This window comes from Nelumbo nucifera, chromosome 6 (assembly GCF_055504915.1).
Source record: "Nelumbo nucifera cultivar China Antique chromosome 6, China Antique-T2T, whole genome shotgun sequence".
Classification (NCBI taxonomy): Eukaryota; Viridiplantae; Streptophyta; class Magnoliopsida; order Proteales; family Nelumbonaceae; genus Nelumbo; species Nelumbo nucifera.
Window position 1 is genome coordinate 68210929 of NC_142654.1, and position 144179 is coordinate 68355107.

The window sequence follows — 144179 nt, forward strand, 5'->3', positions numbered from 1 at the left end:
ACTAATGGGCTAGGGCCCATTCAACCCAGTCTCTCTACAACATTCTCTTAACAAATCCCATGCATCACATCACATGGGTTGCCGCTAGTTTATAATATATTACATTTTTATTAAGGCAATTTTCTTAAACTATCTCTATTGTTTAGCTAATTGACAAATTGTATCTTTCTTTTAACTATTGTCTTAAACCATCCCTATTGTTTCTAACAATTTCCATTGTCATAAAATCTTAACAGAAAGGATGAAATATCTCTTTTGCCCTTATGTTACGAAAAAATCGTGGAGAAAGGCGAACGTTTTTCCGGTTTGGGTTTTATTGCACCCCTCTCTAGTCAATCCGATGGTTGTGCAAATTCACGAGATCAAAACCCCTTTTGTAGTAGGAATGGTTCTCCATCGCCGGTTTGATGAAAATCATCTATAGTAGCCAAATAGAGCTCCTTTGGTAGCGACAAAAATCGAGAACCCTTACAACGACCAAAATCCTAGGCAGCTTCCCATCTGCCGAAGTGGACCAAAGAACATCTATTCTTTTGTGTTTGCCACCCATGGAGTATATTCGGATTCCTTGTTGTAAAAAATTCGTTAGAGCAGAGGAGTAGGAAGATGGTGGAAAAGAAGTTGACTCAACTTTTGCTAAATGCACATGTGGAGTGGTGTATCATAGAGGACTTGGATCAGAATCAGAGATTTGGAGGCATTCTCTCTTCTAGTATATGTTTGGCATCAATGCTGTAGATGCAGCACCATTTTCTTGCTGATGTGTGGGTTGGAAGCACCGTTTTAACGGTGTCTTTTTCTTTTGTTTGCAAGCGTTGCTGCCAAGAAGGACGTTTCTGAAGTAACAACAATTTTTTTTGTTTGGTACCAATGCTCCAGGAAACGTTTTCAGCACTGGTACCCATTATCCAGTGCCACATCACTGTTCTGTTGGCCACAGTGAGTTGCAATTCCAGGAAACGCCAAATTTGGTGTTGCTCCAAGTCATACCTTCCCGGTTTCCGAGGTGTGGCTTGGAGCACTGATTTTTATGGAAAAACGGTTCCAAACCAATGCTCGTTTCCTGGAGCACTATTTTTTTAGATGCGGTGCCGTTTTCTCTCCCTACCGATTGCTGCTGTTGGGGAACACTGCTCCTACTGCAAAATAAAGTAAAAAAGAGAAAGCCATGAAAACCACTCCTACTGCAAAAGGCCTCTTCTGGTCTTCCTCATTCTATCGATTGCCGTTGCCAGGGAAAACCACTCCTACTGCAAAATAAAGTAAAATAGAGAAAGCCATGAAAATCACTCCTACTGCAAAAGGGGTTTCGATCTCGTGAACTTGGATGGTTATCATATTGATCAGAGAGGAAGGAAGAAGACGAAGAAAGAGAGATCCAGATTTCTTAGCGGGGCTTTGGGGTACGATGTAATCTTCGACCCATGGTCTCTGCGGGTTCAGCAGTAAAACCCAAACCAGAAAAACGTTCGTCTCTCCAACGCAAGCCCATCATCGTTGCTGAGCTTCCTTTGCATCATCAAATGTCACAATGCGGTAACTTTAAATTTCCAGATTTAGAGAGATTGATTGTCATCTATAGTTTTATGATCTGCATTCACTTCATTTTCTAGATCTCTGGCTATGGTTATGTGATCCTCTTCCTTGGTTAGGAAGAAAGATAAAGGTAAAGGAGAGAGAGAAAGAGGAGGGGTGCCGGTGTTCTGCCGCTACATCAAGAGGAAGGGGACCATTCATTTTTTTTGGACTACATCAAGAGGAAGGGGACGATTCATTTTTTTTTGGAGTAAAATAATCCATATAATAATAAAATTTATTTTATAAAAGTGGGATGGAGGATAATATTGAGTTTTAAAAAAATTTAAACATCACATGGTGTTATATGTGTAACATTAACGGACGCTAACATGAGGGGCAGAACTAGTCAATAGTAAAAAAAGTAAGGATGGTTTAAGACAATAATTAAACAATAAGGGTACAGTTTGTCAATTAGCTAAACAATAAAAGTAATTTAAAATTTTGTCTTTTTTATTATTGTATTTATGACATTACGGGTCAACAGTTCGATGTAGACGATTCGATGGCTGAGTCTAAGGCTACAACTTGGGCTGGGTTGGCTCGAACCCAACCGTAAAAGTTGGGTTGGGTTGGGCCGGGTTGATGCTTGAGTTAGGGTTAGGGTTGAAATTCATGAACCCGACTTTATTTCGAATCGGGTTAGGATCGACCCCTTAGGCAACCCGACCCAATCTGAACCTGGCTCTATAGTACATGTCATATATAAATATATGTTATATGTAATATATAACATACATTGATTTGTTTAAATGCATGATATTTGTATAGCCCCCACTATAGTATCATGCATTTCTTTTAAGATAATCACTTCACTTGATCCTAATCGGAAAGACTAAAAACTTAATAACATTATTTTATGTTTTTTGAAAATTTTATTCTTCATCTCCTCTCTCTTGTTTGCCACCCATAAAAGATCTAACATAAGTCATTAGACTCATAACTCATAATAAACTAAAGTCATTTCCAACACTTGTTTTTCTTAATTTTGTACCAAAAGAAACAAAAAAAAAAAAAAAACGTCAACAAACAAATACTAATGAAACATAGGATTAATATATGTAGTGAAAGCTGAGTTAATATTTAAAATCAAGAAATTCTATGAGGTTTTAAGAGATGAGAAGAAGGTTGGGTTGGGTTTAAGGAGTTTAGTTAGAGTTAGGGTTAGGGTTGGACAGGTCGGGTTAGGGTTGGGCTTGGGTTGGCCTCGACCCGACCTAACCCGGTCCGACATGTTGCCCTAATTGAGCCTAAGCCAGAGACAGGAGGGAAAAACGATTTCGTTTATGGGTTTTTAAAACATTGAAAAAAAGGCAAATACTTGGAGTTCGGCTGAGCTACACATCTACATGTTACAATGCGGGCTGCACTTCCATTTGCGTTGTAACACGTAGATGGTTTAAGTGATGTACAAAAAAAGTGAAAACGGAAGTGTTAACTTCTGTTACTAATTTTCTCTACATTTTTTCAACCTAAAAAATAAAAGAAAAACTTTAAGTTTATTCATGGTTTTTGAACCACTGTTGAACCGGACGATCATGCTGTTTGTCCCGAGAATCGTCCAAACAACCGGTTCTGTTTTATCTTAAATCCGGTTCCTGGCCAAAAACCTTTGAATTGGTCAACGATCCATCGACCCGTTCAACGATTTTTATCCATTTTTTATTTTAATTATTTTTAAAATTTTTGAAAAATGTCAAAACGGGTTGTTCTTTTGATTTGGCCGATCAAATTGTCGACTCGAAGACCAATGGCTAGAACGGACCAGACCGGACTAGATGGTTAAACCGAAAAAGCTGTCCTTTTTACCCCAGAACCATTATTTTGACAAAAACTGTTGATTTGGTCTGCAAACCGCTGACTTGGACGTTTGAACTGTCCAACAATTTTGGCCATTTCTTATTTTTTTAATGTTTTTTATAAGAACGAGCCTTTCATTCAATTCGAACGGTTGGACCATTCTACCTGAGAACCGGGCCTTTGATAAGTTCGCTGTCTAATTCTAACAAATAGCCTGTTCGTTGGACCCCTAACCAGTCAGGGGTCCGGTCTAGGTCGAACGGACCGACCATTTGAATTGAACGGATGGCCTGTTCTAACAAAAATTAAAATAATAAAATAATAAAAAATAGTCAAAACTGTTGGACGGTTTGAATGCTTGGGTCTGTGATTTGTTGACCAATCAACGGTTTTTGGTAAAATAATGGTTCTGGGGTAAAATGGACGATTTTTCCGGTACGATCGTTTGGTCCGTTCTGGCCACCAGTCTTCAAGTCGACAATTCAACCGTCTGATCAAACAAATGGCTCATTTTGATATAAAAATTTAAAAAAATTAAAAAAAATGGCCAAAAATCGTTAACCATTTCAAAGGTTTTTGGCCATGAACTAGATTTGAGGTAAAACGGAACTGATTGTCTAGACGATTCTTGGGCCAAATGGTCTGACCATTCGGTTCAATAGCAGTTCAAAACTATAAATAACTTTAAAGCTTTTCTTTTAGTTTTTAGGTTAAAAATGTAGAAAAAAAATGTGACGGAAGCCCTCTTTACATTTTTTTGTATGCCTCTTAAACGGTTAAATGTGTAACCCAGCCGAACTCAAATACTTGAATGTTAACCAACTATGCAATTAGGAAGGTCTATGATATTAGCCTTTATTTTTTTAGCATCACTAGCGGAGGGGCCCTGTTTCATAGGGGCTGGAATGGAACCATCAACCCGTCTATCCGTTGACTCGGTCCTTGGCTAAAAATCATTGAATCGGTTAATGACCCATTGATTTAAGCATTCGAACCATTGACCCCACTGACTTAAAAAATCGGTGGCCAAAAAGGTTCCGTAAATTTTTGCTTATAATTTTTTGTTGTCAGAATGAGCCGTTCGTTCAAACCAAATGACCGAAGCATCAATCCAAAAACCGATGGCCGAAACGGTTCTATTTTCGGGTCGTATGAGTCACACGCTCAAATGACATAACACATATGATACTACTCAATGGACCTCACAAATTCAATTTTTTGCCTATAATTTTTGTTGTTAGAACGGACTGTCCGTTCGAACCAGATGATTGAACTGTCGACTCCAAAACCGGTGGCCAAAATGGTTCCGTAATTTTTTGCTTGTAATTTTTGTTGTCAAAACGGGCCATTCGTTCAAATCGAACGGTCGAACAGTTGATCGTTAGAATGTTATTAACAATATTTATCAATAATAGTAAGCGATTATACAATTTAATTAAATAATTGTTAATGATAGTTTTAATAATTTTATTTAGTTATTTTTAATATAACAGTAATTATTAATTATAATCACTAATTATATATTTATTAAATTACTGTAATGATCAGTAATTATTAAAATTGGGTTACTAAATTTATTAACAGTATTTTTTTATAACAATATTTATAATTTTAATTCAAAATAAAATTAAAGTAAATATCTAGTTATTAACATTATTTATAATAACAGTAATTATTAATTATAATCACTAATTATATATTTATTAAATTACTGTGATAATCAGTAATTATATTATTACAGTAATTAATTACCGTAATTAATTAGTAATATAATTATACTATTAATTATTAGTAATAGTCAATAATTATAATATTTTATTAAATAATCAATAACAATACTTTTAATAACATTTTTAATTATTTTGAATATAACAATAATTACTATATTTATTAACAGTATTTATCAATAACAGTATTTATAATTTTAATTTAAAGTAAAATTTAAGTAAATAACAGTATTTATCAATAACATTTTTTATAACAATATTTATAATTTTAATTCAAAATAAAATTAAAGTAAATATCTAGTTATTAACATTATTTATAATAACAGTAATTATTAATTATAATCACTAATTATATATTTATTAAATTACTGTGATAATCAGTAATTATATTATTACAGTAATTAATTACTGTAATTAATTAGTAATATAATCAATAACAATACTTTTAATAACATTTTTAATTATTTTGAATGTAACAATAATTACTATATTTATTAACAGTATTTATCAATAACAGTATTTATAATTTTAATTTAAAGTAAAATTTAAGTAAATATATATTTATTAACAATATTTATAATAACAGTATTTATTAAATATAATCACTAATTATATATTTATTAAATTACTGTAATAATCAGTAATTATTAAAATTGGGTTACTAAATTTATTAACTGTATTTTTTAATAACAATATTTATAATTTTAATTCAAAGTAAAATTAAAGTAAATATCTAGTTATTAACAATATTTATAATAACAGTAATTATTATAATCACTAATTATATATTTATTAAATTACTGCGATAATCAGTAATTATTATTACAGTAATTAATTAGTGATATAATTACACTATTAATTAGTATAATCAGTAATCTGTAATTAATTAGTAATTAATTATTAAGAATAGGTGCTCGCACGTGGGATCTACTCGTTTCCTGAGTGCAGAGAACACCCATATCCTTTTAATATATATAAGATAAGATAAGATATAAGATTGCATGGTAGTATATTCGAAGTTGCAGCAGCGCTGGATTTTCAGTTTGTTTTTGTTAAGAGATGCTGTATTGATTGGCACACTTTTTGGCTAAGAGGGTACTTTCGGACCAAGTTCTTTTTTGTTTAACTGTCCAGATTGGTTGTGCTCTATGGCTACAACCGAACAGACTACCGACTCCGGTGTTTCAGTTCACTTGTAATCTCGGTTTTTCCAGTTAATGAATTCCTTTTTTGATTAAAAAAAAAAAGTCAGACTTTTTCCCCTCGAAGACCAGACGTGCTTTCTGTCTGTGCCCAAGCCACGCAAACAAAGAACGACCACAACTACAAGTCAAAACTTTCCTTATCCGCTTCTATTCCAACTACGTGGCAAGTTCTTATACCCAACCTGCGTCGAAGTTTAGTTACCAATAAAAAAACCTGCATCGAAGTTGAGTTGAATAATTGAATAACTAACCAGTCCTAATTCAAAACTTTGGCTCTTCGTTGGGCGAGTCACTGAGCGGATGAGCGAGTTAGAGAATATCGGAAAATATGGGAATGGCCAGCTGCTTCTGCTCCAAGTGTCCCTTCCGCTATGCACCTTTTTACCTAAGTTCCCCTTCGCTTCTGAGTTCTCTCTGCATCAACTCACCCTCAATCAAACTCATAAACCATAATCGAGACAGCACTTACCCCCGTTTCGGCACAAAACCCGTTCTGGGTTTTATTCATCTTCCTCCTTCCAGCCTTCCTAGAACAGAAGAGTCCGACAGAGAAAGCTGCAAAGACGACGAGGACGGTTTCATCCATGGCGACGATAAGGGAAGAGGCACGAAGCAAGAATGGAATGAGATGGAGTTCGACAAGGTACAACTAAGAGGCGTTGCAACAGCGATAGAAGAAACTATTTCAGAAGAGAATTTTGGGGTCATTGCCGCCTGTGTCGTCGGTCTTGTTACTGGTCTTGGTGTCGTGCTCTTCAACAATGCGGTTTGTTTTTTTTTTTTTTATTCATCTTACTGTTAGTAGAAATTTGAAAGGAGTACTTCTTATTTTCACCATTTGTATGCTTCTTTGTCACTTAGGCAGATGCATATGTTACTGTTACAAATGCAAGGGAAAATAATTTGTTGGGTACAGGGTTTGGAGTTAACATTTAAGGTTCTAGTTTGCCAGAACTTTTTAGTTTGGTCAATTTATAACTGTGACTTCTTGGCGATATTATCTAATAGTCAATAAGAGTAAAAAGAGGGCAGGATGCTCACGATCTAGGTAATACATAAACAGTAAAAGGAAATAATATAATCTGCGTGTTCTTCCATGGTTTGTGAGTGCAGCTGAAACCCTTCTATACATGTGCTAAATGGGTGAGGACTCCAAAGGTTTAACACATTGGATGATGGGTCCACAATGGCAGCAGTTAACTACAAAACAAATGCACCGGATGGTGACTTATGCCATTCGAAAAGCTAATTTTACAGTCCAGTCATAATGGATATTCATATCAATATTAGAGGTGTGAATCCCCTGGTTACCCTCAAACAAATCCAGTTAAACCTAATCTGGTGGCCACAAACTGATCTCACTAAGATAATAAGACCACCCAAGACAAGAAATGTTTTGGGAAAAATTGTATACTCCTGTTGTTTGGGGTGGAAATTACTGCCAACCTATTGTTATTTTCAAGATTGCCTTAATAAAATTATTTTCTAGTGATAAAAAAGAAAAAGACCACCCAAGTCATCTCACCCATGGACTTCTAAACTTCTATTGGAATACCATTAGATGTCATACTCTTTCCTACATTTTTCTTAAGGCTTCCTTGATTTCTAAAGCCATAGTTCTATGAAATTATTTATGTCCTCTACTCATAGTGCTTTGAAAACCCATAAAATGTGAGCCCCTGTCATGTTTGTTATTTATAATCTTTGAAAATAACTTATGCATAGATATCCAATGAACTGCTTGGGAAAAAGTACTAGTTAAAGGTAAATAACTTGGAACTTGAGCTTCTCCAATAGCCAATCCAGTTTGACTTTAATGAAAAAAATGGAAATGTGCATTAAAACCTGAACTTCATCCTTGGTGAAGAAGAATTCTGACAAAACCCTCGTCTTGAACACATTTCATAATCTAATCATTGAGTGCAATGATTGTTCTGTCCCTAATAAGTGCAGAGACACTTAAATGCAACTTAAACAAGATGGGGTAACAAAATTGCCCCTATGGGGTACACCTAATGAAACATAATTGCCCCTATGTCATGGCTTCTATTGTTGATGCTTCTACTTGTTAGTAGAGGATCTAGCTCACCTTCGTCAGGGGAAGAGGTCTCTTGCAGATTACTATGCATCTCTTCAAGCATGTAGGAAGAGAGGGATCATTATTAAATGTTCAAGCCTGAGCGTACACTTGGGTTATGTTTGGTTTAAAGGAAAATGCAGGGAAAGGAAGGGAAAGGTAGGGAATCTTTACAAACCTTGTATAGGTTTTCCTGTCTTTCCCTTCCTTTCCCTACCTTTTCCTTCAAACCAAACATAGCCTTGATGAATAGAAGAAGAAAGTGGAACAAAATTGTATATTTGAATTCCTTGCTAGGTTGAACTTGGATTATGAATTGGTTAGGGTACAAATCAATGCTTAGAGAAATGACCCAGAGGTAGAACCGTTTTTCCCCTCAGGTCACGGGTCACCAATTCAACTAGCTAGGTCAAACCAGTCAACCCATTGACACGCTATCCTATACAAAAAGATCTTTAGCTCATAGATATACAAGGAAAGGGTTTGAAGATCTCTAAAAAGAAACAAAAAATAGCCTAGACTTATGTGATGTGCAAAAATGGAAGCCCCATTCTATCATGATGAAGCGCTGCAAACGTGGAATCATATAGAAGAGAGATGTCATCAAAAGTAGGATCTATGCAAGTATCACAAGCCACATTGGCCAAAGTGTCCGCTACACAATTACCTTGTCTATAAATATTTTCCATCTTCCAGTGCATGCCCAACAGATCCTCCTTAATATTGCAAAGAACATACCAGAGAAGCCACAGCCAGTCAAGTTCTCCATGTAGGATCTCTACAAGCAGCCTTGAATCTAAATTGATGAGAATATTATGGTAGCTCAAATGCTTTACCAATATGATGCAATCTTGCAATGGGACAACTAAGTGGAAAGCTATGACCTTCAGTTGTTAGGAGGAAGTTAAAAAAATGAGTAAAAACTGACTGGCATTTTGAAACCGAGACTGGTTCATTGCTTTTCTGGTTTGAATGATTGTTTTTTTTCCACCACTGGTTTTTACATCTTGACCAAACTGGCCAGTGGACTGGTTCATAGTTTTCTGGTTGGACTGGCCATTCCAATATGGTTCTCTAAACTACAAATTCTAATAAAGATGCCCTTCCAACACATGGTCAGGTATATGCCATGGTTCAAGGTGAAGAGAGTAGGAAGAAAGCTATGCAGGAGAATTTTGGTACTAACCATCTATGCTCAGCTTGCCAAGTAAACCATGAAACTTTATTGAAGGAAGGCCTTTTGTCAGAACATTAGCTATCTGCATCTCTAAGGCCATGTAGGGAATGCAAAGATCACTAGAGACAATTTTTTCTCTCACAAAGTGTTGGACAACCTCAATGTGCTTAGTTCTATCATGCTGTATCAGGTTTTTAGCAATATTAATTGCCGCCTTGTTGTCACAATACAACTTAAGAGGACAATCAACCTTCATTCCCAGCTCATCCAAAAGAGACTTGAGCCACAATAACTCTGCAACACCATGGGCCATGACCCTACATTCAACTTATGCACTTAATCTAGTAATCACATTTTGTTTTTTACTCCTCCAAGTAACCAAATTCCCCCCAATTAGATGTAAACTTTGTGTCCCTGTTCGGTCTTGCCTAGTCAGCATTTGCATATGCTTCTATCTCAAGTTTATTGTGCTTCTTAAACAGAATTCCCTTCCCCGGACAAGTATTCAAATATCTAAGGATCCTCACAATTGCCTTCATGTGGAGAATCTTGGGAGCATGGATAAACTCACTTACCACATATACTGCAACTGCATAAGCTGTATCAAGTCAGGTAAGGCACAAGCATATCAAGTTTGCTACCGACTTTTAATACCTTTCCTTGTTGGAATAGTTCTCACCAATGGACTCTTTTAGACCATGATTATGCTCCATAGGTGTATCTGTTGGTCTACTCCCCATCATACCTGTCTCCTTTAGCAGATCAAGCAAATACTTTCTTCAACATATATATGCCTTCTTGTGATCTTGCAACTTCAGTCCCAAGGAAGTATCTCAGTATGGCCTGTAAGTGTTGTAAGCATATCACCCCATCTCCTTATGAACAAAGAATGGTCAGCCCCACTTTAAGTGTATCCCACATTCTTCATAACTCCACAAAACCTCTCAAATCAAGACTGAGGAGGTTGCTTTAGCCCATATGAAGTTTTCCTTAGTCTACAAACCTTTCCCTAGAAGTCATAGCCAGGTATGGGTTCATAAACACTTACTCATGTAAGTCTCCATTCAATAATGCATTCTTTACATCTAATTGGTGTAGCTCCCAAGAGAAATTTGCAACTAAGAACAATAGAACCCAAATAGTGTCGAGCTTGGAAACCAGTACAAAATTCTCCTTGTAGTCAATCCCTTCCTTATGTATAACTCTTTTGCCACCAACCTACCCTTATATCTTTCAACTGAACTGTTGAAGTTTGACCTGCCATAGAATTCTGTCTTGTTCGTTGACTGTAGAGTAAAGTAGACAGCAAGAAGTAGGAGAGGAAAGAAGAAAAGAGAGAAGAGAGAAAAGAGAGAAAGGCTGGTTCGAATTAGGGAAAAAGTTGATCCCTTGATTCGGCCAGACCTGTTATTATATTATTAACTTATTGGAAAAGACTTGAGTGCCCTTCTTTAAGTAAGAGGCACTCGAACTAATATAACAGTACACATCAGCATTCTCAACAAGTACAAAGACTGAAATACCCCTTCACTAACACCACTAACACTCCCCCTCAAGCTGGTGAGTATATATCATATAATCCCAGCTTGTTACATATGTAGTCCACTCTCCCCCGACTCAAGCCTTTTGTAAACAAGTCTGTCCACTGGTTTCCCGTACTAACATATGCAGTTTCTATCACCCCATTCAGCACCTTCTCTCTCACAAAATGACAGTCAACTTCGATGTGCTTGGTTCTTTCATGAAACACTGGATTGGAAGAGATATGAACCGCTACCTGATTGTCACAATAGAGCTTCATTGGAGTACTGATGTCATATCCTATCTCTTGTAGAAGGTTCCTCAGCCACACTAGTTCACAAGCAGTATGTGCCATGGCCCTATATTCTACTTCAGCACTGCTTCTTGCCACAACTGTTTGCTTCTTACTTTTCCATGTTACCAGGTTACCCCCCAGAAAGGTGCAATAGCCTGTGGTAGATCGTCTATCAGACATAGAACCTGCCCAATCAGCATCGGTGTATCCTTCTACTACCAGTTTTCCACCACTTCTGTACAGCAAACCACGACCAGGAGCTCCTTTCAGATACCTCACAATCCTTAGCACTGCATTCCAATGTGGGACCAAAGGTTTCTGCATGAACTGACTCACCACACTAACCGCAAATGAAATATCTGGCCGAGTAATGGTTAGATAGTTTAGTTTGCCTACAAGTCGTCGGTATCTGCCAGGCTCTTCAAACACTTCACCTATATCACTGCTCAGCCTCGTATTTGTTTCCATAGGTGTCTCAGCCGGTTTAGTACCCAACAATCCTGTTTCTTCCAATAAATCAAGCACATATTTCCTCTGGCACAAATTAATGCCATGCTTAGATCTTGCTACCTCTATGCCCAAAAAGTATTTCAACTTGCCAAGGTCCTTTGTCTGAAAGTGTTCCTGTAGGAATGCCTTCAATCTGTCAATGCCCATTTTATCATTCCCAGTCACAACGATATCATCCACATACACCACCAATATTATTTTACCTGCCGAAGAGTCAAGATTGAAGACAGAGTGATCAACTTGGCACTGTTTCATACCAAACTTCTTGACCACCTCACTGAACCTACCAAACCATGCTCGAGGGGACTGTTTAAGTCCATAAATAGCCTTCTTAAGTCTGCATACCTTACCATCCTCCCCCTGAGCAACAAACCCGGGTGGTTGCTCCATGTAGACCTCCTCGAGCAAATCCCCATGCAAAAAGGCATTTTTGATATCGAGCTGATGGAGAGGCCAATCAGACATAGCTGCAAGAGAGATGACGACACGAACTGACCCTATCTTAGTAACCGAGGAGAACGTCTCCGTGTAGTCAATGCCATAGGTTTGGGAGTACCCTTTGGCAACCAGCCGCGCCTTCAGGCGCTCAACACGACCATCTGGCAAGTACTTAACACTATACACCCACTTACAACCGACAGCCTGCTTCCCAGAAGGAAGAGCGGTGAGATCCCAAGTGTGATTATGATGCAAAGCAGAGAGCTCTTCTTCCATAGCACGGCACCACTCTGGAGAGGTAAGGGCTTCCTGGACATCCTTAGGAACAACCACGGAGGATAACAAAGATATGAATTGGCGATGGGAAGCGGAGAGGTGGGTAAGTGAAATAAAATTGGAAATAGGGTGAAGGGTGCAAGTACGCTTACCTTTCCGTAAGGCAACAGGAAGATCTAGGTCGGAGGCTGGTGTCGGAGCTGGAGTTGGATCTGTCGACGGTGATGAAGCTGGAGGAGCTGCAGCCGGTACACGTGGGCGATGTGTATACACGTGACGGATGGGTGGACGGTCAACCAATGGTGGCACTGGAGGCAAGGACGTAGGCATGACTGGAACCAGAGGAGGTGGATCAGCCATAGGAAGAGGAAGAGGAGGTGGTGATGTGGGGGAAGCAGCAGCACCGGACCCCACGAAGAACGGAGTAGACTCGAAGAATGTAACATCAGCACATACCAAGGAACGACGAGAACTAGGATGATAACACTTGTACCCTTTCTGAGTTCGGGAATAACCAAGGAAGATACACTTCATGGAACGTGCATCTAACTTGTCAGTTCCGGGACTCAGATTATGAACGAAGCAGACACACCCAAATACCCGAGGAGAAAGTGGAAACGGAGACATGTTGGGGAATAAGACACTAAAAGGAGAACGACCATCAAGGATAGACGTGGGCATCCGATTAATTAAGAAACAAGAGGTGAGCATTGCATCGCTCCAAAAAGTTTTGGGAACATTCATGTGGTGCATGAGGGAGCGTGCCGTTTCTACAAGATGGCGGTTCTTTCTCTCAGCCACCCCATTTTGTTGCGGAGTATAGGTACATGAAGTTTGGTGTATAATGCCATGTTGGTCCAAGTATTCTCGAAAAGATGAAGACAAGTATTCACGACCATTATCAGAACCGAAAATTTTGATGTGAACACCAAATTGATTGCGGATCTCAGCATAAAATTTCTGGAAGATGGAAAATAATTCACTTCTTTCTTTCATTAAATAGAGCCACGTCATTCTTGAACAGTCATCAACAAAAATAACAAAATATCGGTATCCATTATATGACATCACTTTATAAGGACCCCAAACATCTGAATGAATTAAAGAAAAAGGACTCGACACACGGTTATCGACCCTAGAACGAAAGGGAACACGATGGTGTTTCCCAAATTGACAAGACTCACAATCTAAAACAGAAAGTTGACTCAATGAAGGGACTAAGGACTGCAACACTTTCAGCGAAGGATGACCAAATCTACAGTGCCACTGGAGAGGAGAAATGGATGACTGAAGAGCCGTTGACGTTCGTCCACCACCATCAAGATAATACAGTCCACCGGCTTCATGCCCTCCACCAATCTTCATCCCCGTCTTGAGATCCTGAAAAACACACAGAAGGGTAAAAAGTGATGGAGCACTTAAGGGACTTGGTCAGCTTACTAACAGACATAAGATTAAATGGAAGCTTAGGTACATATAAAACTGAGGATAGGGATACAGGGTCTAGGTCAACATTACCAACGCCACATATAGATGACGTGGAGCCATTAGCAAGGGTAACAGATTGTGATGTTGAGCAATGAGTGAGAGATGAAAACACACCTGGAGTTCCCGTCATGTGATCGGAGGCTCCAGAGTTAATAATCCAGGGGTTGGGTGTGGATGCCAAACAAGCCATACCTGAGTGTGCAAAGGAAGCTGTGTTCTGCTGCGACTTGGATTGAACAAACCTCTCATACTCATCACGAGGAACACTCACCATCTCCTTGCCTGGACCATCTGAGGGAGTAGAAGGCATCGGGTCAGCTGACCGTTTCTCCTGTGTAGAGCTGAAACTGGTGTCACTAGTCATGGCATGGTTGGCCCACGTCGAGGGAGGACCATGTAAGTCATAGCAGTAGTTAATGGTATGTCCATCCAAACCATAGTGAGTACACTTCCGTGGACCCGAGCCACGTCCTCTACCACGAGCTCCCCCTGAATCTCTGCCTCCAGTACGACCACCACCACGGATATGTGTAGATCCACCACTACCACTCCTGCCTGGCTGGGTTCCTCGAGTCCCACTTCTGCCACCTCGGCCTCTTGACACTGCAAATGCTGATTTATCGGAGACATTAGAGTCCATAGATCCAATGGAAGCCCTCCGAAGACGAGCAAACACCTCCTCTAAAGATGGAAGAGCAGATCCCCCTAGTATCTGGGCTCGTACTGGTTCATACTCAGACTTCAGCCCCACCAGAAACCGTGTCACATCAAGCTGCTCTCGCTGTTGCTGTTGAACTTTGACATCTGAAGTGAGAGGATGATAGACATTTAACTCATTACGGATATTCCTCACATTGGCATAGTACTCCTCAAGGCTCTGATTTCCCTGTTGTAGATTGAAGTATTCCTGATACAGTTGATATACCCTAGTGGTATTATCCTGACCTGAATACAGTTTCTTAGCATGATCCCACACCTCTTTGGCTGTGTCAAGAAACATGAAGTTCACACTGATTTTAGGTTCCATACTGTTCCACAACCATGTAATGATCTGTGCATCTTCCTGTTCCCAGTCTTCATACTCCTGAGAATTAGCGGGGGGTTTCTCCTCTCTTATATGCTTCACTTTCTTCTTCGCCTTCAGAAAAACCTCTACAGACTTGGCCCAAGGGACATAATTCTCTCCATTCAGTTTAATGGAGGTCATTTGGACATTCAGGTAGTCAGTAGATATCATGACACTAGGTTTACTATCACTGTTATCTGCCATTGCCGAACTCCCTTAATTCTGAGCACTGAATTAGGAGCACTACACACTGCACACTACACACAGACACTTCACCGAAATCTGCACACTGATTTCAACAGCTGAGAACTGCAACACCACAAACCCTACTCACCGAGGTCTACACACTGATTTCAGCGATATCAAAAGCTGAAAACCACACTTGTAACACCACCAACATTAATCCACAACTATAGGAAGCTTGACCATTCAGTAGACACTATTGCCATTCGAATCACACACAAACCAGAATAAACCCTAGCATACTGCAATCTGAAAACCCATCATGCGAACTGTACTACACCTCTCATGTATTCCATAACAAAAAAATATATAAAAAAAACTTTACCTCATCGCCTGAAGGCCAACCATATGAAGGGCTAAGACACCACTGCACCACACGTACCAGCCCTAACTAGGGCTTAGAAACCACAGCAACCAATCACCAACGACACAATCGGAGGCATAGAGACCTCCTAGGGAAGAGGGCGATCACTCCTTTTCAGCCCTTTTCCCAGTCTCCAACTCACAACTGAGAACCCCAAGTGAAACCCTAATTCGAATGCGCAGAAGGCAGAATTCTAGCAAGTCTGATTTGGTGAACCTAGCTCTGATACCATGTTGAAGTTTGACCTGCCATAGAATTCTGTCTTGTTCGTTGACTGTAGAGTAAAGTAGACAGCAAGAAGTAGGAGAGGAAAGAAGAAAAGAGAGAAGAGAGAAAAGAGAGAAAGGCTGGTTCGAATTAGGGAAAAAGTTGATCCCTTGATTCGGCTAGACCTGTTATTATATTATTAACTTATTGGAAAAGACTTGAGTGCCCTTCTTAAAGTAAGAGGCACTCGAACTAATATAACAGTACACATCAGCATTCTCAACAAGTACAAAGACTGAAATACCCCTTCACTAACACCACTAACATGAACCATCTGCCTTATGTTTCATAGTGAATACCCATGTACACCCCATTGTGCTCTTACCTTCTGGTAGATCCATTAATTCCCAAGTCTTGGCTTTCACCAAGGCTTTTATTTTCTCGTTAATTGGTTATCTTCATTTTGGATCAGATACAACCTCAGAGTACCTAGTGGGAACATGGACAAAAGGAAGAGAAGACACAAAAGAGTAATAATGGGGAGATAAACGAGAATAAGAAACATATTTAGCAATGGGGTGTTGTAGGGTACAAGAATGAATAGGCTTACGAAGAGCAATGGGAAGATCCAAGTCAGGAATAGGTGTAAAGCATCAGAAATGGAGTGACTTGGGTTTGTTGGGAGAACGACACAAAAGGAGAAGGAGAAGAGGGATCTTCTTCCACCCTACGAGTCTCCCTTGATGAGAATTCCTAAGAGTTTGGAAGAAAGACTGACATTCGAAAATAACCACATCCTTGGTGACATACCTTTTCTTGGTAACTAGATCATAACACTTGTAGCCCTTTTGTGTAGGAGAATACCCAAGAAAGACATCCCATATAGCCCTAGGATCTAACTATGTCTTCTTAGGATCCTTGACATGGATGAAACATACATAACCAAAGACATTTATCAAAAAAAAAAAAAAACACATGCATAACCAAAGACTCTAAGAGGAAGGGGGAAACCATCAAGAGTGGACAAAAGATGGAAAAAGGAGTTCTCTGCCGGGGGCCGGTGGAGCCCTCGACCCAGCCGCTATGTTCAAAAAAAGCAAAAAAGTGTCAAATTTTCAAAAGGTGCATGCCTGGGTTGAGGTGCAAGGCGCATCAGGCGCATGCCTAGGTGCACTAGGTGTGCGCCTTTTGAAAGGGCTGCACCTAGGACCTAGGCGAGGCGCATACCCTAAAATGCACCTCGCCTGTGCACTTAGGCATGCCTTTTAAATCACTGTTTGTGATTGATCCCATGGAAGATATCATTAATTCTTTCCATGACCATTTGGAGTTGTATGGGAGGGCGATTTGCCAGATGGATTCTACTTTTCGCCCCTTGACTTCCTTTGCATCTACATCAGGTAATGGTAATTTTTCCATAGCTTTTCATGTGTCCTCTCATCCCTTAGACTCCCCTCGGATAATAGATTCTGGAGCCTCAAACCATATGACGAATAAGTCAATTGTTTTCAATCTTATCATCTTTTATCTGGTCGAAACAAGGTGAGACTTGTTGATGGTTCTTTCTCCACCATCACTAGTCAAGGAACCATCTCCCTTCCTCTTGGACTCACCTTTTCTGATACTCTACATGTCCCAAAACTACTTATAAATTTGTTCTCTGTTAGTAATATAACAAATTTGTTAAGCTGCTCAGTAACCTTTTTCCCTTTTTCTTGTGTGATACAGGATTTGGCCTCATGGAAGATGATTGGTAGAGGTCGTATGGTGGATGGTCTTTACATGCTGGAAAATAAAGCAAGTCTTGTGGTTATTGAGTCCAAGAGTCTGTCTAGTAAGAGTTAAGTCTATTTTTGGCATAGTCGTTTAGTTCATTTATCTTTTCAATCCTTGAAAGTTTTGTTTCCAAATTTGTTTAAGTTAGTGTCAGTGTCTGAACTCACATGTCAAACTTGTTAGTTGAGCAAACATTGTAGAAATCATTTTACTTCAAGGAATAATAAATATGATTTTCCTTTCCATATTGTTTATTCTAATGTTTGGGGCTCTGTTACTTTGACATCTGAGAATGGATATAAATATTTCATTACACTTGTTGATGACTACTCTCAATATACATGGGTGTATCCCATGCTGTCTAGAGATGAAGTACCCAAAATTATTAAACATTCCCAACACTTGATATTCACCTAATTTCAAATGGAGATCCAAATTTTCCAATTAGACAATGTGAAAGAGTACTTTCATAGTGATCTCATGGAGTTTTTTGCTTCGTGTGGATCTATCCATCATAGCTCTTGTGCTAGAACCCCCTCAACAAAATAGTGTTGTCGGAAAAAAAAACCCGTCATTTCCTTGAAATTGCTCGTGGGTTATTCATACACATGGATGCTCCTAAATGTTTTTAGTTGGATGTTGTGTTGTGTGCTGCTTGTCTTATCAACCGTATGTCATCTTGCTTGTTGGGGTACAAGGCCCCTCATCAACTCCTATTTCCCAAAGCTCCCCTCTTCTCCATTTCCATTAGTGTGTTTGGTTGTCGTTTTGTTCAAGGCATGTCTCCTACTCGTGGTAAACTTGATTCTCGTACCATTCCCTGTGTATTCTTGGGTTACCCTTCTTCTCAAAAGGGTTACCGATGTTTTGAGCCCGTTTCTAGAAAATATTGTGTCTATGGATGTGTCTTTCTTTAAGAGTGCCCTTTTTTCCCTATTTCTCCTCAGGGGGAGAGTAAGGTGGAGGAGAAACGAGTTCAGGTTCTTCCCCCTCTGCCTGACCCTCCTCCGTTATGTGTTTTTGTTCTTCGTCATAAGGGCCAGCTGAGTTTAAGAGCTGCGGAGCAACTTGAAGCTGTACCACCGGCATCATTAGATTCATCAGGGATAGATCCTATACTAGGTACTCTTATTCCTATTGATGTTTCTGATCCTCTTCCTATTGATACTTAATTTGCTAATAACCTAGACATCCCTATTGCAAAAAGGAAGGGAGTTAGGTCTTGTATCACCAAGCATCCTATTTCCCATTTTGTTTCCTATGAGAACATCTCACCTCCTTTTTGTGCTTTCCTTTCTTTCATTAACAATGTCCCTATCCCTAAAAATGTGAAAGAAGCTCTCTTAGTACCTGAATGGACAGATGCAATGAAAGGAGATAGATCCTTACATAAAAATGGTACATGAGAGTTGGTGGATCTTCCTGAGGGTAAGGAACCGGTAGGGTGTAAGTGGATGTTCACAGTGAAGCACAAGGCTGATGGCACAATAGAAAGGTATAAGGCTAGGTTGGTGGCAAAAGGGTTTACTCAAGTATATGGAGTAGATTATGCAAAAACTTTTGCTCCAATAGTTAAGATGAATTCCATTAGAGTTATTTTCTCTCTTGCTGCAAATCTTGATTGGGATTTTCATTAGCTAGACATTAAAAATGCCTTCCTGAATGGTGACCTTGAGCAAGAGGTGTACATGGTACAACCCCTTGGCTTTAGTGTCCAAGGCAAAGAACAGAAAGTGTGCAGGTTAAAGAAGTCCTTGTATGGCTTAAAACAATCACCAAGAGCTTGGGTCGTCAAGTTTTGCCTGGCTATGCAGTAGATTGGCTACAAACAATGCCAAAATGACCATACATTATTTGTGAAAAGAGGGGAAGGAAAGATTGTAGCCTTGATAGTGTATGTTGATGACATAGTTGTTGAAGATTAATTAGTTTTATGATGTTTTTCTGAATAGATGTTTTGTGTTAGTTGTTAGATAGGAGGTGGGGACCACAATAGTTATGTGAGTCCAAATTTTATTATGTTTTTGAGTGTTATATATGCTGTTTTATGTTTTGCCGCCCTATAAGGGCATAGTTGTCTTTGTACTATTCTATTATTTTAGTATAAATAATAAGTGAAGGGGGCGGCTAGATCATTGCTCTCTTTTCTTTCAAACTTCTCTTCTTCTCCTTCTCTCTTCCTTCTCTCTTCAAGAAACTACTTTCTTTCATATTTTTTAATTCAACAGATTCCTACTATAGTGATCACAGGTGGAAAGTTAAAATTTAAAGGCTAAAGGACCTCTTAGCCACTCAATTTGAGGTGAAGGATCTAGGTCCCTTACGGTATTTCCTTGGAATTGAAGTGACCTGCTCACAAAAGGGGATCTTCATTTCTCAAAAGGAAATACATCCTAGATCTGTTACAAGATTCAGGAAAACAATGGGTTAAGCTAACTAACTCTCCCATTGATCCAAACCACATACTGGGTGACTGTTGTGGTGAGATTATCAAGGATGTAAAGCAATTCCAGAGACTTGTGGGAAGGCTCCTGTATTTGTCCATGACCCGACCAGACATTGCTTATGTCGTGGGTGTTCTTAGTTAGTTCATGCATGCTCCTACCACACACTTAGAGGCAGTGGAGAGAATCCTTAGGTATCTAAAGAAACTTTCAGGAGCTTGTTTACTATTCTAGAAGAATGGGCATTTGAAGGTTGAAGTATATACAGACGTTGACTGGATTGGATCAGTTGATGACAGAAAGTCCATTAGTGGGTATTGTTCTTTTGTGGGAGGAAACCTAGTCACATGGAGATGCAAGAAACAAAGTGTGGTGGCTAGGTCTAGTGCTGAAGCCGAGTATAGAGCAATGTCCCATGGGGTGGTTGAAGCTATGTGGATAAAGAATTTGTTGAGTGAACTGGGTTTTCCAGTTGATAGCCCCATGTCTTTTGTATTGTGATAACAAGGCTGCCATCAGCATTGCAGCCAACCCGGTTCTTCATGATAGAACTAAGCATATTGAGGTTTATCAGAGAGAGAATTGTTAATGGGGAAGTGTGTACTCCATATGTTCTAAGGAGCAACTTGTAGACATATTTACAAAGGGCTTACATCACTCGCGACACGATGGCTTATGTGACAAGTTGGGCATGATTGATATCTATGTCTCAATTTGAGGGGGAGTGTTGAATATGTTAGTCTTTTTTCTTATTTTAGTGCCATAGGAGCACATATGTAATTTCCTCTTCTTTTATTATTAGAGTGGGCTGCCCTAACATAGATACCAAAAGGCTAGCACCACTAGCTTTAGTTTTTTATTCCAAAACTTTTCTCCTCTTCTCTCTTCTCCCTTCTCTTCTCTCACTATTCTGATATTCTACTATGTTTTTTTACCAAGAAAACACTCACAATGGCTGACAGTATGTGTTTAAGGATGTTACATTTCTTGAGTCTACTCCATTCTTTCAATCACATCGTCCTTCTCTTCTGGGGGAGAACATCAATGAAGATCGGACTCTGTTTTGTCTCCCTGTTCTTGCCTTTGTGGATTTTCTTTGTTGATCTTCTTCTCTTCGCACTTACAATGATAGTACTCCTGCTCCTGCTCCTCCCCCTATTCCTTAGTAGCAGTCTTGGTAGCAGTGGTTCATAAGGTGCAAAAGGAAGGTTACTCATGAAGCTGAATGTCCACAAAAATCTAACTTCCTAGTTCTAGGTAATTTTGAAAGCAACCCTTATCCTAAGATTCTTGTTAACTCTAAACTTCCTAATCCTACTTTTATTGAGCCTCATATCTCACACCCTGACCTTGACCTTCTCATTGTAGTTCAAAAAGTAAAAAGGAAATGCATTGACTATCCCACCACTAACTATGTTCCTTATGATGCCCTTTCACCTTCCTACCATGCCTATATTTTTACCATTTCCTCTGTTTCTCTTCCTTGTAATGTTACAAATGCAATGCAGTCCCCTTAGTGAAATGATGCTATGAACTAAGAGATTGAGGCCCTCATAAAGAACCAAACCTGGAAGATTGTTCCACTTCCTGAGGGTAAAGTCCTGGTGGGTTGTAAGTAGGTGTATACGGTTAAACACTGGTCTGATGGCTTAATTCAAAGATACAAAGCTAGGGTGGTGGAAAAAGGGTACACCCTGTTATGGGCCCGGGAATAGGATCTCGTCACGGGTTGGTCCACGGGGAAAACCTCCTGTTTTCCCTTGTTCCTCCCTTTTCTTGAGGAACTCATCTTGGCGCCTTAATGGTGATTTGTTCAAGAGATCACCAACTCTCCTTTGCTCTCTTTCTTGACTGAAATTTTCGATGATTTTATTCAATATTCTCAGCTCCTTAAATAGGAGATTACAAGAGATAAGAGTCCTACTTTTAGGAAGACTCCTTGCTAATTAGGAAGACTCCCTACTAATCTATCCTATTGAACTGATAAGATAAGATAAGACTCCCTCCTGGATCGGGTTCCAATGAAGAGGGTTCATCCTCAGACAACTACAGTGAGATACCAAGATTTGACCATGCGTAGCTGCATTCTTTGTCGCGGGCAATTGCAGCCTTAAGGTACTTCTGAGATGTCTTGAACTGTAGAGTACAAAGATTGTGAACGCTAGGCTGGTGCCACTGAATTGCATCATCTGGATCCTCTTCTATTGCCTGTTTTAGTGTGTACAGAGCTCGCTCTTCCAATTCTGTCAAATCATTATGTCCAGTTTCAAACGTTGCTGCAATTTCATGCTGAGCCTTGTGAACCATGGCAAGTCTTGCCCATGCTATCCGAAGCTCAATTGTTGCAGAGTCCCCTTCTTTGAGTATTGAAGCCATTTCATTCGCAGCCCATGAAAGTTGTTCAGTGGGATCTTGAGACCTTTCTGCATCCTTGATACGATGAAGCGCAACAGCATATTGAGTGACATGCAATTAGGCTCCAGCTTTGCTGCCTTCTCCAGGCACTTTCTAGCACTTCTATGATCACCAGCCAAATAGTATGCATTAGCAAGATTCACCCAGATATGTGCAGCCCTAGGATCTGATCTGACTGCAGCTAACAGACACTCTTTTGCAACATTTGCAGCCGCAACATGAGGCATACAAGCTCCTTCACCAGCGATGACGACCTTGGAGTAGTTGCTCTTATTCTTCTTTGAACTCTCGTCGATGGAATCCTCGACGACGCCAGATTCCTACTTAATCGGAACATTCTGGGTGTTGCTAACCTACGCTAGGGCAACGACCTGCTGCTCGCCGGACGATTTTGCCATGTCTGGCCGGCGGCCGGTTGTGGTTGCAGCCCCTTCCGGGTTCCTTTCCTTGCTGGAAAAGTACAACTCCATCAAGCACCTTAATTCTCGGACGTCGTCCTTGATCTCGCGCACCCCCTTGCTGTTTTCCACGAGTTTGTGCTCCAGATCATGAACCCTAGATGTCAATTGCTCAAAGTCACCCATGACGCCTTGCTCTGATACCAAATTGTTATGGGCCCAGGAATAGGATCTCGTCACGGGTCGGTCCACGGGGAAAACCTCCTGTTTTCCCTTGTTCCTCCCTTTTCTTGAGGAACCTATCTTGGCGCCTTAATGGTGATTTGTTCAAGAGATCACCAACTCTCCTTTGCTCTCTTTCTTGATTGAAATTTTCGATGATCTTATTCAATATTCTCAGCTCCTTAAATAGGAGATTACAAGAGATAAGAGTCCTACTTTTAGGAAGACTCCTTGCTAATTAGGAAGACTCCCTACTAATCCATCCTACTGAATTGATAAGATAAGATAAGATAAGACTCCCTACTAATCCATACTACTGAACTGATAAGATAAGACACTGAATAGATAAGACTCCTACTAATCCCTACTACTGAAAGCAGATAAGGCAAGAATACTGAATAGATAAGATAGGATGAGAACACTAAATTGCTGCTGCTGAGATCACTAAATTACTGTTGCTGCTGCCAGCGTCCACATCACACCCAAACTTATGGGATTGACTATCAGGATACCTTTGCACCTGTGGCCAAAATGAACTCTATTTGAGTGATTATGTCTCTTGTTCCACACCATTCATGGCCTCTATACTTGATGGATGTGAAGAATGCCTTCCTCAATGGAGATCTTCAAGACGAGGTCTACATGGATCTTTCCCCTGAAAGAATGGTAGGATCCATAAAATGGACGCCAAAAGATTGTGGAATGGGTGGGCGAATTTCAAAAATTTTCCCACCTCCCAACTGGGAATCATATTCCCTAAATTTAGAATACTATATTCAAGGATCCTACTTGAACCATAATCGAACCAGATCTGAACCAAAAAGCAAAAGGGAGGAATATACCTGATCCGGAGAAGCAGTATCTCCCAAAGTTGGTGTTCACGCCCAAAGAAGAAACCAAGATCCGCTCCTGCTGAAGATGACACACCTGTGGATGGAACGGAACCAGCAGCGTGCGTCCTACACACTGGATCCTTCACAAGAATCCTCTGGAAACTCTGAACACTGAATCTTTCTCAGTCTTTTTCGCAAGACTGATGTCAAGAACTGATTTCTTGACTTCCTGTTGCTGCAAAGATCAAATCTTGCAAGAGGGAATGGCAGCGGCTGGAGGAGAACTCCTGGGACGAAGATGGCTGAACTGCTTCTCTTCTCTCTGGAGTTTTGTATGAGATCTAATTTCTGTTTGCAGGGGGTTTTCTTTTTATTTTTTTTTTGACTAAAAAACCTTGGTTCGAAATCTGATATATTTCTCTTGGGTTTCTCCTCCTTTCTTCTTGATTAAGAAACCTCCTAATTAGGAGTTATCCCAATCCAAATTTGTATTTGGATAAGGGATTATCTTAATCCTATCTGCAGATTAAGTTAGCTTACTCCTGATCTTATCAGGAGGTTATCAGATTCAAATCTATTTTGAATTTGGTCTCCTAGAGTGGATAAGGTTAAAGGCCCTATCCTTTTACTAACATTAATCTCAGATTCGCCCCATACATGGGTGATCATATCAGCCCAGCTCGAAATGGGCTTTTGGCCCATTAAGTGTTCAGTGTTTAACTAGTTTCCAATCTGCTGCCCAGTTGGGCTTCTTTGTATGGCGTGGGACCCAAGCGTTGATCTGCACACCAGCCACATGGGTTTGGCCCAGCCTTTATTACAAGGCCCAGCCGAATTCACTGAAAAACTCAGTGAACCCCTGAGTCCATCACATGGACCCTATGGGCCCAACACTTACATTAAGTGGTCCCTGGGCCAAGCCATCTTATAAAAACCCAGGGACTGTGGGCAGGTGCAAGATTAGCCCATCAGGTATTATCCTAAATGGTCTTACACTTAACCTCTCAGCCCTTAATGATCAAGCACTGCTCGATAAGAGAAGACCTCTCCCTTGGCTGCAAGGAACAGTGCCGCACTCTCCACTCACATGGATCCCGGGAATTAAAACCATTTGCAAACATTTCGAAACCGTACATATATGTATAAATATATTAATTTTGCAAAACAAAATTCCAACGATTGAAATCAACTACCGGCAGTTTGGTTTCCATCAGAGAGTGCATTCCCGATCATTACCTTTGTCCGACAAAGGGGCTGATCCTATCACTATGATCACCCACTCAGATGAATTCTCAGACTGTCCCAACATACCCAGGTTTTGATCCCTATCTAAGGATCTCACTGATTGGCATATCAAAGACAGTCCGATCCGACACCTAGTGAAGTGTCATAATCGAGTCTAGGGGTCAAGTGTAACTTTCCAGTTTTGCCCATCTATCTCCAAGGTCCAGGGCAATACTGGAAATCTGGTCCGGTTCAAGGATTCGAATAATCCCATACTGCATGTGCCTTGGGTCTTACCCTGGTGGCCGAGACAGGCCATCCCAACACTTGGTGGCACATCAGTATCAGCCTTGGCAGGATAAATCTCCCCAGACTTATCCAATGGCTGTGAACATTTAAAACTAACACGAGTCTTTATAAGTGTCCAGTTTTAGGGTCTTACACAAAATTAAACCAAACAACATGAATCAAACATGCACTTTATTTATTTCCACTAAATAACAAAAGTACATCAAATCGGATTGAAGCTAAGGGCATACAAAACTATCTAACACCCCCAGGAGTGTTAGGGAAAAGGTTTGCCGTTTGAAGAGATTCCTTTATGGGCTCAAGCAATCTCCTAAAGATTAGTTTGGCAAATTTAGAATGTATATTATTAAAATTGGGTTCACTCAATCGCAATACTCTATTTATAAGAAGGGTTAATGGACTAGTGATTCTACTGATAGTGTATGTTGATGGCATTGTTGTCACCGGAGATGATAGCTCTGGAATATCCAAGTCATTTCTTGCTTTTGAATTTGAGATTAAAGATCTTGGGAAGCTCAAATACTTCCTTGGAATTGAAATAGCAAGGTCAAAGGAAGGGATCTTCATTGTGCAGAGAAGGTATGTGCTTGACCTCCTACATGAGGTTAGCAAGTTGGGGTGCAAGCCAATTGAAATTCCCATTGACCCCAATCACAAACTAAGTGCTGATGATGGAGACATTCTTCTAGATAAGGGTGTCTACCAAAGACTAGTTGGTCGGCTTCTCTACTTGTCCTTGACCAGGCCTAATATATCCTATGCTGTGAATGTGGTGAGTTAGTATATGCATAATCTAAGAACTTCACATATGCGGGCAGTCAACAAGATTCTTGCCTACTTAAATGGGTGCCTGGGAAAAAGGAATGTTGTACTCTAACCATGGGCATCTCAAGGTTGAAGCTTACATTGATGTTGATTGGGTAGGCTCTATGGATGATAGGAGATCCACCTCTAGTTTTTGTGCTTTGGTGAGAGGTAATGTTGTGTCTTGGAGAAGTAAAAAGCAGTTAGTTGTAGCTCGATCCAATGTAGAATCAAAGTGCAGAGATATGGCTCACGATGTATTAAAATTGCTTTGACTGAAGACCTTGCTATTTGAGATTGGAATCCAACTTGAAGTTCCAACTTGATTGTGATAACCAAGTTGTTATAAACATTGTTCATAATCCAGTCCAACTTGATTGTACAAAACACATTGAGGTTGACAGACACTTCATTAGAGAAAGGATAGTTAGTGGAGAAATTTGCGTGCCTTTTGTCAAGTTAGAAGATCAACTTGCTGATCATCTTACTGTAAAATAAGAGTAAACAGAGGAAGAAGAAGAATTTGTTGTATTATTCATCAATCTCGTATGTATATATACAAGTTACAAATTCTATGTTAGGAAAGAATATATTAGGAAAGAAGACTAATCAAATCCCTAGTATTTACTTCCTATTTTAGTTATACAATCTGTAACATCATATCTCCCTAGTATTTACTTCCTATTTTAATTATACAGTCTGTAACATCTTCCTATTTTAATTATACAGTCTGTAACACTCCCCCTCAAGCTGGAGCATAGATATTAATCATTCCCAGCTTGTTACAAAGATAATCAACCCTAACCCCATTAAGAGCCTTCGTGAAGATATCTCCCAGTTGTTCTCCTGTTTTCACATAACCTGTGGAAATCAAACCTTGCTGAATCTTTTCACGAACGAAATGGCAATCAATCTCGATATGCTTAGTTCGTTCATGAAAAACAGGATTAAATGCAATGTGAAGAGCAGCTTGGTTATCACACCACAACTTGGCTGGTACTGAAGTTTTAAGACCTACTTCAGTCAGAAGTTGATATATCCACGCTATTTCACACACAGACTTGGCCATAGCTCTATATTCCGATTCTGCACTCGAACGTGAGACAACATTCTGCTTCTTGCTTTTCCATGAAACTAGATTCCCTCCAACAAATACACAATAGCCTGAAGTAGACCTTCGATCTTCCTTGGATCCTGTCCAGTCAGCATCTGAAAAACATTCAATTCTAGTATGACCATGATTGCCATACAAAATTCCTCGCCCAGGTGCTCCTTTTAAGTAGCACAAAATTTGTTCTACAGCTGTCCAGTGATTAACTGTTGGAGAGGACATGTACTGACTCACCACACTAACTAAATACGCAATATCTGGACGAGTTACAGTAAGATAATTCAACTTTCCAACCAATCTTCTATATCTCTCAGGATCTTCAAATAATTCACCATCTTTTGTGAGCTGCAAGTTAGGAATCATTGGAGTAATACATGGCTTAGCTCCCAACTTTCCCGTCTCAGACAACAAGTCAAGTACATATTTCCTTTGAGATAAGAATATTCCCTTCTTGCTTCTTGTTACTTCAACACCCAAGAAGTATTTCAACATTCCCAAATCTTTGGTATGAAGCTGAGTGTGGAGAAAGGATTTAAGGGATGAAATCCCTGTAGTATCACTCCCTGTAATGACAATATCATCCACATACACAACTAACAAAATGATGCCAGCAGCAGAGTGCTTGAAAACAGAATGATCAGACTTACTTTTCTTCGTACCAAAATTCTCGACTGCCTGACTAAACTTTCCAAACCAGGCACGAGGACTTTGCTTCAACCCGTACAGAGACTTGTGAAGATAGCAAACTTTCCCATACTCCCCCTGAGCAACAAAGCCAGGCGGTTGCTCCATATAAACTTCTTCTTGAAGATCCCCATGAAGAAAAGCATTCTTGATGTCTAACTGATGAAGGGGCCAATTATAAGTAGCTGCCATAGAAATAAACAACCTGACAGAAGTAAGTTTAGCAACAGGAGGAAAGGTATCAGAATAATCCACTCCATAAGTCTGAGCATATCCTTTAGCAACAAGACGGGCTTTCAATCGGGCAATGGACCCATCAGGATTGACTTTAACTGTAAACACCCATTTACACCCAATAGCCTTCTTATTTGCAAGTAAATTTACCAAGGTCCAAGTACCATTGTCCTCTAAAGCATTCATCTCCTCAATCATAGCATTACGCCATCCAGGGTGAGAAAGGGCTTCTTTAACAGTCTTAGGAACAGAGATAGAATCAAGAGATGCAATAAAAGAACAAGAAGAGGACGACAAATGATTATAAGACACAAATGAAGATACTAGATAAGTACACTTACGCTTACCTTTACGAAGAGCAATAAGAAGATCATCATTAGAGACTGGTTTTGATGACGAAGGAACAGGATCAGTTGAGATGGGATCTGCCGACGAAGGAGCTGGTGCAGGACATGGATCCGGAGGGGTTGGTCGCCGAGAATAAACCTGTACTGTAGGTGGCTTAGGCCTGGCAGGAGCAGATTCAATAGGATGTGAACCAGATGATGTGACAGTATAGATTAACAAATCATCATCCTCCCCCTGACTTGAATGAGTAGATGGAAAGAAAGGTGTATCTTCTAGGAAATTAACATCACCTGACACAAGATATCTGTGAAGAGTAGGACAATAACATCTATACCCTTTTTGAACACGAGAATACCCAAGAAAAACACACTTCAAAGATTTTGGATCTAGTTTGGTAACCTGAGGACGAACACCCCGAACAAAGCATGTACACCCAAATACCCTAGGCTCAATAGGAAACAGTGTTTTATTTGGAAACAGAACATGATAAGGAGTCTTACCTTGAAGGATAGACATACGGTTAATCAAAACACATGCTGTGGAAACTGCATCAGCCCAGAAAGGTTTAGGAACCTTCATTTGAAATAACAAAGCTCTTGCAGTTTCAAGAAGGTGTCTATTTTTCCATTCAGCAACCCCATTTTGAGATGATGTATCTACACAAGAAGTTTGATGAAGAATGCCATGCCGAAGCATGTAAGTTTGAAAGGATTCTGACAAGTACTCCTTAGCATTATCACTTCTCAATATTTGTACAGAAACATTAAATTGAGTTTTAATTTCAGCACAGAAAGCAGAAAAATGAGAAAACACCTCAGAACGATTTTTCATTAAATATAACCATGTCATACGAGAGTAATCATCAACAAAAGTAACAAAATACTTAAACCCAGTTTTGGACTCAACTGGACACGGACCCCAAACATCTGAATGGACTAATTCAAAATGAGCATTAGCTCGTTTATTGACTCTAGGACTCAAACTAAGACGATGGTGTTTAGCAAACTGACAAGACTCACAATTTAATGACGACAAATTCTGAAATTGAGGACAAATTTGCTTTAACACATGGAGAGAGGGGTGGCCCAACCGACAATGTGCTTCAAAAGGGGTTACAACTCCAGAACAGGCTATTGGATCTTGGAACTTGTGTATAAAGGATGTAGAGACCTCCAGACTCACGTCCCTTACCAATAATCTTCTTCGTCGTAAGATCCTGAAATAAACAATAATCAGGAAAAAATGAGACACAGCAATTGAGGGTACGAGTGAGTTTACTAACATAAATTGAATTAAATGATAACTAAGGTAAACTAAGAACATATGACAAAGGAAGTGATGGTGTTGGACTAATTGTGCCAGACCCAATAACACAAGATGTTGACCCATCTGCTAAAGTAACAGGAGAGGTAGATTTATGTGACTGAAAAGTAGAAAACAGACTTGAATTACCTGTCATATGATCTGTAGCTCCAGAATCAATGACCCATTTTGAAGAGGAGGAAACAAGACATGTATTGGGTTTACCTGACTCGACGATGGCAGTAACAGGAGTAGATTGGGGTTTCAATGATTCTTGGTACTGAGCAAATTTGGCATATTCATCTGCAGATATCATAACAGACTTCTCAGAAGTATCCGTGGTGGATGCAATATGGGCCGACTGAGTTTTCTTATTCTGCAACTTCCTGCAATCTCGCTTCATATGTCCTGGCTTATGACAGTAATGACACACTATCTCTCCTAACTCCTGTCCACGAGTATTAGTATTCCTGTCATAGTTACTTGACCTACCACTACCACTCCTGTATTGTTGTCTCCCTGATTCAGATGTATTATTGCGGCTGACAAGGGCACTACTAGGCTGAACAGGTGGAGAACATTCTGTACGAAGGACCCTACTGAAAGCATCTTGTAGAGAAGAGATCTCTAAACTGGAAAGAATCTGAGATTTAGCAGTCTCAAATTCAGAAGATAGGCTAGCTAAAAAACTCATAACAGCCATCTTTTCTCGCTGAGCTTGTTGAACAGTCACATCAGTACTAAACGGAAGCAACATATTAAGTTCTTCATATGTTTTCTTGAAATCCATGAAATAGCTTGTAAGAGATCTATCGCCTTTATCCGCCCTGTAAAAGGCTTTGCACACATCATAAATGTGGGAAATATTCCCCTTTCCGGAGTACAAGAACTCTAGATAGTTCATTAATTCCTTGACAAATCCACAGTGAGTGACTAAACCAACCACCTCACTTTCAGTGGAATTGCGTATCTGCAAGAACAAACGGGCATCCTCCCTCAACCAAGACTTTCTCGAGTCATCATTAGGAGGGTCATCAGTCAAATGGTTATCCATAGCAATACTCAGCAAATATAGTTGAACAATTTTACTCCAATCCAGATAATTAGAGCCATTAAGCTTATGCTCAGTTATTTTTGACATCACCGGAATAACATCCGACATAACTACTGATTTCTTGTCTGCCATAATCTCAAAATTCAAATAAACAGAATATTTTGAACACCGAAAATCAACAGAGCACACCTGTTGAAAACACCGGAATGGATATGCACGTAACAAAGCACAAATATGTGCTATACAGGACGAGGCAAGACAAAAGACAACGACTGAAAAAATTTTCCGGCGACAGATGTGCCTCCATGTGCCGGCGCGTGTGACTGTGGCAGAGTCTTCAAGCGGTGCATGAGACACACGCGCAGGGCTGCTGACTGCCGAACTTTGCAAAGACTAGATGCTCTGACTGCTCCAAGGAGGTGACCCGAAACACCCAGAAATTTTCCTCTACCTACTGTTTACTTAAAAAAAAACAAAAAAACAAAAGGGCAGGCAGAGACTAGATACTCTGATACCATGTAAAATAAGAGTAAATAGAGGAAGAAGAAGAATTTGTTGTATTATTCATCAATCTCGTATGTATATATACAAGTTACAAATTCTATGTTAGGAAAGAATATATTAGGAAAGAAGACTAATTAAATTCCTACAAATCAGTCCTACAATCAAGGTAAATCATATCTCCCTAGTATTTACTTCCTATTTTAGTTATACAGTCTGTAACATCATATCTCCCTAGTATTTACTTCCTATTTTAATTATACAGTCTGTAGCATCTTCCTATTTTAATTATACAGTCTGTAACACTTACCAAGGGCCTCCATAAGTTGAAACTCGATAAAAACCTAGGCCAACTGAGCATGATAGGTATCTATGCTTATCTTGAGGGGGAGTGTTGAGATTATATATTGAGGGCAAGGGCATTCTTGTCCTTCCAATTTATTTGTATTTGGGCACCCATTTAGGGGCAAATTTGTAATTCCTCCAACATTAAGTTAAATGTTTGTTTTGGGTGTGTGAATAGTAATGCCATGATTCTATTGAAGAGTCGCTTCTTCGTCCTACTCCCACACTTCCGATTGGGGTGTGAACTAGTTAAATGTTTCCCAAAGCTCCATTGTTCTTTGTCCCCATGCGTGTGTTTGGTTGTTGTTGCTTTGTTCATGACCTATCTCCCTTCCATGGTAAACTAGACCCTTGTGCTATTCCATGTGTTTTCTTGGGTTACCCTTCTTCTCAAAAGGGTTACTAGTGCTTTGATCTTGTCTATAGGAAATACTATGTATCCATGGATATGTCCATCTTTGATAATGACCCATTTTTTCTATTTCTCCTCAGGGGGAGAATAAGGTTGAGGAGAAACACATACAAGTTCAACTTCCTCCTCTTCTTAATCCTCCTCCATTTTGTGTGTTTCTTCGTTGTCGAAGGGCCAGACGAGTTCAGAAGACATAAAGCAATTTGAAGTTGTACGACCGACATCATCAGAATCTCTGAGGTAGATCCTTTTCTACCAAGTACTATTGTCCCTATTGATATGCTTGAACCCATTGATATAGATGCTTTTAATGTTGATGATCTTGACATCCTATTGCTAAAAGAAAGGGTGTTAGGTCTTGTTCTACCAAGTATCATATTTCCCATTTTGTTTCCTATGAAAACATCTCACCTCCCTTATATTCTTTTTTGTCTTCCATTAATAGTATTCCTATCCGTAAGAATGTAGCAAAGCCTTGTTGGTCCTTGAATGGACAAATTCAATGGAAGAGGAAACAAGTGCTTTACATAAAAATGGTACATGGAGTTGGTGGACCTTCCTGATGTAAAAGAACCGGTAGGGTGCATGTGGGTATTTATAGTGAAACATAGGGCTGATGGCACAACAGAAAGCTATAAAGCCAAGTTGGTGGCAAAGGGGTTCACACAAGTAATATAGAGTAGCTTATGTTGAGACCTTTGCCCTTGTTGCCAAGATGAACTCTATTAGAGTCCTCTCTTTGGCAACCAATTTTGATTGGTATCTTCATTAACTAGATATCAAGAATGCCTTCTTGAATGGTGATGCAGAAGAAGTATATATGGTTCAACCTCCTGGTTTCTATGCTAAAGGGAATGAGCAAAAGATGAAGAAATCCTTGTATGGACTAAAACAATCACGGAGGGCTTGGTCTAGTCAGTTCTATTTAGCCGTGCAATAAATTGGTTTCAAGTAGTGGCAGTCTGACCAAACACTATTTGTGAAGGGGGGGAGGAGGAAAAATTATAGTAGTAATAGTGTATGTTGATGACATAGACTCATAGTAGTCACTAGGGATTGGACAAGTGAAATTTTGAAGCTCAAGAAGTTTTTAGCCAATTAGTTTGAGGTGAAAGATCTAGGTTCCTTGAGGTATTTTCTTGGAATTGGAAGTTGCCCGCTCAAAAAATGGGATCTTCATTTCTCAAAGGAAACACATCCAAGATCTTTTACAAGACATGGATAAATTGGAAGCAAAGTCAACTGATTCTCCCATTGACCCTAATCACAAGTTGGGTGATTGGGATGGTGAGACAATAAAGGATGTGAAATAGTTCCCGAGACTTGTAGGCAGGCTTCTGTATTTGTCTATGACTAGGCTTGATATTGCATATGCCATGGGTTTCCTTAGTCAGTTCTTGCATGCCCCTAAGGCTACCCACATGGAGGCTGGTAAGAGGATTCTCAAGTATCTCAAGAAGTATCATCCAGGGGCTGGTTTGTTATTCCAGAAGCATGGGCATTTAAAGGTGGAAGTGTATACAAATGCTGGTTGGGTTGGATCTGTAGATGACAGGAAATCTATCCATGGATATTGCACTTTCATGGGAAGAAATCTTGTCACATGGAGGAGTAAGAAACAAAGTGCGGTGGCTAGGTTTAGTGTGGAAGAAGAATATAGAGCCATGTCCCATGGTGTTGCTAAAATGTTGTGGATAAAAAATCGGTTAAGTGACTTGGGATTCACTCGTGATAGTCCTATGTATTATATTGTGACAACAAGGCAGCTATCAATATTACTACCAATTGGGTTCTTCATGATAGGATTAAGCACATTGAAATGTACAAACACTTTATTAAAGAGAAAATTGTGAATGGCAAAGTATGCACCCTTATGTTACTATGTTAGTTCTGAAGAGCAAATTGTAGATATCTTCACAAAGGGCTTACATCACCCGCGACACACTGACTTGTGTAACAAATTGGGCATGATTGACATCTATGTCCCAACTTGAGGGGGAGTGTTAACAGTACTTGTACTTAAGCCACAGGGTTTTTTTTTGTCTTTGTACTCTTTTATTTTAAGTTGTTGGGATGCCCTAATATAACCACAAGTTTTTTTGTCTTTGTACTCTTTTTATTTTAAGTTGTTGGGATGCCCTAATATAAATACAAGTGCTGGAGCTGCCAGCCTATCTTTTCGACCCCAAACTTTTTACTTTCTCTCTTCCTCTCTTCTTCGATTTCTCCAAGAAAACACTTTCAAAGTTGGGCACTTATAATATTTTTTTAACCAGCTAGAAGGGGGAGTATCAATATGTTTAGGAGCATTTTTTTATAGTAAAGATAAATTTCATTAAAAGAAAAAAGAAGGTACAAAGAAAGGTGATAAAATCACCCATAAAATAACAACCACAATAAAAGCCAACAAGACACCTCTTGAAACAAACCACCCTAAAACTAAAAATTAAACCCTGTGCAACAAATACAAGAAAAACAACCATCAATGTCAAACTCAACCAGTTAAAATATCCCCCACCCCACCACATTAGGAGCATATCAATAAGGTGTTTGTGCTGCATTCTTTTCTAGTTTCCCCAAAATTTCTTCTTTCTTCATGTAGACTCTTTCGTCTCTTCTACCTCTTTTTCTTACATTAATCTGTTGCTAATACTGGGATTTCAATTCCAACCTAATTTCCAATGTTTCCCTAATGTTTTCATAAATTAAATGAATTTCAAAATGTTTCTATAAACTTTCACAAATTAGTTCAGTTTAAAACATTGACTAATCTGGATTTTTCTCGGGTTTTTGGATAAAAAATGTCAGGAGAGAAATGCACTGATAAAATGAAATGGTTTACTGACTGGCTTTCTGTTACTTGACACTGTTTACTGTTGGCTCACTTATCATGTATTGGCATAGGATATCATATTAATGTCTTAAATCTAACCACATGCATCCAGTTCTCATTGAAGTCCTTGAGGATATGAGAGTCTTAGATCAGAAATCCTTCATATCATTTGACTTATTAGAATGATGTCATGGCCCAATGGTAAGCAAATTATAATATAATGGTGTATTTGTAGTTTTAACCAAAAAACTGAAGTGGTCTTCTCAGGTAAAGGCCAGTATTGTATTGCTCTCTATTTGTTATCTATATGCATATTGATTTTTGCTTAATGGAAAATCTCTCTTATTTTTCTAGGTGCATGAAATACGGGATTTCTTCTGGGATGGAATTGCTTCTCGAGGTGCTTCATGGTTGAGAGAGGAGCCTATTGAAGAAATTTGGAAACAAGTAATTTTAGTACCTGTTTGTGGGGGTATGATGGTAGGTGCATTGAACAGTCTTCATGTTGCTCTCAAAACCCCTTCTGAAGGAACATTCTTATCTGATTTGAAGGCTGCTTCAAGGCCATTTTTAAAGGCAGTTGCAGCCGCCATTACTCTAGGGACTGGAAATTCATTGGGACCTGAAGGTCCTAGTGTTGAGATTGGTGCATCCATAGCCAAGGGAGTTGGTAATTTATTTGAGTGTAATAAAGAAAGGAAGCTTTCTCTCTTGGCTGCAGGTTCAGCAGCTGGAATCTCATCAGGTTTTCAATGTTTACTATCTGTAACTAATCCCATCTGTCTAGATGCATCATTGCTTGTGTTATACATGAACTTTGCAAGTTATGAAGAGTGGTTTTAAGATTTGACTGATGCTTGGACACTAGTATATATAGGGTTACAAATACCATATTACCTTCATATATACCATGTACTGTTGTAATTTCTATACTATTTAGTATGTTCACCCTAATAAAATAATAGAGTGCATGCCGCAACCCACTTGAATTCTCTCAGCATCTTTATCTTCTCTATTATTTTCTCTTTTGCTCTTTTTTTCCAATGGCAGATAACATGGTATCAAAGCAAGTTCTACCATAGATCTACAAACCCTTTTTTATCCTTTTTCTTGGTTGTAAAACCAGAGAATGTTCTTTTGGGAATACAAACATAGCGATGGAGGTAAAGGCATTATAGAATATTTTCCTGGATTGTGATTTCTGATCATGCGGTAGCAGCTTTAGTAATCTTGCAGCCATAATGATCAAAGGTATCTTTGGTGAGAAGAGATAAGGACTGTAAGCTCTTTGATGGACTATATGCCTCCTATTTTGACTGTAGGGGACCAGTTATAGGTCTAAGAAACTATCCAATCTATGGTTCAGTTGAGCTAGAACAATTTATACAGTATGATTGTTGTTATGTGACAATCCAGGAACTAGGAAGAAGAGAAGAAAAGAGAAGAGAGAAAAGTTTAAAAGAGGCAAAAATTGCAAAATGCCAGCCTCTCTCTTGGCCTTGGAAGGGCTAGGAGAAGGGCAATAAAGGAGGTACTTAGAAGTGAAATGCCAGATATTTTGTTGACTCAGGAGTCTAAAGCTGTAGGAGATTGATAGAAGATGGTCTAGGAGCTTTTGGGGTGAGAGAGGTATTAATTGGATTTTTACACTATCTTAGGGAGCTTCCAGTGTTTTAAAAGCGCAAGGTGAGGTGCCAAAAAAATCAAAAAATACAAAAAATTAAAAATATTGAACATCATAATAATTAAAAATATAAACAAATTTTAAAATAGATGTTTATATTTTAAAAAAAAACTATATTGCATTACTTCAAATATCTAATGTGATGTTAAACATTATGCATTCTTGGTTCTACAAGCCACCTTTGTACCCAGCCCCTCAAGGCAAGCCCAAACAAGTCCATAATAGGGTCTTAGATTCTCAATCCCTATAAAAAAGATTTAGAATTTTAATTGTCTCTTGAAAACATCTTTTATTAGGATGAATGAATGAGCAACATTAGCAAATAGGGGGTTCTCTTCACTCTAGCCTCGGGGGGTTTGGTTGGGGGTCTAGGAGCAAAGCCCTAAGCCCAGTTGCTAGGCATAAAAAATAGAAAAAATGGGCAAATTTTCAATAGGCGTGCACTTGGGTTGAAGTAGATGCAAAGGAAGGTTGTAGTAGAATTACCATTACCTGAAGTAGACACAAAGGAAGTTGAGGTAGGATGAGCAAAATCCATCTGACGGATTGTCCAACCATATAGCTCCAAATGGTCATGGAAAGAATTAATGATATCTTCCCGGGAATCAGTCATGGAGGGGCGGTCTTGGCTCAAGATAGTAGTAGATGGTTGAGACTCTTGAGAGGCCAAGTTTGCTGCATTAAATTTCTTCTAACCTTGCTGTCCCGGTTTCTTATTCTGATCTGATTTTTACTCAGCTTTGGGCCCACTTTGGCTTCCCACTAAGGCCTACTTCTTGCACTGATGGAAGATCTTTACTTCCCAATATCTGAACTCTAAGAGACTCATATACAGGGTTCAGCCCCAAGAGGAAGGCAAAAACCCGTTGTTGGAAAACTAGAGACTTGTAGGCCTTAGCATCTGCATCACACTTCCAGTCTATGTTCTGATAATGGTCCATTGCTTTCCAAATTGAGGTCAAATCAGAATTGTATGCTGAGAGACGCCTCTCCCCCTGCTTACAAGTTGAGGAAGCAGCTTGCAAGTAAAAGATTTTGGTATAATGTCGTTGCTCTAAATAGGTAGATTTTGCCTTCTCATAATTTCATAAGCTGTTTCAGCCCATATGAATGTCTTCCTTACTTGAGGTAGCATAGATAGTAACAGCCATGTCATCACCATGCTGTTTTCCTGGTCCTACCTATCATGTTCTTCACCCCCAAACTTCGGTTCTTTGGTTTTACCATTAATATAACCCACTTCCTCCTGACAGTTATGTAAAGTTTAATTCCCCTCGACCATTCTAGGTAATTGAAACCATTGAATGGTATCACAACCATAGGAGAACTCATGTCAAAGCCTCCATTCACTCCACCTTGATTGGAGGACACACTAGACACACTAGAATCCTCATAAGACATGATATAAAGGTCTGATTTCACAGTTCAGTCAAAAAATAGTCACAGAGATACTTGTTCTCACACAAATAGCACTATATGACCATTCCCTTTGGTGCACACATAAAGAACATTCACTACCACACTGCTGAATCAATTCCAGAGATGAAACAAGATCAATTTCAGAACTAAACCACCCTCATAAGTAACCCTTCATCAGTTTTCTTGGCCACACAACTACTGTAATCCCAAAAAAAGGATAGAGAACTGCTGTCACACAGTCACAGGTCATTTAGACCTATACAACCCAGTTATTTGAGCAGAAAAAAAGGATCACACGATCCACAAGACTGAAAAAAAACACAGAAATCACAGGTCATTCAGACCTCCATAACCCACTTACCTGGGTAGAAAAGGATCACATGATCCACAGGAGAATGAGAGAACCACCTTGCATTTAACTTCCCTCCCTTTAATGATTTTTGGAACACGACCAAGAGGAAAGGGAAGAACTACACTGAAACTCCCTTCAGATTAGTCTGATGCACCACTTGATAGGTTCGATCCACAAGAGAAAGGAAAGCGAGAAAACTGGAGAAAAAACTTTGATTGAACTGCTTCTAATCCCAGAAAAGCCGCTCTGATACCATCTTTTCTTGGTAAAAATGCCAGAAAGAACAGAGAAAGGAAAAGAGAAAAGAGAGAGGAGAGAAGAGAGAAGAAAGAAATTTGGGGTCAAAAAAGAGTAGGCTGGCAGTGCCAGCTTAAGTATTTGTGAATAAACCCTAGTTGTTTCTAGGTCAAAGTAGAGACGAAGAAAGAAGAAAGAAAAGAGAAGGAAGAAGAAGAAGGAGAGGAGAAAAGTATTCGGCCAGACTATAAGAGAGGATGTACAAAAGTACCTCTCCTAGCCGACCCACTTGACTTTTATTCATGAAAACTTGAGTTACAAGAAAGACAATTTTGTCCCTCGTAGAAGATGGGACACATAACTTAAACTCAGATACAATAGACATTTCACTTTCAATAAGATACACCAGAATGACCAAAATACCCTTGACTCGAGCATTCTAACAGTATTTATGTTTGGGCGACCCAATCACCTAACATAATAATAAAAAGAAGAAAAATTACAAATGTACCCCGGCAGCACTAAAGAACATAAAAAACTAAGAGACTTTAATAGTGTCATTGGTCAAAATAGGTGGATTTTGCTTGTTCCCAAATTTCATAGGTTGTATCAGCCCACATGAAGTTCCTTCTCACCTGTGGCAGCATAGATACTAGAAGCCGTGACATAACTGTAAAGAGATTGGGCTGAATGGGCCCTAGTATCTTTTCTTGTAGTATGTTTTATTTATTTGTTAGCTAATGGGCCTATCTTAATGGGCCTGTTATTTCTTTTGCTAGTTCTCTTTATGTTACTACCTAGCTGGCCGCCCACTTAAGGGTATACTTGTAATTATGCTAAGATTGAAGTTTAGTAAAAGGATTAGAGAAGGGAGGGAAGAGACATTTGAACTCTTCTTCTTCTTCCTCCTCTTTTCTCCTCTTCCTTCTCTTGTACTGCTGTTCTCTTCTTTTCTTCCTCTTTTTTCTCTAATTTTCCCAAGTTTACATCAAATTTAGAGGACTGATTTACAACTTGGTATCAGAGTAGGTTTCTTTCTTTCTTCTTTTCTTCTTCCTCTTTTCCCATACACCCTTCGATTAAGAGAGTGTATGGAGAGATAGGTTCTCTATAGTTCAGAGGATCTTTGGCCTAGTTGGTAGAGGGTTTGGAGAGTGTAAACCTGGCCGGATATTGCCAAGAAGTGGTGTTGTACTGTTTCCGCCCAAAACTCTAGCAGATTAGAGATTTTCGAAGTTACAAGTAGCAGTGAAGCTTTGGGTGTGGCGCTCTATGCTTGGGAGGTGTCTTTTGACTTCTAAAAGAGGGCGGTTCAGGTTTGGAAGAGATTGGGAAGCTTTGGTAGGAGCGGCTGCATCTTCTCTCTTTCTCCTCAATAACCGGATGCAATGAAACCCTAGTTTTCAAGCATCTAGGTACTGGTTTGACTTCAAGTAAGTTTATAACGACCAAATTTCTGGTTTTTTTAATTTTTGTTTAATTAATGGAGCAATACGGAAGTGAGTTCAAGCAGGTGCCAGTTTCTAGGCTTGGCTCGGTAGATTCTGTTTTGACTAGTGTGACCACAATCAAGTTAGATGGGACAAATTATCTTGCTTGGTCATAGTCTATAAGGATTTATGTCTGCAGTAGAGGAAAATTAGGGTACCTCACAGGCAGTAAAGTGAAACCCGAAGAGACAGACCCTGAATATGAGAAATGGATGCAGGAGAACTATACTGTCATAGGATGGTTAGTCAATTCTATGCAGCCTCATATAAGTCAGCACTATCTCTGGATGTCCTCTGCCAAGGAGATATGAGACAATGTTACTGAAACTTATTCACAGAAGTTGAATGTGGCTAGAGTCTACAAGCTGAAAAGTGATGTGAAGAACCTAAGACAGGGGGAGAAGAGTGTGGCAATCTACTATTCTATACTGAAATCCTTATGGTAGGAAATTGATGTTATGGAGATAGTTGCATAGGAAACTGAGAATGATTCAGAAATGTTTAGGGAGTTGGTGGAAAGAAACAGGGTGTTTGAATTTCTTACTGGACTCAACCTTGAGTTTGACATCATTAGGCAGAATATTCTAGCCAAAGATGATGTTACTCTTGCCTAGGCATATGCTATGGTGAGCAGTGAGGAGAGTAGGCGGCAGGTTCAGTTACAGAGTCCACCTATGGAATACTTTGCACATGCGGGAATAAAGCCGAAGGGTCCAACTAAGAAGAAGGAGCAGGTATGGGAATATTGCAAGAAACTGAGGCATACAAAGGACACTTGCTGGAAGCTTCATCCTGATCTTCTTCCCGACCGGTTTAAGAATAACAATTTTAAGAAGGGTAGTCAGACAGGAAAGCCGAAGACAGCTAATGTTGCCACAGTACCAGAAGGAGGAAGTAAGGAGAGTGAAGAGAAGTCCACCATTGAACAATTGGCAGCAATGAAGGCAGACTTTGAAAAGTATGGTAGGTTGTTAAGTCACTTGGACGCTACTGTTTCTACATCTCACTCTTCAGGTAACACATCATCATCATCAGCATTTTCTCACTCAGGTATAAGTGCTTCTGCAAACCATGCTTCAGTTTCAGGTAATCATAAAATCCCTTGGATCATTGATTCTGGTGCATCAGACCATATGACCATCTTGTCCAACCTTTTCTGTTCATACCACCTTCTCTTTGGTAAAGAGAAAATGTCCCTTGTTGATGGGTCCCTTGCTTCCATTTTTGGCAAAGGGGATATAAAAACCTTTGACACCCTTTATTTATCCTCTGTCCTTCATGTCCCTAAACTTAATACAAATCTTTTATCTATTAGTAGCCTGACAAAATCCATGAACTGTAGCATAACCTTCTTTCCCACTCATTGTGTTTTTCAGGACATACAGTCTTAGAGGATGATTGGGAGTGGCCATGAGGTGAACGGAATATACTTGTTGGACACACCTAATAGTGCTCTTGGACCACCTCATGGAGTTGCCTTGGAGTCAGTCTTGTTAGAGTCTGTTGACAAAATCATGTTATGTCACTTTCGGTTTGGTCATTTGTCTTTTTCTGCTTTGAGTCATTTATTTCCAGATATGTTCAAGGGAGTGTCTTTATAAAGTCTTCATTGTGAGTTGTGTAAACTAGCAAAACATTGTAGACAATCTTATTCAGTAAGCAATAAAAGATCTATTTCTCCTTTTCATATTGTTTGCTCTGATGTGTGGGGGCCATATCATTTGCCTACTATGGGGGGTTACAGGCACTTTATCCTTTTTATTGATGATTACTCTCATTACACTTGGATTTATCTCATGAAATACAGGGATGAAGTACTAACTATTGTGCATGTTAGTGTAGGGGCATTTCTATCTTTATACTTATGTTGAGGTTGCTGATCTGTAATATTATATTAGAACTAGTGTCCCTCACTTAAATAAGGGCACATTTGTCTTTTCCATTATATTAGTAATATAAAACATGTCTGGCTGAATGGGAGAAGTAATTTTTCCCTAATTCGAACCAGACTTTTCTTCTCTCCTTTTCTCTTCCTTTCTCTCTCTCTTTCTTTCTTCTTTCTTCTTCTCTCTTCTTGGCTGTTATCAGACTAACAGAACTCAAAGGCAGGCCGAATTATAATATGGTATCAGAGCTCAACTAAGCAACTCGGATCTGCCCAGATTTCTGTTTTCTGCACACTCAATCTAGGTTTTTCTCTACCATCGATTGGAGATAAGGGAAAGGGCTGAAAAGGAGTGGTCACCCTCTTCCCTTGGAGGTTTCTATTTCTCCAATTGTGTTGTTCGTGGTTGGTTGTTGTGGTCTCTAAGAAGCCCTCCCCTAATCGATGAAGAGAAGAATGCTGATTCGTGTGGTGCAGTGGGTGTCTTGTGTGGACTGATTTTCTTCTTGTGTGGTTTGGTTTTCGGGTGATGAGGTAAGAGTTTTCTATGCATATTTTTTTGTTATGAATCAAATAGGAAGAATGTTTCAGATCGTATGATGGGATTTCAGACTGTGTGCTAGGGTTTATGTTGTTTTATTTTTTGTGTGATTCGAAGGGGGAGTGGTTCTCATATAGTGGTGAGATTTCAGGTAGTCAAAGGGTAGGGTTTGTGGTGTAAGGAGTGCAACCTTCAGCAATAATAAGTGTTGAAACCAGTGTGATTAGTGTGATCAAGTAGTGTGCAGTGTGCCGAATTCAGTAATAACAGAATTCAGCAATGGGAGATAACAGTGGTAGCAAATCTAATGTGATGATACCTGTTGACTACCTGAATGTTCAAATGACCTCCATTAAACTGAATGGGGAGAATTATGTACCTTGGGCTAAATCTGTAGAAGTTTTTCTGAGGGCAAAGAAGAAGGGAAACACACAAGGGAGGAGAAACCCTCCACTGATTCTCATGAGTATGAAGACTGGGAACAAGAGGATGCACAGATTATTACGTGATTATGGAATAGTATGGAACCCAAGATTAGTGTAAATTTCATGTTTCTTGACACTGCCAAAGATGTGTGGGACCATGCTAAGAAGTTGTATTCTAGTCAAGACAATACAACCAGAGTATATCAGTTGTATCAGGAATACTTTAATCTGCAACAGGGCAATCAGAGTCTTGAGGAGTACTATGCTAGTATGAGAAACATTCGTAATGAGTTGAATGTTTATCACCCCCTCACTTCTGATGTCAAAATTCAGCAACAACAGAGAGAACAACTTGATGTGACTCGATTTTTGGTGGGGCTGAAATCTGAGTATGAACTAGTGTGGGCTCAGATACTAGGAGGGTCAGCTCTCCCTTCCTTAGAAGAGGTGTTTGCTCGACTTCGGAGGACTTCCATTGGGTCTACTGAGAACTCTAATGTCTCAGATAGATCAGCCTTTGCAGTGTCAAGGGGCCGTGGTGTTAGAGGTGGAGCTCGAGGAGCTCAATCTGGCCGTGGTGGTAGCAATGGTCCAGTATATGGCCGGAGTGGTGGTGGTCGTCGTACTGGAGGTAGAGATTCAGGGGGAGCCCGTGGCAGAGGACGTGGCTCGGGTCCGAGGAGATGTACTCATTGTGGTATGGATGGACATACCATTAATTATTGCTATGACTTGCATGGTCCACCCTCAACCTAGGCCAATCATGCCATGACTAGTGACACCAGTTTCAGACAGGAGAATCGTTCAGCTGATCAGATGCCTCCTACATCCACAGATGTTCCCAGGAAGGAGATGGTGAGTGTTCCTCGTGATGAGTATGAGAGGTTTGTCTAGTCCACATCTCAGCAGAACACGACTACTTTCGCACATTCAGCTATGGCTTGTTTGGCATCCACACCCAATCCCTGGATTATTGACTTTGGAGCCTCCGATCACATGATTGGAACTCCAGGTGTGTTTTCTTCCCTCTCTCATTGCTTAACATCACAATCTATTACTCTTACTAATGGTTCCACATCATCGATTTGTGGTGTTGGCAATGTTCACTTGACCCCCTATAAGCAAGCTGGGCATGATTGACATCTATGCTCAGCTTGAGGGGGAGTGTAAGGAGACTGGGCTGAATGGGCCGTAGTATCTTTTCTTGTAGTATGTTTTATTTATTTGTTAGCTAATGGGCCTGTTATTTCTTTTGCTAGTTCTCTTTATGTTACTGCCTAGCTGGCCGCCCACTTAAGGGTATACTTGTAATTATGTTAAGATTGAAGTTTAGTAAAAGGATTAGAGAAGGGAGGGAAGAGACATTTGAACTCTTCTTCTTCCTCCTCTTTTCTCCATCTTCCTTCTCTTGTACTGTTGCTCTCTTCTTTTCTTCCTCTTTTTTCTCTAATTTTCCCAAGTTTACATCAGATTTAGAGGACTGATTTACAACTATAACCATGCTATTTTTGTGGTCCCATTTGTCTTGTTCAGCACTTCTAGATTTTGGTTCCTTCACCTTACCACTAATATAGCCTATCTTTCCCTTTGCAGTAATATAAAGTTTAATTCCCTTAGAACACTCTAGGTAATTAAGTCCATCTGAGCTAATAACATCCATAGGGAAATTCATATATAATCCCCTAGTTAGTCCATTTAACACCGGAAGTAGCAAAATCTTCAGAAGACATGGTAGACAGCACTATTCAGTCACAAGAAACACGTCTAACACGGGCCAACATCATAAGGACCAAGCACTAAAGTCCACACCAAATGTTCCATAAGGTTGAACACAAAACAGCACCTCTCCAAGGGCCAAAGGCACTAGGTACTTCACAGAAACCCTCCAAGAAACTCTTACCAGAGGCTAGGGGAGAACTTCTAAAACCCCTCATAGCATCCAGACACATTGACACAGATTTATCTTGGTACTACGACCAAAAAAAAATTAAAAAGAGGCTACCCAAACTTCTCCAGTCCAGGTTGATGGGTGCTTTCTTGTGATTCAACACAGAAAAACCAAGAAGGGGAGAGAAAAACTTGATTGAACTGCTTCGGACCAGGTTGATGGGTGCTTTCTTGCAATTCAACCCAGATAAAGCAAGAAAAAAAGGAAAAAATTGTTTGATCTGCTATCATGTCTCAATCGTCCGCTTTGATACCATATAATCTTGGTATGGTGGCACCCCTCAACCCATTTATATAAAAATAGGAAAAGACCTGTTAGAATGCTCGAGTCAGGGGTATTTTGGTCATTCTGGTTTATCTTCTTGAAAGTGAAAGGTCTATTGTATCTGAGTTTAAGTTATGTGTTCCATCTTCTATGAGGGACAAAATAGTCTTTCTTGTAACTCTAAGTTTTATGAATAAAATTCAAGTGGGTCGGCTAGGAGAGTGATTTTACAAATTCTCTCTTCTAGTCTGGCCGAACACTCTTTTTCTCTCCTTCTTTCTCTTTTCTTTCTTCTTTCTTCTTCTCTACTTTGACCTAGAATCAACTAGGGTTTATTCACATGGTATCAGAGCAATAAGGTCTTGTGTTTTCTTGCTGTTGTCTTCTTCCTGGGATTGCCGCCAGCTTCACAGTAGGTTTCATCATCCTACAGCTGACCTGATTGGAGACTCGATAAAGGGCTGAAAAGGAGTTGCCGTTTTGAGGGCCTGAAGGTGAGAAAGCCTCTGGCCGGTGTTGTGGTGGTCGTTGAAGTGGTATACTAGACCCTCTATTCAATGTACGAAGAGGGCTGGACATATACAGGTATGGACACTGTTGTCGTGTGCTCAGAAATGGACTGTGAATGCTAATTTTTTTGTGCTTCAAAAGTTAGTTGTTGTGGTGCTGGGTGAGACTGAAGTGAACTCCTAGACCTTGTGTGTAATCAGTTCTGTAGTATGAAGAACAAGTGTTCGATGAAATGACTGAGTAATTTCAGCCGTGGTATGTTGATGGTAAATGGTTCTGCGGTGTGCAGTCCAAGTGTATGATGTGTTGACTGAATGATTTCAGCTTTAGAGTGTAGTGTGTAATGTGCAGTTGAAGAAGGTGGAGTTGGTGGTATCATAAGTGAGATAAGTCTTGTGAAGAGTGTGAGATTGTGGTGTATATTCAAAGGTGAAATAATTGAGATGGCTTCATTTGCAGATGGGAATGATAACAAAACCGGCATCTTGCTTTCTACAGATTATCTAAGTGTTCAAATGACATCCATCAAGTTGAATGGTGAGAACTATGTATCATGGGCAAAATTTGTGGAGGTGTTCTTGAAGGCCAAGAGGAAAGTAAAACATGTGAGAGAGGAGAAACCTTCCGCTGATTCCCCTGGGTTCAGTGATTGGGAACAAGATGATGCACAGATAATGACATGGCTTTGGAACAGCATGGAACCAAAGATTAGTGTGAACTTCATGTTCCTAGATACAACCAAAGAAATCTAGGATCATGCTAAAAAGTTGTACTCTGGACAAGACAACACAATTAGGGTATATCAGTTATACCAAGAGTACTTCAATTTGAAGCAAGGAAGTCAAATCTTAGAAGAGTATTATGCAAGTTTGAGGAACATCCGCAATGAGCTAAATGTGTATCACCCTCTAACATTAGATGTCCAGATCCAACAACAGCAACATGAACAACTTGATGTGACTAGATTTCTTGTGGGCTTGAAGGCTGAGTTGAGCCTGTCAGAGCACAGATATTGGGGGGATCACCTCTCCCCTCACTTAAGAAGTTTTTGCCCGTCTTAAGAGGACATCCATTGAGCCGGTAGAACACTCTTCCTTCTTTGATAGATCTGGTTTGGTAGTGACTAAAGGGAGTGGCCGTGGAAGTAGAAGTGGTGGTGGCAGCAGTGGCCCTCCAAGCAATCGTAGTGGACACATGTTTAACCGGGCTAGTGGCCGGACTGGAGGCCGAGAGTCAGGGAGAGGCCGTGGAAAATGAAGGAGTAATGCTCAGAGAAAATGTACACATTGTGGCTTAGAGGGGCACACAGTTAATTTCTGCTATGATTTGCGTGATCCACCCAACACTTGGACTAACCATGCTACATCTAAAGTAGCACAATTACTGAAAGCCAGCAAACTGCCCCAACCCCCTCCACACCCGCTTGTGCTTCCGGGCAGGAAATGGTGAGTGTACCACGGGCAGTATATGAGCAGTTCCTTCAAACATCTCAGCAGAACACAGCTACACTTGCTCATTCAGGTATGGCTTGCTTAGCTTCCAAAGCCTCACCCTGGATCATTGATTCCGGAGCCTCGGACCATATGTCTGGGACTCTTGATGTATTTTCTTCCCTTTCTCGCTCCTCCACATCTCAGACAGTTACACTTGCTAATGGTTCTACATCTCCTATTTGTGGTGTTGGTGATGTTGATCTCTCCTCCTTGTCTTTAGCATCTGTTTTATATGTTCCTAAGTTCCCTTTTAACCTTATGTCTGTTAGCAGATTAATCAAGTCCCTTAATTGTTCTGTAACCTTCTTTCCTTTTTCTTGTGTGTTTCAGGATCTCAAGACGGGGAGGAAGATTGGTGGAGGGCATGAAGCAGGTGGTTTGTATTACCTTGATGGTGGTGGCCCCCCAGTGTCTTTTCAGTCATCTCTTACTCCTCTTCAGTGGCACTGCAGACTTGGTCATCCCTCTCTCAAGGCTTTGAAGCTACTAGTTCCTTCCTTGAGTCATCTTTCATCATTAGATTGAGTCATGTCAGTTGGGAAAACATCATTGAGTCTCATTTAGTCCAAGAGTTGATAGTCATGTCTCAAGTTCTTTTGCCTTAGTTCATTCTGATGTACGGGGTCCAGTTAAAGTGGTGTCATACAATGGGTTAAGTATTTTCTAATCTTTGTTGATGACTTTTCAATGATGACATGGATCTATCTTATGAAAGACCGTAGTGAATTGTTCTCTATTTTTCAAAAATTTCATGCTGAAATACGCACTCAATTTGGTGTTCCTATGAAAATACTTCGCTCTGGTAATGCCAAAGAATACAACTCCTCACCATTTCAGCAATACCTAGAACATCATGGGATAATTCATCAAACTTCTTGTGCTTACACCCCGCAACAAAATGGTGTAGCTGAACGGAAAAATAGACATCTTCTTGAAACTGCTTGGTCCTTGATGATCAATATGAATGTCCCAAAGCACTTTTGAAGTGATGTTGTTCTTACATCATGTTTTCTGATAAATCAAATGCCCATGTCAATCCTTGGAAGTCAACCCCCTTTCTCTGTGTTGTTTCCCACTTTGTCTCCATTTCCTCTCACCCCAAGAGTCTTTGGTTGTGTTTGCTTTGTTCAACACTTGGGGCCTGGAGTAGACAAGCTAGATGCTCGAGCTACGAAGTGTATTTTTCTTGGCTACTCAAGAACTCAGAAAGGGTATAAGTGTTATAACCCAAAATTTCATAAATCGTTTGTGTGCTCTGATGTCACCTTCTTTGAATCAGTTCCATTTTTCTCAGATGCCAGGGTCTCTTCTTCTCCCTCTGTGGTTCCTCTTCCTGTACCGGTTGTGGACACTCTTCCCGTAGCTCCCATTCCTACTGCAGATGCACATCATATGCCTGTTACTATAGAGAGGCCGCCAATTACTTAAGTGTATACCCGCAGAAGTGCTTCGGCCCCTCCTCCACTTCCGCACCTGTCGACAGATCCTGCTCCTGCTCCTTCTCCCTCAGATCTTCATCTCCCTATTGCTTTGCGGAAAGGTAAACGTACTTGTACTTCTCATCCCATTTCAGACTATGTTTCCACTGCTCACCTTTCTGCTTCTCATTGCAAGTTTATATCTTTACTCTCATCGGTTCCCATTCCCAAAACTGTACAGGAAGCCCTTGCCTCCCCAGGGTGGCAGCAAGCCATGGAAGAACTCTCTGCTCTACAACATAATCACACGTGGGAACTCACCACTCTTCCTCCTAGTAAGCACACTGTTGGGTGTAAATGGGTCTATACAGTGAAGCATTGTCCTAATGGCAGTGTGGAATGATTGAAGGCAAGGTTAGTGGCCAAGGGCTATTCTCAGTTATATGGTGTGGACTATATGGAGACATTCTCTCCTGTGGCTAAAATTGGTTCAGTTCGGGTGTTGATCTCATTAGCTGCTATGTATGATTGGCCTCTCATACAACTTGACATAAAAAATGCCTTCCTACATGGTGATCTTGTTGAGGAGGTGTATATGGAGCAACCACCAGGGTTTGTTGCTTAGGGGGAGGCTGGTAAGGTGTGCAGGCTCAAAAAGGCAATCTATGGACAGAAACAATCTCCACGTGCATGGTTTGGCAGGTTCAGTGAAGTGGTGAAGGCCTTTGGGATGAAACAGTGTCAGGTTGATCATTCTGTGTTCAGCTATAACTCAAAGGATGGGAAAATCTTGCTAGTCGTGTATGTGGATGATATTGTCATAACTGGAAGTGACAACAATGGAATTGACAGGCTAAAAAAATTCTTACAGGACCACTTCAATACGAAAGATCTGGGGAAGCTAAAATATTTCCTAGGAATAGAGGTTGCGAGGTCAAAACAGGGGATCAACCTATGTCAGAGAAAATATGTTCTTGATCTACTTGAAGAAACAGGGTTGTTAGGTGCTAAACCAGCAGAGACTCCTATGGAACTCAATGCCAAGTTAAGTGTGGATGCAGGTGAAGAGTTTGATGATCCTGGAAGATACACAAGGTTGATGAGAAAGTTGAACTACCTGACCATTACCCGACCAGATATATCATTTGCTGTGAGTGTGGTGAGTCGGTTTATGCAACATCCCCGGGTTCCTCACTGGAAAGCTGTTCTGAGAATTGCTAGGTACCTAAAGGGTGCTCCAGGTCATGGTTTGTTATACCAAAAGGGAGGAACTCTTGAAATAGTAGGGTACACAGATGCTAACTGGGTTGGCTCTATATCAGACAGGAGATCAACCACAGGGTATTGTACCTTCCTGGGTGGCAATCTTGTAACTTGGAAGAGCAAGAAGCAAACAGTGGTGGCAAGAAGTAGTGCAGAAGCAGAGTGCAGGGCTATGGCCCATACCACATGTGAACTAGTATGGCTAAAGAACTTACTACAGGAGATGGGATTCTCAATTAACAAACCCATGAAACTATACTGTGATAACCAAGTTGTTGTTCACATCTCATCCAATCCCGTCTTCCATGAAAGAACCAAACATATTGAGGTGGATTGTCACTTTGTGAGAGAAAAAGTGATAAGTGGGGTAATAACTACATCTCATGTGAGCTCAGGAAATCAGTGGGCAGATCTCTTCACAAAGGGATTGTCTCGGGGAAGAATAGATTACATTTGTAACAAGCTGGGACAATATGATATATACTCTCCAGCTTGAGGGGGAGTGTTAGAATGCTCGAGTCAGGGGTATTTTGGTCATTCTGGTTTATCTTCTTGAAAGTGAAAGGTCTATTGTATCTGGTTTAAGTTATGTGTCCCATCTTCTATGAGGAACAAAATAGTCTTTCTTGTAACTCTAAGTTTTATGAATAAAATTCAAGTGGGTTGGCTAGGAGAGTGATTTTACAGATTCTCTCTTCTAGTCTGGCCGAACACTCTTTTTCTCTCCTTCTTCTTCTTCTTTCTCTTGTGGCATATGATTATAAAACTATTGACAGTTAACATAACCGAGTAATCTTAGCATAATGTCTTTGTTCAGAATAAGTTGATTTTGCCTATTTCCATATTTCATTAGCAGTATCCACCCACATAATGTTTTTCCTCACATCCGGTTCCATAGCTACAAGAAGCCTGGACATAACCATACTGTTTTCCTAGTCCCAACTCTCATGTTCAGCAATCCAACTCTTAGGCTCTTTCACCTTCCCATTAATATAGCCAGCTTTACCCCTTGCTGTAATATAGAGTTTTATGCTCTTAGACCACTCTAGATGATTCAAACCATCAAGGGGGTGATTTGCATAGGAAAATTCATACTAACAGTCCCAACACTACCTGTTGCCTGGGAGGATATAGCTCCAGAAGAAGCTGAATCATTCGTGACCATTATAACAATCACTAGAGTGCACAAAGAAACAGGCTGAAGCAAGAAACTGATGACACCCCACTTCTAACACCCATGATCAAAAGAGGGGGTACAAAAACCTAGCTGAACTGAAGAGGACTGCTGTAACATCAACTACACTGGGCTAGAAAGCCCAAAAAACTCAAGCCCTAGTCATCACGAATCCACACAACCTATGCAGCACTGAAGAGATACATATACCAGCCAAAAAGGGAATCACATGACCCTTTACAGCACAAAGGAGACAGCACACACCCAAACACCTTTCACAGCATCTGGCTGTCACCAAATATTATTTTTCTTGGTGCTTTGACCGAGAAAAAAAAAGAAAAAAGGAAAAGAAACTTTTTTTCTGACCGGACTGATGAGGTGTTCTCTTCACAGTCCAAAAAGGCAAGTTCTAGGTGAGGAGAGCTCGATTTGAATGCTTCTACTGCCTATAAACTTGCTCTGATACCATATTATTCAATAAAATATAAATAAAAAGAAGAGGAGAGGAAGAGAGGAGGCAAAAATCTGGTCTTGGGGTACCCAGTTATCTATTTATAATAAGATGACAACATAATAAAAAGTAAAATTACAATAGTGCCCCTGCAGCGCACTCTACTAGAAATCATAACTCCATACTTAGGAAGATAAGAAACTAGATTCTTCTCAAAATATCACAGCATTATCAGATTTGAAGATCCTGACTCAAACTCCAAATTTAGTAAAATCATCTAATGAGACTATTGGACCAAAGTTGGAATTTCTTCCCTGAAATGCACCAAGTAAACTCAAGAGAAGCAAGAAAAAGCATCAGCAAAAAGCAAGAAATAATGAAAATCACCAATACAAGGAACATGGTAAGGTTTCCACATATTGATTGAATTATAAGAATTTCTATGATGTTTTGAAAGTTGAGAAACTCTCACAATACAGACTGGGCATGCTAACATACTCAGGCAGTACATCATGAAACCTATATTGTTATTCGTTATCTTGATGTTATGTAATTTTTGTGTTGACTTGTCTTGAAACCAGCAACAATAAACAGTATATTTGAATGATTTGAAGAATAAAATGATAGAATACTCAAGCAGAAAATAGAGAAGAAAGGAGAAAGAGAAGACAAGATAATGTTTGAAGGTAACTCCAACTCATGAACTGCTGTGTAGCTCCAATATCTTATAAAGTAACTGCTGTAAATAAACAAGAAACTAAAGATATTCCCCTCTCTAGATGGCAGCAATAAACAAATAAAAAATAAGTCCCAAAATCCCACTAATATTAAAGGTCCAATAAAGAATCAAAGTCACAATAAATAAACAGATTAATATAGCCTGCTTCTCAATCTCATATTTCTTTAATAAATTAATAAAACTTCCTACCTTCTACTCCCGTAGGTTTCAATGCTGCTGTTGCTGGATGCTTTTTCGCTGTGGAATCAGTGTTGTGGCCATCTCCAGAAATTTCTTCCTTATCACTCACAAATACAACTTCAATGGTAATACTCAGTGCAGTGATAGCTTCTGTAGTGTCAGAAGCTGGTCTTGGTTCTGAACCAGCCTTCAGGGTCCCAGAATATGATTTTCGTTCACCAAGTGGTATGTAACCCATACTATATTCTATGTTTACATTTGCCACCATCTCCAAAGGTGATTTGAAATTAGGCTTTTTCTTAGGGGAGTGGGAGGCCTTCTGAAGGGAAGGGGATTAAACCTGGATGGGATCCAACTTCAAGCTGACTCAAACTCTATTTGATCAAGCCTTATAAGCTTAAAAGATTGTTGCATTAATGTAATTTTTTTATTTGTTCTTTTTTATTACTTGATCAAACTTTTATAGTTTTTAGAAAGGTTAGGTCCTTAATGCACCCCTCGTATAAAGGAAATTCATGCAAGTCATTTTAACTGCAGAATAGAAGCTTTTAAAAGTGCATAGGACTTCTAGTTTTCATTTGAAATGGTCTCTGGTCATGTTAATGTGATTTGATACATATTCAGAACTTCCACTGTATCTTTTGCTGGGTATCCTATGCGGGCTGGTTTCATTGGCCTTATCTAGAAGCACATCCTATGCACTGACAGCCGTTGACAATGTCCAGAAAGCCACAGGAGCACCAAAAGCTGTATTTCCTGTATTTGGTGGATTAGTTGTTGGATTGATAGCTCTAGCATATCCCGAGATTCTTTATTGGGGTTTTGAGAATGTTGACATTTTGTTAGAATCAAGGCCACTTGTAAAAGGCTTACCTGCACACTTATTGCTTCAGTTAATTGGTGTCAAGATTTTAGCAACTTCTTTATGCCGTGCTTCTGGATTAGTGGGAGGATACTATGCTCCATCTCTCTTCATCGGTGCAGCAACAGGCATGGCATATGGGAAATTTGCAAGCTTTGCAGTCTCCCAATTAGATCCTACATTCCATCTCTCCATTTTGGAAGTGGCATCACCTCAAGCATATGGACTGGTATAATTCATTTCATAGTTATGTTGGTAGAAAATAACTATGGTATTACTTTTAGAGAAATACATTTGTATAAATGACGGAAAACCTTATTCAGTTTTGATTCTTTCCTGTTGTCATCTATCTATGATATTTCTTTTTGTTGAATTTATGCATTAAATTCACACGTTATAATTCAGTTTGTTGTGTGGTTGTATAATGGATATTGCACTGTGCTGTACCTTTCTATGAGCTAGTTTAGATTCTATATTTTGCAACATTACTTGAATATGAAATTAGAAAATTCAAATCTCCACTTTTTAAAAGCTCATGGAATGTTGTGCTACTGTAGTTCAATTTATGATAACAAATAGACCTGTTCATGGGCCGGGCCGGGCCGGGCTTTGTCTATGTATCAACAGAATACATTCGGGCCCAAGCCCGAGCCCGGCCCGACCATCGGGCCTAGGTCTTGAGCCCGAGCCTGACCCTCATATAAATCCCGAAGCCCGAGCCCAAGCCCGAGCGTGGCCAGAATTTTGAAAACAAAATTTTTTTCTTTTGTTATAAAATAAAAAAATGTTTTATTTATATTAAAAACCTTCAAAACTCAAAAATAATAAGCATCTCACTATTACTTGAAAAAAAAGAGAAGAACAAAGAAACAAAATATTGTATATATATTTTTTATTATTTAATATATAATTTTATTTCAGGCTCGAGCTCGAGCTGGGCTTTTTTGAGAAAACCTGAGCCTGGCCCGAAAACAAAGTCAGGCCTAGTGCTTTAGGCCCGAGCCCGACCGCAGGCCTAAAATTATGACCAAGCCCAACTTATAAGTTATAATTGGCCGGGCCAAGCCATCGGGCTACCCAACCCATGAACAGGTCTAATAACAAAGAAGTGAAGTTGCATTTGTGATACCTAATGGTGAAACTACCCAAAGTAAGACCAACCACATCATTTGTAAGTTTTCTACTTCCTTTAAATTCTGTAGAATCCAAACATTCAGAAGGCTTCTTCCCCATTGTCTTTACTCCAAGGAAATCATTCCATAGGGAGTATCCTAACCCCTATAAAGTTTCTTGTTTTTTGGTTATTATCAATACTATTTAAAAGCTCATTTTTTGGCCACAAAAATGAAAAATATATTGCAGTGGAATGATGAAAAATTTACAGCTCAAAGCACAGGCAAGTTTAAACTTGATATGAAGAAAACTTCTCAAAGCTGATGTTAGAGTCAGTTCGAAAGTCAGAGAAAGAGAGAGACAAATAGAGAGAGAATAGCTTAATGGTGGGTCTGACACACTGTATCATTCGACACCCTAAAAGATATATTTATATTAAGTTGTAAAAGGACAGATCTGCCCTTAATGTACAGGAGAGAGATAATACAAAGAATAGGGCCCCGTTTGGCGCTTCTTTCTGCGCGATCTTTCGGCTGCTTATAAGCTGGGAAGACCGAAAATCGGTCTATTCCCATTTGGCACGCGGAAGATCTCGCCGCCAAAAGACGGGGCACCGAAAAGACGCGGGAAGCCCATTTTGGGCTGATTTCAGGAAGCTCCAAATGAAGCTTCCCGCGTCTTCCGCATTTTAATCTCGTGCGGAAAGACCCGAAACGACGCACGGAAGATGCGCATCTGCCAAACGGTTTTCAGGCTGCCCAAATCTTATGTCAAAAGCTCAATGCGTCTATTGACTGTCAGAGCTACGAGAAGATCTTCTCAAAAAGACTTGCCAAACGGGCCCTAGATATGCAACAAAGAAAAGTAAAAGTACAAAAATAGCCCTACAACTAGATTTCACCGTCTCTACACTCCCCCTCAAATTGATGCCTAGGAATAAGCATTAGTTTGTCCATGAGAAATAGATGTCGAGCTCGTGTCATTGCTTTAGTCAACAAGTCTGCTAGTTGAAGCTCGGAAGAGACATGAGGAAGAGATATGGTACCCTCAAGAAGGAGATCATGAATGAAGTGGCAATCAACTTCTGTGTTTGGTGCGCTCATGGAAGACGGGGTTGGATGCAATTTTTATTGCACTGGTATTGTCTGCATAAAGAGGAACAGACAATGATGGCTCATTTAGTATTTCAAATAGAAGAGCCTGAAGCCATATGATCTCACTACAAACGGAAGACATGGCCCTGTATTCAGCTTCAGTGGAAGATTTGGGCACAATAGCTTGTTTCTTACACTTTCAGGAGATAAGGAAGTTGCCTAGGAAGACACACCAGCCAGTAGTGGACCGTCGGGTGTCAGGGCATCCGACCCAATCAGCATTTGCATAGGCCATAAGATGAATGGGAGATGATGAGGAGAAGAATATCCCATGTGACAGTGCGCCTCGCACATATCTTATAATCCGATGAACTGCAGATAAATGTGGTTGTCTCGGAGAAGAAACAAACAAACTTACTATCTGAACTGCATAAGATATGTTTGGCCGAGTCATGGTGAGATAGATTAAACTTCCCACTAGCTGACGATAAAAGGTAGGGTCTTCAAGGGGAGACCCATCATCTTTGTTGAGTTTCAGGTTCATTTCTAGTGGCCATAATCTTAGAGTCACTAAGATTTTCCAGTTTAACCAGGTCAATCGCATACTTTTGTTGATTAACAAAGTACCCTCGAGAATTTCTGCTCACTTCAAGGCCCAAGAAATATGTCAAAGGCCCCAAGTCCTTCATCTTGAAGGATTCACTGAGTAACTATTGTAGCCTAGAAATTCCTTCTGTATCATTCCCTGTAATGAGTATATCATCAACATAGAGGAGTGACATTGTTACTCCCTGCTTCCTCCTTAAGATGAATAAGGAATAATCGGAAGGACTCTAGGTAAAGCCAGCATCAGTGATGACGGATCTGAACTTTTCAAACCATGCCCTAGGGGCTTGCTTTAGGCCATAGAGTGACTTCTTCAGACGACAAACAAGTTGCAGATCTATATAGTATCCTGGAGGGGGCTTCATATAGACTATCTCTTTTAACTCCCCATGAAGAAAAGCATTCTTGACATCCATCTGATGGATTGCCCACTGTTTGGCTGCAGCAATGTTTTAAAACGCGGAGGCATGACGCGAGGCATTCCACTACCTAGTGGCATGAGGCGAAGTTCAGAACGCAAGAGGCGTAAGCCTCCTTAAGAGGAGGGGGTTAGGAGGAGGATGAAGAGGAAGGGGGGATCTCATTTTTTCTTTATTTTTAATAAAAGTCTTTTATATTAAGAAGAATAAAGATGCATAACATTAGTTCAAACGGGGGGTCTTGTCGAAGCGGAGGTGAGTTTGCTTCACTCGCTCGCCGAAGCGGAGCAAGACCCCCCTAACTCAAAAGAAAACAAATTGGGCTGCACCAAAAAGGGGGCGGGGGGTCTGGGGGGCAAAGCCCCCTCAGCCAAGGGGAAAGGGGCAAACCATTTTCTTTCCCCTTATCTTTTCTTCCCTTCCCTTTCCTTTCTTTTTCTTTCCCTTCCCTTTCTTTTCCTTTCCTTTCCTTTTTTTTTTCTTTTTTCTTTTTTTTCTGTCTTTGTATATCAGATGTGCATGAGGCGTACACCTCCAGCACGCCTCATGAAAAAAGCGCAAGAGGAGAGGTGTCAGCGCCTCTGGCATATGCCTCAGGGCGTTTTAGGAACGCCTCGCCTGGAGGCGCGTCTATAGGCGTATGCCTCCCACTCCTTTTAATACACTGGGCTGCAGATATGGCCATCAGAAGACGTACAGTAGTCATTTTAGCTACAAGAGCAAAGGTCTCCTCATAGTCTATCCCATATTCTTGTTTGTATCCCTGTGCAACAAGTCTAGCTTTATATCTGTCTAGGCTCCCATTAGATTTCAGTTTCACAGAATAGACTACACTCAAGATGTGCCCATTCTTCCTTTATGCTACCCCGTTTTGTTGTGGGGTGCCCTAACAAGATTTTTGGGGTTGAATTCCATGTTTCAAGTAGTTCTAAAAATCCCCATCAATATACTCTTCCCTTGAATCCGATCTTAGCACATAGACTCGAGCATCAAATTGAGTAATTATATAAGCGTGATAGTGTTTAAAAATAGTGTACACTTCAGATTTCTTTCGAAGAAAATAAGCCCAAGTAAAACGAGTGCAGTCATCAATGAAGTTTACAAAATACTTATATCCCAGCCGTGAAACAACTGGAGACGACCAGACATCACTATGTATTAAATGAAAGGGAACGGTTGCATGCTCGGAATAAGAAGGAAAGGGTAAAATGGCTCTTACATAAACCACGAGTAATGCAATCTTTATTCACATTCTTAAAAGAAATAGCAGAAATAGGTAAACTACCAGAAGCAAATAACTGAACAAGTTTCTTAGAAAAAGGATGGCCAAGGTATATATGCCACAAATTCCAATCATTATTACAATTAAAAGATTCAAAACTAGAAGTAGTAGAAAGCAAACAAGAAGTAGAAGCAGAATCAGCCTTATTCTTCTGAAACTCCAAGGCAAAGAGTCTTCCCAATCTACGCCTCTTCCCCTTCACCTCCCCAGTTTGCCAGTCTTGTATCAAGCAACCATCAGAAGTAAGTGAGACATTATTACCTTCCTCTACAAGTTGGCCAACAGAAATCAAATTGGTGGTGAGTTTAGGTATAAATAGAGTTTTGGATAAATGAAACAAAGATGATTTAGAGGTAGATAAGTACAAATCATCACAACCAAGTATGTCAAGTTTCTCACCGTTTACAGTAATAATATGTCTATTGGGAAGATGGGGTTTGGGATACTGGCCAAGAGTAGCCCCTGTCATGTGGTTAGAGGCTCCCGAGTCTATATACCAGAGGTGGTTTGGTGAAGGGCAATAGGTCGGTGATTTACCAGACAAACCGATAACAGAAAACGCTGAGGAGATGACCGAGGACATGAGCTGTCGAATCCTTTCTTCAAACATACCGCTGGAGGTGTCATTTTGTCCAGCTACAGAAGTGATAGAGGAGGAGGCATCTGAACCATCTACAACAATCTAATAGGCCTTGTAGTTCCCTTTCTTCTGATTTGGACCACTACCTTTCTGCGGCCGGGTAGGACATTCAGTGATGATGTGGCCGACCTGCTTGCAATAGGTGCATGTGTTTTTCTTCTTACAATGGGAGACAACATGCCCATACTCCTTGCATTCATAACACTGTATCTTAGAAAAATCCTTCTTCCCCTTTGGTTTAGTTGCCAAGAAGACAGCATCAATGTTGGAATCCTTCCTTCCATCCAGTGCAGTTTGTGTAGTCAATCTAGTTTCTGCCCTCAAAATCTCCCCAAGAATAGTATTTAAGTCAGGAAGTGTTCCTTGGCTTAGGATATTAGAACGGATGACTTCAAATTCTGGCCTTAGGTGCATTAGGAAATGCATAATTTTTCTCTTGTTGAAGTGTTCCTTCATGTATTTAACACTGAAGGGATGAGAGATCCATCCCATGGACGCCTAAAGATTGCGGAATAAGGGGCGAATTTCAAAAATTTTTCTCTCCCTTCAACTGGGAATCACATTCCCTATTTAGAAAATCATATTTTCAAGGATCATTCTTGAACCTTAAACTGAACCAGATCTGAACCAAAAGGAGTAGGAGAGAATTATACCTGATACGGAGAAGTAGTATCTCCCAATGGAGGTGTTCACGCCCAAGGAAGGATCCAAAAACTGCTCCCACTGAAGATGGCGTAGTGCAGGATGGAGCAGAATCAGCAGTGTTCTTTTCCAAGAACTTTGTCCTTCGCAAGAATCAGCAGGATGGTACGTGAGCACAGCTTCCTTTCAATCATTTCTCAAAGAACTGATGTCAAGATCCAATCTTGACTTCTCCCACAACTGGAGATCGAACTGGCAAACAGGGCGGCAAGAGAGTATTCGCAAGGTGCAGAGGTCTCTCTTCTTGTGATTTCAGCACTAAAGAAAGACTGATGTTGTGTGTCTACTCAAGGCTGCCGCCCCCTCCTTTTGTTAACCTAAAAAGATTAGCTCCTAATCCAATTAGGAGCTGCTTATCCAAATCATATTTGGATAAGACCCCTTTTAGGTGATAGGGATAAACCCATATCTTATCTGCAGATTAGATTAGCTTTCTCCTAATCCAATTAGGAGGTTTCTAGATCTGAATCACATTCAGATCTGGACTCTCTGAGTGTGACCCTATCCTATCTGCTAATTCTATCTCAGAATTCGCCCCTTTAATTAACTAAATAAATAGCCCAGTTCGAAATGGGCTTTAGGCCCATTAAGCTCATGTGCTCACTTAACCTTCCTAACTGCTGCCCAGTTGGGCTTCCTTGTATGGCGTGGGACCCAAGCATTGATCTACACATCAGCCACATGGGTTCGGCCCAGCCTTTGTTACAATGCCTGGCCGAATACATTGTTATGGACAGTGCACCCCCTGAAACCCATCAAATGGGCTCTATGGGCCCAACACTTACCCTAAGTGGTCCCTGGGCCAAGCCACCTTGTAACACCCAGGGACTATGGGCAGATGCAAGATTAGCCCATCAGGTATTATCCTCAATGGTCTTACACTTGACCTCTCAGCCCATAATGATCATACACAGCCCGACAAGAGAGGACCTCTCCCTCGGCTGCAAGGAACAGTGTTGCACTCTCTACTTATATGGATCCCGGGAATTAAAACCTTCTTGCAAACATTTTAGAAACCATAATATATATATATATATACTTTTATATCTCATATAAAATATACTTTGCAAAACAAATCTCAACGGTTGAAATCGGCTGCTGGCAGTCTTGGTTTCCATCAGTGAGAGTGCATCCCCGATCATTACCTTTGTCCGACAAAGGGGCTGATCCCGTCACTATGATCACCCACTCAGATGAATTCTCGGATAGTCCCAACATACCCAGGTTTTGACCCCCGCTAAGGATCTCACTGATTGGTATATCAAAGACAGCCCAATCCGACACCTAGTGTAGTATCATAATCGAGTCTAGGGGTCGGGTGTAACTTTCCAGTTTTGCCCATCAATCTCCAAGGTCCAGGGCAATACTGAAAATCTGGTCCAGTTCAAAGATTCAATTAATCCTACACTGTATGTGCCTAGGGTCTCACCCTGGTAGCTGAGACAGGCCACCCCAACCGACTTGGTGGCACCATAGTGTCAGCCTTGTCAAGATAGATCTCCCCAGATCGACCCACTGGCTGTGAACATTCTAAACTAACACGAGTCTCATTAAATGTCCAGTTTAAGGGTATTACACAGAAAACATACCAAGGGAACATGAATCAAATATGCACTTTTATTCATTTACAATAAACTCATAAAGTACATCATTCTGATTGAAGCTAAGGGCATACAAAACTGTCTAACAAACACAACAGTCTGAAGGATCATCTCCCATGTGAACTAACTCATATTGTGTCCAAAAGTTAATGAACCTGGCATGGTACTCCTGGACCTTTCTATCTCCCTGATAGTAAGAAAAATGTCAAACTCTATCTGATATTGTCTAGAGGTATTTGACTACTGATAAACTTTCTCAAGGTATTGAAACATCTCATAGGCTGTTCTGTACCCTCTCATAGGGATAGCAATATCAGTTTCGACTGAGCCTAGAATCCATGACATAATTTATGCATTGTCGATCTTCCACTGATTAAGTCTCTTGATGTCAGAGTCATTAGGTTTAGACACAGATTCATCTAAGTACCCCCAAAGACCCTTAGCTTCGACATGGAACTGAAAATTGAACTTCCATAGTGCGTAGTTCATACCGTTGAACTTAATAGGAAGAACATCCATCCTTTCTAATGCCATCAAATGACAAAGAGCAACAACACACACTTCCAGAAACCAAAAGAAATTCGAACTAGAGAAGAAAAGAAGAATACCTTTCGGCTGATGTCCAAAAAAGGCAACTGTAGAGTTCTGCTGAACTGAAAAGTGGATCAAAACCCCTCAAAGACGAAACCGATCCAAACTAAACCAAAGAGGTTCAATAGATCTGCTCTGGGTGACACCAGATCTAAAATTTCAGGCTGATCCGATGTCTCTATAGGGAGATATAAAAAAAGATTGAACCCAGTGGCACAACAGTCCAGAAAACAGATCTGTAGAGTTCAGATCTGTAGCCGATCCAAGAAGAGAACAAAAGAAGATACTCAAGAACTTCCAAATACTGTTATGGAGTTCTTGAATCAGTAGTAGCCGAGGTGTTGAGTGAAGTTCAGGTCATGACCTGCTCTGATACCATGTCAGAGTCAGTTCGAAAGTCAGAGAAAGAGAGAGACAGACAGAGAGAGAATAGCCGAATGGTGGGTGTGACACACTGTGTCAGTCGACACCCTAAAAGATATATTTATATGAATTTGTAAAAGGACAGATTTGCCCTTAATGTACAGGAGAGAGATAATACAAAGAATAGATATACAGCAAAGAAAAGTAAAAGTACAAAAATAGCCCTACGGCTAGATTTCACTGTCTCTACAGCTGAAAACTTTCACCAAGGGGAAACAACTTTTCCTATAGGGATCAAACATGGGATTTGGGCTAGTGCATTTCAGACCCAAAACAAAGTCTAAACATACCTCAAGATGATGGAATGATCACCACATGTGCAGCAATCGGCTGTAGTAGTTCACACCCAAAATTCCTAGTCTCCCATACCAGCAATGCTAGATTGAAGATAACACAACCTTATATTGCACTTGGAACACCTCCCCTTGATAACAATAATAATTACCCACTGATTGCATAATAAAAAAACACGTTGCATAATAAAGAACTATTATAGACTAGTGGCCTTTTGGGTAGTCAGTCTGCACCAGCATCTTGTCATTCAACCCCCACCAATAAAATAGGAAAAAAAATCTCTAGATTCTCTACAACTTTAACTGTAAATTTATAGGATGCATGGGTATCTTTATAACTTTATTGCAATATGATTTACTTTTAATAAAACTTCTATATGCAGGTGGGTATGGCTGCTACTCTTGCAGGAGTCTGTCAGGTACCTCTTACTGCAGTCCTGCTTCTGTTTGAACTGACACAGGACTATCGTATAGTTCTACCCCTCCTAGGAGCTGTTGGGTTGTCTTCATGGATTACATCTGGAAAGACAAGGAAAAGGGATATTGGAGATAAAATGTTCTCTGTTAAAGGAAATTGCAGTGTGAGATCACCCTCTAACTTAAGCGGGTTATCTTCAAGTAGTGTCCTTGCAACAGGAGTAACTCATGCAACTGAGCTGTGTGAACTTGAGAGTTCACTCTGTGTAGACGATTCCTCTACTGAATTCAAGGACTTGGAGGAAAGGATCTCTGTGTCACAAGCCATGCGAACAAGATTTGTGACTGTCCTGATGAATACCTTGTTAACAGAGGCAGTGGCTCTCATGCTTGCAGAGAAACAGTCTTGTGCAGTGATAGTTGATAATGACAACTTGCTAATAGGTTTCTTGACACTTGACCAAATTCAAGAGTTCAGCAAATTAGTTAAAGATGGAAGTGCACAATCTGAGGTAAACACCCTGTATCTAATATCTAGAGACTGAAAATAAACTCAAAAACTATTCTTCTGTTTTCACTTTGGTATTAAGCAACTTAAAACTTGGTGATTTTGACCTAGTTGACCAAAATATATTTGGAAAAGAAAAATGAAACAACCAGATCATAATTCATAACTAATCTAGGGAAAACAGAAAACATGATGGAATATAATGGACTATGGAGCCTCTCTGCTAAGATTTTAAATTCAGGATGCACCAAAAGTGATTCTGACACCAAAAGAAAAATGAACATATTTATCTTCAAACATATGCCTATTTCCTCCCTTTCCAAATGGTCCAACAAGTGCAAATGGAACTACAGTAAAATCTTGACTTTCTTTTCACCAGGAAAAAGGGAAAATCTCATGTAGCTATAATGAATGTAATGGATGAAAATGGTGAAGAAATAAGCCAAAATGAACTCAGCCACCTTACAATGAGGAAAGAAATGATAAACATCCTCTTCACCCTTCTTGCACAAAAGACACAGGCTACTCGAATAGAAGTGTCTTTATTAAAGTTAGTCAATAGTAAGAATATGGCATGTACAGAAGCAAAGAGAAAACTCTTGCCCTTGGTTTTACAGGATTCCCCCCATACCCCTTTTTATGTATGTTGAGTGATGAAGGTTGTCCTATGATATCATGGCTGTCTGGTTGTATTGTATCTATATGTGCACCATTGTAATTTGTCACTCTTATTACTTTATTTAACAAAACAAGTGACAGAGCACCTTTGTAGATTGACTCTCTTTCCAAAGATTCTCTTCATTCTTCTTTTCTTCTACTTCAAAACCTTAATCGTGTTTTCGACTTGGTAATAGATCCATCTGGATCTTCTCTTTTGTTCTGATCTACACACAGCATAGGTGCTGATGTCAAAATGCTGTACATTAGGCATTCCATGGGTTTGGAAAAACTTCACTATGTGGTAGAAGGCCGAATATGGAAGTACACAGTGATTTTTTCCCTTTTTTGGTGTGTATGTATATTTTCTGAGGAATAAAATCCAGTTTGGGAGTTAAGATTATAGGGTTTCAAGGGTTAACTCATGCCAGGTCAGTCACCTTACACCTGATCCGTAGCAAAGTTCTGGGTACACAGGAATTTGTTCTAATAGCAATTGGAACAAGATTGAAAATTCTGGAATTTTTTTACACATATATTTTACCACCTGATGACAGTAGATTGGATGGGTTCAATATGTATTAGGACCAAAAAGATATAGCTTATGATGACTTGGCATGTACTTAAAGTCAGTTAGGAGGAAACAATTGTCTTGGGATGCATATACTTAACTTCTCTATTTATATTTAGTACAAATTGTGTAAAATGACAAGTAACCCTCCCTAGGCATTGGAAACATAATAAAGCATAAAAAATAGTAAAAACAGCAAAGAAAACAGCAATGAGGGTGTGGAGAAGTTTATTTTTTTGTTCCTATTTCATATGCTGACATGTCATAGTTTATGTTTCTGATTCTTATGTTTAAGTTGTATATACTCTAGTAGGCGGCAGGGCATTCTTGTAATTCTACACACCATATAAATATAAAGAATAGGGCTGTTCATACTGCTCTAGACAGATTCTCCTCACATTCTCTCCTTTTTCCCTCATTCTTCCTCTGTTATTCTGTCTTCTTACAATGTTTTTTTCCAGTTTTCTTTCTCTTTTATTCTTTGAAATTCTAATCTGACCAGATTTACCAAACAAAATGAACAGACTTTAAAAGTTGGTATCAGAGTAGAATTTTCTCCTCTTTCTCTAGTGCATAACCCATACATTGCTCTATCAGCAGGGTCTATGGATCTGTGAGTTGCTGTTCAAGTATAGTTTGGATTGCCTGGTTGGAAGAAGGATTTTGGAGATGTTTCAGTCCCAGCTTTGAAGCCTAGAGAGCTCAAGAGATTTCTTCCCAGAACCAAAGAAAACCAGAGATTTTCTGGTCGTGGATAATGGAGGTTGGTTTCTTGTGTTTGATTGCCCCATTTAGACTTGGTTTGACCTGTTAGAGTCTAAGGAGGGAACAGAAGCAATCCGTTTTGTTTTCCAAGAGTGTCTATTGGCTGTGGCACCATTTTTTTTGCCTTTTTCCAGCATTGGTTCAGGTGTTTTTTTTTTTTTTTACCTCTGCAGACCTGCCTGTTGTTAAGTAATATTCTTTTTGGTTCAGAAAAGGTGTTATTACTTACCCAGACCTGGAGTCATTGGGGACAGATTTAAAGCAAGTCTTAGATGCCAAAATGATTTCAGAGGGATCAATTGATCATACCTTGCAGCACCATATGTTTGCCTTTTCCCAGCTTTGGTTCAGGTGTTTAAGGACAGATTTAAAGCAAGTCTTGAATGCCAGAATGCTTTCAGAGGGATCAATTGATCAGACCTTGGGCTCGATTACCACTGTAAAGTTGGCAGGAACAACTACTTAGAGCAATTCCAATCCATTTGTATTTATCTTGTTGGTAGGGGAAAGTTAGGGTATGTTACTGGAGATCTTCCCAAACCAAAGAAATCTGATTTTTGACATTCTAAGTGGATGCAAGAAAATTATTTGGTCATCTCATGGCTTGTGAATTCAATGAAGCCACATATCAGCCACAACTTCATGTGAATGAAAACAGCAAATTAAATATGGGAAAGTGTGGTTGAAACCTACTCCAAAGGCATGAAGGTGCCTAGAGCTTACCAAATAAAAGGAAAAATCAACAATCTGAAGCAGAGGGAGAAGCTTCTGCATTTTATTTCTCTATGTTGAAGTGCTACTCATAGTTGTCAAGGCAACAAGGCACCCTTGGAGGCTCGCCTCGCCTAATCACCAAGCAGTTTTCTATAGTGTGTTATAAAAAACTTTTATATTCTTAATTTTTTTAGGTTATAATTATGAAATATACATTTTTAAACTAAAATATTCATTTTGTGTTTATATACTAATTTCTTTTTATTATTTTCTTATTTGTTAGGGTTTAATCAACACAAACATTTCTAAATGCTGTATTGAACCCTCAAAGACTTCAAAACCTGAACCAACAAGTAAGGAAGAACTTAAAATGTTGTCCAATCAACACATTTTCTTCTTTTTCTTTACTAATTTTGTGTGTTTATACTAATTTCTTCTTCTTCTTCTTTTTCTATAAAAGAAATAGGGGGTTCAGCCCCTATATTTTTTGAATTTTCCTTTCTTTCTTCTTTTTCTTCTCATGAATATGTTGATTTTCTATACTTCATAAAGTTCATACTTTTCTTATGAAAATTATGGATATTTATTAAGGAAATATGATTATGGAACCTAGGGAACTACCCTAGGATACATGTTTTTTACTTAAAAAAATCCATCGCCTATGTGATGCCTAGGTGCCCACCTAGGTGACTAGGTGACAAGGCGCCCCTCTGTCGCCTAGCCTTAACTTGGTGCCTTGAAAATTATGGTGCTACTGGCAGGAGTTAGATCAATTGGAGAACTTGGAGTGGAAAAACACCAAGGATGCTGCCTTATACAGAAAGACTCTGAACAAATAGTATATTTGAGTTTCTGATGGGACAGAATGCAAACTATGATATTACAAGACAGACTCCTTAGTTCTTAGTGAAAAAAGTAGGAGATGTGTGATGTTGCAGCCCTCTTTTATTGACCATTCAGCTCATGTAAGTGTGAGATCTAAAACCTCAAGTGTGCCCAATGAAAGAAGTATAGAAGACAGAGAAGGACGTAGTGTGTGTGAATATTGCAAGAAACCGAAATACACTAAGGTTCCATTTGGTTTGCAGTTGGAATCAGAAACAGAATGGTCTATTCCCATAGTCTGTTTGGTTCAGACAGGAATGAGAATTGGAATCACCAGGAATGGGATTTCATTCCCAAGGGAGGAGGAGGGAATGGCCATCCCTCGAATGGGGGAATCCCATTCCACTAGGAATGGGAATGGGATTCCGATTCCGGTTCTATACCCCTATTCCCATGAACCAAATGGGGCCTAAGAATACATGTTGAAAGTTACATCCACACCTGAAACTAGGTAAATTCAAGATTGACAATGGTGGGAAAACCTTGGGGGGGGATGTCTATGTGGCTACCACTTCTATAGATGAGCAGAACTCCCCTATTGTGCAGCAGAACTATCCATCACCAAAAGCCTTGAAGCTGCAAAAGCAGAATTTGATAAGTATGGAAAATATTTGAGCCATTGAGAGATGGTTCTGGGAAGTACTATAGTGCACCAAGCAAAATATATCTACTAGGATAACCCTTAAAGTAAGCTCAAATATTCTCTACAGCAACTAGATGAACATCCCGAGCACACTCACTACATATGAAATGTCTGGTGAAGTCACATACACAAGTATAACAATCTTCTAACCAATGACTATCTATAGCTAACAACTTGTGATTGGGATCAGTAGGTGTATCCATAAGTTTAAGTTTAACCCCTAATTTCCTTTTTAAGCACTTCTCTAGGAAATAAATATGTCATGTCTAGATTGAGCTACTTCAATCCCTCAAAAATATCTCAATTCTCCAATATCTTCAACCTCAAACTCATTATTGAGGAGGGATTTTATCTTTTCAATTTCAACCAAGTAATTTCCTGTCACAACAATATCATACAAACAAGGCCATTACCCAATGTTGGTCCCAAACTCCCAGCTATCTGTGTTCTTGGGAGGGATAGAATGGATACGGTCCTAACCTTTGGCATTATTTTGGCACAAAGTGACCACTCTCAGACTCAAACCACCGGTTTCATGCTTTCCAGTCCAAGATATAACCAAGGTTCAAAGTATCAATACTGTATCGGTGCTGTTTTCTTTGTTTTTTTTTTATCTTTTTTTCAAATCTGGATCAGAGGGGCCAGTTTAAGGCAAGTCTACCCCCTGAACTACTTGCTGACCCGAAACACCCCCTGTAGGGGCATATCAGGAAGGCCCCGATACAATACGTATCAGTTGATATGGCCCGATATGTATCAAGATTTTGATCCTTTGATATAACCATTACACCAAGTAATGGCCCCTTGTCACAACAATATCATCTACCTAGACAGTTAGGTCAATTAATAAATAAGGTCTGGTCTAATTGTGCTTGGAGAAACCCAACTCTCACCAATGCACCTCTGAAGCTGAAGTGGTCAAACCAATCTATAGGAGACTACTAAGTCCATACAAAGACTACTTCAAACTGCATACCTTTCCCTTCCCTGCATCATTATTGAAGCCTAGGAGAAGGTCCATTAGGTACTACAGTTTTTAAGGACTTTTCAACCTTTCCAGTTAGAGAGGAGAAAAGTTTGTCTGGATACATTTGTTGAGCATTCGTTTCTTTTTCCTTATATGGACAAAAAAGGAGGTTTTGTCAAATAAGGAGTCAATGTTCCTTTTTTATTTCTCCTTATCTGGACCTATGTTTTTATGAATTTTTTTCTTCAAATATCCTTACATTTTTTGAAAACGACAACCTATACCCATTGCATTATTTGATTTGGGAGAAACCCTTCATAGAAAAATACCCTGTTGAGGATACTTTGTCACTGTTGAGAACAAAGAAAGCTTGCAGCTCATGAGTCTTGTAGGAGAGGTTTATGGAACTATGGATGAATTCAAGTCGAGCTAAGCTGAATATCTAGCTATTTGAGTTCAGTTTGGAAGAAAAACATGAGGCTCGAGTTTGAGCTCAAGCTCAATTCAAGCTAGAAACACGAGTTCAAATTCGGCTCAACTCAAAAGCTTGTATGTTCAAGCTCAGCTTTGCTCGACCTCGACAATGATCCAAGCCTCATATAAAAAATAAAAAACTGTACATATAAAAGATTATAAATATAAAAATTTATACATATAAATAATTATTTATTATTATACATATAACAAATTAAAAATATTATATATAATATAATCTTTGCAAGTTTTTCACAAGCCAAGCTTGAATAGCTTGTGAAAAGCTTGGTTCATGTCCACCCCTACTTGAAACCAAATGTATTTTTAGGCCAAACCTTGGGGTGGCTTCTTTCTTCTTCAAACTTAGATCCTCTGTGTTTTAAGTTGGTTACGTTTTTTTTTTTTTTTTCTAGTTTTATGTTTTTCTGGTGACTCTTTGTCTTGCTGGTTGCTTTGTTAGGTTTGTATTTGCTTAGTTTGTCTCAGTTGGTCTGTTTTTGTCTGTTTTCATGTTTGCTAGTTAAATGAAAATTTTCTTCACCCAAAGCCTCTATTTTGACTAGCAAATTCTGCCTTCTCCATGTATTCACAAATTATATAAATCCCCCATCAAGTCTCTAAAAATCCAGTAAAATTTATACCAAAGCTCGGCTTGCAACTTCCATCATGTCTCCTCTCCTCTTCCTAAAACCCCTTTTTCTTAGTAAACCTCTACCATTGTTTATCATGTTTCTTGTATTTGACCTTCTTTTAGAAATTTCTTTTTAATTTGTCTGTAAAATATATCAAAACAAGTAGGTGACAGATGGATAGAGACTAAGAGATGAGGTTGTGTAAAGATGACAAGTCAAGGCAAGGGATTTTGAGAGGATTGAAGTTTTTTCCTTCAATTACTGTTGGTGTCTCTTCTATTTAATGCTCTTGTTTTGCTTGTTCTTGTACAAACTTTTCATCCTTCTACTATACTCTCTTCTCCTTCCTTTCTTTCACTTTGGTTTCTCTCGTATATTATTACCAAATGCTTTACACTGCAATCAACAGAACAAATCCAAATTTCTGAATATATTATTAGGTTCTTTGAGAGAGGCTATGGTTGACAAGTTAATTGTTCCAAGTGTAGGAGCTGACTCTGAATGCAGGTTTGAACTATAAATTCCAGCCTTTTATGCGAGTGTGTATCTTTAGCTGTTTTCTTATTAACTTTTTGTTTGCAGGTACAGAAACTTCAAGTTTCTGAAATGTGCCACTCGAATTGTGAAAAATGTTCAGTACCATGGACAGTAACACCAGACATGAATCTCGTATCTGCACAAAGGATCATGGCTAGACATGGTATAAGCCAACTACCAGTTGTCTCAGAAATAGTTGAAGATCACAGAGGACACCCAATCGGTCTTTTAGATAGGGAATGTATCCATATAGCTTGCAGGTATCATTTCAAACTACTACTGTTGATATTCAAGGTATTTTTATTGTACCCCACTCATTACTTTTTTCTTTTTTAACCCAGAGCTGTAGCAACCAGAGAATCACTCCGCTTGTCCTCTATACCAAAAAGGCATAGAACATAATGCATAAATAGACAAATTTTTTGGGTTAAACCAGGATAATTCACAGAATGGCTTTACATCATAACATATGATTGGAGGCAATCTGCAAGGATCTTTCAAAGTTGAGTGTTCCATTTGATGCAGTTTAGCATTCGAGTGCACTGCTTGTCTGAACTGGAGACTCAAATGAGATCTGGTACCACAGCAGTGAAATCAGGACATCCTTGCCAGATTTAGACCATCACAACATTGTTAGAATTCTCTGAGAATACAGAATCAATAGGTGATGTTTCTGAACTCGGATGGTATGGGACCCCTAAATTGCTTTATCAAAATTTCACAGGGACTGAATCACTGAATGGAGAATGTTTAATGTGAACAGAGAAAGAAAGAGAGAATGTTCTGTTGTATAGATGAAGCAGACTTGTATGACATTGATACATTCACAGACTTCAAAAGTTTATCTACCCTTTTCAAAAACTTAATCTGTAGGTTTTCTCACCATTGACATTGCAAGAGTTGCATGAACGATTCTTCAACTTATCTTATTAAGATAAAAACAAAGGCAAATTTTTTCTTGTTTCTGTTTTCGTTTGTTTGAAAGTTGTGAAATTAGAAAATGATGTGGTCCCCACTTTATATGAGAAAATGAATGTTTTTTTTCTTCCCAACTGGCCACCACCCGGTGAGAAAAAATGAATGTAGAAAGATGGTTGTTTGGGAGTAAAATGTGATGTAAAATGATATCATCCCCACTTTATATGAGACAGAATGAAGGTAGGAGAGAGGTGCTGCAATTTTGCATTCAGTTTTTCTGTCACAAAACTTGCACCGTCAAGCACATACAAATCTAAACTGGGTGTAAATATTGCATCCAGTTCGGATGCACAGAAAACAGAGCCTGAGAGCATAGACATTGCAGGAAATCCTGCTATATTCTTATGTCTCTTGTTTGTAGTACGATTGCTAGTTTTATTGTTGCTCATGAGAGATGAAAACAAATTCACTAACGTGTTGTTGAACAATGGACCACAAATAAATTTTAAAAATAAAGCTGATTCCTTCCAAGTGGCTTTATGAGTTATGATGTGCTCAAACATCATATAAATGGGAATAGTAGTCCGACAAAACAGTTGTTCCATGTATCTTCGGTTACATTCGGGAAGAGTACAAATAGAAATATATACAGCGCAAATAGTAGATTTATAAATACCGTATAAAAGGTTTTGCACTGACCATATTTGTCCAAAAGTTTTGGCTGAACTAGGTATCTTATCAGTTTGTATGAGTGAAGCAATTAATTAGAGACAAGCTTCTTGATCGTTGAATTTGCATGTTGATGCGACTACTTTATCCCCAAGGTTTAGTTTGGAAGGAGTATAAATACAAATATGTAGAGTGTAAAAACTTGTGTTTTGTTTATTTTGTATGTATTTGTACAGTACATATTTGTATTTGTACTCTTTCCAAACTGAGCCTAAATATTTCATTGTGGTTAAATGGCATTGTAGGCCCTGAAATTCTGGGCCAGCCTTTTGCAAACCATAATATCAACTATTGCAAAATAATACATACCTGCCTATTTGGAATTTGAATTATTCTATTGATTAGCGCTGCTAAAAGTTATATATACACACACAGATGCAGCACCCAATGAAAGAGCCAGTCTTATTACTAAGTACAACAATGTATTAAAATGACATTCTTCAAGTCTTTACTTTTAAGCCGTTTTATCAATTCTTTCTTCCAATTCAAGTTTGATTTATTTTATTTTTAAGAAACTTGATATATTAAAAACTTAAATCAACGTGTTGGTATTCACCCCGGGGAGGGGGGGTGATTGGTCAAAGTTCTTTCCAGCATCATAGATTTAGGTGGCGTTTGACAAGTCTTTTTAGGAAGATTTTTTTTTTTATTAATAACGGAGAAATATTGAAATACAATGGATATAGGTTGCAGAAAGCATTAACCCAATCTGCAAACACTACAAAGCATTTACGGTTCTGTCCAGTACAAGGTAAATCTATTTGCCCCCTGTTTTGCTAGAGTGTCCACCCCCTGTTCAAAGTGAATCTAAACAAAGTAAGGGCTATTTGGCAAGTCTTCTTAAAAGATCTTTTGGGCTTTTAGAAACCCGATAGATTAAAAATGGTCTTTTTTTTTGTTTGACTACTGAAAGCCTAATAGATCAAAAGACAGATGCCAAAAAAAAAGATCCTAAAAAGACCAAAATGGTCTAGATCTGAGAATCTCCGAGCCAACCTTTTCAATTCGGACTTCTCAGCTTCCTGACATTTTGACAAAAATTCAACTTCGTTCGAGATTGGCTTCAGTCAGTGCTAAGCCCGTTCAAACAACCATCATAGCCTTGCTTGGGAATATCTCCCCATGAAATAAAGCATAGAAGTACGAAGATGTTCCCGATGCAACGCTGTAAAGGCTGTTCGAACGGGTCTTGCACTGACTGAAGCCAATCTCAAACGAAGTCAAATTTTTGTCAAAATGTCGGGAAGCTGAGAAGCCTGAATTGAAAAGCTTGGCTCGGAGCTTCTCAAATCTAGACCATTTTGGCCTTTTTAGGATCTTTTTTTGGCATCTGTCTTTTGATCTATTAGGCTTTCAGTAGTCAAACAAAAAAAACACCATTTTTAGTCTACCGGGCTTCTAAAAGCCCAAAAGATCTTTTAAGAAGACTTGCCAAATAGGGTCTTACTTTGTTTAGATTCACTTTGAACCTTGATTCTAATGAATCTGGGTTTGAGATCAAGTTTAAGCACTCATAGAGGAACGAAACTGGTGGGCTGCCGAACTGCTTAAATAGACAGCTTTGAGAGGCATTGCAGAACAATTCAAGCATTTCTCTCTGCTTATTTTGGGCTCAAATTTGTTTGCTCAGATTGATCACTGCTCAAATTTACTGATTAAGCCTGTAGCAAAGTGCAGATTTAGCAAATACCCAACTTATGAAACGAACTTTTCATTGTATAAAGCTTCTATTCTTTTTTTTTTCTCTAAATTCTAGTAGGTTAGTACCTTGATTTCGAAATTCTAATTGTGGTGTTGGCCTCTCTGATAGGATTCATAGGAGGATAGTTTTGCAGCATGACATGAATACGCCCTTGAAATTGCTTTGTAAGTCCCGCTCAGTCTGAAAGGAGAACAAATACAAATATAAAACCTTGTACTTTGTATGTATTTGTCTATACTTATTTGTATTTGTATTTGTATCCTTCCAAACTGAGCCTCTATTATTATTTGATCAACCGAGAAAAAATTGTTCTTTATTTAGTACCCGAGGTTTTCTTGGGGCGCAGATCAGTCAATTCATATGTATTAATAGGAGGCTCATAAGTATTTCTCCCACCGGATCAGATACTTTTTAGTTTTTCCTACTAAATTGAACATGGCACGTTTAGAATGGATTTTAGTCCAGCGTAGGCAGAAGATCAAATTTATCACCAATAATAGAATCTGCTCCTAGTTTAATCGACTATCATTTTGAGCCCTATCCTTAATGTTTTAAAAATTGACTCGGAACTGGAACACTTTGGCTACTGATTTTTGGGTCAGTGGTTTGACTGATTGATTTGAACAGACAGCCTATTCCAATTTTAAAAAATAAAACAATAAATTTAAAAAACGGCCAAAATTATTGTCTAGTCAATAAACCACTGACCATTTTGGCCAAGAAACAGGTTAAGGTTGAAATAGAACCATTTGCCTGATACAAACAAGATGAAACTATCCAATAAAACATTAGTAACGAAGTTATATATATATATATATATATATATATATATATATATATATATATATATATATATATATATATTTGTATGTATGTGTATGTATATATGTATGTATAGGACATGCTTGGATACGCACGGAAATGGTAAAAAGACTTTGATATCTTATGTAACCGTTTTTGGTCACGTACCATTTTTTGGGATGTGTAAAATTTTTTGGCTAAGTACCTCGTGTTTGACCTGGTGGTGACGTGCCTTGGTGATGAGCTACTTGGTGGCGAACTTCCCGGGGGAGAACTACCTGGTGGCGAACTGCCTGGTGATGCTTCCTGGTGGCGAACTGCCTAATGGCGAACTGCCTGGTGGTAAACTGCCCAGTGGCGAACTGCCTGGTGGCGAACTGCCCGGTGGCGAACTGCCTGATGGCGAACTGCCTGATGGTGAACTGCCTGATGGCGAACTGCCTGGTGACGAACTGCCGGATGGCGAACTGCCTGGTGGTGAACTGCCCGGTAGTGCTCCCTGGTGGCGAACTGCCTGATGGCGAACTGCCTGGTGACGAACTGCCTGATGGCGAACTGCCTGGTGACGAACTGCCTGATGGCGAACTGCCTGGTGGCGAACTGCCTGGCAGTGCTACCTGGTGGCGAACTGCCTGATGGCGAACTGCCTGGTGGCGAACTGCCTGGCAGTGCTACCTGGTGGCGAACTGCCTGATGGCGAACTGCCTGGTGGCGAACTACCTGGTAGTGTTCCCTGATGGCGAACTCGTCACTTGACTTACTCCTAGGCGGTCTGCAACTCAGAGGATGGTGGAGCTCCCTGGTGCAGCGCTACCCGACTACCCCCTGCGTGAGGTGATTTTCTCTCCTTTGTAGACGGTGGGAGCTGAGGGACCTGCGGGAACTGAATCAGAGGACCCGGGGGTATTTTCCCGGCGGGGACTCTCCGATGCCTAAGTTAGCATTCTGATTACAGAGGGCTTGGAGAGAAATGAGAGAGCTAGAGAGCGGGGGTTACCATACTCTTTTTTCTCCTCCGTTGGCTTTGGGGGTCGGAGTCCTTATATAGTGGTGCCCTCGCGGGTTAGGTGGGTAAAAAGCCTTCAAATGGTAAGACGTCATATCCCGTCAGAACCGGGGTACGGTGATGAACTCCTCGAGGTTGTCAGGTCGGCGCCTGTCAGTCGACGGGTCGGTGTCCGGGCCAGGTTGCCAGGCCGGCGCCTGTGTCAGTCGGCGAGTCGGTGTCCGGGCCAGGTTGCCAGGTCGGCGCCTGTGTCAGGGTCAGGTCATCAAGTCGGCGCCTGTGTCCGGGTCATGTTGTCAGGTCGGCGCCTGTGTCCGGGCCAGATCGCCAGGTCGGCGCCTGTGTCAGTCGGCGGGTCGGTGTCCGGGCCAGGTTGCCAGGTCGGCGCCTGTGTCAGTCGGCGGGTCGGCGTCCAGCCAGGTTGCCAGGTCGGCGCCTGTGTCCGGGTCAGGTCAGCAGGTCGGCGCCTGTGTCCGGGCCAAATCGCCAGGTCGGCGCTTGCGTCCGGGCCAGATTGCCAGGTCGGCGCATGTGGCAGGCTCATCCGGCCAGGTCGCGCAGTTCGCGTGAGGTCGCACGCAGGCCGTGCCAGGCCGCGCGCAGGCCGCGCCAGGCCAGCCAGACCAGTGCCCGGGGGGGGACCAACTTGGTAAGTTGTTGCCTTGGGGCTTGCCTAGTTGTCACGAGGTGCCACGTGTCGCAACTTCACTGGAGGGCCAAATCTGCCCTCATCAATTGCCCCCCACTCCCGAGCTGAGAGTAACTCAGCGAAGGGAGTAGATTTCTTTTGGCCCGTAAGTCGACAAGTTAGTAAGTTTTGATCCAATTCCTTAGGCTTTGGGAGTTGCCTGTATGTGGCGAGCTGCCAGTAAGACGAGGGGGTCTCCGCCTGTTTCAGTAGTGTAGCCCTTAGGCTCTGGGGCAACTTATAGTTCACTTTTGTTGATTTTGTTCCTACTGAGAAAGCGATTGGATATTTAGCAACAGTGTGGCCCGCAGGCTTTGGGAGTGACTCATAGTCTACTCTTTTTGATTTTCGCTCGTGCCGGAGAGGCGACCGGGTCTTAAGCAGTAATGTGGCCCGTAGGCTTTTGGGAGTGACTCGTAGTCTACTCTTTTTTGACTTTTGCCCATGCCGGAGGAGCGACCGGGTCTTAAGCAGTAATGTGGCCCGTAGGCTTTTGGGAGTGACTCGTAGTCTACTCTTTTTTGACTTTTGCCCGTGCCGGAGGGGCGACCGGGTCTTAAGCAGTAATGTGGCCCATAGGCTTTTGGGAGTGACTCGTAGTCTACTCTTTTTTGACTTTTGCCCGTGCCGGAGGGGCGATCGGGTCTTAAGCAGTAATGTGGCCCGTAGGCTTTTGGGAGTGACTCGTGGTCTACTCTTTTTTGACTTTGCCCGTGCCGGAGAGGCGACCGGGTCTTAAGCAGTAATGTGGCCCATAGGCTTTTGGGAGTGACTCGTAGTCTACTCTTTTTTGACTTTTGCCCGTGCCGGAGGGGCGATCGGGTCTTAAGCAGTAATGTGGCCCGTAGGCTTTTGGGAGTGACTCGTGGTCTACTCTTTTTTGACTTTGCCCGTGCCGGAGAGGCGACCGGGTCTTAAGCAGTAATGTGGCCCGTAGGCTTTTGGGAGTGACTCGTGGTCTACTCTTTTTTGACTTTGCCCGTGCCGGAGAGGCGACCGGGTCTTAAGCAGTAATGTGGCCCGTAGGCTTTGCCTGTGAGGTGTCGAGCTATGATTGTGCTGCATCAGCTTCGTAATGCCGGTCACCCACTCCTACAAGAAGCTGCTAGGGGCTCGACCTTCGGGGGCAGCACTACTAACTTTAGGTTGCCAGCTCACACGGGAGCCTTGGAAGGCTCGACCGGTAAGGGCGCCTATGTAGTCTGTTGGCCGTCAACTCCCGCGGAAGCCACGAAGAGCTCATCTTTGTAGGGGGACCTTGCGGAGAGGACTGATGAGGCATCATCTGAATCGAAAGTAAGCTTGGTAGAGCTACTTAGTCTGTTAGCCCCCTGCATAGTTTTTGAGTTCATAAAAAATGTAAACTATAAAGTGATATCTTCAAAAAAGTGAGGACTTAGCTTTGGTAGGATGAGAACTTAGCTTTTGTAGGATGAGAACTTAGCTTTTCGTAGCGTATTCCCACAGACGGCGCCAATTGATGTAACCGTTTTTGGTCACGTACCATTTTTTGGGATGTGTAAAATTTTTTGGCTAAGTACCTCGTGTTTGACCTGGTGGTGACGTGCCTTGGTGATGAGCTACTTGGTGGCGAACTTCCCGGGGGAGAACTGCCTGGTGGCGAACTGCCTGGTGATGCTTCCTAGTGGCGAACTGCCCGGTGGCGAACTGCCCGGTGGTGAACTGCCTGATGGCGAACTGCCTGATGGCGAACTGCCTGGTGGTGAACTGCCTAATGGCGAACTGCCTGGTGACGAACTGCCTGATGGCGAACTACCTGGTGGCGAACTGCCTAATGGCGAACTGCCTTGTGACGAACTGTCTGATGGCGAACTGCCTAGTGACGAACTGCCTGATGGCGAACTGCCTGGTGGCGAACTGCCCGACAGTGCTACCTGGTGTCGAACTGCCTGATGGCGAACTACCTAGTAGTGTTCCCTGATGGCGAACTCGTCACTTGACTTGCTCCTAGGCGGTCTGCAACTCAGAGGATGGTGGAGCTCCCTGGTGCAGCGCTACCCGACTACCCCCTGCGTGAGGTGATTTTCTCTCCTTTGTAGACGGCGGGAGCTGAGGGACCTGCGGGAACTGAATCAGAGGACCTGGGGGTATTTTCCCGGCGGGGACTCTCCGATGCCTAAGTTAGCATTCTGATTACAGAGGGCTTGGAGAGAAATGAGAGCTAGAGAGCGGGGGTTACCATACTCTTTTTTCTCCTCCGTTGGCTTTGGGGGTCGGAGTCCTTATATAGTGGTGCCTTCAAATGGTAAGACGTCATATCCCGTCAGAACCGGGGTACGGTGATGAACTCCTCGAGGTTGTCAGGTCGGCGCCTGTCAGTCGACGGGTCGGTGTCCGGGCCAGGTTGCCAGGCCGGCGCCTGTGTCAGTCGGCGGGTCGGTGTCCGGGCCAAGTTGCCAGGTCGGCGCCTGTGTCAGGGTCAGGCCATCAGGTCGGCGCCTGTGTCCGGGTCATGTTGTCAGGTCGGCGCCTGTGTCCGGGCCAGATCGCCAGGTCGGCGCCTATGTCAGTCGGCGGGTCGGTGTCCGGGCCAGGTTGCCAGGTCGGCGCCTGTGTCAATCGGCGGGTCGACGTCCGGCCAGGTTGCCAGGTCGGCGCCTGTGTCCGGGTCAGGTCAGCAGGTCGGCGCCTGTGTCCAGGTCAGGTCAGCAGGTCGGCGCCTGTGTCCGGGTCTTGTTGTCAGGTCGGCGCCTGTGTCCGGGCCAGATCGCCAGGTCGGCGCCTGCGTCCGGGCCAGATTGCCAGGTCGGCGCATGTGGCAGGCTCATCCGGCCAGGTCGCGCAGTTCGCGCGAGGTCGCGCGCAGGCCGCGCGCAGGTCACGCGCAAGCCGTGCCAGGTCGCGCGCAGGTCGCGCTAGGCCAGCCAGACCGGTGCCCGGGGGGGGACCAACTTGGTAAGTTGTTGCCTGGGGGCTTGCCTAGTTGTCATGAGGTGCCACGTGTCGCAACTTCACTGGAGGGCCAAATCTGCCCTCATCAATATCCATAGATAAATTGGGAAAACTAATAGCAGCTCAATTGGAAGTTCTCTGGTTATTTGTAGCGGAGACTTGAATCAAATCCCGTTATGTTTCTAACAGTACCCCTATCAACATACCAGTTCGTTGTGTTAAAGAACATGCGAAAAAATTGTTTCGCCCTTTCAAGACACAGGATTTGTTATGGTCACACCATCCGGCAAGGCACCGCGGCGCCGTCATAGGTAGCAGCACACACAGCAGGCCGCACAGCAGTGGGCACCGCCTGGCAGCACTACACAGCAGCATGCACCGTCGATAGTGCGCAGCACGCACCGCCAGGCAGCAGCGCGCACCACAGGCACCGCATGGCAGCACGCACCATGCACACGCCCGGCACCGCACGGCAGCGGCACCACGGCGCGCAGCACGCACCGCCAGGTAGCAGCACGCACCATGCACACGCCCGGCACCGCACGGCAGCGGCACCATGGCACGCAGCACGCACCGCCAGGTAGCAGCGCGCACCGCACGCACTGCACGCCAGCACGCACCGCGCACACACCCGGTACCGCACGGTAGCAGCACCATGAGGCGCGCGCACGGCAGCGGCACCCTGAGGCGCACGTACGCTCTGCGCGCACGCATCGCGCGGCAGCAGTAGAGCGAGGCCCACACGACAGCTCATAGGGGTGGGCCCATCCTTATCTGGACACATCAAGCCAACTCGCCGCCAGCTTACCTTATCCTTATCTTATCCCTTATCCCTTATCTTTATCTAATCTTATCTTTATCTTATCTTAAGTAAGAGTGAGTTACCATTAGGAGTAGGTAATTAGGAGTTTGAGTTCAAGTTGGAGTTTGAGTTTAATTAGGAATTTCCTTCTGTAATCTCCTATTTAAGGAGCTATGAATTGAAATAAAACATTCAGTTTTCCAACCAAGAAAAGAGTGAGGAGAGTTTGGGTGGTCTCTTGGACAAATCACCCCAAGGGAGAGTTCGGGTGGTCTCTTGGACAAATCACCCATTCAGTTTCCGTAATCGGGTCTGCAAGCAAGGGAAGGCGCAAGGGGAAGCAGGGCTTTCACACCGTGGACCGACCCGTGACGGGATCCTACGTGCGGGACCATAACAGGATTATGGTCTGGAATTGGAATCAACTGTTTAGTTAAGTGAAATCAGAATCTCATTCTCATTTCTGGTGAAATTTATGATCATCCTCTCCGTCACTTGGAAATGAAATCCCATTCCAACTTATTCCAATTCCTGTATACCAAACAAACTATGAGAATAAACCATTCTGATTCCTACCGCAAAACAAACCGGCCCCAAATGTTTGAGACTTTGGTATGAGTTGTGTTTGTTCCTGTATGATGCTTCTTTTTAGTACCCAAAAAAAACAAAATAAATAAATACGATGCATGTGTAAACGATTTACTTTCATGCTGTACCATGAGTGGCAACTTGTAGATCCCAACTCGAAGAAAATACAAAATCTTTTCGTTTTTCTTTTTTTTATTTTTTCAACACAAATTGAGTTCTTATTACAGTATAAACCCTAAAATCACCTGAAGAGGAATGAGGAATCATTCACCCTATTACTTGCAAACCCCTCCAATGAGACAATGACTAAAGTATCTCTGAACTGGTATTATCCATGCCCAAAGCATAATCATACAGCAAACTCATCACAGCTAACCACTAGGACAATGCCATAAATTCATGACTCTATTGACCTTCCACTGCATTGCCATGTGATCACCATTCCATAGCTATCAGGATCAGACGTGGACCATGTAACAGGGTAGAAAATAAGCCCCAACTTACGAAACCTTTCTTAGTTCTGGCTATCATTGTTACATAATGCATGCAAATGCCTGCGCTTATTGTAAAGACAAACAATCTAAAGAGACCAGATCAACTAACAACAGCAGTAACAAACTAACAATATGGCTGACCCTGTCTCTTCCTCATTTTCAGTGAACTAATAAAGAATCAAGAATCACTTCTCTGAAACTGCTTAATACCTGACGAAAAATAAACTTACACATGGTGGTGAGAACTGAGAAGTGGTTGACCATCTTAGATTCTCTTTGCCCAAAGCAGTGTCTTTCATCCCACCCCCAAAAATATGCCAACACAACCCAAACATTATCTACAGATTGCAGAGCCTCACCAAACTGAAGTTGCGTTTCTTCTCAAAAAAAAACATCCATCAGTGGCTCATGTGATGATGTTACCGAATTAAGCTCCAGTGTTCTCCATTGTGACCCCCAAAGGGCCTAATGCTAACATACCTGCTAATTACAGTCTAGTCCGCATTCCTCTAGTACAGGGCCATCCGACTTGGCCAAGAATGGATCAATCCGGACCCACAAAAGGGAGAAGATGGAAGCAAGCAGAATGGACCAGACAATAATAATAGTGGGTGTCCTGTTCTGTCGGCCCAATAAACCTTTGAGGAATGGATAGAGGTGGACAATCACCCAAAAAGAGAAAAAGAGCTTACCAAACAAAGGACCCCATGACTCGTACCCATTGTTTATTGCATTTGAGATACCAGCAACAACCCCAATGAGGTTTATTATTAAAAGTGTTGTTGGAGGGATAAGCAATGTGGTCCACTTGAATGCATATAGCTCTGAAAAATCCTCATCATCCCCAGCCTTTGATGTCACAGTGAAGTTGGTATCTATACCAGCTAATACTTTCAGAAGTCCCTGGAAGACTGCAAAAAGATGTGCTGAAACACCTCCAATGACCCAAAACTGCTCATTCCTCCACCAGTCATCAAGACCAACACCACTCCATCTCATTTCCAGGATACTTGTAGCAAAAATACATATGAAAAGTGATATGAACCATAAACTTGCAATGTTGCTAAGCTGCAGCAGAAACAGTATAGAAATATTTAAAACAGTGGAATGTAAAATTAAAGCAATGTGTTGTCACTAATATAATGACAAGTTTCATACCTCTGGAGTGATAAATTTTCCTGTGAGCAAGCACACAGCAGGTAAGGTACAATATGCCAACAGTGGAATTGATGTCAACGGGTATACTGTAGCACCTATGTAAGACCAACGTTCCAACCATTTTAAACCACCTCCATATCCATACCATATAGGGCAATGCCTGCTCAAGAAAATTTCTACAGAACCAAGAGCCCATCGAAGGACCTGGTGCAGACGATCAGAGAGATTGATGGGTGCAGATCCCTTAAATGCTGGCCTTGGTGGGATACAATATATCGATCGCCATCCATGGCAGTGCATCTTAAAACCAGTAAGGATATCTTCTGTAACAGAACCATAGATCCAACCAACCTGGCAAGACTATATGCTTAGTAGAGGGTAAATGTGAAGTCTGAAAACAGACAACCAAATCTATATACAGGACTAGAGAAGAATCCAACTAGTGGTTTACCTCTTTTCCCCAATCTGTCTTATCTTCATAGCCACAGCTGATGACATGAATGGCTTCTTTTAGCAGGGATGCAGGGCTTGCACTTTTCAGTGTCCCACCATTCTCAAGAAGGGTGGATGTGACAAACACAGGAGACTGGCCAAACTTCTTTTCTAACTTCTCCTCAGATATCACAGCTGATTTTGCACTCTCAATCCCTGCATAAAAAGTCAAACCACGTTAAGAAACAAAAACAAAAGCAAATAACAAATGATGGAACCAATAGATGGGGAAATGATATCGAAAGAACCACAACTGACAGGATCGGAAAGATGAATGTGATTTTATAATAAATAGAGACCGCATGCAGCTGCTGAAATGGATACATATAACTTTACAATTTCAGACTGCAAATGTATGCATCCCCCAAATCAACTTCAAGACCTGGATGATGACTGACAGTCCAGTTCTTTGGCATGTAAATAGCAAGTACCCAAGGCAATCAAATAATGATGTTGATGAGCCAACCAAACTGATCACCAGTATTTAAAAAGGAAAAAAAAAAAGGCCATTACCCAATATTGGCCCCAGCTATCTTGGGGTCTTAAGAGGGTAGACTGGATACAGTCCTATCCTTTGGCATTTTTTCACACATTGACCACTCAGACTCAAGCCCACATTCTCACACTTCGCAACCCAAGATTTTACCATTACACCAAGTAATGTCCCCTCAAATTGATCACCGGTAGAAGTGACAATTTGCAACAGAATTTGACACATAAACCAGCCAAAGTGAGCTGTGAAAATGACAATCTTCAAAAACTTCAGAAAAGACTTGCAAGCCAGCTCTTATTTTGCAAAGCCATTTTCAAGGGGCATCAATTTGGCTGACTTTTGCCAAGTTACTTAACCCTTAATGAAGCTGGAACTGAACATGTGAAATCACAATATCAGCATGTCTCTATTACTTCAAATAGCCTAAAATGCATGGTATATTAAATTGTTTGCAAAGAATTTTGAAGAAGGGCAAAACAAGTGAAAGAGAACCTAAATGCAAACTTTTAATCATCATTAAAAAATAACATCAGTGATACCAGTGACATCAAACAGGAAAAGCTTTTTACCTTCGGTACCCTTCTCAATACCTTCCAAAGCATATGCAGGTGGTAAATTTCTGGAACCCCTTTTCTTCTTCTCAGACTTAGGCTTAGTAGTCTTCTTCTTCCTCCTCCCAGAACAACAGCATCCACAGCAGCACCACTTTGGCCAACAATTGCATGTCCTTGTTGGTGGCTTCTTTGTTTTTGGAGCATCATAACCATAGAGTGCCTGCCTTCTAAATACACATCCTGTCCCCACATAAATAGGCCCTTGAATCCCATCTAGACCCTTCATGTTAATCTGGTACAGGAGACTTGTCCATTAGTTCTTTACAGAAACAACAAACCTATCTGAGAACATAAACGGCTGATTACAAAAACAGTCTATAAAAATGGAGGATTGCATGCTTACATCAAAGAATACAACATTCCGATTAGCATATCGGTCATGCCTATCAATACCATCAAACCTTTGTGGGAATTGAACATAACAAACTTTGTTTCCCATCAAAGGGTCCATCATGAAACACATTGCCTCCCTGAGAGCCTTACTGTTATTGATGTAGTGATCACAATCCAAGTTCAATAGATATGGTGCATTTGTCAGCACAGCAGAAACTCTGACCTATTTTATTGGGGAAAAATAGAAAACAAGGATTTAGAAAACTTTCATCAACACCAGAATTCATTAAGACCAATTGCTGATGGGTTGATCGCTCACCAAAGCATTCATGGCACCAGCCTTCTTATGGTGAGTAAATCCAGGCCTCTTTTCCCTAGAGACATAAACCAGGCGAGGGAGTTCATTTCCTTCCGTATCATGCCCCCCACTTTGACCCAGAAATACCTGGAGTAGATTTTTTTTCTTTGATTAGTAACCAAAGGAACTTTATTGATAAAAACCAATGTACAAGATGGAAATACCTGGGGTGGATCCTAAAAGTTACAGTAGAACAACACCAGTCCTGCATAAGGAAATTAACCGAAGAACTCAATATGTATACCTGAATCATGCCTGGGTGATCTCGGACATTATTCCCAGGCCATGGAGTCCCATCTTGCATTGTCCACCCTTCTTCAGGGACTTTTTGCGCCTTAGCAACCAAAGCATTGATCCGAACTTTGAACTCCTCATATTCTCTCTACAAGCCAAAACATTGTTAGTAGTGAACTTAGAGTAATTATATTTAACAGAGATATTATTTTTTTGATAAATTTAACAGAGATATTATTACCTTCATGGCCCTCCGCTCCTTCACAAACGAAGGCAGGACCTTATCCTTGAGATAATCAATCTTTTGAGCAAAATAGAATTCAGGTGCACGTGGCTCAATATTGAACTTCTTGCAAAAAGGTACCCACTTCCGTGCAAACTCAGATGTTTCAGACAATGCTTCAAATGTTAACATAGCAGCACCATCATCTGAAACATAGCAGGAAACCTTTTCGACAGGGTAGTCCACAGCAAGAATGGACAAAACAGTATTTGCAGTAACAAGAGGAGGCTCCTTTAATGGATCTACTGTACTCACAAATATATCAACAGCAGAGAGTTGAGAAGGCTGGCCTTCTTTCTCATACCTGGGAAGGAAGGAGGAAAAAAACTCAGCACAAGTAACAAACTCTGATTGCACATTTGGGTGTACGTGTACAAAACCAAGAACACTGAATTTAGCCAATTACTAACCTCAAGGATAACCTATCTAGATAAGTTTCCCGGTCAATTGGGAGCCACTTAGGAAATTGATCAAGGATCCATGAAATTGCAAACCATATCTCACAGATCACAGATATGAGCCATAATGCATATGCATCAGGTGCTGGATGCGTTATTCGGTAATGAAAGAAAAACCCAAGAATTACAAGTCGTATTATGATGATCATGCGATAAGGATTGATTCGGCTTGATGGAATTGGCAATTTCCTTGATAGCGGTTGTCTAGCCTCATCCATTCTGATAAAAGACAAAGTAAGGCACCAAAGTTTAGAATTAAAAGCTGTACTTGCTTGAAGAAGTGCATGGTCATTACCATTATTTGTTAATCAAATCATAAAATTAGAAAATAAAGTATTATAAATTACAGTATTTGAAAGCATCATTAGAATTTTGAAAAATCAACTTTTTTAAAGCTTATAAGTTTGAAAGGACTTCCAGCTATGGAACCCAGTTATCATAACTAGGCCAAAGCCTGATCCTCTTAATGAATTAAATGATTAAATAATCAAGAGAAAAAAGTTAAAAAGATACTTTAATGATAATCACCACCAAAAAATCCATAGAATGACTATATCCTGCAGAATTTTATGGATTTACCGGGCTGATTTTCTGTTAGGTCCCCAATTATGCAAATGGACTATCCACTTCACCATTGGCCATTGGGACCAATACATTAACACTATCAGATGCCAGAAGCATTTATTGAGCACTTACAGGGGTAAATCTGGCCCATCACCATCATTATCCCAATCTTTGCTTCCATTTTCATTCTTCATCACTTGTAACTTCTCTTGCTTTTGCTTCCAATTCTCCATCCTCTCTTTCCAAGCCACACTTCCATAACCATATGCAGCCAAGTCCTTGGATGGATCCATGGATCTAGGTTGAACTATAAATGAAAAGAAAAGGAAAACACACCAGGCGAGCAAATAAGATTAAGCTAAAAAATAGATAGAATTGCAGCAACAATACACAGAATAACTAGCCAGCTTCCATCGCTGCAACATGAAACAAGGCAACAAAAGCAATTAAAATAAATGTTCTTTAGGACACAGGTCAAAGCACCTGGAAGGCTAGGATCTGCGAATGGAAGGGGGTGGATCCTTTTCCCTCCGCCACCCATGAAAGAAGGGACCAAAGCGTGCTGTTCAGGAGGTATATCATCAACCTACAATCATCCATGTCAATAATTCTATGAGAAATATTTTTTCCTTTTTTTTTACGTTTGATATTAAAACCGTGAAGAACCCATCGATAAAAAATATATTAGATCCATGAAGACCGTCTAAGAAATTCAATCAGCTGAGAAGAGATAGCTTCTGCGTGTGTGTGCATTAACGCTAAAAGAGATGGGGAAGAGAATAGGGGGAAATCATAGCTACTAATCCAAGACAAGCTGGATTAAGAAAAACAATCTCCTAAAGGAATTGAAAACCCAAAAAAGACGGATTTGCACAGGCAATTTACCATTTCACCGTTGGTAAGCAGAGGAACTTGTGGTATTGTATGAGCTACTTGAGGCATATCTGCATCTCCGGCTCGGCCATAGCTCATGTGCCCCTGAAGCATGGCCTCCGCAAGATACTGCATATCCTGCTTGTCCCTTCCGGCAAAACTAAATTCATTCTCAAGGTCGTCGATATCATCTTCTTCTTCATCACCCGCAACTCTAGCACATCCTGCAAATTCCAAGCTCTTTAAACAAGCAAACAATTACAAGAAAAGGGGAAAATGTTGTAGAACGAAATGGCTTAAAGATCTTGGTAAGACGAAGTAACCCACCCTTCAGACGTTTGAACCTAGTTTTGCACTGTGGGCAGACCTGGCTTCCTTCTCTACGCTCGTACTCGTAACAAGTCCTGCAAATTGGGAAAGCACATTCATTGCAGGCAACAAAGAGCTCTCCATCTGCAGTAAGTCCCACATCATCCCCACAAATCTGGCAGATTTGCCCACTGATTGGCTGCAATGGCTTGGGCTGCAACAACAAATAAACACCAACAAAATAAAACCTCCCAATTCTTCAAAAACCAAGCAAAGAATCCGCAATGCCGGATTTTTCAAGACCCAAAAAAAAAAAAAAATAATTCATCATTTCCAATCTTCAAGATCAAATCCTTGAACTTACGCCAGATTCTCCCTCTCGACGGATGACGACCAGTTCATTCCTGTTGTGAGAACCTGCAACTAAACCGGCACTGGCCTCCATTGTTCAAAACAATGAGACCACACCTACAGGCCCAATTTTGCTCCAGATCTGCCCTTCTCCCAAACCCAGATCAAAAATCCGATCTTTTTGTTCTCTTTATTGTGAGCAGAAGACGATAAAACTCAGTTTTCGGGCAATCAAAAGGAAGCTGTCGTCACTGTAGATGAAGCTCCCCGATTTGAGCTGTAATGCCAATGGAGTGAAAACTTCGGGCCTTCTTTGCGAATCCACCGAAAGTCTTTCATTCCATATTATTCTTTCTTGTTCCTTCAAATAATCCCTCTCTTTCAGTCAAATTATCGAGCATCTTCGGTGAATATCAACTTCAGCACATATGAGAAAAATAAATAAATAAATAAATACCTATACACCACCGACACTATTTTAACCAACCTCTCTCTCCTATACCTTTCTCTTGCCACTCGTTTACCCCTTTTAACACCCCGGCCGACACAGCTAACACGTCAGAAAAACCAGGATTCTGTAGAGAGATTAATAAGAATCGGTAAATCAAAATTGAGTCAAAGAATTTCTCTTTTTTAGAAAGCCCTCTGAGTAAATTCATTCAACAACTAATATTGCTTTACATCTCTTATATAATGGTGTCAATAAGAAAATCTGGAGATTGATACCATGTTTTCGCTCTCGTATAATTAGTAGCGAATTTAGCGACTGAAGAAATTGAGAAATGAGAAGCGACGCAGCAATGATTTGCCAGCAATTATTTGCAATCAGGGACAAAACAGACCACGGTGGGTCCGAGTCCACCAAAAAACAATTGACTAAACAAGCAATGTAGAGATAAATTAAGAATAACTATAATTACTATTTTATTATATTATAATTATAATTAAATAAAGCAAATGGAATAATCAAGCAATTGCAGTGAACAAAATATAAATATAAATATAAGATTACAAAAAAGAGAGCATGCAGGAAACAGCTATGCACATGTGGGATTGTGAGGTAACGTTTCAACGGTCACATTGCGAGCTGCCCGTTCCTCTTCCCACTGTTCTGTTTCTGCCCATGTTTGCCCTTTCACGAACCCCCCCCCCCCTCTCTCTCTCTGGTTGCCTATGACTAATAACTATGAGAAACGATATTAACGGGTCATTGGGTTACGCCCCGACCATACCCATACCCGAAATCAGTTTCAGGCTTATCTGATCCAAGTGGCAAATGGGTGGGTGTGGGTTGAGTACCAACCCACGTATATTGACCCACTAACCCATCTACCACCGATGTTAGCCTACTAACCCATCTACCACCCATGTTAGTGGGCTGATCCACTCTAATCCATTCATTTGACCCTCTAATTCAAAGTAGAACCTTAACTTTTTAATTTTTTCTGCTTTAATTGCATAAAAATATAGAATTATATATTTCAATTAAAAAATAAAAAAGTTTCAATTTTTCAAATAAATAAAAATACAAAATTTACAAAAATACAAAAAATGTATATATATATTGCATGTAAAAAAATCGGAAATTGCTGAAAAATACAGGAAAGTTGTAAGAAAATTCAGAAAATGCAAAAGTAAGAAGAGAATTACAGAAAATATATTTTAACTAAAAAACATGAATAATGAAAACGAGTTCAAAATATATTTTCAAATATAAAATACATAAAAAACAAACAAATTGTAAAACAAATGCCAAAAATTATAGAAATTGCAAACATGATAAAAATTTCAGAAAATAAAATTTATTTTTAAATTATAGAAACTGCAGAATTGAAAAATAAAATAAAATAAAATTTCAGAAATAAAATTTTTAGAAAACACCAACGATTATAGAAAAACAAAGAAATTGCAAATAAATAACACAAAAATACAGAAAAATGTATAGACTGTAGTAAATAGAAAATGCAAAAAAAATTATAAAAAATAATGGAAATTATAGAAAAACACTAAAAATGAAAAAAAGACAAAAAATCAGATAAATATAAAGAGATGGGATAAAAACAGAAATTGTAAAAATACATAAAATGATAAAATTCAAAAATTATATATTACAGCAAAAAGTAAAAAATTGCAGACAAACTAATAAAATGATAACATTTTTCAAAAAGAAATTCAAACAAAAATCGGACATTGCATCCTCCGAATATTGAACCAAATTTTCAAAAAAATATTTCAAAGCTAAAAAGTTACAAAAATATTTTCGCATATATTTGTAGAACCCGGGATTTACATTCAAGATTCAAGTTGCAATAATTTACAAGAGATTGGAAATATTTTAAAACACAAAAAAAAAATCGCTGAAATTTTTTATCATAGTCTTCATTCTTTCAAATCTTGGAACCGGAGATTTGAGTCGGCAAGAGAGGGAGAGTGGTGGTGCGACGGCGAACTTTAAAGGTAGACCTGAGCGACAAAGAGAGAGAGGGTGGTGGTGTGGCGACGAGATTCAAGATCTGAGCGCGATAGAGGGGTGGTGTGGCGTCCACCTACAGTAGATCTGAAAATGAAGTAGAGAAGGGGAGTGGTGGTGTGGCGGCGATCTGAGCGAGAAAGGGGTGGTGTGGCAATCACCTATGATAGATCTAAGCGATGTGGGAGAGAGTGTGTGAGTCGGATGGCTGATCAGCGAAATGAGAGAGAGAGAGTTTCGGGAGAATAAACGCAACCTAATTTCCATAAAGAGAGGGTCATGGGTAACCCTTAACCCAATTGACCCTAACCCTTTTAAATCATTCGGCCCATATGGATGGGTTATTAAGTGGGTGGGTTGGGTGGGTCAAGTGAGTTGGGGTCAACATTGTCAATCCATTTCATGATTGGAATCGGAAAAAAATCGTATTTGTCAAGGGTGTTTCTCAAAAACACGTTTCTATAATAATTACCTTTGGAATTTGGTAAATGAGGGGTTTCTTGAAATGGTGTTTCTTAAATAGTTTGAGTAATTCTAAATCACCCTAATGACATGGTATATATATATATATATAACAAAGCGGTCAAGAAATTTTCTCCTTTTTTTGAATTTTTTGTTTTTTTATTTCATGTCATTTTTGAAACAACCAATGAGATGCACTTTCCAAATAAACTAAATAATCTCTTCTCCTAAAATTTATCCTAAACTACCTCCCCCACTTTCTCTAGAATTATCTCTAATTCTATTTATCATCTAAATTATCTCTAATTCCTATTTATCCTCTCCCCTACTTTTTATCTATATCCATCTAAAGAAGGTTTGGATTAAAAAATTTAGGAATTATTTAAATATTCTAACAAAATTATATAATAACTTTAAAATATTTATTAAAAACATAAAAAATAATTTTATATTTTTACAAAGTATATCACGAAATTGTGTACTAACAATTTAAATTATATTTTTTCGGATCAACAATTCAAATGTTTTTCAAACAATTAATAATATGTAATAGCTTTAAATAAATAAAATTCAAATAACAAAAAATTTTAAATATTTTATAGATTACTTAAATATTTAAATAACTATATATTTATCATAACTAGATTTTAAATAGTTAAAATAATATATATAATAAATTTAAAAATTTTCTTTAAAGCAAAAAAATAATTATAACAGAATGTTGAAAATACTAATAATTTAATATATTACAAAATTAATAATGAAATTATGTAATAATAGTATAATTTACGATTTTATGAATAATTAAATTCCATAAATAACTAATACTTTAATATTTAAATATTTTACATATTATTTAAGTATTTAATAGTTGGGTATTTTAAATAAAAAAATATTTAACATAACTATATTTTAAATAGTTAAAATAAAGAAATTATGTAATAAATTTAAAAAATTTATAAAAAGTAGAAAAATAATTATAACATAATATTGAAATTAATAATAATTTAATATTTTTACGTAATATTGTAAATAACTAATTTCACTTATATCAAGTAATAATTCAAGAAAATAACTTTCACAAAATTAATATTTATTAATAATAATTTTAAACTCTTAATCTGTATTTATTATATAATTATATATACTAAAATTAATACTTATTGTATTTCAGTAATTATTTATTGTTTTTGTGATAAATGTATTTTCAATGATTATGTATAAATTTATTTTGTTTTGTTATTTAATAAAAAACAAAACATTAGTTACATATTATTAATATTTATTAATAATAATTTTAAACTCTTAATCCGGATAAATGCACTATCCGGCCGATCTTCTCTGTCAACGATCTTGCCTCTGAACTGAGTGGCAGGGACCTGAAACGAAGGGAGTGAAGAAGCTCTGAGGAGAACCCGGCGTAAGGGCTCCGAAGCTCAAGTTAGAGTCTTTCAAAGGCAAGAAAAACCAGATAGCGCAAAAGTTAGCATACTTTGTTCTTGGGGGGTAGGAGCCTTTTATAACCACCTCGCGCACTCACTTCCAGGCTTCTGCCAGATCGGGCATGATTATTTCTGAGCTCCTGCCAGTTCGGATGTCATTTCCTCTGGCCGGACAAAACCGCCACTGCTCCTTTTGTCGGAGCCGTCTCTGCGGCTGGTAACGACGGTGGCAGGTGGCGGTAGCAGGAGGCCATTTGAAGTGCGGCTGTCAGGCGTCAGATCCCAAATCAGTCAGGTGCGTCGCCCTTGGATACGGACGTCCTTGGTGTCAGGTACGTTTGGCCAGTCTGGTGCGACGGAAGCAAAGTGCTGGAGTGGCGAGCGAGGTGTCTTGAGTTCGGTTTGGGGAGTGTTCCGGGCTACCATGGGCCAGCTCGGGTCACGGCTTTGTGAGGCTTAGGACCCGAGGTAGTTCGGGCTCCTTGCAGGGAGCTCGGGTTCTCAGTAGGGATCTCGGGTTTTTAATAGGGAGCTCGGGCTCCTAGTAGAGAATCCGGTCTGGTGGAGTTCGGGCTCAGTAGTGAGCTTGGACTTCGTCACTTTCGATGTACGTTTTGGGCGCTCTGCTACCCCGAGTTGCTTGCTTTTGCCACGTGTCGGGTGATTGCGAGGTCGGGCCAAATTTCCCTTCATCAGTTGCCCCCCACTCCCTGCGACAAGGGTTCTGTCTTGGCGCGAGGAGTTCGTAAGGTAGCAGGAGGGTTTTGGTCCGTACTGAGGGCACTCGCTTTAATTTGATTTTCAAAAAAGGGCACGCGTTTGGGAGACGTGATGGTAGCCGTTCAGGAGTCGTGCTGCCGATGCTTTTATTGCGAGGAGACGTGCGCCGATACCTTGTCAGTTTCGAGAAGATGCGTGCTGACGCCCCGTCCTCTGATAGGACGTGCGCGACGCCTCATCAGTTTCGGAAAGACGTGCGTTGGTCGGCTTCGGAAGACGTGCGGTTTAGCGCGGCTGTGGTCCGTTGGATTGGCTTCGATCTGGGCCGTCGCTTTCCGGCCGCTGTGGATATAAATAGTGGGGGGGGCCCAGTCCTTGCTACTGTACCTCTTGAGCTCGCGCCTAAGTTTCAGTTCGCGTCCAGGTTCTTCAGCTCGCGTCCCAAGTTCCTTGCTTGTTCGAGCTTTCGTGGTCTACATCAGTCTTCTTCCGGGGTGAGTGTTCTTGGAATCCCATTCCATCCCCTGATGTCTAGTTTGGAGGGTTCAGACAGTTCAAGCGGGTCTGATGCAAGTTCTATAAACCAATTTGCATCCCCCGGTAGTTCAAGTGAGCCCGATGTAGGTCCTGAGGAAGGGGTTGAATCTACAGGCCGAGGTGCCTCGGGTAGGTCGGCGTCCACCTCCCGTCGTGGCCGGGCTTTAGATCAGTTCGGCCCTTCGACTATGACGCCTGAGGGACTTCAATCCCTCATAGACTACTACAACTTGCCCAGGGAGCACGCCTACTTCATCCCTATGGGTAGCTTCCCTTGGGAACACAGTCCTGATTAGATCGTGGTTTTCTGGGAGCAGCTTGCTGCGGGGCTGCGACTGCCTTTTCATCCTCTTCTCGTCGAGGTTCTAAACCACTTTGGTGTGACAGTCGGCCAGCTTCACCCGAACTCTATTAGGAATTTAGTGGGGACGATCTCCTTATTCTGTGATGAGAACTTTCCCTTGGATCTGGAGATTTTCTCCTTTATTTTAATGCTGAAAAAGCAAGCGGGTCCCCTTCCTGGGCGTAGGCGGGCATACTACCTATCTCCTCGCCTATGCTTCAAGCTCTTACACGGACTCCCTAATAAGGTCCCGGCATGGAAGCGGGACTATTTCGGGGTGCGAAGTGCGCTGGGGTGGCCGTTTCAGACCGGCTGGGGGATGGCCGCTCCCGACTCCAGCGTCACACTCGATAAGGAGACGGCAAAGGGCCTCTGGCAATGGGCGCAGCTTGGGCTGGAGTGTCAACGGTATCTGACGGAGGCCAAGCTTATTGCTGCTGGCCTGAGTTCGGGTAGGCTCTTTCCCTAGCGATACTGTCTTGCTCTTCTTTTACTTGTTTACTGATGCCGAATGTCGTTTTCGCAGGTATGATGGACTCTCGAGGGACCCGAGGTGGGCACTTGTTCCAGGGCATGAAGAGGAGAAAGCGGGTGGCTAAGCGAGCTTGCGTCGAGCCACCCCAGGGTGCGGAGCCCGAGGTGCCGGACTACCCGGCGGAGGATCAGCCTATGGAGCCCGAGATGGTTCCTCCTATGCAGGAGCCGGCAGGGGGCTCCTTATGCCGAAAGTACTCACACAGGGGCTCCCGCTTACTCCGAGTCTGCCCATACGCGAGCTGGGCTGTCGGGCTCGGAGGCCCCGGGGGACTTCAGGAGTGTGCTGTCGCCTATTCACGCTCTTCAACGGAGTAAGGAGGCCATGTTTCCCGGGGAAGTCGCGGCATGGACCGAGCTCCCTCTGCACCAAGTGGCCTGCCGTGCCGTTACCCATGCCATGGTGGTAAGTGTTCCCTTCTTTAGAGTTCTTCGGCCTTTATTCTTCTATTCGTTCCTTTGATCCCTTGTTTCCCTTTGGTAGGTGAACTCTTCTATTCACACCTTGGCGAACCAGGTGGAGAGGTGCTCGAGGCAGGCGCGAGCTGCCGAGGAGGCTGCTCGCCTCGCGCGGTCTAGGCAGGCGAGGTCTCAAAGAGATGTTGAGGCCATGGGAGTGGTGGTGAAGCATATGGCGGAATTGAAGCTGGACCTACAACATCAGGTCGAGTATCTTCAGGAGGATATCAGGGAGAGGACTCAGATCTTCTCTCAAGGCATCGAAGACGCAAAGAAAAAAGCTGTCAGTGATTATATTGCTTCGCCGGATTTCGATGATCTGATGGTGGACTCCTACAGGAGGGGTTTCAAGCTAAGCCGGTGGATGATCCGGAATACGTACCCCGAGCTCGATACCAGCGCCATATCCACTTCGCGCATTACTCAAGAGATGGCTAATGTTGCGGATGCCGAACCGGACTCCGAGGGGGAGGCAGGTCCTTCGGGTGTTGTCGAAGTGGCTTCTGATAATGATGAAGTAGCCCCTGGCTTGTAAAAGATGAAGTGGCTTTTGCTTTTTTTTTTTTGAATGTACACCTTTATCTGAAATGAAATGGCTTTTTGTTTAAGTGCTGGTTGTCCTGTCTTCGAGCTGCGTTTTTTGCCGAACTGACCATTTCGGTCCTTCAGTTCTTTTTTTACCTAGGCTTCGGGGTACTTGCCTTGGTGGTTTATAGGTAGTATCTTCTTAAGTTGACGACGTTCCATGCTCAGGGAACTTGTTTCCCTTCTAGGGTTTCGAGCTCGTATGCCCCCCCACCAAGTGCTTTCTTTCCTTTGTAGGGTCCTTCCCAGTTTGGTCCAAGTTTCCCTACGCCGGGTTCGGGCACCATGACCTTATGGAGAACTAGGTCGCCGACGCGGAAGTTCCTCTTCTTTACTCGCGCGTTATAATACCGAGCTACCTTTTGCTGGTAGGCTGCAATTCGGATGTGCGCGAGGTCTCTCACTTCGTCCAGTAGGTCGAGGTTGGTGCGTAACTCGCCCTCATTTGTCTGTTCGTCGTACGCTTCTAGTCGCAGCGTAGGCACTTCGATTTCCGCCGGGATCACCGCCTCGGTGCCGTAGGTGAGGTTAAAGGGGGTCTCTCCTGTGGCGGTTTTTTTCGTGGTTCAGTGAGCCCATAGAACACTTGGTAGTTCGTCTGCCCACAAACCTTTGGCTCGGTCTAATCGTGCTTTCAATCCGCGGAGGATGGCTCTGTTCATTACTTATGTTTGGCCATTTGCCTGCGAGTGTGCAACCGACGTGAAATTCTGACTAATTCCCATACTTTGGCACCATTCTGGGAACTTGATATCTTCGAACTGTTTGCCATTGTCGGAGATCAGTACCCGAGGTAGCCCGAAGCGACATACAATGTTCTTCCAAAAGAAGTTCTGTATGTTTCGGGCTGTAACTATTGCCAGGGGTTCAGCTTCTATCCACTTTGTGAAGTAATCTACTACCACCACTAGGAATTTTCTCCCGCCTGTCGTTGGTGGGAATGGCCCCAGGAGGTCGATGCCCCATTGGGCGAAGGGCCATGGGCTGGTGAGGTATTTGAGGTCGGCAGTGGGCTGATGGTGGATGTTGGCATGCTTCTGACACTTGTCGCATTTTCTGACGAGCTCGATTGCCTCTGTCTTCATCGTTGGCCAGTAGTATCCTTGTCGAAGTGCTTTTTGGGCGAGGGCTCTGCCCCCCAGGTGTCCGCCACACAAGCCTTCATGAGTGTCGCGGAGTACCAACCCGGCGTCGGCTGGGCGCAAGCATCGCAGGTAGGGGAGCGTGTAGGATCGTCGGTACAACCGTTCGTCTATCATGACGTATTTGGCTGCCTGGCGTTGCACCCTCTTGGCTGCGTTGCGGTCCGCGGGGAGGGTTCCGTCTAGCAGGAAGCTCGCGAGTGGGTCAATCCAGCCTGGCTCTGCTTCAGGGACAGGAGCGACCTCTTCTGCCCCACCGAGAATGCTAGGCCGAGGTAAGTCCTCTACGTACACGGTTCTCCTGGCGTTGTGGCTCGTGCTAGCTAGTCGGGACAGGGCGTCGGCCTCAGCGTTCTCTGACCTCGGGATTTGCTTGATGAAGTGTGACTGGAAGTTGAGCAGAGCCTCCTTTACTTTTGCCAAATATGCAATCATTGTGAGCTCGCGCGCTTCGTATTCGCCTGTAACTTGGTTGACCACGAGCTGGGAACCACTGCAGATAACCATGTGCTTTGCTCAAACCTTGTGCGCTAGGTTTAGCCCGGCTATCAGTGCCTCGTACTCCGCCTCGTTGTTGGATGCCGCGAACTCAAAGCGTAGTGCGTATTCCAGCTTTGTTCCACTCGGGCCGTGTAGCACTATTCCAGCCCCGCTGCCTTGCTGGTTCGAGGAGCCATCTACGTGAAGGATCCAGGGCTCCTCATCCCAGTTCGCGCTTGGTCTAACCAGGAGGGATGCTACACTGGCTGCTACTTCACGGGGTTCGAACTCGTTTGGCTTGGGAGCTCCGAGCTCGCCCGAACTGGGGATCTCGGGCTCGACCGGCTCAAGGGCTTCGAGGCTAAACGTGCATTCTGCAATAAAATCTGCCAAGGCTTGGGCCTTAATGGCAGTTCTTGGCTTGTACTGGAGATCGTACTCGCTGAGTTCGATGGCCCACTTCGTCAGTCGGCCGGAAACCTTGGGTTTGAGTAAAACTTGTCTCAGAGGTTTGTTGGTCAGGACGATGACAGTGTGAGCCTGGAAGTACGGGCGGAGTTTCCGTGCTGCTATCACCAGTGCATACGCTAGCTTTTCTATCTGCGGGTACCTTGTCTCTGCTCCCTGCAAGATTTTACTAACGTAATATATGGGTCGCTGGACCCGGTCTGCTTCCTTTACTAGTACCAAACTGACCACCTCGTCGCTAGCTGAGAGGTACAGTTCTAAGACTTCACCTTCCTCGGACCGAGCTAAGGTTGGCACACTGGCGAGGTAACCTTTTAGCTAGTCAAACGCGAGCTGGCAGTCTTGGGTCCACTCGAACCCTTTGCCTTTGATTGCTTTGAAGAAGGGTAGGCAGCGATCTGCCGACTTGGACATGAAGCGGCTTAGAGCGGCTATGCGGCCGTTTAGCCTCTGAACTTCTTTTACTTTCCGAGGCAGTCTCATATCTAGGATGGCTTTTATCTTGTCCGAGTTGACCTCGATACCGCGCCGATTGACAACGTAGCCTAGGAATTTGCCCGAGGTGACGCCAAAGACACATTTGTTGGGGTTCAATTTCATGCTAAACTGACGCAGGATTTGGAAGACAGAGTCCAAGTCTTTTATTAGTTCTTGTGAAAACCGTGTCTTGACGACCATGTCGTCTACATAACACTCTATCTTCGTGCCAATCAGGGGCCGAAACAGCCTATTTACAAGTCTTTGGAAGGTCGCCCCAGCATTTTTTAACCCGAAGGGCATGACCTTGTAACAGTACAGACTGAACTCAATTATGAAGCTGGTTTTTTCCTCGTCGGACTGGTCCATCCGGATTTGGTTGTAGCCTGAGTAGGCATCCAAGAAGCTTAGCAACTCATGTCCCGAGGTTGCGTCCACTAGGCGGTCGATCCTAGGAAGGGGGAAGCAGTCTTTCGGGCAAGTTCGGTTCAGGTCGGTGTAGTCGACGCACATGCGCCACTTGCCATTCGCCTTTTTCACCAGCACAGGGTTGGCCACCCAGCTCGGGTAATGGACTTCCCTTATGAAGTCTGTCGTGAGGAGCTTCTCGACTTCCTCGTCGACCGCCTTCCAGCGCTCTGGGGCTAGGTTCCGTTTCTTCTGTCTAACGGGTCTGACTAAAGGGTTAGTGTTAAGTTTGTGAGTTATAAGGCCAGGGTCAATACCAGGCATATCGGCCGCGGACCATGCAAAAATATCTAAATTTCGAAGTAAAAAACTTACCAGTTCGGTCCGTAGGGGTTCTTTGACGGAAGCACCGATCTGGAGTGTGCGAGCTGGGTCCGTAGGCGAGGTTGGAATCGCGACTGTTTCCTCTGTGGGTGAGGCTCGTTCTTCGCCTTGTTCCGCGGGCCGCTCCAGATCGAGGTCGCCGGCTGCCTTGGTCTTTCCGTTTAGGGCGGCAACGTAGCACTTGCGGAACTCGAGCTGGTCGCCCCGCGCTACCCCCACACCGAAGTCCGTAGGGAACTTCATCGCCAAATAGTAGGTGGAAACCACCGCTCGTAGGATATGCGTGATTGGCCGCCCTATTATGACATTGTATGGGGAGGGGGTCGCGACCACCAGGAAGTCGTGGTTGAGTCTGACCGCACAAGGCCACGTGCCGACTTCCACAGGTACCATTACTTTTCTGAGGGGCCTGACTTCCTCTCCGCTGAAGCCCACCAGGGGAGTGTTTGCGGGCTTTAGTTCGCTCCTCGGCAGTTGTAGCCGATCAAACGCTGATTTGAAGAGGATGTCCGCCGAGCTGCCCGAATCTACGAGTACGCGTCTGACCTCGAAGTCGCTGATCCTTAGTTTAATGACAAGCGCGTCATCATGGGGGTAGCGAACTCCTCGCGCGTCGTCTTCCGTGAAGAGGATTGGCTCTTCGGTCTTTGGGGGGTTCTGGGGCTTGGAGGCCTTTCCTTGGTGGGGGCGTCCATCCTGCGGAGAGGCCTTGACTAGCTTCGGAGCAGGGTGGCGAGGTGGAAGTAGTGGTTGGTTCGGTGGCAGTTGGGGGAACTGCTGTTGATAGTAATACTGGGAGAGGTTGTGCAACACTTGGTGCTGGTGAAGCAGGTGTTGCTGGAACTGTTGCATCTGGGCTTGCATTGCCCGCATGCACTGCATCAGGTCGTCCAACCGATTTTGGCTAGCTGCTAGGGGGACGGCGGTTGGTTCAGCGAAGGTAGTCTCGATGGGGGGAAGAAAGGGGATGTTTGTGGCAGGAAGGTTTACAGGTGCCACTGCTTGTGGCGTATTCAGATTGGGAATTCTATCCACCGAGAGGGGGATGGTGAACTGCCCAACGCACACCACGGGAGCTTGAGGCTGTTCCCCGGTGGTGTTTGTCTCTGTGCCGCGTCCGGCGTTGCTGGAAGAGGCCATGAGTGTCGAGTTTTTCAAAGAATAAGAAAGGGGTATGAGAGTTTGGAGGGAGGCCTTTTGAAGCGTTCCCACAGACGGCGCCAATTGATGATGCACTATCCGGCCGATCTTAGCTGTCAACGATCTTGCCTCTGAACTGAGTGGCAGGGACCTGAAACGGAGGGAGTGAAGAAGCTCCGGGGAGAACCCGGCGTAAGGGCTCCGAAGCTCAAGTTAGAGTCTTTCAAAGGCAAGATAAACCAGATAGCGCAAAAGTTAGCATACCTTGTTCTTGGGGGGTAGGAGCCTTTTATATCCACCTCGCGCACTCACTTCTAGGCTTCTGCCAGATCGGGCATGATTATCTCTGAGCTCCTGCCAGTTCGGGTGTCATTTCCTCTAGCCGGACAGAACCGCCACTGCTCCTTTTGTCGGAGCCGTCTCTGCGGCTGGTAACGACGGTGGCAGGTGGCAGTAGCAGGAGGCCGTTTGAAGTGCGGCTGTCAGGCGTCGCCCTTGGATACGGACGTCCTTGGTGTCAGGTACGTTTGGCCAGTCTGGTGCGACGGAAGCGAAGTGCTGGAGTGGCGAGCGAGATGTCTTGAGTTCGGTTTGGGGAGTGTTCCGGGCTGCCATGGGCCAGCTCAGGTCACGGCTTTGTGAGGCTTAGGACCCGAGATAGTTCGGGCTCCTTGCAGGGAGTTCGGGTTCTCAGTAGGGATCTCGGGTTTTTAATAGGGAGCTCGGACTCCCAGTAGGGAGCTCGGACTCCCAGTGGGGAGCTCGGGTTCTTGGTAGGGAGCTCAGGCTCCTAGTAGAGAATCCGGTCTGGTGGAGTTCGGGCTCAGTAGTGAGCTAGGACTTCGTTACTTTTGGTGCTCGTTTTGGGCGCTCTGCTACCCCGAGTTGCTTGCTTTTGCCACGTGTCGGGTGATTGCGAGGTCGGGCCAAATTTCCCTTCATCAGAAAGCATATTGCAAAATCCAAATCTAATTACATAAATACATCACCCAAATATGTGATAATCGAATCGAGTCGTAAAGTATCAAGTATTATTGACAAGCCTACTTGCTTGGCTAGATTCTTCTTTTTGTAATGTTTTATCTTTTTGGTGAATCTTTTTTCATTTTGTTCATTTATCAAAAAAATATAAAATTTAAATAGAAGGAATTGAATGAGGTGAAAAGTAGTAGCCAATTTACAATTTAAACCTCACTAAATAGCATCTAAATTAAAAAATGAGTAGCTTAGTCAAAAGAAAGTTCAACAATCTTATTTATATTTTTAATAGTAGTGTAAATACAGAATTATATTTGTGATATGTGACATTTACTTTTTGTTTAATATGATAATTTTATAATATTGTACATGTGCCTAAATGTCTTCTTAAATCTATGTATTTTTTTTCATTTTTGCATTTTTATATTTTACTCATTTTATTATTTATTTATGACATTAAATGTTAACACATTCGACCCAAAAGTTGAATTATTGATATTTTCCAAATAGTAACATAATTTCATTTTTGGTCAATTCTAAATTATGTATTTCATTTTCATTATCAATAAAAATCATTCTTGTTTATTACACTTATTGTTTTAATTTGATTAACCAAAATGTCATAAATGTGTCTATTTTTTCTATATTTTTGTGATTTTCTATATTTATTTCTATTTTAAAACTTTATTACCTAATTATGACTTCATAGGTTGATCAATTTGATTTGTATGGATGAAATGCTTGGACACCACTTGGATAAAGAATGGTTTTATTTTTTAGTCAGTTTTAAAATATATTGGTTTATATTGTTAAAAATATTGACATAAATCTAATTAGTAGAATTTATTAATGAAAAAGACCTTCAATATAGGATTTAATAAGAGAAAATGAGAGTTAATACCTTAAGTATAAAACTTAGCGAGAGGGGATTAAATGTAGAAATTAATAATTAAAGTTACATTTTTAACTCTTACAATTAGAAATTGACTAAATAGATAAATATGGGCATTTTAATAGCCACTAAAATTGTAATAAACTGACTTTTATACCCTTTCTCAAACAAAGAAATCTATATATATTAAGGAAAAGAAATTAGGCTTTTGTAGCCCAACCTCAAAAATCCTTACAACAAATTAGCTAGAAACAACTATTTGAACCAATAGAGGAAAGGTCTGAATCATCTTGTTCGTGCCCACATTAGCCAACCAATCAGAAGTAGCATTCGCCTCTCGAAAAAACATGGGAGCATTGAACATTTAGGCTAAAACAACGATAAGTCCCAAAACAATAATCAATGATGGGCTTGAAATTATATGGCAGATCAAATCATCCCTTTAGACATTCTACCACAACCTTCAAATCACCTTCAGTGGTTATACTTCCCCTCTTGCATTATGATAAGAATGCTTTTGGAATATGGGATACTAGAATGTTTGGCTATGGTAGAGCCAAATGACATAAATCAAGAGACTCCTCAGTATAAAGATAATCCGGTTTGTTGTGACCCCACATACATTCTACCATATGGCTCACTGTGTTCAATGCTTAACTTGAATATACTCATGTGCATTAATGAATTATGTGCTCTATCATTAATATATTATCTATGTGTTTTGATGAGACTTATGACCCTTAATCCTATATTACTTGTGTTATTATGTGGCATGATAATTTGCATGCTTATTCATTGTGTCTATATGCTTATTTTTTCCCTTCTCCCCTTCCTTTTTGCCAATGCCAGGAGGGGAAAATTTTGAACTTGAGGGTAGAAAAAGAAGAAAAGAAAGAGGCATTTCCTCAAGAAGAAGATAGGGGAGAGTTAAGATTGAAAGAAAGTCTCCTCATTCAAGAGGAGATATGAGAAAGGAAAATCTCCTCAATCAGAAAGAGAAAACTTTATGAATGATTAATCCCTCACATATTCAAGGGAGTTTTATATATTGTGTTTAAATGTTTAATTTACTAAGGAGTAAGTATTTATGCTTAAAAGTACAATATTTGTGCTTAAATAATTATATTTGTTACATGATTATATGCTTAATGTGCATCATTATTTTTTATAGCATATTAATAACAAGGGGAGTTATCATTGTACTCTTTACTTGAGTTTATTTGTAATCATTTTTTAACAATGGTTTGTCATCATCAAAATGGAGAGAACGTTGGCCCTATGTGTTTTTTATGATAACAAACATATTAGAAGTAAAAGCATGAATGAAGTATTATGTAGTTATCAAACACGTTGAACTCTCTAAAAGAAGATATGAGCTGAAAGAAGAAAAACAACACTTAAGTCCAAGTGGTCTATACTGTGTCATGTCATGGTATGTTTAGGACTTAATGTAAACCACAAGTTTGAGATGCACATTTTGAACTCAAACATGACAAAACGTGGATAACATGAACCTTAAAGAGTAATGGTTAGGTTAGGTCTGGTTCTTACGTATTCCTGAATTTTAAAAATGTTTAATCTCAATTTGGAAGCCTAAGGTAACAAAGTTTGGGCCTTTGAAATAAATTTATACAAGGTCCTTAGCTGACGAACAATAAGTAGTCACTACTCACATTCATGAGTCAACTATCCTTAATAACTGAGGTGTGTATTTGTGAGAACATTGTTCATGAGTTGGCTATCTTTGACAATCGAGGTAATGTTTATGTTGGCACTATTCATGAGTCAATTACAGGTTTCTAATGAATCAACTACCTTTGACAACTGAAAATTGGCAAAAATAGTTAGTCAATTACTAGAGAAAAATATCCACCTGTGAGTGATAATCAACCAATAAAGTGTATTCGTCGACTACTTACAATAAACCTTTGCATTCATTATTCTTGCATTCATGTTGATAGAAGGCTTTAGGAAAAGGGGTAAAATTTTTTCAAGTACCCAATTCACCCTCTCTTGGGTTGATTATTTGGACTATAGATTTCTCTCCCTTAAGTCGCAAATTTCTCATAATGCCTCTCTTTTTTTCACTAAACCCTTTTGGCTTTTGAATTGGTTCAACATTTAATAATTTCAAGTTGTGAATATTCTAAAATATTTTGGATTTCACCGTCAAATCCTTTACCAACATTGGAAATCAAAACTGAAGGAAATTGGGTGTAGTTGTGAGTGAAATCTCTAATGTAGTTGTTTCATATTTCTTATTTGGTTTGGGGGGATTTTAATTCATTTGGAGTTGTAAATGCTAGTTGCTCCTGCAATGCTCATTAGCAATATTTCCTGTGTAAGACAATCATTATTTTCATATATACTATGGCCAGACCTTCAAAGTCATTAAAAATGCCATCCATGACAAGAACTATCCCCTCATTCAAATACCAAAAGGCCAATCTTTCTCTCTGGTCTCCTTATTGCAAACCTACAATACTTGATACAATCATGGCCAAATATGGGAGTAGTGTCGTTTAATGCACCTAGAAGTACCTAATCAGGAGTTTGGGCATGAGAGTATGGGGGTGCAAACAATTAGAACCATTCGCGCTTTGAAATATATAATTTTTATCAATTTTTTGTGCTTTTCACATATTTGTTTTTTCTTATATATATATATATATATATATATATATATATAAATTTTTATCAATTTATGTATTTTTTGCAAGTTTTGTTTTTTAGAGGAAACATTTCTATTATATTATATTAATTAAAGCACATGGATGCCTTTGTTATTTAAAGAATTAATTATTATATGAAACAATATTGGCATGTAATATATAATTAATTATTTACTTAAAGGTTAAAAAAGTAAAACACACACACACATATATATATATATTTTACAAAAAAAAAAAAAACCACTCCTCAAAAAGAGTTAAATCGGTTAATTAACCCACTCAGAATTAGTTTCTCCCACACTCATACAAAACGCTATCCACTGTCAAAACCATGAGAGTGGTTAACACTACTTTCAAAGAAAAAGTTATCTTTATACAGGTGGCAACATCAACATAAAAGAAGACCCACTCTAACTAAGGTCGTTACTAAGAATGAGGTAACTGCTATTGAGTTTTAATCAAATACAAATTCTTAATTGATTAAGTCTCTACCAGTTTCAAGCGGAAGGAGAAGGGTAATTAGGTAAGCAAGACAGAGAAATTTGAACCTATTATGTCTCAATTTTTTGTTATTGATATTTTTTGAATTTGTTCTTTTTTTCTCCAACCCATATCAGATTAGAAGCAGCCATTCAGAAAACAATAGACGTTTTGTAAATCTGTCATTCTAAATGTATGAAGCATTTTTTCTTTCTCCAACCCATGTCAAATTACAACCAGCCATTGCGAAAACAAGAGACATTTTGTAAATTTGGCATTCCCAATGTTTCAAGCACAACCATGTCTGTGTGCAATCAAACAAATTGGGTTTCAAGACACTTGAATCGACACCAACAGTGCAAGAATCATGCAAAATCCAAAGCCAACGGTGCAGAGAAGGGCAAAGGATGCAAAGATGGTGGATTGCATCAGAAGACAATCTTGATGGGAGAAGAGTGCAATTGTCGGATTTCTTGAGCAAAATCTGTTATGATAGAAAAAGCTTCTAAACGAGATTCTACTAGGGTATCCACATGCAAATCCGTTGCTGTGCTATGCTAGCTTTTCCAACGATCAAGGATGTTGCTTATGAGTCCTTATCTTTTCTATCTAGAAAGGTATTTTGTGGTAGGAGGGAAGGACTTTACATATTCCATTTTGTAAGTTCATGTATTATGTTATATTTATGTTTTCAGCTATTACCGTCTGTGTTCATGGCGCACTGTTTTACTTATGGTTTTGGCTTTTCTTTTTACTGGTTAGAACTGATTTGAAGAAGTAGTTATCGAAAGCAAGCTGAAACCTTTGCACAAGCATATTTAAGCCATTGATATGGAGAAATTCCAAATGGCTCAATGGATAGTGTCGAAGCTAAGAAAGACAAGGGGTCAAATGGAACTCTGAATAAATGTTCCAAGTAGGGGTGAGCAAAAAAACCCGAAAAAATGAATTGACCAAAATTAAACCGAAAAATTGGTTAATCAAACTGATAGGTTCAGTTTTGGTTCGGTGTTTTAAAAAACTGAAGGTATTGGTTCGGTCTTGGTTAACCAATATAGAAAATCGGCAGTTAACCAAATCGACTGGTATATATTATAAAAATTAAAAAACCGATGAACCGAACCAATGGTTAACTGAGCCGGTCAATTGGTTAACCGATTTGCTTTGGTTTGATTTTAGTTACCAATTTTCTAAATACCGATAGTACCAATTTGGTTAAAAAAAAAGCCCATTGTTCGATTAACCGAACCTTGGGCACCCCTAGTTCCAAGGAAACATGTAAATTGAATCTTGATTTAGTTTTTTCTCCACCGAAACTAATCTACTACTGGGATGATTTGTTTTTTCTTTAATGGTGTTAAATATGTCAATCTGTTTTTTGTAATGTTTAGATGAAAATAATGTGAAATATGCTATTGATATGTTTAATCATTCATGCAAGGTTGAGCTTTTGGTTAACTTGCTCTTATCTGTGATGCTCATGAAACAATTAATCACTATTCCATGAGTTTCGTAGGTAAACTGGTCTCCCATCGCATTTAAACATTAATTTGATCTTCATTTCAGAGTTTGAACCGTCTAAGTTGGGTTGTTGATATCAATTTTATTTATAGAATGAAAAGGAATTACAATTTGATTTTAGTGTAAAATTTACCATAACAAGCAACAAACCTCTAATGCATCATTACCAAAAAACAAAAATATATATATAAGAAGAATGATTTTCCACCTAAATAGGTAACCTAAAGTAGTAGAAGTTGCAAAGGAATATTGGAAGTTGAATAATGGTCGTTAGGAAGGAGATGATGAGTCAAGCAATATTAACGGTAAAAAATAATTTAAGACCAGACTAGCTCAGCCTATTCGCTAGAAGATAGAGGATAAGTGGTGAGTAGTAATATTGAATTGTATTGGAAATGCTAAAAAGGGATGCATTAAATCGAGACTGGGAGATATAAGGCTAAGAGCAATAATGAATGTGTGGAGTTTGGGAACTCGAATGGCAAAGTAGTGGATTAGCCCATTAGCCCTAGTGGGATGGCTAATCCATCTATTCCAAAATGGGTTAAATGGAGAATTGGTCAGTGGGCGTAGAGGTGTAAAATGGGCCGTGTCGGGCTGGCACCGCACGGCCCGTGGGTGGCCCGCACTTTGTGCAGGTCATCACAGACCATGCCACTCTCCCTTGTGAAAAATTTGGGGGTTGGCCCGATATGGCCCACAACCCGGGCCCATGTGGGCCCATGGGCCGAGCCTTGGGCCGGGTCGGGCCGTGTATAAAATTGCCTATATATGAATTTTGTGTATAAAATTGCCTATATATGCAATAATTGAATAAATTAGTATGATAAAATTAAAAAAAAATATTTTATTAATATATTATATACTATATATTATTATATAATTATAATATATATAAATATATATATAATGCATATAAATATATAAAATATATATGGGTCATGACGGGTCATGTTGTGCCGACTCGTGGACCTAAAATCCTAGGCCCAGCACGGCTCGCATGGTCATGCCAAGCCTAGCACAGCCCGCAGACCGTCATGCCAAGCCGGTCCAAGTTCTTGCCGGGCCGCAGGCGACACGGTCCGATTTACACCTCTACGTGGGCCTAAGAGGCCAACAAAATTCCAATGATTGTCTGTAATCCAGTAGAGAAAGGGTGTATCCATTGAAAAATATGAAAATTTAATTAAAAATATAATAAAGCAAAATAAAAATTACTTAAATATAATATAAAATAACTATTTATTATTACTAGTATTGATAAAATTATAATTTTAAATCCATTTAAATTCATCATAAAAATAAATAAAATTAATCAACTTTGTTTATCCTCAAATTAATTATAAAATAATGCATTTTTTCAGTTTTAAAATTTCTTTTCATTAATTTAAATCCTATTATAAAGTTAAAATTTAATAAAAATTATGTATGAATTTTACTTGTACTAGCTTGGCTTGCTTGGATTGAACTTCGACCAGCTCTACCCAATTGAAAATGTCATAAGGCTCTTCAAAACACAAACTTCCTTCTCAAACATGTGTCTATCCACTCAAAAAAAAAAAAAAGAAGAAACTATGAGCTTAAAATAGTAGTTATCTGTGGTAGTTACCTCCACTTGAAGGAAATTAAAAAGCACTCATTTCAAATAATGTAAGATCCATGAAGTAGGTTATTATTTAATAAAACTTTATTTAATCTCTCAAATTAAATAACAAATTTATATAAAAAATATCAAATAAAATAATAACCTAAATTTATAACATGAAAAATTGGTGTGAAACAAAATTTATCAAAATACATGAATGAAAAAATATCAGGATACTAGCCCCGTACTTTGTCGATTACAAAAATGTAAGGCCCATGTTAATTTTTCTAATTTAATTTTTTATAGTTAAATAGTAAATTTCAAATTAAATGATATTGTAGTTGCCCATTACTTAATATAGGGTCATTATCTAGATAATTTAAAAATTGAAATAATTCAGATTAATGATCTCGTACTTAGTACGGGGTCATTTTTTATATAATAGTAAAGTATGAAATGCCTTGACTACCTTTTTTTACCCGAGAAAAAACCCTTATTACCATTAAAAAAAGCACAAAAATGCCTCGGGGCCCAGTCTTACGTCAAAGATTGAAAATGACCATTAAAAAAAAAAACGGAAAAGTATGAATAGACCTAATGCAGATTTCTGAATTCCACTGCAAAGCTATAAACCTTTAAAATGTCAAAAACCCCCCCACTCAATACACCAATGCCGGCCTGTAATTTAACATCAATTCCAAGTTAGCACCCACCCCAATTATACTTTAGGCCTCAAAATTCTGACCCTAGGCTGAACCGTCATTCTCCCTAAAAATGCGGCAGTGAGGTGCTCAAACCTCTTTTTTTCATTGGAAATTAGAATTTCATTAAAACCAAACAAACCCAAAATAACAACATACCGACGAAACAGAAACAAACAACAAAAATTAAAATCAGTCCCCCGGATGCATGTGAATTTGATGAGAGGGCCCGTTAGATAGGTTTTCAAATCAATACCTATAAAAAGAAGTGTGAGATTCATCCTGGCATCTTTGTCTTTATCTGCCGATATTTGATTTGGCTTCTCGTCCAGTCTCCATAATCCTGATTACCATCATATACTCTCTCTCTCTCTCTCGTGCATTTACACCTGCCACATAAATTTATTATAAAAATTGCATATTAGTATTATGCACTTTAAGTCTGGTCTCATTTGGTTCCTTAATTAGTTAATTTTAAAATATTTTAATCCAGTATCTAAAATAAAATGTTAAAATTACTTTTCAAAATAAAATATTGTTTATATTAAACCAAAACAATGATGAACATATTTTAATCAAAAAATAATAATGATGAACATACGAAAGTGTAATAATTATATTAAGAAATATATTGATATTGGTGAATTCTTTTTTTCTTTGAACTATAAATGCAGATAATGTTATTCTGCTGAATTCAGAATGTCAAATATCCATTTTAATCTCATATATGAAAATTTTTATAAAAAATTATAATTTTTTTTTTACAAGATAAGAGATAAAAAGAAATAAATATTCATTTTCTTCTTAAAACTATAAGATTTCTCTTAAGAGATAAGAGTTACGAAGAAATCAACAGTTCGTTACATTTTCATTATACTTTCATTGTGTCTATTATGTTCATGCTACACTTCTCTTTGTCTAACAAATAGCTGTGTTTGGTGAACCGAGCTTTGAGAATTTAGTGCCCAGTGGTTTGTGTTGTCAATGATTGTCTAGCTAACAGCTTTTTGAATTCTGAATTCTAAGCAATCGTGAGAAATTAGTGCATTGTGAGAGCTGTTTGGATGGTAACACCCAAGACCTAACGACTGTGAGAAACCTAGGATTTAGTGCCTTGTAAATGGTGGTTTGGTCAATAGCTTCGTCTTGTTTGTGTTCTAGGCTTGTAGCGTTGGGAAGATAAAAAGGTACTCATTTGCTTTCCAATTTAAACGGGTCTAGTGGATGTAGCAAAAAGATCACTAGAGCCAGGAACTCTTGACTACCAAGTGTTCGATGATTCGTTTCTTAGCCTTACATTTGAGAACCTGGGTATTTCAATTTGTTCAACATCTGATGCACCTTTCATTGGTTTTCCAAGTTCAGCAGCTAGAATTGTGATTCAATCCAAGTATCCAACAGCGTATAACTTACAGTTGAATGGCAGTAATGTTCTTAAGAAAAAGCTTTGCATTATCAGGGAATTTTACTGCTCTTTCGAGGGTTTGTACGTTCTGCTCGTGGGCGTCTAGGGTTCTTGATAAGGAGAGTGCTTGATAAGCAATCAGTGTCAAATGACAACAGTGGAATTGGTCTCGCCGTTGGTTCTCCAAATTATTTGAGCCAGGTTCATCATCTCTCTTCCATGCTTTCCTCCGATTGAGTTCAACTAGAGGATGTTAAAATCGACCTTGTAGACATTGAAAGTTGGCAGGTTTTTTCTGGATTTACTCAAGCATGGAGAGGAACGTATGAAACAACAGATACAATCGTGCTCAACGGAAAATTTAGATCGGCTGCTGCATGTCTCCCATGTAGTTGAGGCTGAGGGCCATGAGGCTGCCTGTGATTAGATTGAGGACGTGAGAATTCGGGGCAACCTCTTTTATAAACTGGATATGGATTCTAAGGAATTTGAAGAGTACAATAGAAAGTTCTTGTACTGTTAAGAAGATAAGGACTCCGACATTTAATCAACTCACAGGCCCTTACCATGAGCCGTTTTGCTTGGACATTTACATATCAAAGAGCTCTATTCGTGCCTGTATCGTGCACCGGGTTGTTGCAGTGGCACATTTCCAAGGACATGAAATTTGACTTGGTGTCAACCAAGGATTCTACTTCTTGTGCTGTTGTAGGAAGAATTCTGGCTCAAAGGGCGTTAGTTGATGATATCCATGATATTTACACACCAACAAAAGAGGAGACATTGGTGGACCTGGAGGTTGATAAAGAAATTATTTACACATTGGTTTTTCATAAATTACTTTTCTCTATTGGCTTTTAAGAAATTTGGGCATTTGGATGGTTGATAAAGAAAATTAGATGAAATAGCATTTGCATCCTTTCACATGCTACTTAATGGCAATTAACGGTTTTGTATTGAATTTGCACGTTTTGAAAGTTTAGGTACTGGATTAGCACATTTTGAAGTTCAGAAACCAAACTGAGACTAAGTCCCAAGTACAAGGTACTAATTTGCAATTTTCCCTTAAAAATATCCTGTTATACACTTTGAAGACTACTTATTATAATGGAAAATGAAAAAATAAATAATTTACCATTTCTCCAACAAATATTCCAAATATAAAATAGTCATAAAGCTCTCCCACTCGGCTAGAAAATCATTTGCCAAGTAAAGAAAGACTGTATAAACTGTGAACAACATATGTTTGATTAAAAGACTAATGATTACATCTTCCCAACCCTCATCATGGTTTTACCATCACCATCTTGATCTCCTTGCAAACAGAAAAAGTAAGATGGATAGGGGGTCTCTTTGTAGGACTTAAAGCGCATTGTCCCAGAGGGGATGAGCTCATCCATCTTATCATGATGCACCCTAAATGACCCAAAAGCCCATACATGAAGAAATGATGTCACCTAATTTTTGGATTCGCCAAGCTCAACATCCTTCAAACGAATGTTCTCCACTCCATCCTTTAGCAGTCTAATATCTTCTTCTGTCAAACTCTCTTTCGCTTTCAAATGGGGTATGACGTTGGGATTAGCCTGTTTCTCAACCTCCACTGCCCAACTGTAGACTACCATTCCAAGGACTGCAAGAGCCATCCCAAGTATGTTCTTAAGTGTCAGCTCTGAGTCAAAGAGCAACCACCCCAACGTGAGGACGCAGACAGTTTTCATGTGACCTAACACCTGGAAAGAGACGGCTGAGAAGCGTCCGATGCAGAGGTACTGACTCACATTGCAGAATACAGCTAAGGAGCACGAGAGCAGTATGAAGAACTGCAAGTATTTCACACCATCCATAACTAAGAAGTTTTGGAGAATTCCTTCACAGAAGCATTCAAAGATTAATATTTAGATTGAGATTGAGAGATAGAAGTGACTTACAATTGCACCAGAAGACACCTTATAGTTTGCTATGAATTGGCCATTGAGATAGTAATCAATAAAAGGGCCAAGTAATAGAAGAGAGAGGGCCTGTATTGGGGCTGTCTTGCTCAGCAATTCAAATGAACCGATTGAATACTTCTTCTGCAACGAACCAATTGTCTGTATACCACAAAGTGATAGATCAGAAACTAAAGAACATGAAACATAACTGTTCTGGATAGGCAAAAATCAAATAAGCTTGTAGTAAGCAGAATGATAATTTGACCAATATGCAGTTAAGAGGTGAAACTGCCAGATTATTCAGCACAGGTTACTAAATTGTCTCCACTTCAGATCTAAGTGCCATATTTCTGCCAGTGACAGGTAGCTTACATTATAGGCTTTTACATTAGTGAATAAATCCAGCTTTGTATGATGCATAGTTTTCCAAGTTGTTACAGTGGCTCCAAAACATCCACCAGTTAAAGTATTTTCTTCAACTGAACTTTTTATACTTGCGTACCATCCTTGATTTCCCAAGTTAACAATTATTGAAACAGTGTCAGGTTGCTTAGTCTTAGATATTAGATGTGACGGGTTTGCTAGTTCGTGCAAATTGTAATTGGAAGAGACAAGGACCCTCAGATATGCCATTTGATAAAAGCTGAAAAGAATGAACTGAATGACTAATTGCTTTATCTTTAGTGAATAAGTCATTCAGGAGGTTGCAAAATATGAAAACAGAATTGATTGTTATGCCCTTAAATAATTTATTGTTTAATTATTTTATTCACTAAAAGATAAAGCTAACAAGTCATTCAATCCAGCCATTTCAGTCACTATCAAACAGCTCCTCAAATATCAAATATTTCATATGAATGATAATGTACAAAGAGATAATAATTGGGAAACTGTTAGGTCCAGCCTAACTCTGGAGCTTTCTTCGAGGGAAGCTCTTCCTCCTTAGAAAGACAGAAGAAGAAATTGAGAAGTCGACCAAAAAGTCCATTTCTTTCATCCAGATTGCCTATTCATAGTCATTACATCAGTGTAACCAAACAGGTCAGATCTGGTTGAAATCATTTATACCACCTTCTGGCATGGTCTTCTAGAATAGAACCTGTTTAAAGGGAGGTTTAGTATGATTAGTAGTGAGGTTGTGGGCCTAATGGAGTCACTGATATGGCCATGGGCCTAGATGGAATCTGAGCCATCGTAGAGTTCCTATCAGCACCTCCCCCCTAATGAACAACCTTGTCCTCAAGGTTGACGTTGGGGTTTCTTGTTAGGGGCGAGAGTAATCTTCCCATGTAGCAGCATCCTCAAGAGGGAAGAGTGGTACACATGACTAAGGCCTCTTTGATGACTTCTTGCCTTGCCGAATCCAGTGGAGTTCAGTAATCTCCTTTTCTTCAACTTTAAGGTGTCCTTCATCTGTGAAATCTGCCAAGGTAGTATGATAAATCACCAATTCCCCAAGATGTTTCTTGAACAGTGAGACGTGGAGATCAGGTAAAGCTTTGATGAGGGAAGCAATTCCAGCTGTAAGCAATCAACCTAATTCTTTCCAGGACAGGAAAAGGTCCATAGTATCTTGGAATGAAGTTTTTCCAAGCCATACATGCCAATGTTGCTTGTCTATAAGGTTGTAGCTCCAGGTACAAAAGATCTCCAACTACAAATTCTATATTCTTATGCTTGCGGTCATATTGTATTTTCATTTGCTCCTGGGCTTTTTAGTAAATTGACTTTAAGCTCTTGTCATATTTGATCTCTTGCTGTCAACAGGTCCTTGATTGAAGCTACAGCTGGCAGGTCGTGACCATAGAGAACTTTTAATGGGTCCATTCCCATAGCTACTTGGAATGCAGATTTATATTCCAAAGCTCAGCCACAATGGCTTATGCAGCCATTGTTTGGGTTAGTCACCGGTGAAGCAACGCAAGTATGTCTCTATACATCTATTTAGGACCTCAGTTTGGCTGATTGGGAATAACTCATGGAATACTTCAATTTGATCACTTGCAAGCAAAAATACTCCAGAAGTTGCCCATAAAAACTCAACATCTCTAATCATATTCAATAGACATCTTAAATAATGCCTAATCTCCTAACACTAGATGTTGATACTCCTGCTATGACTTCCTTCAACCATTCTATTCTTTGAGAAAGTTGATTTCCAGAAGTATATACAATTATACCAGTCCCTTGATCCGATTCCCAGTGCTCTAATACCATATAGGCTAACCAACAAATGAGAATATATGAAGACTATTGATCAGAAAAAAGAAAGAATAGATGAAGACTGAAGAGGAGAAACAAAAGAGAAAGGAGAAGTATACCCTCAGACATGCATGCTGAGCTAGTAGAGTTTCAGCCAAAAGTGAAATTAGGGGATGTGCCCTTCTCATAGAATTTATATTGAAGCACGTAAATTACATTTCAGTCCCTTAATAACAAGAAAAATATGAACAGGACAAGTATGCCCTCAAACAAACAACTCACACAACCGTTCCCCTCAAGCTAGGCATAAATATTATGCATGCTGAGCTTGACAAGATTTTCTTCCAACTTCGATTTGGTTAGACCCTTAGTCAAACAGTCTACAAGTTGATTAAATGATTTCATAAAAGGTAAATGTCTCTCCACTAATCACTCTTTCATGAATGAAATGCCAATCAATTTATATATGCTTTGTGTGATCATGCTGAACTGGATTATTTGCAATGTTGATGGTTGTAACAAAATAGTTTCATAGGATGATCAAAAACCACTCCAATTTCTATCAAAAGAGTCCTTGGCCAGAGTAACTCAGAGACCTATGTGTCATTGCCCTATATTCATCTTCAGCACTACATCTTGCAACAACCTATTTTTTTTGCTTCTCCAAGAAACAATATTTCCTCCAACAAATGTACAGTATCTAAATCTGGATCTTCTGTCATCAATAGATCCAACCCAATCAGCATCAATGAAAGTCTCTATCTTGAGATGACCATGAAGATTATATAGTATTCCCTTACCTAGAGTGTCCTTCAAGTAATATAGTATCCTCTCAACTGCTACAAGATGAGGAAGACAAGGTTGATGAATATATTGACTAACTACACTAACAGTAGAGAATATGTTAGGTCAAGTCAAGCAAAGATGGAGCGCAACTTTCCAACTGGACGTTGATACATACCCATACATACCCTTGTCTAAGAAGATATCACCATCAGCCCCATTGATTTTGTTGTTTGGATCTATAGGAATGTCTATAAACTTAGCCCCAAGTTTGTTTGTCTCTTTTAGCAAATCTAAAACATACTTCCTTTGGGATATTACCGATATAAAGATGGCCTTCTTAGATCTTGCAATCTCAACTCCAAGGAAATACCTGAGTCCAACAAGATACTTAATCTCAAATTCAGAGGACAAAAATTGCTTCAGCTTCTAAATTTCAAATTGAGACGTTGGCATCCCACATGCACATTTTAGCATACATTGGGAACATCTCCTATAATATATCATGGAGAAATGTTCACAATACGCGAATGGGAGGTGTTGTGGGGCACATATGTGAATTCTTTCAAATTTCCCATTACTGGTTATAACAATGTCATCCACTGATCCGCATACACAATCAAAATAATCACCAAATCCCCATTCCTCTTGAAGAAAAGAGTGATCAGCATGAGATTGGGGAGCACTTATAAATCAGTCAAACCAACCTCAAGGACATTGTTTCAAGTCGTAAATAGATTTTTGGAACTTACAAGCCTTGCCTTCACTTCCAAGAATAATTACACCAAGAGGGGGATCCATATACACTTCCTCTTGCAAATTACCATTCAAAAAAACACTCTTAACATCCATCTAATATAATGGTGAAGAGAACTTAGCAGCAAGAGATATCAAAACCCGGATAGTATTCATCTTGGCAACCAGAGCAAAAGTCTCAAGATAATCAATGCCATATGTCTAAGTATATAACTTAGCTCACTAACCAAGCTTTAAATCATTATATTTTACAATGTATACCCACTTACATCCAACTGGCATCTTTCGCATTGGAAGCTCAACTAACTACAAGGTTCGATTCTTGTCCAAGGCCTGCATTTTTTGATCCATAGCCTCTCTCCAATGTGGTTGGGCAACTGCCTCTAGAATGGGAATAGAAACAAAAGACAAGGTTGCAATAAAGGTAATAGTATGAAGGAGATAGAGCCTCATAAGACACATGGTTAGAAATAGGATAAGGGGTGGTAGTAGACGGCAGTGTACACTTCCTTCTTTTCCCTTTCGCAAGGCAATAAGATCAAAATCACTAGGTTCATCACCTTCACCATTGGCACTAGAGATCTCAATAGGATCAAAAGGAGTAGAGTCAACAACAATGACAAGGTCATTGCAAGAACCAGGAAAAGATTGTAGTGGATGATCAACATCTAGAGCCACCCTCTAGGAATTGTTCCCAATATACATTTGCCTCAAAACCAGACGTGACTTACTCCCACAAGGTGTAAGGGAAGAGCTTAGTTTCTCAAAAGGTGCAAAGGTAAAGAAAAACGGAATTGGAACCAAGATCGGAAGAGAAAAGAGAAAACGTTGCCGCTCTGTTTTTTTGAAAGGAAAGGTAACTTTCATTGATGAATTTAAATAAAATTACAATTACAATTTTATCACCCACATGATGGGTGGAACACCAGAACAAGAACCTTACAAACAAGCCCAAAACAAAGCCTCCCTAGTAACTCCTTGCTTAGCTACCCATTTAAAATGCACCCCAATCTCCCTTGCTAAGCTAATAATCCCCCCTTCACTATTAATGTGCCATGTTTGACCTCCTTCACTTTTAATCCCCCCTAAAGAGAAACCTTGGGAGAGAAAAAAGGTTGTGACTCAAAGAAGGTGACATCTTTGGATACAAAGCTCCTTCCAAAATAAGGATCATAGAATTTGAAACCCTTCTAAGTACAAGAATACCCAAGAAAAACACATTTTTGGGCCAAACGTGACACAAGAAGGAAACATGTCATGAACAAAATAGACACATCCAAAGACATTTAAGGGAAGACTGGAGACGAGAATATCACCATACAACAAATCATCTATGGATCTTGATTGAAATACCCTAGAAGGAAGTCTATTGATCAAATACACAACAGCTTGTACTACATCTCCCCAAAAACAAGTGGGAACATGCATCTAAAATAACAAACCACAAGCAACCTCAACAAAATGCATGTTCTTCCTTTCTGCAACCCCATTTTGCTAAGGGGTGTGAATACACGAACTCTGGTAAGTAACTCATTTCTCTTCAAGGAAAGAGAGAAATTTTTTGAATTCACCTCTCAAACTTAGCTTCCACCATGCAAAGAATTTTGGATAACTTGTGGCACTTTGCCTATGCTCTTGAGAAGATACAACCAAGTAAATCTAGAGAAGTCACAAACAAATAACATAAAATATTTGTATCCCCCCAGACTCAATATGGGCCCCACACATCAGCATGCACAATATGGAAGAGCAAAAAACTTTTATTGCTTGGGTAATATGCTATTCTACAATTCTTTGATAGTTGACATGTTTCACATTGAAGATCAAACATACAAACTAGCTAAAAAGGAGTTGGAGAAAACAACTTCAAGGAACCAAAAGACACATGACCCAAATGACAATGCCACAAAATGATTTGACTCATAGACTTATTACAACTAAGAAGAACATGCTAAAGATTGAGTTGTAGTAGGATCCAAAAGGTAAACTCCATTAGATTCACTCCACCATAAAAAAAGAAAATTACACAACAATTCAAGGACTTTGCAAGAGAACTAATAGATAACAAATTTGTATGAGGTTGAGGAACATGAAGAACAAAACTAAGTGTCAAGTGAGAGATTATCACTCAAATAAATGGTTAGAATGAAAACTAGAGGAGCAAGGTTAAAAATTCCATTACGTGTCGACCGATACAAGCCGATACATATCATATTGATGGGCCATTGATACACTTAGTTTAAGGTATTTTTGAACAACCCTTGCTTTAATAGTTAAAGAACTTTATTTCTCAAATCCTGATACACCCCTTTCGGTGCATTGAAATTTTGAACCTTGTAGAGGACATGCTCGTCATATGGTCAAATGCACCCAAATCAATAAGCCAAGAAGTAGGTGTAGTGGCAATTGTATGACAAGGAAATAAGGAATTGCCTGACTTGGAAAAAGCTGTAGAAGGACCAATAGGATCAGATGTACTAGTTTTGCTATTGCTTTCCAACCTAGTAAGAAGTCAATTGAGTTTGTCTATTTCAGCCATAACAACAGTTGATGATTCCCCATGACCAGGCCCAGCAGGTTGAGTCATAATTGAATTCTATGAACCTTGAAGGTGTAATTCCAGCACCTCTCCTTTGTATGAGGTCCTTTACAATAATAACACAATACTTCATCTATTTCAGTTATTTGAGCCCCCCTTGAACTGCTACTAGACTTTTTTTGAAGAGTGAAAAAGAAAATTTATTAAAAGGAAAAGCAAATACAACCTAAAGAGGTGTTGAGGAAACCAATGTTTTAAAATGCGGAGGCGTGACGCGAGACGTTCCACTACCTAGAAGAATGAGGCGTAGTTCATAATGCAAGAGGCATAAGCCTCCTTAAGAGGAGAGGGTTAGGAGGAGGATGAAGAGGAAGGGGGGATCTCATTTTTTCTTTATTTTTAATATAAAAATCTTTTATATTAAGAAGAATAAAGATGCATAACTTAATTCATATTTAAAGAAAAAATTAACAATACTTGCAATAACAAATATCTTCAAAATATCTTTAGAACATGAAGTAAATCCAGAGGATTCATTTACTAATATGCACATATTAAAAATCTAAGTAAATTCTTAATTGGGAGAATTTTTACAGCCTCAACTACAACAGAGCGGAAAGCAGTTCTACAGGGCTTACAGCTTTGTAAGCAATTGGGATTGACTAGGATTGTTGTTGAAGGTGACTCCCGGACTGTAATAGGTTGGCTTCAACAGGAGGCTCTGCGAACATGGCAACATAGACACACCTTGAGAGCATCTTGACAGTTAGCTAGAGAGTTAAGGGTTGATTGGAACTGAACTATCAGATCAGCTAACACTGTAGCTGACTCACTTGCAAGGCAAGGAATAAGCTGGTCACCTAGCTTCACCTTGGCACCTTGAAAACTATGATCAGTGATCCTCTATTCGCATATGAAACCATCTCAGTCAACATTCCTTCATCTTGTCACTAATTGAAGCTACTCCTAAGTCTTTTTATGTCCTCATTTTCCATCCTATCCTTTCTAGTCCCAGCATTCATCCATCTCATTAGCTTTCATCTCAGCTACAATCACTTTTTGAACATGTTATTGCTTGATTACCCAGTGCTCTGTCCCATATAGCAATGGATTGGTTAAAAGTTTTTATGTTGACTCCAAACCTGATACAACCCTGCAAGGTGCCAACCAGCTGGTTGGTAAGGCCTCCTGCTGGTCGTAGCAGAAAGTTGAGATCGAATCCCACCTGCACCTGGGTTGAGGGGGTTATGGGTTGGGGGATGGGTTACCCCCCGTTATGTAGCCCTTCAAAAAGAAATCAATAAAAAAAAATGACACAATCCTCCTTTATGTTGGCTAACAGAATTCAAGTTTCCTACTAAAAGACAGAACTATAAATATATCCCAAAATATTCTTTACAATATTCACTCTCTAGAAACTTCACTTGAGCTTACTAGAGTAAGCTTCAGATTCTGCTGCGAGATTGAGCCTAAAATATTGGACTTGCAAGCGGAAAAACCACCATAGTTAAAGGAGGCATAGCATGGTGAATAAAGTACCAAAAACTAATCAACCAACAGTCTCCAATATTTGTGCATAATGAGATGGATCATTTTTTGCTTTAATAATACATACATAGGTAGGGGTGGATACGAGACAAGCCAAGCCAAAATTTAGACCATTTGAGCTCAACTTGACAGGAAAGCACACAACTTGAGTTCGGGCCCGAGTTCGACTCAGATTGACTCAAAAGCTCATATGTTAGAACTCAACTTGGCTTGATCTAGTAAGTGACTAGTGAGATGGCATGGAAGTTAAACCAAGCAATTCTTCAATTGCAAGATCTCAATGATAATAAGGTTGGAGAAATCAATCTCTTTTGGTGTCTGGTTGTGACTCATGGACATAGAGGGAATCAAGGTTAGTGATGGGGTTTAGTCGATTAGGGACTAAACCTTAATTTTATTGTTTTGTTTTATTTCTTATTATACATATAAAAAATTAAAATATATATAAGCTCAATTAGGCTCACAATCTTCACGATCTGATCTTCATACTATTTGAGCTCGGCTCAATTAAGCCTATAGTTGGACTACTCGAAGTTCAATGTGGACCAAGCCAAATCGAGCTTTTCATGATCTGAGCTTGAATGGCTCGTTCATATCCACCCCTAGACATAGGCGTTCAGCCGTTTATTTGGCATGCATGTATGGACTAAGGCTCAGTTTGGAAGGAGTACAAATGCATATATGTAGAGTGCAAAACCTTATATTTTATATTATTTTGTATGTATTTGCACTGTACATATTTGCAGTTGTACTCTTCCCAAACTGAACCTAAGAGAATACCATGGAGCAAATCAATCCATTAACAGATAACAAAAGTAGAACTATTTTCTTCATTGATATAAATGTTGAAATATATAACCAATCATGTGTCTGGACCCCATTACATATCATCAAAGCAACTAACTGCATTGATTTAACCTCTTTTGAAAGAGATTCCTAATGCATATAATGCAATATCAAAAGGAGAGAATCCAAGTAAATACTCACAATTTGCTGCAATGATGTAGAAAGAACTGCTATGCAGGCACATAAGAAACCCTTGGCATTTACTTTAACATCTGTTACAGTACAGACACCCACACCAACAACCACTACTACCACAGCCATCTTTACCTCCCTTGAGTAATGTTTACTATGAAGGATCCACTCCATCACACAAACAACCGGAATCATGCTTAGCTTTGAAATCTACACTCCAAAAACAATGATCAATGCCACAAACACTAAGAATCCAGTCATCCAAAACATGTAAATTTACCTTACTAGTCCCTACCTGATAAAACCCCACAGAATTTAGCATTAGACTGAGATTCATCCCGGTAATTGACATATTGGCAACCACTGAGAACCAAAGAAGCTCCCACAGAGGTACATGTTTTGACGCAGAGTACCCAGATACATTTGACACGAAACCAACTAATGCAGTCACCGCAAAGTGGAACCCAGTTAAAGTTGTTGCTGAAAAACACAAAATGATATTAAAACATACATATAAAATAATCGGATAGAAATGTTCAACCCAAACGTGTAACAAAATGAAGAAATCACACAAGTAAACTTGAGTGAATAGGCTATATTACACGGAGAATACCCAGTTCAGATGATATATAAGCAACTATTCATGTCAGGGGGAAAAAAAGGGATCAATAGAAAACAGATCCTTAAGCTGATCAAAAATGCGGAAAATAAAGTAACACTACACTCAATCACCATCTCGAGGCAAGATCTCAAGCAATTTAAAGCTCAAGGAAAAAATGAAAAATGAAAAATGAAATCTAGATTAAAAGAAATCTACAATTACCAGTAACTTGAGGACAAGGAAACAAGAAATCGAGTACGTGTGCACACATAGAGGCAAGATAGAAAGATGGAGAAAGAGAGGGAGCACGAAAAACTAATATTGAGAAAAAAAATGTGGATCACAGATAACCCGCAACTGGAACTCAAGGGATCTTTCTATTATTTTTCTTTTTATTTAAAATTTGAAACAAATCAAACAGGAAAAGTTGATTACAATTAATAGACAACAAAACAAATTATCAAAAATAACCTTACTAGACACAAAATGAAGATTGGATAGAAAAAGAATGAGATCAAGAATTATAATAAACTCAACTAAAGGATAACCGTAGTTGGCAACATTATCAAGTAAGATTAACAGCACAAGAGGATATTTAAAAGAGTGGAATGTCAGATCTGTGTATGTGTGCGAGAGAGGAAGAGATACTGACCAAAGCTGAAGGCGTAACCGCTGGGGGACATGAGCTGCTTGTTGGCCATGATAATGCCGACGGAACTGATTACGTTCATAGCCCACGCTCCCATATCAGACACCGCCGACGCCTTCTTCTCGTCCTCCATTTCCCAGATCGAGGAAAGAAGAAAGGATAAAGGACGGGTGAGAAACTAGTGAAAGGTCTGAACGTGGCGCTGTGCAGAGATCACAGAGAATATTGTTTGAGCTGAGAACACATAAACGAAGAGAAGAGAAAGGAAGCTTGGTCACGTTCTTATTCCTTACTCCCTAAACATGCTTCTTTCCATGTATTTCCCCACCTCTCTTCTCCCTCCCTCACTCGCACTCGCTTTCACCGCTCTCTTGTCTTCCACACACACACTAATTACTCTCTCTCTCTCTCTCTCTCTCCTAAAACGCTCAATTTACAAATGCCGCTACAAGTGTATTCAACGCTCTAGCTAAAAGGGAAACGCGATTAATTCTACCATGGTGGAGGTACTCCTAATTCCCAAATTGGTATCTTCTATTCCAATCTGACCTTCCTTCAAATGGGAATTCACCCGACACTCCGTGTCACCGTCTAATATCCAGCGCATCTATCCTTTCGCATTTCACGAAGAAAAGCCCCAATTTTACGTTTTGTGTCTAAAAAAAGAATTTGTTTTCAATTTATGTTTTATACCAAAAAGAAATTATATAGTCTTTCAAAAAATCACTGTCAATCGCCTAAAACAATCCCAATGCACGGTGGGACTGGGATATGTGATTATGTGGTCGGTCTGGGTCTAACGAGCGCTCCGTGAGGAGCCTTGATAAAGACACCAATAGCAATTTGCCGCACCAGCCTGTCCTTCCAATTTCTTAAATGATGTGGCATATTTTCATTGGAGTGATACATTTCATCCTGAATCCCTTAAAACACTTTTTCTTTCAATTTTTGCTTTTCACAGCCCATAGGTCCAAAAGCGCAAGTTTACCCACACAAATGTTAGATTATCATTGACTCTTTTGCCGTAATCCGTATTCTGGACATTTATGGATAGGTTATTTATCATTGATTTTTTTTATATTTTTTTCATTGAACGTTTTTATTTTATTTACTCAATCAATAAAGTGATAATTACAATCATTTATGACAATTAGGTGTCACTAGGCTCCACATCAGCCTAATAATGAAAAACTATCATAAAATCTTTAAAAAATAACTTCCCCAAATGGTAGGTATACATAAAAACCAAAGTTCACTTTTGTTATTCTTGATGCATATGGAATAATAAAAGAGGAAAACTGCTAAAGTGGCACCTATGTGACAACATTTATTGAATGAACACTTACGAACCAAACACCCTTTTGTTGTTTGGTTGAGTTTCATTTTAAACATTTTTTACTCTCTAACTCATGCCACATCAGCATTTGGCTTCAAGAAACGTTGGGTGTTGGGGGGAACAAGAATTTAACATTTCCCCAAGTGGCCTATGCACAAAAATCAAAATGTTTCAATTTTCTACCATTTATTTGATAAACATTTAAACAATGAAACCGGACAATTGTTTCATTTTGCCTCATATGCAATAAACACCAATGTCTATATGGCACTAATGTGGTAGCGTTTTTTTAATAAACGCCCATAAAAACAAACACAGCCCTAATCACCCAAAGAGATTTCTTTTTTTTCCTATGAAAATAACTATTAAACAATGATCAAAATTTTAATACAATATACCCTGTATTGAAAACCCTATTTTTTTTAATAAAAATAAATATAAAACTACCCAAAAACTAATTTTTGAAAAAAAAAGAAAAAATATAAAAGCGTATGTCTTTTAGTACTGATATGTCTCTAACAATACAGGGTATATCGATACTTCGAACATTATTATTAAATTAACCTTATAAAAAATTATACATCCATACCTTCATGCGGGAATTGAAGCAGTATTTCATTTATCCTCCGAATATACTTTATATACCATTTCATCCCAAAATCTCTACTCCAAACTCCAACCAACAGAAGATCTTACCAACCAACGACAACCAGTTGGCACCTTGCATGCAATATATCATTTACATGTAATATATAACAATTTACAAACATTGATATCTATATAATTTTCCTTCATTTTTAGGGGCGTTTCATTAATTCATTATAAAATGCAGGTTGTGGCCAAATAACAACCCTCGTCAGCCTAACTCTCCCAATTTTTGTTTTAATAAAGTTTTAAGTTGGAATTTTTTTTATACATGTGATGCGGGTTAGGCCCCCAATAAAGCAGATCCAGTTAGCCGGGATGATGGATCTGCGGTAAACAAGAATGCATGGGCCCATTGACATTAGTACGCGGAGAGTGACGAGTAATTAACTACCTGGTCGTCGGTCCCGAGGTTGAATTGAATTTCTTTACCATTCACTCTGGGTCAAAGCCGGATCTACACGTAACGCGTCATGGACCTCTTGCCCGATTATACTCATAAAAAATCAAATTTTCAGAAACCGCCGTTGATTCGGACGGTCGGACCGTTCGGCCCGGAAACTGTTTAGATAATCGGTTTTATTTTACTCCAAGTTCAGTTATTGGTTAAAAACCGTTGAATTAATCAATAATTCGTTGATTTAGGTGGTCGAATTGTTAATTCGTTCAAACTATTTAATAGTTTTTATCCATTTTTAAATTTTAAATTTTCTTTATTTTTAAAATTTATTTTATTAAAATGGGTCATTCGTTAGGACTGGAGGGTCAACCTAGAAACCAGTGGCTAAAACGGTTTCGGTTTTGGATCATTTTATAAAACATTGTAATAAAGTTTTCAGGCATATGTCTTAGAAAATATTACATGTTTTTAGTACATTTTTTAATGTTATTTGGCCCAATAAAAAGAAAACAAAATTTACAATACAATAAACATTATTTAGATATTTTTATAAGGAAGTTATTTATACAAAATAGATTAATTGAAACTAACATATAGGAAACGCGTAACAGAAATGACATTGATACCATATATATATATATATATATATTATAATAAATTTGGGTGTGTCATGTCAACATGTCTCTCATTTGAAATAAGCTATTTATCTATTTTCTCTATTTTTTGCAATTTTTTATTTTTTATTTTAAAAGTATACAAAATTAATTATACTCTATTTTGATTGGATCAATAAAGTTGTATATTATTATATAGATAAAGATATTTGAGTTTTCCAATGCATCTTATTTTAATGCATGCTATTATTATATTTAAAAGAGAGAGAGAGAGAGAGAGAGAGAGAGAGAATAATAATATAAATAGGTTAAGGTTAAACAATAAAAAAAATATGAATTTAAAAATCCACTAAACTTTCACTTAAAATAAATATTAACCAAATTTAGTAAATATTAAAAATGTGTTTCAATTTCACTTAAAAATCAAACTTAATAAATGCTAATAAAAATAAGAAATTTAAATTAAAAATATTAATTCATAGTTTTAATAAAATTATTAGATAATTTTATATGAATGCATTTTAATTAATTAATATTTTTTATGAGTTGAGACCGTTATTGTGCATAATGAACTCATTAAAAATGATAAAAATTAATAAAAATTTAAAATATAGAACCCATTTTATTAACAATATTTTGATGCAAAAAATATTGAATAATAATGAAAAATACCGATAACTAATTAAAATATGGAAAATTCTGAAAAACCTAAACGTAATTAAAATACTGAAAATAAATAAAAAATGCTGAAAGTTAACAGTATTTTATATTAATAAGGATATTTACTAAAAACAGATTAAAAAGTACAATTAATAGGATTTTATTATTAAAAAATAACCAAGTGAGAAATTATTGAAAATTAACTGTATTTTTTACTAACTACGGTTTTTATTTAGTTATTTCATTTATTTTTACTAAATGCAAATGCAAATTAATCTTGTAGTGACTAATATGCAAAAATAAATGCTGAAAATACTAAAAATTATTAAAGAATACTCATATGGAAAAATTACTGAATAATAACGAAAAACATACCAAAAATTAATTAAAAATCAGGAAATTCTGAAAAACCTAAAACTTAAATAAAATACTAAAAAATAAATTAATTGTATTTTATTTCAAAAAATATACTGAATAATAATGAAAAAATAATATATTTTAATCATCAACAGTAATATAATTAACAATTATTTTTAAACTGTAATTAACAGTAATTATAATTTAAGCTATAAATAGCAAAAAATTATATTTAGTTACCAAAAAGTTACATTTATTACCAAAAATTTTATTTAAATAGTTTTAACCAAGAAATTACCAAAAATTTTATTTAACAGTATTTTAATAATTATAGTATTTCAATTTTTATTAAAACAATATTAATAATTAAATTAATAAATATTGTATTTATTAATTAATCAGTCAATAGTATTTATTAATAAGTATTGATTAATTAATAGTAAATTAATAATTATATTACTTTTAATAATTAATAGTATTTAGTTAATTACAATATTTATTAATTAACAGTACTTAATTAATTGTAGTATTTATTAATTAATAGTATTTAATTAATTATCCATTTATTCAATAAATAAAGTATTCTAATAATTATAATATTTTAATACTCACAGTATTTTATTACAATATTAATAATAATTGTAGTATTTTTACATAATTAATTGTGTTTATTAAAATAATTTATTTATCAATAAATACAATATTAAAATGGTCCTGGTTCGTCTAGAAACCTATAACATGCAATTTATATATAATTTGAAGTCTAATAACTAGTATTAATAAAATTACTAAAGTTAATAAAAATATTAAAATTTAGCAAGTTTTTAGCCAACAATTATTAAAAGTTATGAAATTCATAAAAAAAATAGTAGTTCATAAATTAAAAATAACTGAAATATAATTTAATAAGATAATTAAAATAAATATAAAACTAAAAAAAATATGAAAAGTAAAAATTAAACCATTTGCATAATGTCATAAGACTCTTACTTAGGAATGATTATTTATAACTTAGCTCAACCTTGGGCTCAAGCAAATATTTTCTTCTAAGCTAGGCTTAGCTTAGATCTACACCAAGCTCATGTATCAATTTTTAATAGGATAATTAAATTTTAATAGGTTTTATTAGGGGTGAGTATCATTTGGTTAAAACTGAAAACCAACCAATTTTCGGTTTAAGTTTTTAGGATTAGAAATTCGGTTAACCAAATTAACCAAACATTCTATTATTATATGTAATATATGATATATAATATGTAAGATATGATATATAATATGTAACATATAATATATAATATAATTAAATTTGATTTCATAATATATATTTTATAATATCTCATATATACTATCTTTTATAATATATATATAATAGAGTATATATTATTAAATTTTTGTTTTAACCGAAATAACCAAAAACCAAATAAAAAATTTTGGTTTCGGTTTCGGTTTTTATTTTTTTAGTTTAGTTTTTAAAGTTTCGATTTATTCGGTTTGATTTTTAATCGAATAAATTGAATGCTCACTCCTATGTTTTATCTAGCAATTATTAAAAATTAGTATTGATAGGATAATTGAAATTAATAATAAAACATAGCAAATCGTTTATAACTTAACCTAACCCGATTATATCTATAAATTTCCAAGCTCAAGCAACTATCTTATTTTGAGTTAGGTCTAGCTGAGATATGCACTAAGCCCACATTATCAAAGATAATTAGATTCGAAATCTAATTGGGTATCAAACTTTTGGAGTCCAATGATGGCCTTAGCGAATAGGGCCCAAGCTAAACAACCCCTAATAAGCTCAACTTAGAAGTTAATAATAATAATTAAGCATGTGCGTTGCACATATGATTTTTTTTTCATATTAATTACTTTAATTTTAGATATATCATAGTTATGATAGAAATTGAAAATTAACAAAAGTAACAATATGGTTAAAAATAAACTTAAATACTTGTACTAAATGTGCACTTGCAGTTTTAATTTACAATAACAATTATTGTTATTATTACCACTACTACTACTATTGTTAAATTTTGTATTCCTTTTATGTCTTAAATAAAACTAATTTTTATTTAATACGATGATTATATAACATTAGAAATGTTATAAAATGTCTTTGACAAAATTCCGTACTTTTTTATCTCTTGTGTTCTATCTAATTTTTAAATATTTATTATTCAAATATGAAATCATAGATTTCTTTGAAAAGTTTGACCATTGACCCACCATTTAAATAAAAAAATAGCTTTACTTTCGGAGCAGTTTTAAATTATATATTTTATCTACATAATATACATTATTTTTACTTATCACACTTAATTTTTGTTTGACATAATTAATATATAATTTTTTATATATTTGTTTGATTATTTGTACGTTTTATTATTTTTTAAATATCTATTATTTAACTATTATATCATCGATTAGTCCATTTGACCCAAATCACTAACCCACGACCCAAAAAGAAAAATAGTTTGATATTACATTTCCATTATTGATAAAATTATATATTATGTATAATATTTATTCATGTGATTCTTTGTATTTTCTATTTTTAATAATTTTATTATTTGACTATGACATCATTTCATTTATAGGTAATTTTGACATTCCATTCTCATAATTTACAAAAATACTTCTTACATTTCATACTTATTTTGTTCAGTATAATGAATATGTAATATTAAAGACATGCCCAGTTCTTTTTTTTTTGTAATTTATATTTTATATATTTTAATTTTTTATTATTTAATTATGGCATTATTTATTAACAGATTTGACCCCAAATTGTTGAATTGCTTACCCACCACTAAGAGGGAAGAAAATTGTTTTATTTTCAAAATATTTATTTTTATGTTATTAAAATTAATGTTGTAGATTTAATTAGTAGAATTTATTGTTGAGAAAAATATAGGATTTAATAAGAGAATCTACCTTAGATATGAGATTTAATGAGAAATAATAGGAAAATAATTTTACTTCCAATTGGTTTTAAATTTTACATTTCATTTCCATCATTAATAAAAACATTTCTTATTTATAATAAATGTTTTCAACTTGTTATTGACCTACTCGATTGAATCGTTCGAACTGTCACTCAGCTTTGATTATAGGTTTGGTTCTATTAACCCCCCCCCCCCCTTTTGGTTAAAAACCGTCTAATTTGGGCGGTTCAACCATTGACCTATTCGACCCAATAACCAAATTGTAGATTGCGCACTTAATTATGTGCAAACTTTTGGAAGCCATAACTTTGCACTCCGATGTCCAACTAGGGTTATATTTTTTTTTCTTTTTGAGTAACTTTTCAAGATCTATACGTCCCAAAGGCATTATGTGCCTTTCCTTGTTATTTTTGCGGAAAAAAAACCTTGTTTGGCCCCAAATTACATTTTTTTATTTTTGTTATAAATACAAAATTTAAAACAAAATTAAAAAACACAAATAGATGTAACATAATACATATATTATATGTAATATATGTAAAATATATATAAAACATAACTATGTTATATGTAAAACATAATTATACTATTTATTGATAAAATATGTATTTTTACACACACACATAGTATTGATGCAGAGCAGTTTAACTCATTTGACCTTAACACTCGAACTGGTGACCAAGGTCTCGAAGGCAAAACGGTTCGACCTCTGGGTCGGTTTTTAAAACATTGTTTATCATACTTATTATTGTTTAATATGTCAAATATATGATATTAAAAATGTTCACACTTTTTTTTAATTTCTATATTTTTTCATTTTATTATTTAATTGTGGCAACATGGATTGGTTCATTAGATCCAAATGGTTTAATTTCTTACCACCACCTATATGAAAACACTATTTTTTCCAAGTAAAATTTAAAAGTATTAAGTTTTTATGTTATTGAAATTGTTAATTTATTATGTATGTATTTAATTATAGAATTTAATGATGAGAAGAAACAAAGAAGCCTTAAATATATGATTCATTGAAGTTAAATGCAAATTAATACCTTAAATGTTGGATTTAATAAGAGATAATTGAATGCATTGAATATCTTAAGATTAACTCTTTTCAACTCATTTAATATTAATAACTAGTTATCCTATTTGCCCTCATTTTTTATCAATAAATTTAAATATAAAGAGGTAAGTTTTGTCGTCACAAAATTATAGAAATATTGTTGAGGCTATTTGTACTTTTTAAAGTAGTATAGATATGCATATATGGTAAATATTAGTATTATATATATATATATATATATAATATTTAGATAACAAAATTAAACTAGAATTATATAAAAAATTTAATTTGTAAAAAATCATAGTTTTATAATTAACATGGGCAATCATGTAAGCCTATACAAATATTATTACACTTAACGTGTGGGTTGGGCTAGGCCAAGCAATCTTAAAAACTACTAATACACTACCAAAATTTAGCCCAAAATTTTTAATATTTTGGTTCATCAGACTACACAATGTGGGTGGTCCATCCCTCGTAGTTCCTTTGGCTTCAAATTATCTAAAAATAGTTAAAAAAGAACCTAAAAATAATGCATGCATGGGTGCACTTGGTTTGGTGACTTTGGTCCAGTCCAATTACAAATGTTACAATACATGCAACTTGGGTCGGTTGGGTCTGGATGAGGATCAATCCAAGCCTAACCCAAAGTCTTAAACCCTAAATTTGGGTTTAGATTAATTTAGTTAATGACTAAAAAAGTTAACAATAGATTAATTTAATTATGACTATAGCCTAATTTTATATATTTAATGATATTTAATTACTTTATATATTTAAGTGATATTTACAAAAAATTTAAACATTTAATCATTAATAAAGTAAAATAAATGAAATAGAATACCAACAAATAATGTGGAAAATAATTATTTTATTAAGTAATTAGCAATAATTATGATTTTTTGCTACAAAATATTAATACAATTAATCCAAATTAATAAATTACAAAAACATTTTTGTAATAAATTATTAAAATAAAGATTTAATTATTTTAAACAACATTGCATTATTTCCTTAGTTATAAATATTGGTTATTTCACTTTCCTTGATAGATTCCGTGCATCACAAGGATCCCCGCTAGTACCTACGCAATACGCGTAACCTATGCAGTAGATGAATTTTATTAGTTAAACTGAAGTAGAACAAGCCCTATAATGTTCTCACGTTTCTTGATGTAGCAAGAATTGACCACCAATCATAGGCCATTACATGGCACCAAGTGAAGGACAAAATGGTTATGCTACCTCACCTCAAGTGCAACCTCATACCCTCACCAGATTCGAACAGTAATGTGGTACTCCCTTTGAACAAGCTGGCCTGTTAACCTAAAAATGATCATGTCATCCTTGGGAGTAAGATGAAGTGTGAGGCCAAACAAAGCTTAGGTTGCATTTGGCATTTGTTATTTTAAGTACTCATTTCTTTTTTTGCAGTTAAAAACATAATGTTCGTAAGGGCATTTTAACAGCAAAAAGGAGATAAGTCCTTAAAATAAGGAATGCTAAATGCAGCCTTTGTTATGTTCATTTAATCGTTTGAGGAAGCGAAATGTGAGCATCCAAGTGGAGGCAATAGGCATGTTGTTAGAAGACCATACACCATGTGCAAAATCAAGCTAGATCATTAAACGATACACATGGCCAAACTGATCAAATCGTCTGCACCAACACATTTAGACCTTGTTTGGTTTGTGGGAACAAGGGTCTAGAATCGAAATTGGAATCACATTTCCATTCCCACTAGAATGGAATTATTTCATTTGAGGGAATGATCATTCCCTACCCCCCTTGGGAATGAAATCTCATTCTTGTTAATTTCAATTCCTATCTGAACCAAACAAACTATGGGAATAGAGCATTCTGATTCCAATTCCGACTATAAACCAACCGGACCCTTAAAACAGACCCACGGTTGATCGACCATGTGTAAATAGCATGTCGACCTTGGGCATGATAAGTGGATCAAGATTCCAAACACATGTAAATGGTGTGCCTATTCCATAACAAAGGTCCCCTCCTATGAGTAGGTGAGCCATCATCAATTTCAACACTCTAAACACTATATACTTATTTCCCTACCACCATGACACACCTCATCCCATCTTGCACTTCACACAACTCTCACCAAACTATTCAACTCGTCTTGTTCTCATTTTACTAACTTGACCATCGAAGTCTCTCCCCCCCTCCCAAATATCATCATGGGGTATTTGGCATACCTTTGTGCATAGTTCTAGAACCTCTTTCAGAGCATCTACTTCCATTGTCCATTTTGAGTAATGCTTACTTGGATGGAACATGCTCTATTAAGAAGACTCTATTCAAATGTAATACATCTTGACCTGCACTCTTCACTGTCTGCTACCTACACAACCATCATGATAACCCACTGGTTCAACCTCACTATTGAAACACCATGTCCAAGATTGAGGTAACATAATTAATACAAGTGGAAATCAGTGCCTAAGCTTGTTATTAGTTTCAAAGATACCTGGAGGGAATCCATAACCAAGATAAATCATGATCTCAAAAGAGCTTGGTTTTTATGAGAAAATGAAGCTAAGTTTTGTTGCTAACATAATTCATTTATTGAATAGACTGTTTCAAAAGGGTAAAATTGCAAAGTTAGTAGTTATCAAACATTACAACATTCAAACAACCAAGCAATTCATTGTTTTCATAGGCTTTGAAAAGAAGAAAACACATATTTATTGTTTCCAAATATCAGATTTGTAGAGAAAGCTTTTATGGGTTTTAGATGTCAAACTTTAGTTTTATCAAATGCCATCAAATACTTTCTTTGAAAATTCTGACCTCTTCAAAGAGGCTACAGCTGGTGATAAGATTAGAAGCCAACTGTGACAAGTATTGTCAAGAAGCATAGATTGATCCACTCAACCAAGGTCATGTCAAAGTAAGACAAATGGGAAAATGGTAGAAAGTTTCAGCAAGCTTCCATTTGATGAATAGACTGTTTTAGCAAGTTTCAACAATCACTAATTCAAGATCTGGTTATGCCTTAAATTAGTTAAACCATCATATTGCTTAGTTTATCTATATGACTGCCATGAACTACAAAAACAATAAGTGAATAGTATAAAATTTACCTTGTAATTTTTTCAAACAAGACACCTATAAGAGAAACAATAGCATAGGGTCAGTACTTAAATTAAAATACAAAGGAGTACAAACTATAAAGTGAGGCAACTAATCTGCTTTAGCATTTTACATTTGCTTCCGTTGATCTAGGAATGAGCTATGTATTTGGCTACCCATAGGTTATTTTGTACCATGTGATGAAAATTGACACCCCTTTAGCATTTTACATCTTCAACACATTTTTTCTTTATTTCTTTCTCGCCCTTACATGTATGGCATCTATTGAATTTTATCCCTGTTATATACTTGAATTTTTTAATAGAACATTGTATGTATCAATAATAACAATATCTTCAAATATGCTAATGTCTAGAGGTATATGACAATAGTAAATAGTTCAATCTAAAAGACACCCCATATTGTGATTTTTCTTGATCATCAACTGAAATGGAAGAAAATTTCATAAAAGAAAACTGAAATGAAAGAAAAGTATAAGCAACTAGTCTTCTCAAATCACAAGGGGGATATTGAGAAGAACAACCAAAGACTTGACCCAACTATGGGAACATTAAGAAGCAAAAATAGTTAACTAGGGGAAAAGCACCAAGTACAAATTTGTACTCCGGACACCTCCTCTCACAAGTATGTCGACTAGGGAGTTGGCTGATCTTGACAATTATCTAAACTAGATATTCATTGCAGATGCTAAAGATCTAGCTTCTCTAATTTGGTGATGGATGGTCAGGGCACCTTCTCAGTACATTTTATCCATCTACCCACAACCTGAAAGTCACCCTTTACCCTAAAGTTAGATGTCCCCAACAATATCACTCAAAGATCTCTAATAAAAGAAGAGTCTTTGCCTAAAGAAAATTCCCCTTGCCAAACTATTTATTCAATGGATAATATTTGATTCTAGATATTGATAGGAAAATTCCTATATGTATTTTAGCTAGCTTTCAAATTTTACATTTTACACGAAACCTTCAGTGCTCAACTAAAACAATATATGCAATTTGCAACTAGTGATTTAGAAAGGATTTAATTGTAGACTGATTCATATTTGGTTAGATATTTGGGTGGGCTTACAGCTTAAGTTTCAAAGGTCAATTCATCATTATAGAGGGAAGAACATACTTTGACAAGAGGGAGTAAAAGACTCAGAGCCATAGGCAGTGATAAGTAGCCCAATAATGGGATATTCTCCAAATATTAAGCTTTTCATTCTCTGCAATATTCCTCTGTTAAAAGTGAAAACTATAATATACCTACCGGTGACAAGGAGTCTAAGCAGACAAAATACAAAGTGGAAAAAAATAGTAATGCCTGCATTCTTGAATGTTAATGCTGATAAAAAACAATTGAGGCCTTAACTGTTTTCTGTATTTTTATATTTTTGTTAGTAAATTATGATGTCATAATAGGTTAACCCATTTGACCCGGATAGTTGAACCAATGACCCGCCACCCGGACAAAGAAGTGGTTCTTTTTCCAGGTCAGGTTTAAAAACATTGGATCATTTTAATGCATGACCAATAATAGGTCAGTGAGGGCGAAAGCAATTTATGCAATCAAAAGAAACAACTATTATTCAAAAGAAACGAGGTGGTCAGCTCGGTACTAATCAAAGAGGTAGATCGGGTCCAACAACCCATCTACTATGTTAGCAAAGTTTTGCAGGACGCAGAAACCAGGTACCCAGAGATCGAGAAACTGGCATACGTGCTAATCATAGCAGCTCGCAAGCTTCGTTCATACTTCCAAGCCCACACCATCGTCGTCCTCACCAACAAACCTCTAAGACAGATCTTGATCAAGCCCGATGTGTCTGGTAGATTGACGAAGTGGGCTATCGAACTAAGTGAGTACGACATCCGATATGAACCTAAGACGGCTATCAAAGCCCAAGCCTTGGTCGACTATGTGGCAGAATGTACATTTAGTATCGCAACTCCCGAGCTGACCGAGCTCGAACAGACGATGGAAGCATCAACCAGTGCAACGCCGATTCTGGTCAGAGTAGGTCCAACCTGGAACGAGGAGTCCTGGATTCTCCACGTCGACAGCTTGTCCAACCAACAAGGAAGCGGCGTAGGAATAATTCTGTACGGCCCAAGCAAGGTGAAGCTAGAACACGCACTTCGGTTTGGGTTCCCGACTTCAAACAACGAAGTAGAGTACGAAGCATTGGTCGTCGGGTTCACCTTAGCAAGGGAAATGAAGGCAAAGCACCTCGTCATATGTAGCGACTCTCAGCTCATAGTCAACCAAGTCAGCGGCGAATATGAAGCCCGCGACCCCACCATGGCTGCTTACTTGGCCAAAGTTAGGGAGATCCTGTGCGGCTTCATTTCCTACTTCATCAGACAGATTCCGAGGTTCGAGAACACTGAGGCCAATGCCTTGTCCCGATTAGCCAGCACAAGCTGCAACACCATGCGAACTATGTATATAGAGGACTTACCTCGGCCTAGCATTCTCGGGGGGGGGGGCAAGAGAGGTCACTTCTGTAGCACAAGCAGAACCAAGCTGGATCGACCCATTCGTGAGTTACCTGCTTCACGGGACCCTCCCTGCAGAACGCAATGCGGCCCGAAGGGTAGAGTGCCAGTCAGCTAAGTACGTCATTATAGATGGATAGCTGTATAGAAGGTCCTCCAAGCTCCCCTACTTGCGCTGCTTGCGACCCTCAGAGGCCGAGTACGTACTTTGTGACACCCATGAAGGCTTGTGCGGTTGACACTTGGTCTCGCGCAGAAGGCATTACGGCAGGGCTACTACTGGCCCACGATATAGGCAGACGCACTCGAGCTCGTCAAGAAGTGCGATAAGTGTTAGAGGCACACTAACATCCATCACCGGCCTGCTGCCGATCTAAAATACCTCACTAGCCCGTGGCCCTTTGCACAGTGGGGAATCGACATACTTGGTCCATTCCCGCCAGCAACAGAACAGAGGAAATTTCTGGTCATAGCAGTAGACTATTTTACGAAGTGGGTGGAAACTAAACCTCTAGCAACAATCACAGCCCACAACATACAAAACTTCTTTTGAAAGAACATAGTGTGTCGCTTCGGGCTACCTCGGGTACTCATCTTCGACAACGGGAAGCAATTCGAGGATATCAAGTTTCATAATTGGTGTGCCGAAATGGGAATTCAGCAAATTTCACCTCGGTGGCACACCCCCAAGCGAACGGGCAAGCGGAAGTCACCAACAGAGCCATACTTCACGAACTGAAAGCTAGCTTAGCTCGAGCCAAGGGATTGGGTAGACAAACTGCCCAGTGTACTCTGGGCCTACCAAACTACCATCAAGACTGCCACAGGTAAGACTCCTTTGAATCTCACTTATGGCACAGAAGTGGTGATCCTAGCAGAAATCGAAGTGCCTACACTATGCTTGGAGGCCTATGACGAAGAGACGAATGATGACGAGCTCCGTACTAACCTGGACCTGGTGGAGGAAGTACGAGACCTGACATACATCCGGACTGCAGCTTACCAACAGAGAGTAGCTCGATACTATAACTCCCGGGTCAAAAAGCGATACTTCCGCATCGTCGACCTGGTTCTTCGGAAGGTTATGGTACCTGAGCCTGGTGTTGGTAAGCTCGGACCGAATTAGGAAGCTCCATACCGAGTAAGACGAGTATTCGGGAAAGGTATGTACGAGCTCGAGACTCTGGAGGGGAAGCAAGTACCTCGAATGTGGAACATAGACAACGTAAGAAGATATTACTTGTGATCACCGAACTAGAGAGAGGACTGCGAGTCACTCCCAGAAGCCCAAGGGCCATGATGCCGAGCTGACATAAGACCTCGACACTACGATAAGTCCCAGTCGCCTCTTCGGCATGGGCGGACAAGTCCTAGTCGCCTCTTCGGCATAGGTAGACAAGTCTTAGTCTCCTCTTCGGCATAGGCAGGCAAGCCCTAATTGCCTCTTCAGCATAGGCAAATCAGTTCTCATGCCTAAGGCATAGACAGTTCGGGTACAAACCCTACTATGTCTAGCCCACCTCGGCATATAACGACAGCTTAATCCCATTTGAAGTCAAGCCCGATGACTCAGCACTGAGGGATAACCGACACCTAAGCGAGTAGCCCGTGTGTAGACAGGTCGGGTATATACCCTACAATGTCCGCCCACCTCGGCCTAATAATGTGAAGTTACCCCTACTCGGAGTCCAGCTCGTTAGCTCAATTGTTCGGGGTAACCAACACTTAGAAAAAATTTTCTCCTATTTGGTTTAGTTCGCCAATTCGGGAGTTATTTACACTTAGAAAGTTTTTTGCACAGAGATAGCCAAAATACTTGTATTTCATTGATATAAAGTTTTGAGTATAAAAGAAAAAAGGGAAACTTTCACTATGAACCGAGCTCGGAGACTCGGGGTGTACATCATAGAGGTCCAAGAAAATAGGCGAGAATCATGCATCCGAACTACCGGGCAGGTCGGTCTCCATGCGATCCTCCTCCGCGTCCTCTCGACCTGACGGGCCCACTTTGGGGACTTCATTGTCGCTTTCCTCTTCGGAGGAGCCGGGTTCTTCGTTGGCCGCCTTCGCCGTCTCGGGAGTGAGGTTAGACATAGAAACAACTCCGAGGTCCAGTTCGGGAAACTTCTGCTGCATTAGATATTTGCAAAGCTTGAAGCCAGACTGGTAAGAGCTTGATCCGTACTCGACTTGGAGATTGTGGAACTCCGGAGACTCCTTGAAACTTTCGATGGTGCGCTCTCTCTCCTCAGTTCGCGCCTCTTTAATAGCGGTCTCGAAGATCTCGGTGCGCTCTTTGATCATCGCATTGAGGTTCTTGTTCTCGTGTTGGAGCTTCTCCTTCTCCTTAGTCAGCGCCAGGATCAGCTCCTGTTGACTCTGAGCTCCCTTCTTAGCCCGAAGAACCTCACCCCGAGCTAAGTCCAGCTCACGGTAAAGTTTCCAAGCATTCTCTTCGGCTTCCCGAGCTTGCTTCAGGCAAACCTCGAACTAGTAGACCAACGAGTGAATGGCGGAGTTCACCTGGCGAAAAGAAAGCAGAGGTAAGTACCCTTAAAAAGCGAATAAGGAAATAAAGTATAAAGGTAAAATACTCACCACCATACAGTAACTAGCAGCCTGGCCTCTGAGCTGGCTTGTGGGCATGTCAGCCCACTTCGCAACTTTGGCAGGAAATACGACGTCCTTACTCTTGAGGAGCCCGAGCCGAGGGGTCATTATGCTCTCCTTCGAGAGCTGAGGCTCGGGTGTGGAAGTGCTCTCCGGTTCGCGAGGCGGAACTTCCTCGTCTTGGTCTTCGTCCAGGTCCACGATAGGAGGCTCAGGACGGACCTCCTCCTCCGAAAGCTTGGAAGAGATCGGCTCCGGCGCAGCGACCTCGGGCGGGACAGGGGCAAAGGGACCGACCTCCCGACGAGACTTCTTTGAAGCCTTCCTCTTTTTCCCTCTCTGGAAGCTCTTCAAAAGGTTCTCTGCATCAATCTTCGACATGGCTACTACAAGAGAAAAGGAAAAGGTTAGTCGTGAACTAAAGAAAATTCAAAGTAAAAAAGAATATGAGCACCAAGGTGGAGGCCTACCAGGAGGGCTCAGCCTAGCTCGCACAAGCTTCTCCTCGGCCAAGAAATCTCTCATCTCCAGGCCGAGGTCCCTCTAGGAGTTAACAACCGCCCTGGTCTCCGCATCTAGCCTCACCCCGAGGTCTTTAATAGCCACCCGCCAGTGAGTCAGGAAGGGCCACACCTCGGGGTTCTGAACAAAAAAGTATCTCCTCTTCCAGGCTGGTATTTTGTTCGGGCTGTCGAACAGGATTTTGAACTCGGTGCGAGGAGAGATTTAGTAACTCTGTCGGACGTCCCTGCGCAAGCAAGCAGAGTTATTTTTGATTGAGCAAATCTAGCTAAAATCGTCTAAGGACAGAGGTCGGTTGTACTCGTGGAATAGGGAGATTGTACCTACTATAGTTCGGATGGAGTTCGGGTGTAATTGGTCGGTGGTGATGTCAAAGAACTTAATTATTTCTATAATGAATGGGTGGAGCGGGAAGCGCAACCCAACCATGAGCTTCTCTTCGAAAACCGCGAGCACATGGTGACCATGAACCCAAGGGTACCGACCTAAAGGAATACTGAAATCTAAGTTATCGGGAAGACGGTAACGAGCTACAAAGGACAGTAGCCTGCCTGAAGTCATCTGGATCTCGACCCCGAGAAGAAGACGGGACCCCCTCTCTGGAGGTCGGTCCCTCCTCCTGAGCTACAAGCTCCTCGGGTCGAGATGGCCTGACTTCGGGTAAAGAGGTTTCTCCTAAAGGGCGAGGAGGGGAACTACCTAGCGAGGAGCTGACCTCGCCAGCGGGAGTCGAGGACTGCATCTCGACACCTTCAAGCCCACTAGAGTCACTAAGAAGCCTATCTATTGTAGACATATTGAAACAGGAATAGGAAATGAGAACAAACTAAGGAAGAAAAGACGAATTCACCAAAAAAGACGAGAACGACCTCAAAACACAAGGGGAGAAGTGGCGAGCTGAAGGACTCCGACGCGACCTCGAGAGAGCTCAATCACAAGATTTTTGGCAAAGAAGAGGGGCCCCTCGGTCCCTAGTTATAGCTCATTGCGTGGCGATCAACGGTTGAGACCTACTCGATCCAACGACTCTCATGAAAACCGGTTGCACGACACTTGAGGACGAAATCGGTTGAGCGCACTCTTTGACGCCCGCGCGTACCCGGGACGTGATCTGGGTCATTTTGTGGTTGAGCCAGACAGTTGAACAGGCCTGACCAGCGGTTCGCTCTTCAGATTGTCAGACCCCGCGCCAAATCTACCTAGATCGTCCATGAACTCCTTGCACCAGGTTGGGACCCCTAGTACGAGGAGTGGGGGGCAATTGATGAAGGGTGATTTGGCGCGACCTAGCGAGAAGGGGACACGTGGACATGACCTGACTAAGAGATGACAGCTCAGCTTGGCAAGCCTAGTTCACAACAATTGAGCTCGGGTATTCCATCACCTCGGCACAGAGTCACCTCGGAGCAGAGTCACCTAGCATTCAATCCAGTTCGGAACTAAAAGATCGAAGTATCAACTCGGGGCTACCAACCCAGACCACCACGTAACAATTCCGGGAGTCCCTCCAACAGACTCCGAACCTCATGGGATCACACCGCATAACGGCAGGCCTAATCCTCTCCCGCCCGGATTGGGCGAAATTGATAATCTTTATTAGTTGATAACGTTACTCCCCATCCGGACAAAGATCTGGGAATCAATCCGCAAAACCCGTGAAGACTCAACTATATAAAGGCACCAACCCCAATGACACAAGGTACGCATGATTTTTCTACTCTCTAGCTCACTAAGCTCTCAAAGCTTTTCAGCTCACATAAGTTTACTGGCTTAAGCATCGGAGCAACCTTGTCGGGTTAGCCACCCCGGGTTCTCTGATCATTTCTTGCAGATTCACCTAGCTCGCTGTCCGACTGGAAGCCAGATCATCCTCCAGCAGGGAGTAGTTAGATCATGCTACATCAAATCCCATCTTCGTCTTTCAAGGAAACCATTCTCTGTTGCTTTGCCATCTCATTTACATTAGAATCTATAGTTTTTCTCCTCGATCATAGAATCAAGCCTACCTTACTTACATTATTAACCAAATGCTAGTTCTAACATCCAAGTATGGGATAATCAAATTCGAAGTTGAATTGTGTGTCGGGCTTTCGGAGTCCAGTGACAACCCTAGCAGATAGGGCCCAAGCCAGCAACCCCTATTAAGTTAAACTTAGAAGTTATATGCATATATGGTAAATATTATTATATAAGATTTAGATAACAAATATATATATATATATATATATATATATATATTATTTTTTATACTAGACTATAATTAAAAAAAATTAAATTTGTAAAAAAACATAATTTTATAATTAACACGGGCAAGCTTGTAGGCCCAAACAAATATTATTACACTTAAGGTGTGGGCTAGGTTAGGCAAGACGACCTTAAAAACTACTAATACAATATCAAAATTTTCATTGGGTTACAAAATGGGAGTAGCCCATCATTTATAGTTCCTTTGGCTTCAATATTATTATATAAAAATAGTTAAATAAAACCCAAAAATAATGCATGCATGGGTTACACTAGGTTTGGTTTAGTCCAATTATGAATGTTACAATATGTGCAACTTTAGTGGGTTGGTTTAGGACGAGGATCAATCAAAGCCTAATCCAAAGTCTTAAATCTTAAGTTTGGGCTAGATTAATTTAATTATAACTATAACATAATCTTATATATCCATTGATCTTTAGGTATTTTAAATATTTATAAAAAATTGAAACATTAAATCATTAATAAAGTAAAATAAATAAAATAGAACACTAGCAAATAATATGGAAAAATAATTATTTTATTAAGTAATTAGTAATAATTTATTATTTTTGTTAAAAAATATTAATATACTTAATCCAAATTATTAAATTAGTAAAACATTTCCGTAACAAATTATTAAAATAAAGATTTAATTATTTTAAATAACATTGCATTTTTTCCTTAAGCTCAGCTTAGAAAAAAATACAAATACAAATATATATAGTATAAATACATACAAAATAGTAAAAAATTTAAGGTTTTGCACTCTACATATTTGTATTTATACTTTTTCCAATTTGAGTCTTACTTATATGAGTTTTGGGGCCAATTTGGCGTGTCTTTTTGGGAAGATCTTCTGGTAGCTCTGACAGTCAAAAGACACATTGAGCTTTTGCATTAAAATTTGAGAAGTCCGAAGCACGTTTGGTAGATGCACGTCTTTCTGTGCGAGATTAAAACACGAAAAACGTGAGAAGTTTCATTTGAAGCTTCCCGAAATTAGCCTAAAATGGACTTTTCGTGTCTTTTTGGTGTTTCGTTTTTTGGCGGTTAGATCTTCTGCGTGTCAAACGGAAATAAACCAAAAATCAGTCTTTCTGGCTTGTAAACAACCGAAAGACTGCACGGAAAGACATGCCAAAACAGTCCACTTTATATTATAAAGGATAAATTACAAAGACCCTTAGCTTTCCGTTGGAATTGACGGTTACAATATTTTTTTAATCCCCGTACTATCCTTATGAAAAAACACTGTTCATCTTCCCGAACACCCTGGCATGGCATAGACGAAGCATTTACCTGGAGAGAACAACCAAAGTAGATATTGCCAGGAAAAATAAGAAAAGAAACATGGACCTTAGAGATTCTCACCTTGCTAATCTTTGGAACAACAAACCTAAGCATGTAGAGCTTGTCATTCAATTCTGTCTTCCTCCTCTTCTCCTCTTCTTCCATGTAGAGCCTGTCATTCAATTCCATCTGTCGCTAATCTTTGGAACAACAGACCCAACACCTCCTCGTTGTTCTTCTTCCAATTCCGTCTTGCCCTTGCTCCCTTCAACCATAGCTGAATCTTGACCACCTTCCGAACCAAAAAACCCCAAGTTGCCCCCTTTGTCCGCTGCGGCTGAATTCTTCTGGAGAGCAACTCTCTTCTAGAACAAGGTGGGCTGTGCGCCGATAGGAGGGAAAATTTCGAGAGGTCTCAAAACTTTAGACCTGTTGGGGAACATGTTATTAGCAGAACCCTCAAAACCTCCGAAATCAGTCGTATTGAAACCAATACCCATAGTGGTGCTATCTCCACCAAGGGCAGCAATCGGGTGGTTGGAAATTGTGAATTAGAACAAAAATCGGGAGTATCCATCTGACCCTGCGAACTCAACCCGCTAAACCCATTTAAAACACTTGCTCCCTTGCTCATGAGAACAGAGGAACTTGAAGTCTGGTTCCCTGCTCCCCTTCTCATGAGAACAGAGGAACTCAAACCCACCGAACTCATTTAAACACGGACAACGGAGAATAGGAAGATGAAGAGTCGGCTGGTTTTGGATGCTCCGCTGTAGTAGACTCTCCACTGTAGGAAGACGGAGAACAGGAAGACGACAGAGAACAGTAGACTCTCCGCTGCAGTAAGGTTTGAAGGGAAAGCAATATCTTTGATTTCTGGATGGTTTTGGACACTCTGGAAGAACTCACCAAAACGTTTGGGGCTGGAAGGAGCGCTGAAGTAGGGGGAAGAGCAGGCGCTATCGAGTTCCTTACCAGATAGCCTGTCAATCTTGGCCAGGAGCTCAACAAACTTCACGGCGATGTGGGAAGTGTGGCAATCGAGCATAAGGGCGTAACCATTTTCGATTTGGCCTGGGTGGTTCATGATGATGACCTGGGAGGTGAAGCTGGCAGCTTCCTTGGCAAGATCGTCCTTGGGACAGAGAGAAAGAATGAGAGAGGACACGACGAAGGCATAGGTGTGGCAAGCCAAAGGAGTTGGAGAGAAAGAATGAGAGTGGAGGTGAAGGTGCTGCAAGCCAACATGAGACAGTGCCACGATGGTTCATTTCAGAGAGTTGGGAGAGAGAGAATGAGAGAGGACGATGAGGAAGGGGAAACGAAGAGAAAAAGGAAAACAATAGATTTTAAGAGAAAAAGGGAAAAAAAAAGAAAATAGAAAAAGTTTAATAGAATATTTTGGTAATTTAATGTATTCCGTCATTTGACTTAACGGTTAAAGGGGTTTTTGTCTCATGATTATAGTACAAAGGGTCTTTGTCTCAAAATACAGGGGTCTTTGTAATTTACCCATTGGCGCCACCGCTAGTTGATGTACAAACGTCATAACACGTGCAAGGCAACGCGACACACACGTGCATTAGAAATGATAAGCACTTCCCTTATTTGCAAGTGAAAGCACTGGACGGGCGTAACCTTTCTCCCGACTGCTGGGGTTTCTTTAGGGTTTTAAACTTCTCATCGTTTCTCGCTGTGAGGATAATCATGGCGAAGCCCGGTCGAGGTCGACCGGCGACCCCCTCAGGGTCTGGGTCAGGCTCGTCATCTCCGTCTCGCTCGTCTTCTGGTTCGGATTCTCGCTCTCGTTCGCGTTCTCGGTCGTTCTCCAGGTCTCGATCCAAGTCTTTCTCCTCGTCTTCCTCTCCATCACGGAGCGTCAGTTCTAGCCGAAGCCCTCCGCCACAGAGAAGAAGGTTATTCTCTACACACGTCCTTCCTCTTTCGTTTCTGTAAAATTAGGGTTCTCGTAGCTTCATGTGTTTCATTATATGTCAAAATCATTTTTATTTTGAACAAAATCCGACCATATTGTAAGGATTCATACAAATGTCTATTGCTTAGGGAGCTTCTCTAGCGGTGTAATGCCCAATTGTGGGTTTCTAGTGCATATGCCGTAATTTTTGGTTTTCTAAAATAAATTGGTTTGTATGGTTGCAATGGTTAGGGTTTCATAGTCTTTAAGTGTCATTCTTTTGTTTCCTTAACAAGTTGGGAAGGTATGCAGATAATATTTTGGTTTCAGCATTGTTCTTTCCATGAGTGGGTTTCTGCAGGGTTTAGATGGTTTTGATATTTCGTACACAAACCAGGCATTATTTCTTGATTTGGGATTTCTTTTCTCTCTTTTCTTTTTCAGTGCACT

At 39.6% G+C, this 144179-nt stretch overlaps 4 protein-coding genes across 15 annotated transcripts in view; 2 read left to right on the top strand and 2 right to left on the bottom strand.

Annotated features, from left to right (window-relative positions):
• Positions 1-6410: 6410 nt before the first annotated feature.
• CLC-E (chloride channel E) lies at positions 6411-71052 on the top strand. Of its 9 annotated transcripts, none has more exons than XM_010272355.2 (8): positions 6934-7073; positions 17698-17809; positions 35573-35963; positions 52716-52916; positions 53316-53782; positions 62701-63246; positions 70133-70347; positions 70429-71052. In XM_010272355.2, exons 2-8 carry the CDS (start codon positions 17741-17743, stop codon positions 70487-70489), a joined length of 1950 nt encoding a protein of 649 aa, XP_010270657.1. In that variant the 5' UTR covers positions 6934-7073; positions 17698-17740; the 3' UTR covers positions 70490-71052. The 9 variants fall into 9 exon arrangements, 5 of the variants coding, with proteins under 5 accessions (XP_010270656.1, XP_010270655.1, XP_010270657.1 ...); XM_088889783.1 differs by having other exon boundaries at positions 17698-17803; XM_010272356.3 differs by lacking the exon at positions 6934-7073 and adding an exon at positions 10158-10173.
• Positions 71053-80399: 9347 nt separating this feature from the next.
• On the bottom strand, positions 80400-88196 carry LOC104606922 (putative cellulose synthase A catalytic subunit 5 [UDP-forming]). Of its 3 annotated transcripts, XM_010272358.3 has the most exons (15): positions 87706-88196; positions 87262-87609; positions 86916-87111; positions 86601-86812; positions 86199-86301; positions 85848-86022; positions 85104-85370; positions 84652-84997; positions 84421-84558; positions 84138-84263; positions 83829-84041; positions 83441-83717; positions 82338-82534; positions 81887-82237; positions 80400-81796 (listed from the first exon to the last, which is right to left on the bottom strand). In XM_010272358.3, exons 2-15 carry the CDS (start codon positions 87340-87342, stop codon positions 81212-81214), a joined length of 3267 nt encoding a protein of 1088 aa, XP_010270660.2. In that variant the 5' UTR covers positions 87343-87609; positions 87706-88196; the 3' UTR covers positions 80400-81211. The 3 variants fall into 3 exon arrangements, with proteins under 3 accessions (XP_010270660.2, XP_088747013.1, XP_019054897.2); XM_088890887.1 differs by having other exon boundaries at positions 87262-88196; XM_019199352.2 differs by having other exon boundaries at positions 85731-86022; positions 87262-88196.
• A 22445-nt stretch (positions 88197-110641) lies between these two features.
• On the bottom strand, positions 110642-122181 carry LOC104606923 (UDP-rhamnose/UDP-galactose transporter 2-like). Its single transcript, XM_010272359.3, has 5 exons — positions 121527-122181; positions 120569-120753; positions 120283-120483; positions 111465-111626; positions 110642-111356 (listed from the first exon to the last, which is right to left on the bottom strand). The coding sequence occupies exons 1-5, from the start codon at positions 121654-121656 to the stop codon at positions 110991-110993; spliced, it is 1044 nt and encodes a 347-aa protein (XP_010270661.1). The 5' UTR covers positions 121657-122181; the 3' UTR covers positions 110642-110990.
• Positions 122182-143387: 21206 nt separating this feature from the next.
• The window catches only part of SR45 (arginine/serine-rich 45), an 18009-nt gene continuing 17217 nt past the window's right edge, over positions 143388-144179 (top strand). For both annotated transcript variants that reach the window (XM_010272361.3, XM_088890491.1), the window contains exon 1: positions 143388-143730. In XM_010272361.3, coding sequence (XP_010270663.1) covers positions 143522-143730 — 209 coding nt within the window. In that variant the 5' untranslated portion in view covers positions 143388-143521. The remainder of the gene's footprint in view (positions 143731-144179) is intronic.

What these genes read in the sequence shown, in the direction of transcription:
- CLC-E (XM_010272353.3), top strand. Translation starts at nt 6,636, where the DNA reads ATGGGAATGGCCAGCTGCTTCTGCTCCAAGTGTCCCTTCCGCTATGCA. An exon ending in AGCAGCTGGAATCTCATCAG is followed by an intron (nt 35,964 to 52,715) that starts GTTTTCAATGTT and finishes CTACTCCCGTAG; the next exon opens with GTTTCAATGCTGCTGTTGCT. An exon ending in TGTATCCATATAGCTTGCAG is followed by an intron (nt 70,348 to 70,428) that starts GTATCATTTCAA and finishes TTTTTAACCCAG; the next exon opens with AGCTGTAGCAACCAGAGAAT.
- LOC104606922 (XM_010272358.3), bottom strand. Translation starts at nt 87,342, where the DNA reads ATGGAGGCCAGTGCCGGTTTAGTTGCAGGTTCTCACAACAGGAATGAA. An exon ending in GATGGGCCAGATTTACCCCT is followed by an intron (nt 85,371 to 85,847) that starts GTAAGTGCTCAA and finishes GTCTTTTATCAG; the next exon opens with AATGGATGAGGCTAGACAAC. An exon ending in AGACAGATTGGGGAAAAGAG is followed by an intron (nt 82,238 to 82,337) that starts GTAAACCACTAG and finishes TAGTCTTGCCAG; the next exon opens with GTTGGTTGGATCTATGGTTC.
- LOC104606923 (XM_010272359.3), bottom strand. Translation starts at nt 121,656, where the DNA reads ATGGAGGACGAGAAGAAGGCGTCGGCGGTGTCTGATATGGGAGCGTGG. An exon ending in CTACATCATTGCAGCAAATT is followed by an intron (nt 111,627 to 120,282) that starts GTGAGTATTTAC and finishes TGTGGTATACAG; the next exon opens with ACAATTGGTTCGTTGCAGAA. An exon ending in AGGTGTCTTCTGGTGCAATT is followed by an intron (nt 111,357 to 111,464) that starts GTAAGTCACTTC and finishes AAATACTTGCAG; the next exon opens with TTCTTCATACTGCTCTCGTG.